Source organism: Salvelinus fontinalis, chromosome 21 (genome assembly GCF_029448725.1).
Source record: "Salvelinus fontinalis isolate EN_2023a chromosome 21, ASM2944872v1, whole genome shotgun sequence".
Lineage (NCBI taxonomy): Eukaryota > Metazoa > Chordata > Actinopteri > Salmoniformes > Salmonidae > Salvelinus > Salvelinus fontinalis.
In genome coordinates this window covers 7,172,096-7,316,274 of record NC_074685.1, presented here as the reverse complement: position 1 = coordinate 7,316,274, position 144,179 = coordinate 7,172,096, and the positions used below count along the sequence as shown (strand labels likewise).

The 144,179-nt window shown below is 44.1% G+C and overlaps 5 protein-coding genes across 6 annotated transcripts; 4 read left to right on the top strand and 1 right to left on the bottom strand.

Moving 5' to 3' along the window:
• Nucleotides 1-43,876: 43,876 nt before the first annotated feature.
• On the top strand, nucleotides 43,877-57,724 carry LOC129818115 (G protein-coupled receptor kinase 5-like). The gene is made up of 16 exons (XM_055873699.1): nucleotides 43,877-44,296; nucleotides 47,008-47,097; nucleotides 47,211-47,323; nucleotides 47,818-47,895; nucleotides 48,082-48,179; nucleotides 48,290-48,382; nucleotides 48,488-48,551; nucleotides 49,020-49,160; nucleotides 50,506-50,696; nucleotides 50,931-50,968; nucleotides 55,339-55,428; nucleotides 55,709-55,917; nucleotides 56,082-56,219; nucleotides 56,794-56,931; nucleotides 57,112-57,243; nucleotides 57,400-57,724. The coding sequence occupies exons 1-16, from the start codon at nucleotides 44,245-44,247 to the stop codon at nucleotides 57,478-57,480; spliced, it is 1,746 nt and encodes a 581-aa protein (XP_055729674.1). The 5' UTR covers nucleotides 43,877-44,244; the 3' UTR covers nucleotides 57,481-57,724.
• A 2-nt stretch (nucleotides 57,725-57,726) lies between these two features.
• LOC129818114 (set1/Ash2 histone methyltransferase complex subunit ASH2-like) lies at nucleotides 57,727-66,855 on the bottom strand. Of its 2 annotated transcripts, XM_055873697.1 has the most exons (17): nucleotides 66,766-66,855; nucleotides 65,773-65,839; nucleotides 65,539-65,684; nucleotides 65,268-65,356; nucleotides 65,065-65,159; nucleotides 64,775-64,870; nucleotides 64,543-64,638; nucleotides 64,389-64,464; nucleotides 64,158-64,175; nucleotides 63,461-63,563; nucleotides 62,044-62,261; nucleotides 61,739-61,906; nucleotides 61,456-61,649; nucleotides 61,260-61,352; nucleotides 60,978-61,076; nucleotides 60,740-60,799; nucleotides 57,727-59,106 (listed from the first exon to the last, which is right to left on the bottom strand). In XM_055873697.1, exons 1-17 carry the CDS (start codon nucleotides 66,822-66,824, stop codon nucleotides 58,999-59,001), a joined length of 1,785 nt encoding a protein of 594 aa, XP_055729672.1. In that variant the 5' UTR covers nucleotides 66,825-66,855; the 3' UTR covers nucleotides 57,727-58,998. The 2 variants fall into 2 exon arrangements, with proteins under 2 accessions (XP_055729672.1, XP_055729673.1); XM_055873698.1 differs by lacking the exon at nucleotides 64,158-64,175.
• A 6,833-nt stretch (nucleotides 66,856-73,688) lies between these two features.
• Nucleotides 73,689-74,690, top strand: pnx (posterior neuron-specific homeobox). The gene is given in 2 exon segments (XM_055875670.1): nucleotides 73,689-73,836; nucleotides 74,173-74,690. Coding segments are annotated over 2 exon segments (666 nt in total).
• Nucleotides 74,691-77,781: 3,091 nt separating this feature from the next.
• Nucleotides 77,782-115,079, top strand: LOC129818113 (inactive carboxypeptidase-like protein X2). The gene is made up of 20 exons (XM_055873696.1): nucleotides 77,782-78,538; nucleotides 95,551-95,823; nucleotides 97,819-97,908; nucleotides 98,165-98,209; nucleotides 98,306-98,350; nucleotides 98,552-98,611; nucleotides 99,257-99,334; nucleotides 104,750-104,859; nucleotides 105,485-105,624; nucleotides 105,976-106,060; nucleotides 106,264-106,408; nucleotides 110,166-110,245; nucleotides 110,487-110,610; nucleotides 110,725-110,921; nucleotides 111,129-111,302; nucleotides 111,423-111,554; nucleotides 112,036-112,291; nucleotides 112,518-112,657; nucleotides 112,852-112,951; nucleotides 113,867-115,079. Exons 1-20 carry the CDS (start codon nucleotides 78,295-78,297, stop codon nucleotides 114,472-114,474), a joined length of 3,126 nt encoding a protein of 1,041 aa, XP_055729671.1. The 5' UTR covers nucleotides 77,782-78,294; the 3' UTR covers nucleotides 114,475-115,079.
• A 281-nt stretch (nucleotides 115,080-115,360) lies between these two features.
• ykt6 (YKT6 v-SNARE homolog (S. cerevisiae)) lies at nucleotides 115,361-130,459 on the top strand. The gene is made up of 8 exons (XM_055873695.1): nucleotides 115,361-115,624; nucleotides 116,106-116,250; nucleotides 116,789-116,871; nucleotides 117,014-117,114; nucleotides 118,067-118,171; nucleotides 118,372-118,437; nucleotides 125,726-125,827; nucleotides 125,966-130,459. The coding sequence occupies exons 2-8, from the start codon at nucleotides 116,147-116,149 to the stop codon at nucleotides 125,999-126,001; spliced, it is 597 nt and encodes a 198-aa protein (XP_055729670.1). The 5' UTR covers nucleotides 115,361-115,624; nucleotides 116,106-116,146; the 3' UTR covers nucleotides 126,002-130,459.
• Nucleotides 130,460-144,179: the final 13,720 nt, after the last annotated feature.

Genomic DNA, 144,179 nt, shown 5'->3' with positions numbered 1-144,179 from the left:
AAGTTGAATCGGAGTAATGAGGATAGGAGTGTTGGGGATAGGAGTGTTGGGGATAGGAATGTTGAGAATAGGAGTGTTGAGGATAGGAATGATGAGGATAGGAGTGTTGGGGATAGGGAGTGTTGGGGATAGGAGTTTTGAGGATAGGAGTGTTGAGAATAGGAATGATGAGGATAGCAGAAATGAGGATAGGAGTGATGAGGATAGGAATGATGAGGATAGCAGAAATGAGGATAGGAGTGTTGGGGATAGGAGTGTTGAGGATAGGAATGATGAGGATAGCAGAAATGAGGATAGGAGTGATGAGGATAGGAGTGTTGAGGATAGGAACGATGAGGATAGCAGTGATGAGGATAGGAGTGATGAGGATAGGAGTGATGAGGATAGCAGTGATGAGGATAGCAGTGTTGAGGATATGAGCAATGAGGATAGGAGTGATGAGGATAGGCGTGTTGAGGATAGGACTGATGAGGATAGGACTGATGAGGATAGGACTGATGAGGATAGGACTGATGAGGATAGCAGTGATGAGGATAGGAGTGATGAGGATAGGAATGATGAGGATAGGAGTGTTGAGGACAGTAGTGATGAGGACAGGAGTGTTGAGGATAGGAGTGATGAGGATAGGAGTGTGGAGGATAGCAGTGAAGAGGATAGCAGTGATGAGGATAGGAGTGATGAGGATAGCAGTGATGAGGATAGCAGTGATGAGGATAGGAGTGTTGAGGACAGGAGTGTTGAGGATAGGAGTGTTGAGGATAGGAGTGTGGAGGATAGCAGTGATGAGGATAGCAGTGATGAGATAGCAGTGATGAGGATAGCAGTGATGAGGATAGCAGTGATGAGGATAGGAGTGATGAGGATAGGAGTTTTGAGGATTGGAGTGATGAGGATAGCAGTGTTGAGGACAGTAGTGATGAGGACAGGAGTGATGAGGATAGGAGTGTTGTGGATAGGAGTGTTGAGGATAGGAGTGATGATGCAGGATAGTGTGAATGAGTCACTCTAGGCATCTAGGTTTGGCTTGATGAAAGATAGCCTTCCTGTCACGCCCTGACCTTAGAGATCCTTATTATTCTCTATGTTTGGTTAGGTCAGGGTGTGACTCGGGTGTGGTTCCCAATCAGAGGCAGCTGTCTATCGTTGTCTCTGATTGGGGATCATATACAAGTTGTCATTTTCCTTTTGGGTTTGGTGGGATCTTGTTTTCTGTTTAGTGTCTGTGCCTGACAGAACTGTTCGCTTTCGTTTTTTGTCGTTGTTATTTTGTTTTGGTGTCATCAATAAAAAGACGATGTACGCCTACCACGCTGCGTCTTGGTCCACTCTTCATTCTACAAACGAGAGTCGTTACACTTCCTTACTATGCGTCTTCTGCCAGTTGGCTCAACCTCACCTTTTCCAGGCGCTTTACTTAAAGATACAAGGCTCCTGTCTCCCAGCTCCACAAAGATGGTACTTCTGACCATCAGCGTGCAGTTAGTTTCCCTTTCTCCATAAATATGGAAGCAGAGTGAATGACATCTGAATCTTTAATAGGATCAATCAGCCCCATAATGTCACAACAAGAACACTATAGAAGATCCAATCAGAACCACCAGAGCAAAGACACAGGAAATGCTACAAATGCTCCTCGAAATTAGGGGAATGACCAGAACATTTTTTTCACGTTCAGTTTGTGAAGGGGGCATTAGACTCAGATAAATCTTCCTGTAGGTTGAGATGAGAGGAGGAATGTGTGTGTGAGGTAATGTCCATGTTCCATTCTCCACCCCCCCCCCCCCACACACACACACACACACAGATAAATCACCCCCGCCGACGGCACAGGACACACGACACACACCGTAGCTTCCCGCGACATACACCTCAGCTCAGCGTAGCTCAGTAGAACACTTTAGCTCAGCGTAACAGTCTGTGCTGAAGGATTAATGGTGTAGGTGAGAGTACTGCATGTCTGAGTGTGTCAGTGATACCATCAAACCTATCTATTCTACCTCTCTGTGTCTGTGGGTCGTGCAGTCATTATTCCTCCTAGCTGTCTCTCTCACTCCCTTCTGTCAAACCTCACCACCGTCTTTCCTTCTCTCTCTTTCCATTTTCTATATTGCCTCTATATTTTGTTTGCACCTGTCCCTTTATTCCGCTCTCCTTCCATCTCGGACACAGACGTCACGTTCCTGACCTGTTTTTCCTTTTTCTTGTATTTTTTTAGTTGGTCAGGGCGCCCAACATATCTGGCCTCCAGTACGTCTCCTCGGGCCGGCGTACATGGCACCAGCCTTACAGATGGTGTCCCCAGTTCGCCAGCATAGCCCAGTGCGGGCTATTCCACCTCGCCGCACTGGCAGGGCTACGGGGACCATTCAACCTGGTAGGGTTGGGGAGGCTCGGTGCTCAAGAGCGCGTGTCCTCCTTCACGGTCCGGTTTTTCCGGTGCCACCTCCACGTACCAGCCCTCCGGTGGCAGCTCCCCGCACCAGGCTGTCTCTCCGTCTTCTCTCTCCAGTTGCTCCCACCTGTCCAGCGCTGTCAGAGCCTTCCTCCTCTCCAGCGCAGCCAGTGTCTGAACTGCTTGCCTGCCCAGCGCTGTCTGAACTGCCTGCCTGCCCAGCGCTGTCTGAACTGCCTGCCTGCCCAGCGCTGTCTGAACTGTCTGCCTGCCCAGCGCTGTCTGAACTGTCTGCCTGCCCAGCGCTGTCTGTCTGTCCCGAGGCTTCAAAGCCGCCCGTCTGTACTGAGGCTTCAAAGCCGCCCGTCTGTCCTGAGCCTTCAGAGCCGTCTGCCAGACAGGAGCCACTAGAGCCGTCCGCCAGACAGGAGCCGCTAGAGCCTTCCGCCAGACAGGATCAGCCAGAGCCTTCCGCCAGACAGGATCAGCCAGAGCCTTCCGCCAGACAGGACCAGCCAGAGCCGTCCAGCCAGGACCAGCCAGAGCCGTCCAGCCAGGACCAGCCAGAGCCGTCCAGCCAGGACCAGCCAGAGCCGTCCAGCCAGGACCAGCCAGAGCCGTCCAGCCAGGACCAGCCAGAGCCGTCCAGCCAGGACCAGCCAGAGCCGTCCAGCCAGGACCCGCCAGAGCCGTCCAGCCAGGACCCGCCAGAGCCGTCCAGCCAGGATCCGCCAGCCAGCCAGGATCCGCCAGCCAGCCAGGATCCGCCAGCCAGCCAGGATCCGCCAGAGCCAGCCAGCCAGGATCAGCCAGAGCCAGCCAGCCAGGATCCAGAATATTATTAATTAGTGCTGCTGATCCAGTTTCTGCTGTTCTGCCTGCAGCTATGGAACCCTGACCTGTTCACCGGACGTTCTATCTTGTTCTGGACACGCTGTTTCGACCCCCCCCATGTTCAGCTATGAAAAGCCAACTGACATTTACTCCTGAGGTGCTGACCTCTTGCACCCTCTACAGCCACTGTGATTATTATTTCGACCCTGCTGGTCATCTATGAAATTTGAACATTTTGAAGAACAATCGGGCCTTAATGGCCATGTACTTATATTCTCCACCCGGCACAGCCAGAAGAGGACTGGCCACCCCTCAGAGCCTAGTTCCTCTCTAGGTTTCTTCCTAGGTTCCTGCCTTTCTAGGGAGTTTTTCCTAGCCACCATGTTTCTACATCTGCATTGCTTGCTGTTTGGGGTTTTAGGCTGGGTTTCTGTACAGCACGTTGTGACATCTGCTGATGTACGAAGGGCTTTATGAATACATTTGACAGATATTATATGGACAGACCCTAGATCAGCACTCCTACTCTGAGACGCTTTGCGGATACAGGCCCTGGCCTCAGAACCACCTTCAGGGTGGGTTTGACACAGAGATGTGACCTCCCGTGTTGCATTAGTTTGCTTATTTGTTCCCTTGATGGTTCCAGAATCAAAACGTCTCGCGTCCATTTTTACGCTTCATTTATTTAAATGATGCAGATCATTACTGGAAATCAGACGTGTTTGGCTACTGTGGAGGATAGGGACAGGAAAGGAGGGGTGAGGAGGGGGAGGAAGGGGGGAGAGAGCTTGTCAGCGAGGCTAGTTTAGCGTTTATCAGATGAAGCCATTATCAGAGAGTTTTGGGCTGGCTGTTGCCGTAGCTGCCGGCTGTTGACATAACCATTGTTTCTTAATGATGGGTTTTTGTTCAATAGGCATAGAGTTGATCAACATACACACAGTAACTCATAAAGAAGAAGACATGATTAATGTCTTCTCATTTTGTCGCTGTATCACTTGGCACTGCACTGATTGTGTTTTTTAGCAAAATCTAATCTAATGGCTAAATGAATAAGCATTAGCGCTAGCTAGCTGAGGATAATTAGTTATAATTTCCCCCTACAGGCAATCATCAGACTAAGTCACACTGTGTCTGCACAGCTAACAAACATCTTCACGCAATTCTCTGCCTGGCCAGCTGACACAAAAAAACACAAAACTTTTAGCTCCTGAATGATGGTAAGCAGGGGGAGTGTGTGTTCAAACAATCAGTTGTTGTGTCACTTTCTACTACTGATACACTGCAGACTGATGCACTGCAGACTGATACACTGCAGACTGATGCACTGCAGACTGATGCACTGCAGACTGATGCACTGCAGACTGATGCACTGCAGACTGATGCACTGCAGACTGATGCACTGCAGACTGATACACTGCAGACTGATGCACTGCAGACTGATACACTGCAGACTGATACACTGCAATGCAGACTACTGATACTTTTTGGACTTTAAAAAAACTCAATACACATGTAATTTGATCTAGCCTAGCCATCAGTGAATCTGAAGAAAACAAACAGGTGGGCAAATAAAGGCAAACACGATGACAGTAGAATCCCAATGCCAACCGCTTGCCAACTAAATCAAGCCCCTAAAAGGCCACAAAACAGCTGAATCCACAGCTGTCCCTGTAGCAGTAACGCATGAGCACATGCGTATGAGCACATATAGCACATACACATATATGACATATATCCTATACAGATATAGGATCTTAATTTGAGGAAAATAAACCTGCAGCAACAGGAAATTATCATTATTATGTGGATTATAATGAATGGACATTTTTATAGGGGTTGATACATTTTTTGTTATGGCAAATCAAGTATGACATTTCATAATGACAAAAAGTTTTATAAAGTTTAAAACTGAAATACAATACAAGTTTGCATTTCCTGCTCTGCAGGAACATTCTCAGCAGAAAAAGAGAGATCAAATTAAGATCCTACATCTGTAGGCTACAATCTCTATGGCAGTAGCTATGACACTTAGTTCAGCCTTAACGGGGAACCAATGATACACAGTAGAGGAAAAGGCTCTGGAAATCCCTCAAACGGTTGAATGGCATAGACAGGAAAGTACAAAATAGTCCCATTATTCTGTCCATTTTCAGTTATGGTAACATAAGAGAGACCTAAAGAGCGAGAGAGAGAAGTTGATTTAAAAAAAGCCTTTGACTCAATTTGGCATGAGGGTCTGCTATACAAATTGATGGAAAGTGGTGTTGGGGGAAAAACATACAACATTATAAAATCCATGTACACAAACAACAAGTGTGCGGTTAAAATTGGCAAAAAACACGCACATTTCTTTCCACAGGGCCGAGGGGTGAGACTTTAACATATATATATGTTAAAGCTTACTTTAACATATACATATATATCAATGAATTGGCGAGGGCACTAGAACAGTCTGCAGCACCCGGCCTCAACCTACTAGAATCTGAAGTCAAATGTCTATTGTTTACTGATGATCTGGTGCTTCTGTCCCCAACCAAGAAGGGCTTACAGCAGCACCTAGATCTTCTGCACAGAACCTGTCAGACTGTCACGATCGTCTTAACGTGGAAGAGAGGAGGACCAAGGCGCAGCGTGATAGCAATACATCTTCTTTATTTGAAGAAGTTGTCTTTGCTGTCTTTGTATCTAAGATAATTGTGTAGTTTAGAGTAATTATCGAGGTTATCGAGGTTACCTAGCCAGTTATCGAGGTTACCTAGCCAGCTACACTTTCAAACAAAGTCAACAACGCAGCCACTGCTAGCTAGCCTACTTCACCAGCCAGCAGTACTGTATCATTTTAATCATTTTAGTCAATAAGATTCTTGCAACGTAAGCTTAACTTTCTGAACATTCGAGACGTGTAGTTCACTTGTCATTCCAATCTCCTTTGCATTAGCGTAGCCTCTTCTGTAACCTGTCAACTATGTGTCTGTCTATCCCTGTTCTCTCCTCTCTGCACAGACCATACAAACGCTTCACACCGCGTGGCCGCTGCCACTCTAACCTGGTGGTCCCAGCGTGCACGACCCACGTGGAGTTCCAGGTCTCCGGCAGCCTCTGGAACTGCCGATCTGCGGCCAACAAGGCAGAGTTCATCTCAGCCTATGCTTCTTTCCAGTCCCTTGACTTCTTGGCACTGACGGAAACATGGATTACCACAGATAACACTGCTACTCCTACTGCTCTCTCCTCGTCTGCCCACGTGTTCTCGCACACCCCGAGAGCTTCTGGTCAGCGGGGTGGTGGCACCGGGATCCTCATCTCTCCCAAGTGTTCATTCTCTCTTTCTCCCCTTACCCATCTGTCTATCGCCTCCTTTGAATTCCATGCTGTCACAGTTACCAGCCCTTTCAAGCTTAACATCCTTATCATTTATCGCCCTCCAGGTTCCCTTGGAGAGTTCATCAATGAGCTTGACGCCTTGATAAGTTCCTTTCCTGAGGATGGCTCACCTCTCACAGTTCTGGGTGACTTTAACCTCCCCACGTCTACCTTTGACTCATTCCTCTCTGCCTCCTTCTTTCCACTCCTCTCCTCTTTTGACCTCCCCCTCTCACCTTCCCCCCCTACTCGAAAGGCATGCAATACGCTTGACCTCATCTTTACTAGATGCTGTTCTTCCACTAATCTCATTGCAACTCCCCTCCAAGTCTCCGACCACTACCTTGTATCCTTTTCCCTCTCGCTCTCATCCAACACTTCCCACTCTGCCCCTACTCGGATGGTATCGCACCGTCCCAACCTTCACTCTCTCTACCCCGCTACTCTCTCCTCTTCCATCCTATCATCTCTTCCCTCTGCTCAAACCTTCTCCAACCTATCTCCTGATTCTGCGTCCTCAACCCTCCTCTCCTCCCTTTCTGCATCCTTTGACTCTCTATGTCCCCTATCCTCCAGGCCGGCTCGGTCCTCCCCTCCTGCTCCGTGGCTCGACGACTCATTGCGAGCTCACAGAACAGGACTCCGGGCAGCCGAGCGGAAATGGAGGAAAGCTCGCCTCCCTGCGGACCTGGCATCCTTTCACTCCCTCCTCTCTACATTTTCCTCTTCTGTCTCTGCTGCTAAAGCCACTTTCTACCACTCTAAATTCCAAGCATCTGCCTCTAACCCTAGGAAGCTCTTTGCCACCTTCTCCTCCCTCCTGAATCCTCCTCCCCCTCTCCCCCTCCTCCCTCTCTGCGGACGACTTCGTCAACCATTTTGAAAAGAAGGTCGACGACATCCGATCCTCGTTTGCTAAGTCAAACGACACCGCTGGTTCTGCTCACACTGCCCTACCCTGTGCTTTGACCTCTTTCTCCCCTCTCTCTCCAGATGAAATCTCGCGTCTTGTGACGGCCGGCCGCCCAACAACCTGCCCGCTTGACCCTATCCCCTCCTCTCTTCTCCAGACCATTTCCGGAGACCTTCTCCCTTACCTCACCTCGCTCATCAACTCATCCTTGACCGCTGGCTACGTCCCTTCCGTCTTCAAGAGAGCGAGAGTTGCACCCCTTTTGAAAAAACCTACACTCGATCCCTCCGATGTCAACAACTACAGACCAGTATCCCTTCTTTCTTTTCTCTCCAAAACTCTTGAACGTGCCGTCCTTGGCCAGCTCTCCTGCTATCTCACTCAGAATGGCCTTCTTGATCCAAATCAGTCAGGTTTCAAGACTAGTCATTCAACTGAGACTGCTCTTCTCTGTGTCACGGAGGCGCTCCGCACTGCTAAAGCTAACTCTCTCTCCTCTGCTCTCATCCTTCTAGACCTATCGGCTGCCTTTGATACTGTGAACCATCAGATCCTCCTCTCCACCCTCTCCGAGTTGGGCATCTCAGGCGCGGCCCACGCTTGGATTGCATCCTACCTGACAGGTCGCTCCTACCAGGTGGCGTGGCGAGAATCTGTCTCCGCACCACGGGCCCTCTCCTATTCTCGCTATACACCAAGTCACTTGGCTCTGTCATATCCTCACATGGTCTCTCTTATCATTGCTATGCAGACGACACACAATTAATCTTCTCCTTTCCCCCTTCTGATAACCAGGTGGACAATCGCATCTCTGCATGTCTGGCAGACATATCAGTGTGGATGACGGATCACCACCTCAAGCTGAACCTCGGCAAGACGGAGCTGCTCTTCCTCCCGGGGAAGGACTGCCCGTTCCATGATCTCGCCATCACGGTTGACAACTTCATTGTGTCCTCCTCCCAGAGTGCTAAGAACCTTGGCGTGATCCTGGACAACACCCTGTCGTTCTCAACTAACATCAAGGCGGTGACCCGTTCCTGTAGGTTCATGCTCTACAACATTCGCAGAGTACGACCCTGCTTCACACAGGAAGCGGCGCAGGTCCTAATCCAGGCACTTGCCATCTCCCGTCTGGATTACTGCAACTCGCTGTTGGCTGGGCTCCCTGCCTGTGCCATTAAACCCCTACAACTCATCCAGAACGCCGCAGCCCGTCTGGTGTTCAACCTTCCCAAGTTCTCTCACGTCACCCCGCTCCTCCGCTCTCTCCACTGGCTTCCAGTTGAAGCTGGCATCCGCTACAAGACCATGGTGCTTGCCTACGGAGCTGTGAGGGAATGGCACCTCCGTACCTTCAGGCTCTGATCAGGCCCTATGTGCACACTGCCCACAAAATGAGGTGTGAACTGAGCTGCACTTCCTAACCTCCTGCCAAATGTATGACCATATTAGAGACACATATTTCACTCAGATTACACAGATCCACAAAGAATTCGAAAACAAACCCAATTTTGATAAACTCCCAAATCTACATGGTGAAATACCACAGTGTGCCATCACAGCAGCAAGATGTGTGACCTGTTGCCACAAGAAAAGGGCAACCAGTGAAGAACAAATTCCATTGTAAATACAATCCATATTTATGTTTATTTATTTTCCCTTTTTTACTTTAACTATTTGCACATCATTACAACACTGTATATAGGCATAATATGACATTTGAAATGTTGTTTACTTCACATTTGTTAATGATCTACTTCACTTGCTTTGGCAATGTTAACATATGTTTCCCATGCCAATAATGCCCTTAAATGTAATTTAATTGAGAGAGAGAGAGAGAGAGAGATAGACCCAAACAAGGGTACTGCGTTCCTCCACCTCTGGCCTGCTCGCTTCCCTAAATCTGAGGAAGTACAGTTCCCGCTCAGCCCAGTCAAAACTGTTCGCTGCTCTGGCACCCCAATGGTGGAACAAACTCCCTCACGACGCCAGGTCAGCGTAGTCAATCACCACCTTCCGGAGACACCTGAAACCCCACCTCTTTAAGGAATACCTAGGATAGGATAAAGTAATCCTTCTACCCCCCCCCCCCTTAAAAGATTTAGATGCACTATTGTAAAGTGGTTGTTCCACTGGATATCATAAGGTGAATGCACCAATTTGTAAGTCGCTCTGGATAAGAGCGTCTGCTAAATGACTTAAAGGTAAATGTAAAGACGAAGACAAAACGAAACGAACACTTTACACACTAAACAAAACAACGACCGTGGAGCTATACAAACAATAAGTGCAGACACAAGCAATTTACACAGACATAGACAATCACCCACAAACTACCTAATGACTATGGCTGCCTAAATATGGCTCCCAATCAGAGACAACGATAGACAGCTGTCTCTAATTGAGAACCAATCTAGGCAACCATAGACATACATACACCTAGACTAAACAAAAAACTATACATACCTCGGCCTAAACATCAGCGCCACAGATAACTTCCACAAAGCTGTGAATGATCTGAGAAACAAGGCAAGAAGGGCCTTCTATGTCATCAAAAGGAACATAAAATTTGACATACCAATTAGGATCTGGCTTAAAATACTTGAATCATTTATAGAACCCATTGCCCTTTATGGTTGTGAAGTCTGGGGTCCGCTCACCATCCAAGAATTCACAAAATGGGACAAAACCCAGATTAAGAATCTGCATGCAGAATTTAACAAAAATATCCTCTGTGCACAACGTAAAACACTAAATAAATCATGCAGAGCAGATTTAGGCCGATATTCGCTAATTATCAAAATCCAGAAAAGAGCCATTAAATTCTACAACCACCTAAAAAGAAGCGATTACCAAACCTTCCATAACAAAGCCATCACCTATCACTCTGTACCTCCTGGACTCTGACCTGGTTTTGATATTTTGCCTGTCAACGACCATTCTCTTGCCTACCTTTTGGATTATTATAAATATCAGAGACTCAAAACATCTGCCTCCCGTGTCTGCATCTGGGTCTCGCCTTGTGCCCTCATAGCCGTAGGCAGACCTGGCTCTCAAGAGAAGACAGGCTATGTGCACACTGCCCATAAAATGAGGTGTGAACTGAGCTGCACTTCCTAACCTCCTGCCAAATGTATGACCATATTAGAGACACATATTTCCCTCAGATCACACAGATCCACAAAGAATTCGAAAACAAACCCAATTTTGATAAAATCCCAAATCTACTGGGTGAAATACCACAGTGTGCCATCACAGCAGCAAGATGTGTGACCTGTTGCCACAAGAAAAGGGCAACCAGTGAAGAACAAATTCCATTGTAAATACAATCCATATTTATGTTTATTTATTTTCCCTTTTTTACTTTAACTATTTGCACATCATTACAACACTGTATATAGACATAATATGACATTTGAAATGTTGTTTACTTCACATTTGTTAATGATCTACTTCACTTGCTTTGGCAATGTTAACATATGTTTCCCATGCCAATAATGCCCTTAAATGTAATTTAATTGAGAGAGAGAGAGAGAGAGAGAGAGATAGAGAGAGAGAGAGAGAGACTGTGAAAGCTGTTAATTCTGATAATCCAGGGAAAGAAAGAGAGAGCGAGCGAGCGAGCGAGCGAGCGAGAGAGAGAGAGAGAGAGAGAGAGAGAGAGAGAGAGAGAGAGAGAGAGAGAGAGAGAGAGAGAGAGAGAGAGAGAGACTCAATTTGTGTGTGTGTGGTCACCGCACAACAGGGGCGGTAGAAACAGAAATGCAGTTTCTCCTTTACTGTGATAAATATTCCTCACCAAGAGATTCATTATTCACAGAAATGACTACATTTATTCCACATTTTAACTTATTAAACCAAGTGGATACACAAAAAAATACTCACAGGTGAAGGAACAATGGCTCCTCTTGCAGCTAAATATGTATTTGCCTGCCATAGCCTGAGGGACATTGAATAATAACATCTGCATAGTAAACAGTAACTTAGTTATAATTAGAATAATTGTTAGTACTATTATTATTGTTGTGATTATCATTCCAAATAGCAGTGGTATGGGTAGTAGGGGTGATGGTAGTGATAGCAGTTTAGTGATGGTGGTGGTAGTAGTAGTAATGATGATGGTAGTGATAACAGTTTAGTGATGGTGATGGTAGTAGTAGTAATGATGATGGTAGTGATAACAGTTTAGTGATGGTGATGGTAGTAGTAGTAATGATGATGGTAGTGATAACAGTTTAGTGATGGTGGTGGTAGTAGTAGTAATGATGATGGTAGTGATAGCAGTTTAGTGATGGTGATGATAGTAGTAGTAATAATGATGATGGTAGTGATAGCAGTTTAGTGATGGTGGTGGAAGTAGTAGTAGTAATGATGATGGTAGTGATAGCAGTTTAGTGATGGTGGTGGAAGTAGTAGTAGTAATGATGATGATGGTAGTGATAGCAGTTTAGTGATGGTGGTAGTATTAGTAGTAATGATGATGGTAATGATAGCAGTTTAGTGATGGTGGTAGTAGTAATGATGATGGTAGTGATAGCAGTTTAGTGTTGGTGATGGTAGTAGTAGTAGTAATGATGATGGTAGTGATAGCTGTTTAGTGATGGTGGTGGTAGTAGTAGTAATGATGATGGTAGTCATAGCAGTTTAGTGATGGTGGTGGTAGTAATGATGATGGTAGTGATAGCAGTTTAGTGATGGTGATGGTGGTAGTAGTAATGATGATGGTAGTGATAGCAGTTTAGTGATGGTGGTGGTATTAGTAGTAGTAATGATGATGGTAGTGATAGCAGTTTAGTGATGGTGATGGTAGTAGTAGTAGTAATGATGATGGTAGTGATAGCAGTTTAGTGATGGCTGTGGTAGTAGTAGTAATGATGATGGTAGTGATAGCAGTTTAGTGATGGTGGTGGTATTAGTAGTAGTAATGATGATGGTAGTGATAGCAGTTTAGTGATGGTGATGGTAGTAGTAGTAGTAATGATGATGGTAGTGATAGCAGTTTAGTGATGGCTGTGGTAGTAGTAGTAATGATGATGGTAGTGATAGCAGCTTAGTGATGGTGATGGTAGTAGTAGTAGTAATGATGATGGTAGTGATAGCAGTTTAGTGATGGCTGTGGTAGTAGTAGTAATGATGATGGTAGTGATAGCAGTTTAGTGATGGTGATGGTAGTAGTAGTAGTAATGATGATGGTAGTGATAACAGTTTAGTGGTGGTGGTGGTAGTAGTAGTAGTAGTAATGATGATGGTAGTGATAGCAGTTTAGTGATGGTGGTGGTAGTAGTAGTAATGATGATGGTAGTAATAGCAGTTTAGTGATGGTGGTGGTAGTAGTAATGATGATGGTAGTGATAGCAGTTTAGTGATGGCAGTGGTAGTAGTAGTAATGATGATGGTAGTGATAGTAGTTTAGTGATGGTGATGGTAGTAGTAGTAGTAATGATGATGGTAGTGATAGCAGTTTAGTGATGGTGATGGTAGTAGTAGTAGTAATGATGGTAGTGATAGCAGTTTAGTGATAGTGATGGTAGTAGTAGTAATAATGATGATGGTAGTGATAGCAGTTTAGTGATGGTGGTGGTAGTAATGATGATGGTAGTGATAGCAGTTTAGTGATGGTGATGGTAGTAGTAGTAATGATGATGGTAGTGATAGTAGTTTAGTGATGGTGATGGTAGTAGTAGTAATGATGATGGTAGTGATAGTAGTTTAGTGATGGTGATGGTAGTAGTAGTAATGATGATGGTAGTGATAGTAGTTTTGTGATGGTGATGGTAGTAGTAATGATGATGGTAGTGATAGTAGTTTAGTGATGGTGATGGTAGTAGTAGTAATGATGATGGTAGTGATAGTAGTTTAGTGATGGTGATGGTAGTAGTAATGATGATGGTAGTGATAGCAGTTTAGTGATGGTGATGGTAGTAGTAGTAATGATGATGGTAGTGATAGTAGTTTATTGATGGTGATTGTAGTAGTAGTAATGATGATGGTAGTGATAGCGGTTTAGTGATGGTGCTGGTCTAAGTAATAATGATGATGGTAGTGATAGCAGTTTAGTGATGGTGGTGGTAGTAGTAGTAATAATGATGATGGTAGTGATAGTAGTTTAGTGATGGTGCTTGTAGTAGTAGTAGTAATGATGATGGTAGTGATAGCAGTTTAGTGATGGTGGTGGTAGTAGTAGTAATGATGATGGTAGTAATAGCAGTTTAGTGATGGTGGTGGTAGTAGTAATGATGATGGTAGTGATAGCAGTTTAGTGATGGCGGTGGTATTGGTAATAATGATGATGGTAGTGATAGCAGTTTAGTGATGGTGGTGGAAGTAGTAGTAGTAATGATGATGATGGTAGTGATAGCAGTTTAGTGTTGGTGATGGTAGTAGTAGTAGTAATGATGATGGTAGTGATAGCTGTTTAGTGATGGTGATGGTAGTAGTAGTAATGATGATGGTAGCGATAGCAGTTTAGTGTTGGTGATGGTAGTAGTAGTAGTAATGATGATGGTAGTGATAGCAGTTTAGTGATGGTGGTGGTAGTAGTAGTAGTAATGATGATGGTATTGATAGCAGTTTAGTGATGGTGGTGGTAGTAGTATTAACGATGATGGTAGTGATAGCAGTTTAGTGATGAAGGTGGTAGTAATGATGATGGTAGTGATAGCAGTTTAGTGATGGTAGTGGTAGTAGTAGTAATGATGATGGTAGTCATAGCAGTTTAGTGATGGTGGTGGTAGTAATGATGATGGTAGTGATAGCAGTTTAGTGATGGTGGTGGTAGTAGTAGTAGTAATGATGATGGTATTGATAGCAGTTTAGTATTGGTGATGGTAGTAGTAGTAGTAATGATGATGGTAGTGATAGCAGTTTAGTGATGGTGATAGTAGTAATGATGATGGTAGTGATAGCAGTTTAGTGATGGTGATGGTGGTAGTAGTAATGATGATGGTAGTGATAGCAGTTTAGTGATGGTGGTAGTATTAGTAGCAATAATGATGATGGTAGTGATAGCAGTTTAGTGATGGTGATGGTAGTAGTAGTAATAATGATGATGGTAGTGATAGCAGTTTAGTGTTGGTGGTGGTGGTAGTAGTAGTAGTAATGATGGTAGTGATAGCAGTTTAGTGATGGTGATGGTGGTAGTAGTAGTAGTAATGATGGTAGTGATAGCAGTTTAGTGATGGTGATGGTAGTAGTAATAATGATGATGGTAGTGATAGCAGTTTAGTGTTGGTGGTGGTAGTAGTGATGATGATGATGGTAGTGATAACAGTTTATTGATGGTGGTAGTAGTAGAGGTAATGATGATGGTAGTGATAGCAGTTTAGTGATGGTGGTGGTAGTAGTAGTAATGATGATGGTAGTGATAACAGTTTAGTGATGGTGGTGGTAGTAGTAATAATGATGATGGTAGTGATAGCAGTTTAGTGATGGTGATGTTAGTAGTAGTAGTAATGATGATGGTAGTGATAGCAGTTTAGTGATGGCTGTGGTAGTAGTAGTAATGATGATGGTAGTGATAGCAGTTTAGTGATGGTGGTGGTAGTAGTATTAACGATGATGGTAGTGATAGCAGTTTAGTGATGGTGGTGGTAGTAATGATGATGGTAGTGATAGCAGTTTAGTGATGGTGGTGGAAGTAGTAGTAGTAATGATGATGGTAGTGATAGCAGTTTAGTGATGGTGGTGGTAGTAATGATGATGGTAGTGATAGCAGTTTAGTGATGGTGGTGGTAGTAGTAGTAATGATGATGGTAGTGATAGCAGTTTAGTGATGGTGATGGTAGTAGTAGTAGTAATGATGATGGTAGTGATAGCACTTTAGTGATGGTGATGGTAGTAGTAATAATGATGATGGTAGTGATAGCAGTTTAGTGTTGGTGGTGGTAGTAGTGATGATGATGATGGTAGTGATAACAGTTTAGTGATGGTGGTAGTAGTAGAGGTAATGATGATGGTAGTAATAGCAGTTTAGTGATGGTGGTGGTAGTAGTAGTAATGATGATGGTAGTGATAACAGTTTAGTGATGGTGGTGGTAGTAGTAATAATGATGATGGTAGTGATAGCAGTTTAGTGATGGTGATGTTAGTAGTAGCAGTAATGATGATGGTAGTGATAGCAGTTTAGTGATGGTGATTAGTAGTAGTAATGATGATGGTAGTGATAACAGTTTAGTGATGGTAGTGATAGCAGTTTAGTGATGATAGTAGTAGTAGTAATGATGATGGTAGTGATAGCAGTTTAGTGATGGTAGTATTAGTAGTAATGATGATGGTAGTGATAGTAGTTTAGTGATGGTGATGGCAGTAATAATGATGATGGTAGTAATAGCAGTTTAGTGTTGGTGGTGGTAGTAGTGATGATGATGATGGTAGTGATAGCAGTTTAGTGATGGTGATGGTAGTAATGATGATGGTAGTGATAGCAGTTTAGTGATGGTGATGGTAGTAGTAGTAATAATGATGATGGTAGTGATAGCAGTTTAGTGTTGGTGGTGGTGGTAGTAGTAGTAATGATGATGGTAGTGATAGCAGTTTAGTGATGGTGGTGGTAGTGGTAATAATGATGATGGTAGTGATAGTAGTTTAGTGATGGTGATGTTAGTAGTAGCAGTAATGATGATGGTAGTGATAGCAGTTTAGTGATGGTGATTAGTAGTAGTAATGATGATGGTAGTGATAACAGTTTAGTGATGGTAGTGATAGCAGTTTAGTGATGATAGTAGTAGTAGTAATGATGATGGTAGTGATAGCAGTTTAGTGATGGTAGTATTAGTAGTAATGATGATGGTAGTGATAGTAGTTTAGTGATGGTGATGGCAGTAATAATGATGATGGTAGTAATAGCAGTTTAGTGTTGGTGGTGGTAGTAGTGATGATGATGATGGTAGTGATAGCAGTTTAGTGATGGTGATGGTAGTAATGATGATGGTAGTGATAGCAGTTTAGTGATGGTGATGGTAGTAGTAGTAATAATGATGATGGTAGTGATAGCAGTTTAGTGTTGGTGGTGGTGGTAGTAGTAGTAATGATGATGGTAGTGATAGCAGTTTAGTGATGGTGGTGGTAGTGGTAATAATGATGATGGTAGTGATAGTAGTTTAGTGATGGTGATGGTAGTAATAATAATGATGATGGTAGTGATAGTAGTTTAGTGATGGTGGTGGTAGTAGTAATAATGATGATGGTAGTGATAGTAGTTTAGTGATGGTGATGGTAGTAGTAATGATGATGGTAGTGATAACAGTTTAGTGATGGTATTGGTAGTAGTAATAATGATGATGGTAGTGATAGCAGTTTAGTGATGGTGATGGTAGTAGTAGTAGTAATGATGATGGTAGTGATAGCAGTTTAGTGATGGTGATGGTATTAGTAGTAATGATGATGGTAGTGATAGCAGTTTAGTGATGGTATTAGTAGTAATGATGATGGTAGTGATAGCAGTTTAGTGATGGTGGTGGTAGTAGTAGTAATGATGATGATAGTGATAGTAGTTTAGTAATGGTGATGGTAGTAGTAGTAATAATGATGATGGTAATGATAGCAGTTTAGTGATGGTTGTAGTATTAGTAGTAATGATGATGGTAGTGATAGTAGTTTAGTGATGGTGGTGGAAGTAGTAGTAGTAATGATGATGGTAGTGATAGCAGTTTAGTGATGGTTATGGTAGTAGTAGTAATAATGATGATGGTAGTGATAGCAGTTTAGTGATGGTGGTAGTATTAGTAGTAATGATGATGGTAGTTGTAATACTGATGTAATGGTGAAGATGACAGTTAGTTAGTTATATTTTCCATGTTTAGCTTTTTATATTTCTACTGTTGACTGTTACCATTTTATTGTTATAATTTATTTCATTTTTTTATTGAAATTCTTTACTACCATTTTATATTATTATTTGTTATTCTTTAATATTTGATTACAATGTATATTGTATACATTGTTGCTGTAACGGCAGTGTAGCAGGGATCGGACCAAGACGCAGCGTAGTTGGTGCTCAATATATTTAATAATACAAACTGTGAACACTACAACAATACAAAAATAACAAAATGTGGCAAACCGATACAGTCCTAGCTGGTGCAGAGAAAACACAGAGACAGGAAACAACCACCCACAAACCCCAACACAAAACAAGCCACCTATATATGATTCCCAATCAGAGACAACACAAAACACCTGCCTCTGATTGAGAACCATATTAGGCCAAACATAGAAACAGACAAACTAGACACACAACATAGAATACCCACCCAGCTCACGTCCTGACCAACACTAAAACAAGCAAAACACACAAGAACTATGGTCAGAACGTGACAGTTGCTTTGGCAATATTGACGCAATATTTTTCATGCCAATAAAGCAGCTTGAATTTGAATTTGAGAGAGAGAGAGCGAGAGAGAGAGAGAGAGAGAGAGAGAGAGAGAGAGAGGGAGAGAGAGAGAGACGGGAGCAATAGAAGAGAAAGCAGAGACAGAAAGAAAGCGAGAGACAGAGAGTTATTACTTCTGATAACCCAGGGAAAGAGAGGGAGAGAGAGAGAGTAAGAGACAGAGAGAGGGAGAGAGAGAGAGAGAGAGAGAGAGAGGGATAGATCAAAAGGGAAAACTAGGGATGAGAGTGATAGAAATGGCAGAAAAAGTCAGAGAGAGACTGACAGATACAGAGGGAGCAGAGAAAGGCAGAGAGACTGACAGATACAGACGGAACAGAGAAAGACAGAGAGAGAGACTGACAGATACAGAGGGCGCGGAGAAAAACAGAGAGAGAGACTGACAGATACAAAGGGAGCAGAGAAAGACAGAGAGACTGACAGATACAGACGGAACAGAGAAAGACAGAGAGAGACTGACAGATACAGAGGGAGCAGAGAAAGACAGAGAGACTGACAGATACAAAGGGAGCAGAGAAAGACAGAGAGACTGACAGATACAGACGGAACAGAGAAAGACAGAGAGAGACTGACAGATACAGAGGGAGCAGAGAAAGACAGAGAGAGAGACTGACAGATACAGAGGGAGCGGAGAAGGACAGAGAGACTGACAGATACAGACAGAACAGAGGAAGACAGAGAGAGAGACTGACAGATACAGAGGGAGCAGAGAAAGACAGAGAGAGAGACTGACAGATACAGAGGGAACAGAGAAAGACAGAGAGAGACTGACAGATACAGAGGGAGAATGAATATACTGTTGGGTTACAGTAAGTCTCTATGGTATAACGGTTAAGGGGAGGTTAGTGGTGGCCACCCCATGGGCCGTAGAGCGTAGAGCTGCCTGCCACACACACACACACACACATACACATACACACACGGCACAGTCTTGTGTGAAATTCCATCACTGCTGGGCTGGAATTAAATGTTTCCCTTTAATAGGCTTATGGTGAGCTGTTAACTGGGGTGTTTTCTAAAGATGGCTGGCCAGAGAGACCAGAGATCAGAGGGAGAGACGGACAGGCTTTCCATATCAGCAATCCCCAGGCCCAGTCCAGAGCCCAGACACACCGGCTGGCTAATACCACCATCACCACACACAAACACAGGATGAACCCTGCCAAGATGGAGAGAGGGAAGGAGAGAAAAAAGATAGACGGAAAGAAATGACTGTTCGCTGATTCCTTCTATGGTCCTGGGGGTAATGAAGCAGCTTCATGTCCACATCCTGGTTTAACTCTAACCCTAACCCTAGCTTCATGTCCACATCCTGGTTTAACACAAACCCTAACCCAAGCTTCACGTCCACATCCTGGTTTAACAATAACCCTAACCCTAGCTACATGTCCACATCCTGGTTTAACACTAACCCTAAACCTAGCTACATGTCCACATCCTGGTTTAACACTAACCCTAACCCTAGCTTCACGTCCACATCCTGGTTTAACACTAACATTAACCCTAGCTTCATGTCCACATCCTGGTTTAACACTAACCCTAAACCTAGGTATATGTCCACATCCTGGTTTAACACTAACCCTAAACCTAGCTTCATGTCCACATCCTGGTTTAACACAAACCCTAACCCAAGCTTCACGTCCACATCCTGGTTTAACAATAACCCTAACCCTAGCTACATGTCCACATCCTGGTTTAACACTAACCCTAAACCTAGCTACATGTCCACATCCTGGTTTAACACTAACCCTAACCCTAGCTTCATGTCCACATCCTGGTTTAACACTAACCTTAACCCTAGCTTCATGTCCACATCCTTGTTTAACACTAACCCTAAACCTAGGTATATGTCCACATCCTGGTTTAACACTAACCCTAAACCTAGCTTCATGTCCACATCCTTGTTTAACACTAACCCTAAACCTAGGTATATGTCCACATCCTGGTTTAACACTAACCCTAACCCTAGCTTCATGTCCACATCCTTGTTTAACACTAACCCTAAACCTAGGTATATGTCCACATCCTGGTTTAACACTAACCCTAAACCTAGGTATATGTCCACATCCTGGTTTAACACTAACCCTAACCCTAGCTTCATGTCCACATCCTTGTTTAACACTAACCCTAACCCTAGCTTCATTTCCACATCCTGGTTTAACTCTAACCCTAACCCTAGCTTCACGTCCACATCCTGGTTTAACAATAACCCTAACCCTAGCTACATGTCCACATCCTGGTTTAACACTAACCCTAAACCTAGCTACATGTCCACATCCTGGTTTAACACTAACCCTAACCCTAGCTTCATGTCCACATCCTGGTTTAACACTAACCTTAACCCTAGCTTCATGTCCACATCCTTGTTTAACACTAACCCTAAACCTAGGTATATGTCCACATCCTGGTTTAACACTAACCCTAAACCTAGCTTCATGTCCACATCCTTGTTTAACACTAACCCTAAACCTAGGTATATGTCCACATCCTGGTTTAACACTAACCCTAACCCTAGCTTCATGTCCACATCCTTGTTTAACACTAACCCTAAACCTAGGTATATGTCCACATCCTGGTTTAACACTAACCCTAAACCTAGGTATATGTCCACATCCTGGTTTAACACTAACCCTAACCCTAGCTTCATGTCCACATCCTTGTTTAACACTAACCCTAACCCTAGCTTCATTTCCACATCCTGGTTTAACTCTAACCCTAACCCTAGCTTCACGTCCACATCCTGGTTTAACACTAAACCTAAACCTAGCCACATGTCCACATCCTGGTTTAACACTAACCCTAACCCTAGCTTCATGTCCACATCCTGGTTTAACACTAAACCTAAACCTAGCCACATGTCCACATCCTGGTTTAACGCAAACCCTAACCCTAGCTTCATGTCCACATCCTGGTTTAACACTAACCCTAAACCTAGGTATATGTCCACATCCTGGTTTAACACTAACCCTAACCCTAGCTTCATGTCCACATCCTGGTTTAACACTAACCCTAACCCTAGCTTCACGTCCACATCCTGGTTTAACTCTAACCCTAAACCTAGCCACATGTCCACATCCTGGTTTAACACTAACCTTAACCCTAGCTTCATGTCCACATCCTGGTTTAACACTAAACCTAAACCTAGCTACATGTCCACATCCTGGTTTAACACTAACCCTAACCCTAGCTTCACGTCCACATCCTGGTTTAACACTAACCCTAACCCTAGCTTCATGTCCACATCCTGGTTTAACACTAACCCTAACCCTAGCTTCATGTCCACATCCTGGTTTAACACTAACCCTAAACCTAGCTACATGTCCACATCCTGGTTTAACACTAACCCTAAACCTAGCTTCATGTCCACATCCTGGTTTAACACTAACCCTAACCCTAGCTTCATGTCCACATCCTGGTTTAACACTAACCCTAACCCTAGCTTCACGTCCACATCCTGGTTTAACTCTAACCCTAAACCTAGCCACATGTCCACATCCTGGTTTAACACTAACCTTAACCCTAGCTTCATGTCCACATCCTGGTTTAACACTAACCCTAACCCTAGCTTCATGTCCACATCCTGGTTTAACACTAACCCTAAACCTAGCTTCACGTCCACATCCTGGTTTAACACTAACCCTAACCCTAGCTTCATGTCCACATCCTGGTTTAACACTAAACCTAAACCTAGCTACATGTCCACATCCTGGTTTAACGCAAACCCTAACCCTAGCTTCACGTCCACATCCTGGTTTAACACTAACCCTAACCCTAGCTTCATGTCCACATCCTGGTTTAACACTAACCCTAACCCTAGCTTCATGTCCACATCCTGGTTTAACTCTAACCCTAACCCTAGCTTCACGTCCACATCCTGGTTTAACACTAACCTTAACCCTAGCTTCATGTCCACATCCTGGTTTAACTCTAACCCTAACCCTAGCTTCATGTCCACATCCTGGTTTAACTCTAACCCTAACCCTAGCTTCATGTCCACATCCTGGTTTAACACTAACCCTAACCCTAGCTTCATGTCCACATCCTGGTTTAACCCTAACCCTAAACCTAGCTTCATGTCCACATCCTGGTTTAACACTAACCTTAACCCTAGCTTCATGTCCACATCCTGGTTTAACACTAAACCTAAACCTAGCTTCATGTCCACATCCTGGTTTTACACTAAACCTAAACCTAGCTACATGTCCACATCCTGGTTTAACCCTAACCCTAACCCTAGCTTCCTGTCCACATCCTGGTTTAACCCTAACCCTAGCTTCACGTCCGTCCATGTGTGTGTGTGTGTGTGTGTGTGTGTGTGTGTGTGTGTTAAGACTCGCGTTGGTGATGTAATGTGTCTCTAATGACCCCCACCTTCACCTCCTCATCTACTGGGCTGGGGACGTACTCACACACCCTGGGGGACACCTGTAACACACACACACACACACACACACACACACACACACACACACACACACACACACACACACACACACACACACACACACACACACACACATACACAGACAGACACACAGACAGACACGCACACACACACAGACAGACACACAGAGACAGACACACACACAGACACACACACACAGAGTCAGACAGACACACACACACACAGACAGATACACAGACACACACACACACAGCAGACAGACAGGCACACACACACACACACAGAGACACACACACACACAGAGACAGACAGACAGAAAGACAGACAGAAAGACACACACACACACACATAGACACACACACATATGGCATTAGCACTGAAGAGCTGATGATGAGCTGTTGATGATGATGATGGTGATGTTGATGATGATGATGGTGATGATAATGATGATGTTGACGATGTATGTCCTACTCACCTTTTGTTCATGCTCTATTCTCATACTTGGGTTGGCGTTGAGCTCCAGTAATACTGACTTCAGGTTCTTCATCAGCAGGATGTCAAGGCCCAAAATCTGACACACACAGTCAAGATGGTCATATCACCATTTCTATAATGTTAAGTCACACTCTTCATAAAATATAACTAGAATCGTAGTACACATGTAATAGTATCCATATTACTGTAATCTAGCTTAATCTGTGGGAGCCTAAAGCTATTGGCTCCATTAACTTTTACTGCCTCTGAAACCCGGATCCGGGATCCCCCCCCCCCCCCCCCCCCCCCCCCCCACACTGATTAGCATCGCTAGCATAGCGTCACATTTAAATAGTAGCATCTAAATATCATTAAATCACAAGTCCAAGACACCTAATGAAAGATACAGATCTTGTGAATAAAGTCACCATTTCAGATTTTTTAAATGTTTTACAGGGAAGACAAAATATGTAAATCTATTAGCTAACCATGTTAGCAAAAGACACCCTTTTTCTTTGTCCACCATTTTTTCTCAACACCAGTAGCTATCACCAATTCGGCTAAACTAAGATATTGATAGCCACTAACCAAGAAAAAAACTCATCAGATGACAGTCTGATAACATATTTATGGTATAGGATAGGTTTTGTTAGAAAAATGTGCATATTTCAGGTATAAATCATAGTTTGCCATTGCAGCCAGCATCACAAATCTCACCAAAGCTCCTAGAATTACTACACAGAGCAACGTGTATTATCTAATTACTAATCATCAAACATTTCGTAAAAATACACAGCATACACTAATCGAAAGACACAGATCCTGTGAATACAGACAATATTTCAGATTTTCTAAGTGTCTTACAGCGAAAACACAATAAATCGTTATATTAGCATACCACATATGCAAACGTTACCAGAGCATTGATTCTAGCCAAAGAGAGCGATAACGTAAACATCGCCAAAATATATTAATTTTTTCACTAACCTTCTCAGAATTCTTAAGATGACACTCCTGTAACATCACATTACAACATACATATACAGTTTGTTCGAAAATGTGCATATTTAGCCACCAAAATCATGGTTAGACAATGACAAAAGTTGCCCAGCTGGTCAGACAATGTCGTGCGCCATATTAGACAGTGATCTAGTCGTATACATAAATACTCATAAACGTGACTAAAAAATATAGGGTGGACAGCGATTGATAGACAATTTAATTCTTAATACAATCGCTGATTTACATTTTTTTAATTATCCTTACTTTTCAATACAGTTTGCGCCAAGCGAAGCTACGTCTAAAAAGATGGCGTCATAAGCGATTAACATTTCTCGACAGAAACACGATTTATCATAATAAATTGTTCCTACTTTGAGCTGTTCTTCCATCAGAATCTTGGGCAAAGAATCCTTTCTTGGGTCTAATCGTCTTTTGGTCGAAAGCTGTCCTCTTGCCATGTAGAAATGCCCATTGCGTTCGGCATGAACTGGAACCGTGCCCAGAGATTCACAGTGTCTCAGAAATAAATGTCCCAAAATCGCAATAAAAGGATATAAATTGCTATAAAACGGTTTAAATTAACTACCTTATGATGTTTTTAACTCCTATAACGAGTAGAAACATGACCGGAGAAATATAACTGGCTACACTAATGCTTGGAAAAAGAGCAGGGTCGGTGTCCACCGCGCCTGACGCAGCTGGAAAAGAGTTCCTACCTACACGTGTTTTTGTTTTATAGGGGCTGTGATTGCGCAATCGATACCATTCAAATCGTCATCACGTAAAGGCATCCAGGGGAAGACGTAAGCAGTGTCCGTATCCTGATAGCGTTCACAGTGGCCTTTAAACTGACTCCAGATCAGGGGCCAAAATGTGTGAAATCTGACTCCATGTCAGGGAAATTGCTGTAGAATGAGTTCTGTTCCACTCAGAGACAAAATTCCAACGCCTATAGAAACTAGAGACTGTTTTCTATCCAATAATAGTAATAATTTGCATATTGTACGATAAAGAATTTAGTAGGAAGCCGTTTAATCTGTAATGCAATTATGCTAATGAGAAAACACCACCCCCTGTAGTCGCAAGAAGTTAAATTAAATCACACACACACACACACACACACACACACACACACACACACACACACACACACACACACACACACACACACACACACACACACACACACACACACACACAGACACACACACACACAGACAAACACTCAGACACACACACACAGACACACACACACTCTCCTCATCTCTCTGTACCTGGAAGCAGGTGGGTCCTGGTTTGACAGGCCGTATGTTGGCCAGGTAGTAGAGCTTGAACTCATTGACCAGAGCGATGACCGTCTTGATGACCAGAGAGATGATGTCTGACCACACCTTCTTGATGTCCACTCCTTTAGAGGCCAGGCGGTAGAGCACGCTGGAGAAGGTACGCTTGTTTCCCGATGAAAGGCTGTCAGAGTGGACAAAATTCCCAGTCTGGACGCTGTGGGAGTAGTTGGTCAGGTGCATGAGGACATGGCTCAGGTTCTTCTGACTGGGTTCCTGTCGGGGTGCCAGTGACATGGGAGAACAGAGATGTTAGAATGCTATATTTAAACATAGAAACATGTTAAGAAAGTCAATGTTTAAATGCTAGTAGAATGCTTTATGCCAAAATGGAAGATAAAATATATTGTGTAGTGATTATGAGTGCTGTATGTATGTGTTATGAATGCGTTATGTCTTCAGATAAAGTGGTCCTACCATTCCTACCGTGGCGGAGATCTTTGTGGGCTATACTCGGCCTTGTTTCAGGATGGTAAATTGGTGGTTGAAGATATCCCTCTAGTGGTGTGGGGGCTGTGCTTTGGCAAAGTGGGTGGGGTTATATCCTTCCTGTTTGGCCCTGTCCGGGGGTATCATCGGATGGGGCCACAGTGTCTCCTGACCCCTCTTGTCTCAGCCTCCAGTATTAATGCTGCAGTAATTTATGTGTCGGGGGGCTAGGGTCAGTTTGTTATATCTGGAGTACTTCTCCTATCTTATCCGGTGTCCTGTGTGAATTTAAGTATGCTCTCTCTAATTCTCTCTTTCTCTCTTTCTTTCTCTCTCTCGGAGGACCTGAGCCCTAGGACCATGCCTCAGGACTACCTGGCATGATGACTCCTTGCTGTCCCCAGTCCACCTGGCCGTGCTGCTGCTCCAGTTTCCACTGTTCTGCCTGCGGCTATGGAACCCTGACCTGTTCACCGGACGTGCTACCTGTCCCAGACCTGCTGTTTTCAACTCTCTAGAGACTGCCGGAGCGGTAGAGATACTCTTAAGGATCGGCTATGAAAAGCCAACTGACATTTACTCCTGAGGTGCTGACTTGCTGCACCCTCGACAACTACTGGGATTATTATTATTTGACCACGCTGGTAATTTCTGAACATTTGAACATCTTGGCCATGTTCTGTTATAATCTCCACCCGACACAGCCAGAAGAGGACTGGCCACCCCTCATAGCCTGGTTCCTCTCTAGGTTTCTTCCTAGGTTTTGGCCTTTCTAGGGAGTTTTTACTAGCCACCGTGCTTCTACACCTGCATTGCTTGCTGTGCAGGTGTAAACTGCTCCAGCTCCTTCAAGTTGGATGGGTTCCGCTGGTATACAGCAATCTTTAAGTGATACAACAGATTCTCAATTGGATTCCCCTTAAACCACTTAAGTGTTGCTTTAGCAGTGTGCTGGGGGTCATTGTCCTGCTGGAAGGTGAACCTCCGTCCCAGTCTCAAATCTCTGGAAGTCTAAAACAGGTTTCCCTCAAGAAATAAGGGCTGGGCCTTATTTTTAACCAAATGTTGCAATTTGACTTGCGATTTAGAGCAAAACACTTGGGTTAACTGTTGGAATCATGGGAATATAATGTCTATTCTAATTCTATAGTTAGAATATAATAGCGGGCACTTTTAATACAGTGTTGTTTGACATAACAATGAATGAAAATTCCAGGGAGGAGTTATTGTGACAGGGTAGGAACTAATGTGTTGATAGGTGTTTCCTAGGGGACCCTATAATCTTTGGCTTCATGTAGCTAACATATTCTTGCTTTGCGTTTACCTCTTTAATTTAGAAGACACTGTTGCACAAACAACATGCTGATTTAGGTCTACACAATCACTTGCATTATCAGTATCAGCTGTATAGCTAATTACGCTTGCTCTTACTCAGTACATTTATTATCTAGCTAGCTAGCGATTAGCATTAGTGGCTAACGATATTTAGGAACAACTTGCTAAGAAAAGACAAACTAGCTATTTGCAGATGTAAGAAACACAAGCTAATAGTGTAATTATAGAATGCTGGTAGATTTATATTAAAAAGCAAAGTGAGAACTGCATCGTTGTCATCAACAGTGTTGCATATGCTGCATTGACCACGCAGACTGAACGCAAGTGTCTCGTACGTAAACTCGTACATCGCCTTGGTCCGTACAATTGCCCTTATTTTAGCCCCCCAAAAAACGTAATACTTCCAGATCAACTGTAATGTCAATACCATTGTAAAGCACAATTTCTCCCCTTTCCAACAAAATCGATTACATGACCTAAACACTGCCCGTTTCTGCATAATTCAAGCAGGCAATGAGCCATGTCGGGTCTTTTTAAAATGGCGGGTGGGGAAGCGAAACTAATGCGTGGTAGTGAGGAGGACAGATGTTGTGTGGGAAAATTGCTTTTTTCACTCGATCTGTCCAACTTACCACCTTATCGCCTCTAAAATGTAAATAAAACACTATAAAGAGTTTATATAATGTGTCATTACATACCTATTTGATGGTTTGTGTCGAATTTGAATCGTGTTTTTAGGGCGGTGCTAAAGTGATCTTAGAAGTAAACAGCGGCTTTGAGAATGATGATCGCATGCAATTATGACAAAAAAATGACTAGGTATCCCCCTTACCCCCGTCACTGTCCATTTCTTGTTTTTAAACGATGAGAGAAGTGCTACACCTGGTGGAGACAGAAATAGTTGCTTTATGCGTCCTGTACGTTACGACATGACACGTCAAGATGTAACGGAGGGTCAGTTTTTTCAACTTTTCTCCAATACTATAGAGCCATTACCATGTCGATCAACTCATGAATAGAAACCTAGTTTCCACCCCCGATTTTGAAGTCAACACAGTCGCTACAGTCCCAATAGTTTTTTCTGTAGCCTCGTTTGAATGTCGCGGTTACGCACATTTGTACGGAATGGGGTGAGTTTATGTTAGTTGAGGAACATCAAATGCGCTCCTTGAGTGACAGGGACATAGAGAGAGTGAAGAGAGATGACTTAAGTAGCGAAGTAAACTATAAAAATGGACGTTACACACTGCGTATCACATTTAACAAACCAAACATTCAAAAACGGTAAAGTAAAAACCCAAACCGGTCCGTGCATCAATACCGGTATATTGCAAAAAACGTAGCACTTCTCTCATCGTTTAAAAACAAGAAATGGACAGTGACGGGGGTAAGGGGGATACCTAGTCATTTTTGGTTCAATTACTGACTGACTGCGTGTATTGGTTCCTGACTTCCCTGAACAGTTGCATATCGCGGGGACTATTCGATCCTATTGCAGTCCGCCACAGGATGTTTTTGTGCTGGTCAATGGCAGTCAGGTCTGGTGTGAACCAAGGGCTTTATCTGTTCTTAGTTCTGCATTTTTTGAAAGGGGCATGCTTATTTACGGTGGTGAGGAAATTACTTTTAAAGAACGACCAGGCATCCTCGACTGACGGGATGAGGTCAATATCCTTCCAGGATACCCGGGCCAGGTCGTTTAGAAAGGCCTACTCGCAGAAGTGTTTTATGGAGCGTTTGACAGTGATGAGGGGTGGTCGTTTGACCGCGGACCCATAGCGGATACAGGCAATGAGGCAGTGATCGCTGAGATCCTGATTGAAATGCGATTTGCTCCATTAATTTTGTTGCTAGGCCACTCTAATATGCTCAAATAGCCACAATAGCCTATTGGCTACTGTCTAAAAGTGTAGCTTAAAGCGTACAGCCTCAGTTTTCACTGTAATTGCGCGTCGGAAGTTGTACAAAATTCTCACAATGTTCAAGTTTCTGCTCATAAGCCCAGAAATTTGCTCAGTGCCCAAAAACATTAGAGGGAACATTGCCTGTAGCCTGTCTGTGGTTAAGATGGAGAGCCTTTTAAAGGGGTCTCTAGTGCCCCCCTCTGTTTGACTAGCTGAGCTGTATCTCAGGCAATGACGTAAGTTAATTCCCCTACCCAGTTAAATCCCGGCTGTCTGAGGACACACCCTCTCAAAGTCACTGTGATCTCTGAACGTCAAACACCATTAACACTTATTAGCTTGACCTCTGACCTTTCCCTCTAGCCGTTCTGAATTAATCATGCGTGCCAATGCTGAGGGTTCACTAAGGGATGAGTAGAGGGAAGGGGGTGGACAGGGGTTTGAGGGGGATGTGTATGAGAGTGGTGTGTGTGTGTGTGTGTGTGTGTGTGTGTGTGTGTGTGTGTGTGTGTGTGTGTGTGTGTGTGTGTGTGTGTGTGTGTGTGTGTGTGTGTGTGTGTGTGTGTGTGTGTGTGTGTGTGTGTGTGTGTGTGTGTGTGTGTGTGTGTGTGTGTGGTGTGACACAGCTATTTGTGTGGTTTGTGTGTGGTTTCCTGTGGTATGGTAGTGACCAGGGTGTGTCACAGCCTATTAGAGAGCAAGTCATTCACTATTGCACAAAGGGCAGTGAACTACTAGTTTGTATGAAACAATTAAAGGAAAACTGTTCCTCGTGAGTCGTGCTCCTAAGGCGCTGCATCTCAGTGCTAGAGGCGTCACTACAGACTCTGGTTCGATCGTGGGCTGTATCACAACCGGCCGTGATTGGGAGTCCCATAGGGCGGTGCACAATTGGCCCAGCGTCATCCGGGTTAGGGGAGGGTTTGGCCGGGGTAGGCCATCATTGTAAAATAATAATTTGTTCTTAACTGACTTGCCTAGATAAATAAAGATTAAATTAATACATACTTTTTAGATTGCCTTTTACAACAGATGTACACTTGATGGGTTAGTGGTACATCTCCAAACCGTGCAAAGGAAAGTTAGTAATACCGCATCATTGACTCAGAGGAGTCAGAGAGGGCTTGCACTGTTTGACAACATCCAATTGAGGAGAAGCGTTTTGACTGGATGCCATTGGGGAGTGAATGGCCCTGTTCCACTATGGAGTACAGTTTTCTCTGTTGTTATGGGGAAATAGTCTTACAGCGCAGCTGAAAACCGTGGTGAGGAGAGTGACAGAAGCTGCGTTTAAACAGGCATCCCAATTATGATCTTTTGCCCAACTATCTGATCTGACTGGTCAAAAGACCAATAATTGGGCAAAATATCAAAATTGGGCTGCCTGTGTAAATGCAGATGGGGTGGTGAGAGAGTTCTGATAATGGCTGGTTCGAGGCTGAGTGATCCATGTGGCTGAGTGATTAATGTGTCCTGCACTACCTGGGAATAGAAGTAGTACTCCCCGGGTAGCATCCAGGAGCGGGGATAGAAGTAGTACTCCCCAGGTAGGATCCAGGAGCGGGGATAGAAGTAGTACTCCCCAGGTAGGATCCAGGAGCGGAGATAGAAGTAGTACTCCCCAGGTAGGATCCAGGAGCGGGGATAGAAGTAGTACTCCCCAGGTAGGATCCAGGAGCGGAGATAGAAGTTGTACTCCTCAGGCAGGATCGAGGAGCGGAGATAGAAGTTGTACTCCTCAGGCAGGATCGAGGAGCGGGGATTAGAAGTTGTACTCCTCAGGCAGGATCCAGGAGCGGGGATAGAAGTAGTACTCCCCAGGTAGGATCCAGGAGCGGGGATAGAAGTAGTACTCCCCAGGTAGGATCCAGGAGCGGGGATAGAAGTAGTACTCCCCAGGTAGGATCCAGGAGCGGAGATAGAAGTTGTACTCCTCAGGCAGGATCGAGGAGCGGAGATAGAAGTTGTACTCCTCAGGCAGGATCGAGGAGCGGGGATTAGAAGTTGTACTCCTCAGGCAGGATCCAGGAGCGGGGATAGAAGTAGTACTTCCCAGGTAGGATCCAGGAGCGGAGATAGAAGTTGTACTCCTCAGGCAGGATCCAGGAGCGGGGATAGAAGTTGTACTCCCCAGGTAGGATCCAGGAGCGGAGATAGAAGTTGTACTCCCCAGGTAGAATCCAGGAGCGGAGATAGAAGTTGTACTCCTCAGGCAGGATCCAGGAGCGGGGATAGAAGTTGTACTCCCCAGGTAGGATCCAGGAGCGGGGATAGAAGTTGTACTCCCCAGGTAGGATCCAGGAGCGGAGATAGAAGTAGTACTCCCCAGGTAGGATCCAGGAGCGGGGATAGAAGTAGTACTCCCCAGGTAGGATCCAGGAGCGGAGATAGAAGTTGTACTCCTCAGGCAGGATCGAGGAGCGGAGATAGAAGTTGTACTCCTCAGGCAGGATCGAGGAGCGGGGATAGAAGTTGTACTCCTCAGGCAGGATCCAGGAGCGGGGATAGAAGTTGTACTCCCCAGGTAGGATCCAGGAGCGGAGATAGAAGTTGTACTCCCCAGGTAGAATCCAGGAGCGGAGATAGAAGTTGTACTCCTCAGGCAGGATCCAGGAGCGGGGATAGAAGTTGTACTCCCCAGGTAGGATCCAGGAGCGGGGATAGAAGTTGTACTCCCCAGGTAGGATCCAGGAGCGGAGATAGAAGTAGTACTCCCCAGGTAGTATCCAGGAGCGGAGATAGAAGTTGTACTCCCCAGGTAGGATCCAGGAGCGGGGATAGAAGTTGTACTCCCCAGGTAGGATCCAGGAGCGGGGATAGAAGTTGTACTCCCCAGGTAGGATCCAGGAGCGGAGATAGAAGTTGTACTCCTCAGATAGGATCCAGGAGCGGGGATAGAAGTTGTACTCCTCAGGTAGAATCCAGGAGCGGTGGTAGAAGTGGTACTCCCCAGGTAGGATCCAGGAGCGGTGGTAGAAGTTGTACTCCTCAGGTAGGATCCAGGAGCGGGGATAGAAGTTGTACTCCTCAGGTAGGATCCAGGAGCGGTGGTAGAAGTTGTACTCCTCAGGTAGGATCCAGGAGCGGGGATAGAAGTTGTACTCCTCAGGCAGGATCCAGGAGCGGTGGTAGAAGTTGTACTCCTCAGGTAGGATCCAGGAGCGGGGATAGAAGTTGTACTCCTCAGGTAGGACCTAGGAGCGGTGGTAGAAGTTGTACTCCTCAGGTAGGATCCAGGAGCGGTGTTGGGGCGGTGGTAGAAGTAGTACTCCTCAGGCAGGATCCAGGAGCGGTGGTAGAAGTAGTACTCCCCAGGTAGCATCCAGGAGCGGTGGTAGAAGTTGTACTCCTCAGGCAGGATCCAGGAGCGGTGGTAGAAGTGGTACTCCCCAGGTAGGATCCAGGAGCGGGGATAGAAGTTGTACTCCTCAGGCAGGACCCAGGAGCGGTGGTAGAAGTAGTACTCCTCAGACAGGATCCAGGAGCGGTGGTAGAAGTTGTACTCCTCAGGCAGGATCCAGGAGCGGTGGTAGAAGTGGTACTCCCCAGGTAGGATCCAGGAGCGGGGATAGAAGTTGTACTCCTCAGGCAGGACCCAGGAGCGGTGGTAGAAGTAGTACTCCTCAGGCAGAATCCAGGAGCGGTGGTAGAAGTGGTACTTCCCAGGTAGGATCCAGGAGCGGGGATAGAAGTTGTACTCCTCAGGCAGGACCCAGGAGCGGTGGTAGAAGTTTTACTCCTCAGGTAGGATCCAGGAGCGGTGATAGAAGTAGTGCTCCTCAGGGAACAGCTCCTGCATGGTCCTCACCGCTCGGCTCAGGTTGATCTTTCTCAGCATCTCTATCATACCTACAGACCACACCACAGACGGACAGACAGACAGACATATTAGAGACAGGTAAGGGATATGTGAGAGACAGACAGGTGTAACGCTGGTGGTTTGGTAACCCACCCTGGTGTGGTTGTGCGTGTTATGGGGTGAGTGATGAGTGGTATATCAAATCAAATTTTATTAGTCACATGCGCCGAATTCAACAGGTGTAAACCTTACAGTGAAATGCTTACTTACGAGCCCCTAACCAACAGTGCAGTTTCAAAAAAATACGTATAAGAATAAGAGATAAAAGTAACAAGTAATTAAAGAGCAGCAGTAAAAAATAACGATATATACAGGGGGGTGCCAGTACTGAGTCAATGTGCAGGGGCACCGGTTAGTTGAGGTAGAAAGTACATGTAGGTAGAGTAATTAAAGTGACTGTGCATAGATGACAGCAGAGAGTGGCAGTGGTGTGGAGAGGGGGTTGGCAATGCAAATAGTCTGGGTAGCCATTTGACTAGATGTCCAGGAGTCTTATGGCTTGGGGGTAGAAGCTGTTTAGAAGCCTCTTGGACCTAGACTTGTCGCTCCAGTACCGCTTGCCGTGCGGTAGCAGACAGAAAAGTCTATGACTAGGGTGGCTGGAGTCTTTGACAATTTTTAGGGCCTTCCTCTGACACTGCCTGGTATAGAGGTCCTGGATGGCAGGAAGCTTGGCCCCAGTAATGTACTGGGCAGTTCGCACTACGGTCGAAGGCCGAGCAGTTGCCATACCAGGCAATGATGCAACCAGTCAGGATGCTCTCGGTGGTCCAGCTGTAGAACCTTTTGAGGATCTGAGGACCCATGCCAAATCTTTTCAGTCACCTGAGGGGGAAAAGGTTTTGTCGTGCCTGCTTCACGACTGTCTTAGTGTGCTTGGACCATGTTAGTTTGTTGGTGATGTGGACAGCAAGGAACTTGAAGCTCTCAACCTGCTCCATTGTAGCCCAGTCGATGAGAATGGGGGCGTGCTCTGTCCTCTTTTTCCTGTAGTCCACAATCATCTCCTTTGTCTTGATCATGTTGAGGGAGAGGTTGTTGTCCTGGCACCACACGGCCAGGTCTCTGACCTCTGACCTTTGACCTCCATCTTGTTGTTGCTTGTGATCAGGCCAACCACTGTTGTGTCATCGGCAAATTTAATGATGGTGTTGGAGTCGTGCCTAGCCGTGCAGTCATGAGTGAACAGGGAGTACAGGAGGGGGCTGAGCATGCACCCCTGAGGGGCCCCTGTGTTGAGGATCAGCGTGGCGGATGTGTTGTTACCTACCCTTACCACCTGGGGGCGGCCCGTCAGGAAGTCCACTACCCAGTTGCACAGGGAGGTGTTTAGTCCCAGGGTCCTTAGTTTATTGATGAGCTTTGAGGGCACTATGGTGTTGAACGCTGAGCTGTAGTCAATGAATAGCATTTTCACAATGGTATTTCTTTTGTCCAGGTGGGAAAGGGCAGTGTGGAGTGCAATAGGGATTGCATCATCTGTGGATCTGTTGGGGCGGTATGCAAATTGGAGTGGGTCTAGGTTTTCTGGGATGATAGTGTTGATGTGTCATGACCAGCCTTTCAAAGCACTTCGTGGCTACAGACGTGAGTGCTGCGGGTCGGTAGTCATTTAGGGAGGTTACCTTAGTGTCCCTGGGCACAGGCACTATGGTGGTCTGCTTAAAATGCATGCTGTATTACAGACTCGGACAGGAAGAGATTAAAAATGTCAGTGAAGACATTTGCTATTTGCTCAACGCATGCTCGCAGTACACGTTCTGGTAATCCGTCTGGCCCTGTGGCCTTGTGAATGTTGACCTGTCTAAAGGTCTTACTCACATCGGCTGCGGAGAGCGTGATCACACAGTCTTCCGGGTACAGCTGGTGCTCTCATGCATGTTTCAGTGTTATTTACCTCCAAGCGAGCATAGAAGTAGTTTGGCTCGTGTCACTGGTTAGCTCTCGGCAGTGCTTCCCTTTGTAGTCTGTAATGGTTTGCAAGCCTTGCCACATATATGGGGTGATGGCCAGGTGTAGCATGCTCCAGCTTCCTCACACAATATAATAATCCTCCTCACTCCTAATGCTGGGTTTATTACCGTGGCATGACAAGGCATTAACCTTTCTGGCCCAGGGGTTCCGCTAGCGGAACACCCGCAACATTCCGCTGAAAAGGCAGCGTGCGAAATTCAAAAATATATTTTTTTAAATATTTAACTTTCACACATTAACAAGTCCAATACAGCAAATGAAAGATAAACATCTTGTGAATCCAGCCAACGTGTCCGATTTTTAAAATGTTTTACAGCGAAAACACAACATATATTTATGTTAGCTCACCACCAAATCCAAAAAAGCACAGACATTTTTTCACAGCAAAGATAGCTTTCATAAAACCCACAAATAGAGATAAAATTAATCACTAACCTTTGAACATCTTCATCAGATGAGTCATATGACATCATGTTACACAATACATTTATGTTTTGTTCGATAATGTGCATATAAAAAAAATCTCAGTTTACATTGGCGCGTTACGTGCAGTAATGTTTTGATTCCAAAACATCCGGTGATTTTGCAGAAATACTCATAATAAACATTGATAAAAGATGCAAGTGTTATTCACAAAATTAAAGATAAACTTATTCTCTATGCAACCGCTGTGTCAGATTTCAAAATAAACTTTACGGAAAAAGAATAATCTGAGAACGGCGCTCAGAGCACAATCCAGCCAAAGAAATAGTCGCCATTTTGGCGTCAACAGAAGCTACAAAAACACTATAAATATGCACTTACCTTCGAATAACTTCATCAGAAGGCACTCCCAGGATTCCCAGTTCCACAATAAATGATTGAAAAGTTCCATAAAGCCCATCATTTAGCCACTTGTTGTTAGCATGTTCAGCCCACGAATCCATTTTCATGACGCACGAGCAATCCCTCCAGACAAAAACTCAAAAGGTTCCGTTACAGGTCGTAGAAACAAGTCAAATGATGTATGTAATTCATATTTAGGATGTGTTTAACATTAATTATCAATAAGGATCCAACCGGAGAATTTCATTGTCTGAAGAAAGAGCATTGGAACGAGAGCACTCTCTCTCGCTCGCGCGCAAAATGAGACTGAGAATTTCTGAAAACCACTCAGTAAAATAGCTCCTATGAGCCCCTCCTTTATAGTAGAATCATATAACCAAAATCTAAAGACGGTGACATCTAGTGGAAGCCCTAGGAAGTGTTTGCTTATCCATAACTATATGGGGAATCATTTGGCACTGTTTTGAAAATCGAGTTCTTACTTCCTGTTTGGAAGTCTTCTCAGGTTTTTGTCTGCCAAATGAGTTCTGTTCTACTTACAGACATGTTCTGTTCTACTTCAAACAGTTTTAGAAACTTCAGAGTGTTTTCTATACAATAGTAATAATAATATGCATGTATTACCTTCTGGGGCAGAGTAGGAGGTAATTCTGTTTGGGTACGCAATTCGTTCAAAGTGGAAATGCTGCCCCCAATCCATAACTTAACACAGCTGTGCTTAGGGCTCACACAATAGCATAACAGGATCCATAAACCCTACATACACGAAACCTGACTGACAACAGTGTTTCCCTCTGTACCATTGTAAAGACTTAATTTACTGGCTAATCAATTGATATTTTTGGTTAAGGATGTTGATTTGGGGACCTGGAAAACAATCTATGGGAAACACTGTGACAACATACAGTGTAGCTTTTTTCAGTCGGATCAGCATACCTGGGAACTTGTTGACATGTCCAGAGAGGATGTTATCGTTGTTATGGAAGAACACTCCATGCCAGTAGATGTCACAGGCTGACCGTCTACCCACAGGGAACTGCAAAAAAAGGGAGAGAGATGTTTGAGGGAGGGGTTCTGATTGAGATCTACATGGTTAGGGTTGAGGTAGTCTCACAATGTCACTTTTTTCAAAGTCTTGTCTCATCTAGTTCTGACTGAGGAGAGGAAGACTGGATATCAAGTCTCGGGTTGAGGCGTTGTTGAGAGAAACACTGTTACACAAACTAAATGCATGCGGAAAACCAGATTTGTTCAGGTGGAATTTTGCATGTTGCACCATCTTTTACTCAGTATTGTGGTTCCATTATATCAATATAAATGATTTTTCCATACACTAACAAGGTCATTTGTTGCTACAGGCAGTTAGGTCATTTCAGACCAGGCGTGCAGGTTGCCCTTTCAATGACAATAGGTTCTTCGGCTGTCCCCATAGGATAACTCTTTGAAGAACCCTTTTTGGTTCCAGATAGAACCTTTCGGTTCCAGGTAGAACCCTTTTGGGTTCCATTAAATTTCAAAAGGCACTCGCCCATCTGAGCAATCTTATTTGCAGGTGCATGGCAACAATTGAACAAATTGAAGGAAAAAGGAAACCGCACACTGCTCTTGATAGTATCACCGATATATAATAAGCTTACGTATCGGCCACACGGCCTTCGTCAGAGCTTTTGTGATTTTTTAAAATTTGCACCCTTATGTAGACCTGGCCCCACCCACATTTGTTCTACACATCGAAGGGTGTTGGAGGCAAAGGAAAAACAAATAAGTGCTACCAAATATAACAATATGCATTTCATAAATATTACAAAAGTGTATAAATAAGGCGTATTGAACACGTCTGTAAAATCTCAATGAGGACATAGCAAGTTTTCATTCGTCATTGGGTACATCGTACGAAAAACGTCAGAATAATCTACAATAGACACATTTTTTTTTTTTAGGTCATTCTCTTCTATGTGGATCTAGATTTCTAAGGCACTTGCTTGCAGTTCCTATCGCTTCCACTGGATGTCAACAGTCTTTAGAACTGACTAAAACAACACACATCATTAATAATAATTTTATGATTCTACTCAATTTCATACAATTATACGGTTTCAAGGTGGAATATTCTAATCATTAATTTGACCATAAACATTTGTCCTCGGGGTTTCGCCTACCAAATAAGTTATGTTATAATCACAGACATTAATAAAACAGTTTTAGAAACTTCAGAGTGTTTTCTATTCAAATCTACTAATAATATGCATTTCCTAGCTTCTGGTCCTGAGTAGCAGGCCGTTTACTTTGGGCACGCTTTTCATCCGGACGTGAAAATACCGCCCCCTAGTCTAGAGAGGTTATTAATTAATGATGAGTAAAATAGCGAATCTCACAACTCTACAGATTGTATTTTTATCTCCATTCTAAATGTTCATCAGTGAACAGGCCCAAGGTGAGCTACGCAACAGTCAGCATCCCAAAGAAACAGAGGGGTAAATAATTGGGGCGGCAGGTAGCCTAGTGGTTAGAGCGTTGGACTAGTAACCGAGAGGTTGCAAGATCAAATCCCCGAGCTGGCAAGGTGAAAATCTGTTGTTCTGCCCCTGAACAAGGCAGTTAACCTACTGTTCCTAGGCTGTCATTGAAAATCAGAATTTGTTCATGCCCAGTTAAATAAAGGTTAAAAAAAAAATGTTTAACCACCCCTTAATCTCGTCAGCCAATTGGGTCACATTCATTTGGGCAGTGTCTAGGGGAGGAACGGGGAAGAGAGATGGCAATAGCTCCATCTGTGAGTACATTCCAGAACTTCATCTAAAACGCACACAAACACAAAGGGTCACTTGTGGATGTGAATAATGAACCATTCTAGTTTTTCTGGCTCCATCGCACAGGATATGAACTCATCTCCCTAACATCCAATCAAAATTGTCAGAGAGACTTGTCTTGGCAGGTCTGGTCATTCCTTCTGATCCTGCCAGAGGAGGTTGCCTGGCAGCGGGCATGTAACAGTTTATAACAAGATCTGTACTGCCTGTCAACCCACTGAACCCACTGCCTGGCCTGCATTATTCTTTCACATCATACTAATGTCCCACCATGATCTGTTTCACCTGTCTTTGTGATTGTTTCCACCCTCCTCCAGGTGTCGCCCATCTTCCACTTCCCTGTGTATTTATACCTGTGTTCTGTTTGTCTGTTGCCAGTTTGTTTTGTTCATAGAACCTACCAGCGGTTTCCCCCTTCCCTCTTGTCTACAGTTCCTGTTTTCACGGTTTTTACCATTCTGCCTGCCCTGAGCCTGCCTGCAGTCCTGTACCTTTGCCCCGCTACTCTGGATTACCGACTTCTGCCTGACCTGACCCTGAGCCTGCCTGCCCTCCTATACCTTTGTCCCACTACTCTGTAATATTGACCCCTGCCTGCCTTGACCTGTCGTTTGCCTGCCCCTGTTGTTGTAATAAATGTTGTTACTTCGACACAGTCTGCAATTGGGTCTTTCCTGAAACCTGATACTAAAGTTGGAGTTGTTGGATAAACTATCCATGTTAGTAGCAATATGCATGGCTGGATAAACCTTTGCCAACTGCTGTTTTTGATACAGAAAGACAGGTTAGATTAAATGTTGTGTTTTCTCTTCCTCATCCATAAAGGTAAATGATGACAGATAGGACTACAGTACAAATGATTTTTAAACTCACATGGAAATGAGTGGAAAACTGAAAGGTAATCTGTCAGATCCAAATTAGATCCAACACTATCCTCCCTCTTTTTACATATGACAGTGTGACTCTCTCTCCCTCTCAATCTGCCCTTACCTGCGCCGCTTCCCGAGAGTAATACGACTTTATTGGATTATCAGAGATTAGGTCTAATCATTTCCCACCATTAAGACAAGGTCATATGCTGAAAGTCAGCTGGCAGATGCCTTGCAGGCTTCAAAACTGCCTGGTTACACACAGGTGAAGGAGTTAGACCTAGTTTGCTGACACATTACGGCCATGCCTTATAGGCTACACTAACTCACCGAGTAAACCATTATTAGTACCCTGCCTAGTACCTATTATAGTACTATAGCCTAATTAACAAATACGCTTAAGTGACTGTTAATGATACAGAGGGCTCACTCTCCCACAGCGTTGTGGGACTTCAGACAGTTTCTCTCACGCAGGCTGAGGAGGCTACTTCAATCCCCATCAGGCTACATGTGGGAATACCCTAACACAAAATAGTGAGGATTTGGCGTCAGACCTCCTTAATAAAAAGTCTTAGATTAAATAGATTCCAGAGTAATGAGTGTAGTGAGTGAGCGACTGAGGGGAATGTCTAATGGCAGATACTGTAGGCTGGGTCCTCTGCAGTGAAGCATGGATCAATAATAACCATAGAGTGCAGAGTAGTGTAGGAAATGAGAGGAGAGATGGGTCACTTTCCCTCAGCCATCGATCAAAACATTTAGGCTTAGCAGCGATCATTCCTTTTTGAGGTACAGTGCCTTCAGAAAGTTTTCACATCCCTTGACTTAATCCACATGTTGTTGTGTTACAGCCTGATTTCAAAATGGATTCAATTGAAAACAATACATTTTTTCAAATGTATTGAAAACGAAATACAGAAATATCTCATTTACATAAGTATTTACACCTCTGAATCATTACTTTGTAGAAGCAACTTTGGCAGCGATTACAGATGTGAGTCTCTCTGGGTAAGTCTCTAAGAGCTTCCCACACCTGGATTGTGCAACATTTGACCATTATTCTTTTCAAAATCCTTCAAGCTCAGTCAAATTGGTTGTTGATCATCGCTAGACAAACATTTTCATTGCTAGACAACCAATAGATGAAGTTAAAACTGTAACTCAGCAACTCAGGTACATTCACTTTCTTGGTAAGCAACTCCAGTGTAGATTTGGCCTTGTGTTTTAAGTTATTGTTCTGCTAAAAGGTAAATTAATAAGTAAATTAGTGTCTGGTGGAAAGCAGACTGAGCCAGGTTTTCCTTTAGGATTTTGCCTGTGCTTAGTTCTATTCGGTTTCTTTTTATCCTGTAAAACTCCCCAGTCCTTAACGATTACAAGCATACCAATAACATGATGCAGCCACCACTATGAGTAAAAATATGCAAAGTGGTACTCAGTAATGTTTTGTATTGGATTTGCCCCAAACATAACACTTTGTATTGAGGACAAAAAGTGAATTGCTTTGCCACATTTTTAGCAGTACTACTTTAGTGCCTTGTTGCAAACAGGGTGCATGTTTTAGAATATTTGTATTCTGTACAGGCTTCCTTCTTTTCACTCTGTCATTTAGGTTAGTATTGTGGAGTAACTGCAATGTTGTTGATCCATCCTCAGTTATCTCCTATCACAGCCATTAAACTCTGTAAATGTTTTACAGTCACCATTGACCTCATGGTGTAATCCTTGAGTGGTTTCCTTCCTCTCCAGCAACTGAGTCAGGAAGGATGCCTGTATCTTTGTAGTGACTGGGTGTATTGATACACCATCCAAAGTGTAATTTATAACTCCAGCATCCTCAAAGGGATATTCAGTGTCTGCTTTTTATTTTACCACTCTACCAATAGGTGCCCTTCTTTAGAGGCATTGGAACACCTCCCTGGTCTTTGTGGTTGAATCTGTGTTTGAATTCACTGCTCGACTGAGGGTTCTTACAGATAATTGTATGTGTGCGGTACAGAGATGAGGTAGTCATTTATAAATACTATTAAACACTATTATTGCACACAGAGTGAGTTCATGCAACTTATGTGACTTGTTAAGCACATTTTTACTCCTGAATTTATTTAGGCTTGCCATAACAAAGGGGTTGAATACTTACTGACTCAAGACACTCCGGTACCGCTTGCCATGCGATAGTAGAGAGAACAGTCTATGACTGGGGTGGCTGGGGTCTTTGACAATTTCTAGGGCCTTCCTCTGACACCGCCTGGTGTAGAGGTCCTGGATGGCAGGCAGCTTAGCCCCCAGTGATGTACTGGGCCGTACGCACTAGCCTCTGTAGTGCCTTGCGGTCGGAGGCCGAGCAATTGCCGTACCAGGCAGTGATGCAACCAGTCAGGATGCTCTCGATGTTGCAGCTGTAGAACCTTTTGAGGATCTCAGGACCCGTGCCAAATCTTTTTAGTTTCCTGAGGGGGAATAGGCTTTGTCGTGCCCGCTTCACGACCGTCTTGGTGTGTTTGTACCATTCTAGTTTGTTGGTGATGTTGACACCAAGGAACTTGAAGCTCTCAACCTGCTCCACTACAGCCCCGTCGATGAGAATGGGGGCGTGCTAGGTTCTCCGTTTCCAGGAGTTCACAATCATCTACCTAATTTCTTGGTTACGTTGAGGGATAGGTTGTTATTCTGGCACCACCCGGCCAGGTCTCTGACCTCCTCCCTATAGGCTGTCTCGTTGTTGTCGGTGATCAGGCCTACCACTGGTGTGTTGTCTGCAAACTTAATGATGGTGTTGGAGTCATGCCTGGCCATGCAGTAGTGGATGAACCGTAAGTACAGGAGGGGACTGAGCACGCACCCCTGGGGGGCCACAGTGTTGAGGATCAGCGTGGCAGATGTGTTGCTACCTACCCTCCCCACCTGGGGCCGGCCCGTCAGGAAGTCTAGGATCCAGTTGCCGAGGGAGGTGTTTAGTCCCAGGATCCTTAGCTTAGTGATGAGCTTTGAGGGTACTATGGTGTTGAACACTGAGCTGTAGTCAAGTAATAGCATTCTCACATAAGTGTTCCTTTTGTCCAGGTGGAAACGGGCAGTGTGGAATGCAATAGAGATTGCATCATCTGTGGATCTGTTTGGGCGGTATGCAAATTGGAGTGGGTCTAGGGTTTCTGGGATAATGGTGTTGATGTGAGCCATTACCAGCCTTTCAAAGCACTTCATGGCTACGGACGTGAGCGCTACGGGTCTGTAGTCATTTAGGCAGGTTGCCTTTGTGTTCTTGGGCACAGGGACGATCTGGTGATCTGCTTGAAACATGTTGGTATTACAGACTCAATCCGGGACATGTTGAAAATGTCAGTGAAGACACCAGTCAGTTGGTCAGCACATGCCCGGAGCACACGTCCTGGTAATCTGTCTGGCCCTGCAGCCTTGTGTATGTTGACCTGTTTAAAGGTCTTACTCACGTCGGCTACGGAGAGCGTGATCACACAGTTGCCCGGAACAGCTGATGCTCTCATGCATGCCTCAGTGTTGCTTGCCTCGAAGCGAGCATAGAAGTGATTTATCTCATCTGGTAGGCTCGTGTCACTGGGCAGCTCGTGGCTGTGCTTCCCTTTGTAGTCTGTAATAGTTTGCAAGCCCTGCCACATAAGACGAGCGTCGGAGCCGGTTTAGTATGATTCAATCTTAGCCCTGTATTGACGCTTGCCTGTTTGATGTTTCGTCGCAGGGCATAGCAGGATTTCTTGTAAGCTTCCAGGTTAGAATCCCGCACCTTGAAAGCGGCAGCTCTACCCTTTAGCTCAGTGTGAATGTTGCCTGTAATCCATGGCTTCTGGTTGGGATATGTACGTACAGTCACTGTGGGGACGACGTGCACTTATTGATAAAGCCAGTGACTGATGTGGTGTACTCCTCAATGCCACCGGAAGAATCCCGGAACATGTTCCAGTCTGTGATAACAAAACAGTCCTGTAGTTTAGCATCTGCTTCATCTGACCACTTTTTTATAGACCGAGTCACTGGTGCTTTCTGCTTTAATTGTTGCTTGTAAGCAGGAATCAGGAGGATAGAGTTGTGGTTGAATTTACCAAATGGAGGGCGAGGGAGAGCTTGTGGGGTATGCATGGGTTTCTGAGCTGTGTGCCAGTAGTTCAAACAGACAGCTCCGTGCATTCAACATGTCAATGCCTTTCACACATTTTCCTAAGTCCCTCTTTGTGGCACGTGACCACACGACTGAACAGTAGTTAGGTCCTGTAGGACCTGCCTTGTGTGTTGTTAATCAAATAAATAACAATAAATAAATAAAAACCTGCCTTGTTGATAGTACTGTTAAGAAGGCAGAGCAGAGCTTTATTATGGAAAAACTTCTCCCCATTTTAACCACTGTATCAATATGTTTTGACCATGACCGGTTACTCAAGCAGTTTAGTCACCTCAACTTGTTACATTTTCACATTATTCATTACAATATTTATTTGAGGTTTAGGGTTTAGTGAATGATTTGTCCCAAATACAATGCTTTTAGTTTAGAAATATTTAGGTCTAACTTGCCACCCACTCTGAAACTTAACTCTTAAGTGTTGCAGTCATTTCAGTCGCTGTAGTAGCTGGCGTGTATAGTGTTGAGTCATCCGTTGACAACGAAACTGACGGAAAACTTCAAGGGACAAAACAGTGGGCACGCTGACAGTGCTGTAGTTTTATATATCACCAGCAGAGGACGTGCTTGTTCTATTTTACACAATGACTATATGTGAAGATTTTAGATAAGCATATCTACGCCTACTCAGTTTTTCAGTTTAGTGTAGTCAAATATGTTGCCAATAACATTCCGTTTCTAACACTCCCTCTCCGCGGATTAGTGACGCAAACTTTATCGCACTTTTTAAACAACCTTATATTTAGAGTAGGTTACTTCGTTTTTACATGTTCAGTATTTTGTTAACTAACACTTTCATTTTTTTATGGAATCTTGGCTTGAGAAAGAGAACCAGACTGTACATCTTCTGGGGGATGGTTAAACCTGTATTTGTAGACGGATTGTTTGAATAAGGAAAAGGAGAGAAAAACGAAAGTTGTTCCAGTTGTGATTTTTGTTGTTGTTGTATGGTCCACATCCCTCTGCAGCAATGGAGATAGATAGTATGGTGGCGAACAGCGCACTCATCAGAGCCAGGGGAGGTAAGAAATACACCTATATAGGTGCAGTAAAAATGAACGCTGCAGTAAATACTAGCCTATTACCTCATATTTCACCATACAATACTTTTTTTTTGCAAGCACACACATTTCCTTCAGGAAATGTACATTTTCTGTTTGCCACTTGTCATCATGTCTGTCTTTATTTATTAGTTGTATCTTTAACCAGCGAAATCAGTAATGATTGATGTGTCGTATAGTTAGTTGAAGAAGTTTAGAAAAACATAAAAAGACAAATTAGAGGTAGCCTGTTTGCACCTTGATCGAGTAGTGGTGTGTTCAGAGCTCAATATTATTCCAGTTTGTGTTGCCCTCTGTTACAGTGCTGTGGTGTCACAGACGAGTAGGGTAGGTTGCAGTAGGCTACATTTTAACATGACAGGTGATGCCCTGCTATGGGTGAGATTGCAGTGCACCCTTGTAATTCTTAACCTTATTGCCAGTCTTATGAATATGTCACAAAGGTTCATTTCAAAATGTCCCATAGTATGTCAAATGTAATTGCAACTATTGCAGAAAGACATGTACCACAAAGGACTTACATAACCCGACTGTTGTACATAACCTACAGGGATGTGAGAGTCAGTGAGTGAGTGAGTGAGTGAGTGAGTGAGTGAGTGAGTGAGTGAGTGAGTGAGTGAGTGAGTAGGATTATGGGTCCCAGAGAAAATTGCTTCCTTCTGAGGAACAATGTATGTGGTGAAGGAATGAGGAAAGGATGTATGATAAAAGAGGACTGGTTGATTGGGGAGTTGGGGATGGAGGCTCCCTTCTTTTTTTGGTTCATTTTTCTTTATATACTGAATGTATTGATACTTTTTGGCTCTGTGATGCAAACAAACTATTAAATTATATGAATGTGTGTGTTGTGCATGTGCCCCCCAACAATATATTTTTTTATAAAGATTTGATCACAAACAAAAGTGGACTGATTGACACTTAGAATTAACTAGCAGGGATTTTATACAGTACTACTTCCTCAAGTTTATTTTTCTCACACACACACACACACACACACACACACACACACACACACACACACACACACACACACACACACACAGACACACGCACACACACACACACACACACACACACACACACACACACACACACACACTTCATTCCTTGAAATTTAATGACGTGGTAGGGGATTCGTCACATCACATTCTTTAGAAGCAGGATGTAATAAATTAGCTTTCTGTCATTGTTAAACAACCCCAATCTCTCTCGAAAGCAGGTAGAAAGACAGATGTCTCTACTAATAGATGTCCTGTCTGTATTTTATGGGTCATGGGTGAAACCTTGCTAAATAACAAAGTAGTAGCCACACACACTGTATATTAAGATGCAACACATTTTGTTACAGGCTACAGGAGAAATCAATCCTTTGGGTGGTTGCTGTGGAGCAGGTGCCCAAGTACACTCATATTGTATGTGCCACAGGAAAACACACACACAATATGTGTTTTGGTGAGCTGAACAAATATCTGGTGGCAGGCTCAATACACCTGTATGAAAGGTAGCAAGGTGACAGGCTCAATACACCTGTATGAAAGGTAGCAAGGTGACAGGCTCAATACACCTGTATGAAAGGTAGCAGGGTGACAGGCTCAATACACCTGTATGACAGGTAGCAGGGTGACAGGCTCGATACACCTGTATGAAAGGTAGCAATATGACAGGCTCAATACACCTGTATGACAGGTAGCAGGGTGACAGGCTCAATACACCTGTATGAAAGGTAGCAAGGTGACAGGCTCAGGGTTGTATGTGTGTGGGAAGAGTGAGGTCACAAACCATAACCAACAGGTTGGACTCCTTCCCAGGTTCTGTGAATATCATCATCAGTAGGTGACACCTGTAGGCAGGATCAGCTGCACTGTGTGTGTGTGTGTGTGTGTGTGTGTGTGTGTGTGTGTGTGTGTGTGTGTGTGTGTGTGTGTGTGTGTGTGTGTGTGTGTGTGTGTGTGTGTGTGTGTGAGTGTGAGTGTGTGTGTGTGTGTGTGTGTGTGTGAGTGTGAGTGTTTGTGTGTGTGTGGATCGCAGTGCTATGTGGTCCCACAGGTTTGTTCCTGCTCCATACCTATTTATAGATTTCTCTTTGGAGTGGATGGATGCCAGGGCTGGAACCTGACTGACGAGGAACGACTACACACACACACACACACACACAGGAACAAAGGCTGTTGTTGACAGACTGATTGTAGTCTTTTTTCGGTATGTTGAGGTGAACAGGTAAACAGAGGAAAGACCTTTAGGTTATAAGGTTGTAACTACAAGGATGAATGGGTCCAGTTGGATATGTTTGTTCTTACTGCTGATAGTTTTTACTTCTTTGTTTTCTTTCTGAGGCCCCATTTTAACATATTACATACAACACATAACCAAAGAGTTGAATGAGCTCACATGCTTTTGGGTATGAAAAACAGTAAATGAATGACAGTTCAGCTGTAATATCAAATTTATCATACTATTTTTCCTTCCCCATTTTAGCAGATGCTCTTAACGGAAGAATTGGGGTTAAGTGCGTTGCACAAGTGTACGTCAACAGACTCTTCACCTTGTTGGCTTGGGAATTCGAACCAGCGTCTTTTCAGTTACTGGCCTAATGCTCTTCACCGCTGTGCTACCTGCCGCCATTTCTTACCTCCTTCTTTCACCCTTCTCTCCCCTGTTCCATCTCTCTCTAGGTGGAGGGAAAAAAGGCAAGAGTTGGAAATGGAAAGACATGCTGCGCTTCCCTCACATCAGCCAGTGTATGGAGCTGGCAAACACCCTCGGTCAGTGTGTGCGTGTGTGTGTATGTATGTGTGTGTGTGCTTTAGTGTGTGTGAGAGTTTGTGTTTGTATGTCTGTGCATGCATGTTTTATATGTGCAATGTGTGTGTTTCAGAGCGAGACTACTACAGTCTGTGTGTGAAGCAGCCTATCGGCAGACAACTATTCCGTCTCTTCTGTCAGAGCAAACCTGAGCTGCGGCACTGCAACTCCCTATTGGACGAAATGGTATGATCCACTATAGGCCTTATTCACTATGGAGGAGGTGGTATGGTCCATATTGTGGGAAATGATCAGATATAATTCTGCAAGCAGATTTTACAGTACGCTCTGCTGACAGACCGGTGTCACAGCAAAGTGATGTCATATTTCTGAAGGGTGTGTGTGTGTTTTGGGCACACAGCCAGGAAAGAATTCTAGTATGATAACATTCTTAGAAATGGTATGTTACTGTAATAAAAAAAATAAGTTATGTCTGCTGGGTTAAAAATAACTCTGTTATTCATAACTCTCTGTATTTCCTCATTGGCCTGGGCCGATGCCTTGCTGAAGGTTAGTGACCTGGGTCATTCATTCATGAAGAATGATCCAGAAATCCTAATAAAATACAAAAAAATACCAATCAGTGGCAGATAATAGACAAGGACAGGGACCATCAAAATGTCATCATTCATGTTGAGAAAACAATAATTATAAGTCCATAAATGTTTGAATTTCTACAGGGGGAGTATGAGGTGAAGTCAGATGAGGAGAAGAGGAGTTTTGGCATGCAAATCATTAACAGGTTCCTCAGTAGACAGGTACCGTCTTTAAACACTCTCTCTCTCTCTCACGCACACACACACACACACACACACACACACACACACACACACACACACACACACACACACACACACACACACACACACACACACACAATAAAAGTTGATTTCTCACTTGAGATTTTTGCAAGTTAATTGTAAATGTGTATGTTGTCTTGCCAGTCATCTGAGTGTGTACAGGTAGTAGAGTGCTATGGTGAGAGGTGTAGGGAGAGTCTGGAGGAGCAGCACAGTAGAGACATCTTCATTGACTGCACAGTGTGAGTCTCTCTGACCTTTACCCCAATTTCCTCCACCCTTCCCTTCCCTCCCATATCTGTGAGGGGCTGTGTGTGCTGGGAATTCACCTCCTCTTACTGTGTTTTTACAGTGACCTCCATGAGTACCTGAGCGGTGACCCCTTCCTTCAGTACCAGCAGAGCATGTACTTTGACCGTTTCCTGCAGTGGAAGATGGTAGAGAGGTCAGTGCATATGGACATGTGTGCGTTTGACTGAATAATCAAACTAAGTGAGACATGACCACAAATGCTTGACACCAGTCACTCTGTGTATTTCTCTCCCCCCAGACAGCCTGTTACCAAACACATCTTCAGACAGTACAGGATGCTTGGCAAGGGAGGCTTCGGGGAGGTAAGGCTGCTTTCCCTGCACTCTTAGAAAAAAGGGTTCCAAAAGGGTTCTTCGGCTATCCCCATATTCGGCTGTCCTTATAGGTGGACCCTTTTTGGTTCGAGGTAGAAACCTTTTTGGTTTCATGTAGAACCCTTTGGGGTTCCATGTAGAACCCTCTGTGATAACGGTTCCTCATTTAACCAAAAAAGGTTTTACCTGGAACCAAAAAATGTTTCTTTGAAGGGTTATCCTATAGAGACAGCCGATGAGACAATTTAGGTTCTAGATAGCACCTTTTTCCTCAAGAGTGAACAGACAAACATGTTTTCACAATTTTTCTTAGAAAAATCTCAAATCAGAAAACATTGACCCAACTCTAACTTCAGATACACATGTGTAACAACAAATGTGATAGTGAGGATTTGTCTCATACATTCTCCCCCTCTCTCTATCCTTTTCTCCCTTCCTCCCTCCCCTCTCCCCCAGGTGTGGGCATTCCAGGCACGTGCCTCTGGGAAGATGTATGCGTGTAAGAAGCTGGAGAAGACTCACGTGAAGAAGGGGAGAGGAGAGGCCATGGCCCTCAATGAGAAACAGATACTAGAGACACTTAACAGCAGATTTGTGGTAGGACTCTCTCTCTACATCCTCTTCTCTCTCTCCATCCTCTTCTCTCTCTCTCCATCCTCTTCTCTCTCTCTCTCTATCCTCTTCTCTCTCTCTCTCTCCCTCCTCCTCTCTCTTCTTCCTCTTCTCTCTCTCTCCCTCCTCTTCACTCTCTCTCCATCCTCTTCTCTCTCTCTCCCTCCTCTTCACTCTCTCTCCATCCTCTTCTCTCTCTCTCCATCATCTTCTCTCTCTCCATCCTCTTCTCTCTCTCATCCTCTTCTCTCTCTCCCTCCTCCTCACACGTCTTACATTTCTCTCTCCCTCCTCTTCTCTCTCTCTCCATCCTCTTCTCTTCTCTCTCCCTCCTCCTTTCTCTCCATCCTCTTCTCTCTCTCTCCCTCCTCCTCTCTCTCATCCTCTTCTCTCTCTCCTCTTCTCTCTCTCCATCCTCTTCTCTCTCTCCATCCTCTTCTCTCTCTCTCTCCCTCCTCCTTTCTCTTCTTCCTCTTCTCTTTCTCTCCCCCCTTCACTCTCTCTCCATCCTCTTCTCTCTCTCTCCATCATCTTCTCTCTCTCCATCCTCTTCTCTCTCTCTCCATCCTCTTCTCTCTCTCATCCTCTTCTCTCTCTCCCTCCTCCTCTCACGTCTTCCATTTCTCTCTCTCCCTCCTCTTCTCTCTCTCTCCATCCTCTTCTCTCTCTCCATCCTCTTCTCTTCTCTCTCCCTCCTCCTTTCTCTCCATCCTCTTCTCTCTCTCTCCATCCTCTTCTCCTCTCTCTCCCTCCTCTCTCTCATCCTCTTCTCTCTCTCCTCTTCTCTCTCTCCATCCTCTTCTCTCTCTCCATCCTCTTCTCTCTCTCTCTCCCTCCTCCTTTCTCTTCTTCCTCTTCTCTTTCTCTCCCCCCTTCACTCTCTCTCCATCTGCTTCTCTTTCTCTCCTTCCTCTTCTCTCTCTCTCTCCATCCTCTTCTCTCTCTCTCCGTCCTCTTCTCCCTCTCTCCTTCCTCTTCTCTCTCTATCCATCCCCTTCTCCCTCTCTCCATCCTCTTCTCTCTCTCTCCATCCTATTCTCTCTCTCCCTCCATCCTCTTCTCTTTCTCTCCTTCCTCTTCTCTCTCTCTTCACCCTCTTCTCTCTCTCTCTCTCCATCCTCGTCTCCCTCTCTCCATCCTCTTCTCTCTCTCGCTCTCCATCCTCTTCTCCCTCTCCATCCTCTTCTCTTTCTCTCCTTCATCTTCTCTCTCTCTTCATCCTCTTCTCACTCTCCATTCTCTTCTCTCTCTCCCTCCTTTTCTTTCATTCTATCTCTGTCTCTCTGTGTCCTCTCTTCCTCTAACGCTCTGTCTTTATTTCTCTCTCTAGGTCAGTCTGGCGTATGCATATGAAACCAAACAGTCTCTCTGTCTGGTGCTGACCATAATGAACGGAGGAGACTTGCGTTTCCACATCTATAACATGGGTACTTTAGGCCTGGAGCAGGACAGGGTTCAGTTCTATGCTGCTGAGGTCTGCTGTGGTCTCCACCACCTCCACCAGATGAACATTGTCTACAGGTCAGTAGACACTGACTCCATCCTGATTCTACATCCTTTTTAAAAGCGTAGGATCGGTGTAAGCATTGGCTGGAGGGAGTTTCCTCCATTGTTAAATCCATGCGAGAAAGTGTTTGCACACTTTTTGCACACTTCTGGAAAAGGGTGGAGAAGTCTCATGGAGTATGCTAAAATGGATTAATGTGACATTGAAAAGGCATTGTACTGATTTCTGTTCTTTGTTTTTTGTTTCAGGGATCTAAAACCAGAGAACATCCTTCTGGATGACAACGGTAGGCACACTTTAATGATATCGCAATCAATACATGTGCTTCAGACCCATATCATTCTTCCTAACTCTTCACATTCTAGCCATGTAGAATCTATAGTACCTTTAGAAAGTATTCACACCCCTGGATGTTTTCCACATTTTGTTGCGTTACAAAGTGGGATTAAAATGGATTTAATTGTCAACCGTCCACACAGAATACAATGTCAAAGTGAAAGAAAATGTAGATTTCTGATATTTTTATTCATGGTATTTTGTTATTATTTAACATTTATTTAGCTAGGCAAGTCAGTTAAGAACAAATCCTTATTTTCAATGACAGCCTAGGAACAGTGGGGCCTTGTTCAGGGGTAGAACGACAGTTTTTTACTTTGTTAGCTCAGGGATTTGATCTAGCAACCTTTTGGTTACTGGCCCAACACTCGGCTAGGCTACCTAGGCTACCTGCCATCCCCGTTTATTCATGGTAAATAAAACACTTGATTATATAAGTATTCAACCCCCTGAGTCAATACATGCTACAATCACCTTTGGGAGCAATTATGGCTGTGTGTCTTTCTGGGTAAGTCTCTAAGGGCTTTGCACACCTGGATTGTGCAATATTTGCCAATTATTCTTTTAAAAATTATTCAAGCTTTGTCAAGTTGATCATTGCTAGACAGCCATTTTCAAATCTTGCCATAGATTTTCAAGACGATTTATGTCAAAACTGTAACTAAGCCACTCAGGAACATTCAATGCCGTCTTGGTAAGCAACTCCAATGTATATGTCTCCCATCAGACTGAACTATTCCTTTCTTTTTATAAAAAGAAAACCAAAAACTCCCAAGTCCTTTCCGATGACAAGCATACCCATAAAATGATGCAGCCACCACCATGCTTGAAAATATGAAGAGTGGTACTCAGTGATGTGTTGTGTTGGATTTGCCCAAAACATAACGCTTTGTATTCAGGACAATAAGTTAATTTCTTTGCCACATTTTTTGCAGCATTACTTTAGTGTCTTATTGCAAACAGGATGCATGTTTTGGAATATTTTGTATATTCTGTACAGGCTTACTTCTTTTCACTCTGTCATTTATGTTAGCTCCCGAGTGGCGCAGTGGTCTAAGGCACTGCATCTCAATGCAAGAGGTGTCCCTGGTTTGAATCCAGGCTGCATCACATCTGGCTGTGATTGGGAGTCCCATAGGGTGGTGCACAATTGGCCCAGCGTTGTCTGGATTTGGCCGGGGTAGGCCATCATTGTAAATAAGAATTTGTTCTTAACTGACTTGCCTAGTTAAATAAAGGTTAAAAATGTATTGTGGAGTAACTACAATGTTGTTGATCCATCCTCAGTTTTCTCTTATCATAGCCATTAAACTCTGTAAATGTTTTACAGTCACAATGGTGAAATCCCTGAGCGGTTTCCTTGCTCTCTGGCAACAAGACCTGGTTGCAACTAGACCAAAAGGTTTGATTACTTATCGACTGAAGAGATGTCAGCTTTTCTATTTGACAGTATGGGGTACTCTGTGTACAGTAGATCAGTCACACAAAATCTAAATGTAATCTATTTTAAATTCAGGCAAAATGTGGAAAATGTCAATGGGTGTGAATACTTTCTGAAGGCACTGTAGTTTCCCTAAGCAGGATATCCTGGTGATGAAATTTAAGATGAGATTTTCTCCCAATCACAAACATGGGCGGTTGGTCTATCTGGAAGTGAATATACACTGTGTGACAACCAGGTCTAGTCTATTTTTAGATAATCTTATTGTTACCTGTTCCAAGCTTGGCAGCGTGTTTGGAAACTTGGAACCACATGTAGACAATACCAAGCATACAACTGTAACTAGTAACGATCTCACATGATACACACATACACACCAGTGGCGGTCGGTGCCATTTAAGATGAGAAAGATTTTTTTCCCTATACACATCATGAGTTTGCTATGACCTAGCCTATGAATGAAAGTTTACAACGTAGGTGTGGTCAGATCGAGAGAAAAATTTGAGGTGACAGATTCAATACCGCCTTGCACACTCTTGCACTCTAGTTGCAGGCAAGAGTGTAATCATTAGTATAGAGTGTAATCATTAGTCCAACAGTTGCAAACGAGAGTTTTTATTGGACAGATTTAGTTATGTTTATCCCTGTTTCGTTCCATTTGCTTCTGTTTAAGAATTGAATACACACAATGAATACATCCCTGATCACATGTAAAAACAGTTCACTTTCATAGCAGCCACGTTGTATTCCTTCTCGCATCTATGCACTCTCCTCCTCTCACCTTTTCCCTTCGCTTGTGGAATTCAATGCACAACACATCAGCTGTATGTTACCAGGCGAAAAAACTTTTCCAAGCCAAACCATATCATAATCGCTACACACAGCCTGCATTGTTGTCACCATATTAGCTAAACTAATGTCATAGTCAACATAGCTAATAGAACGAAGGTGTTAGTAAACCCGCTACAATCATGTAGTAACGTTACAGTGTACAGTCAGTAAGCAGTTCAATAAGCACTTTATCAGTTACACTGGCGAGGCCTGGTGGCAATAAATTAGTAAAACCAAAAGCTTACCTTGAATTGGAAGAGTTCCAGTGTTGTGTTGGATATTCATAGCCAGCTAGCTAACATAGCATCCCTCTGTTTGAGCCGGGTGTTTGAGTAGGCTTAACTAGCTAGCTAGCTGCATTTGTTAGCTAAATAGCTATGTGAAAGTGAAAAATTACGAAATATAGCTCTCTCTCGATTTCTCTCTTGCTTCTCCTTCATTTTTGAAGAAATTAATTATCTTTCTCTTTGAGTCAACTACTCACCACATTTTATGCACTGCAGTGCTAGCTAGCTGTAGCTTATGCTTTCACTACTAGATTCATTCTCTGATCCTTTAATTGGGTAGACATGTCAGTTGTGGTGGCTAATTTCTGTATTACCAAATGAGGAGAAACAAACTTCACACACCAGTCAGAGTTATACTTAAACTACATTTTTAATAATAATAAGAGCTTTGCATTAGCAATGACTTTCAATTATGCGCCATTTCTAATGAACCATTGAAAGTGACAACACAAAGTACAATGATCTTTTATAGCCAAGATACACCCCTCTCAACCTACATGACGAACCACAGATCTTAGGAACAGTTCACAAAGAAAGACTTTTACTTGAGTGAGGAGTATCCCATAGCCAGATAGCATTCGCTATAAATTATCGTTCAGTTTGGTCCCTAAGACATGGTTCTAATCCCGTTCCTGCTACTTCATAGCACAAAAACACCCTCTCATCCAATGGCATAAATCAATTGTCAACTCTAGATACCCCCATCTCAAGTAAACCCCCTCTTGACCCCACTCCTGGACAAGCTCACTGAGGGGAGTGAGCCTCTATATCATACACTATCCCAGGATAAGTGCATCAGAGAGGACATACAATGGTTCCAGACACTGCCATACACCTCCCCCAATGCCAAAGGAGGGAGTGACTTGCGCACAGACAAGTAATTGGTTCCCCCTTAATCACACCATCCCTTCACATGGTTTAACAGATACATTCACATATGAAGGCAATGTTCCATCCTGTCCTCTTCCCTTTCTGATATTCTGCATAGCACCAGGGATATGTAAAAGACAAGCCTGACCTCTCCCCTCTCTGGGCCGCAAGAGACTGAGCCCCAGCTGAGGGAAAAGTGCAACTGCCAACACTAGAGTCCAAAGAAATACATTATAATAGACACGTATATCACATAAACATATTATGCATTACAAGCATTATAACATAATCTTGCAATTTTCCACGACACAATTCATGCTGCAAGAGCTCCGATAGGCTGGAGAATGTCTTCCAGAAGATGTCATAATTACTGTGTAAGTCTATAGAAGGGGGTGAGACCCATGAGCCTCCTAAGTTTTGTATTGAAGTCAATGTACCCAGAAGAGGACGGAAGCTAGCTGTCCTCCAGCTACACTGCAGAGTGCTGTTGAGGCTACTGTAGACCTTCATTGCAAAACAGTGTGTTTTAATTATTTGGTGACATGAATATATTTAGTATAGTTTTATCTAAAAAGGATAACTTTTTTAATGTTTTACTATTTTTATGAAATTCACTGAGGAGGATGCTCCTCCCCTTCATCCTCTGAGGAGCCTCCACTGACACACACAAACACATCAGTACACACTGCCACTGTCACGTCATGTGCCAGAACCCTCCTTCTCCTCATGTACTTTATTTGTGTTCCGTGAGAGATTTACCATGACAGGGATTTTCATCAATCTATTACGTGACATTTTCCACGAGTGAAAATCTCTTGAAAATTTGTTGCTACCCTTTGCTGTATGAACTAATGGTTCCACTGATCCCCCACCCCTCTCAACCCGTCCCAGGGCACATCCGTATCTCAGACCTGGGCCTGGCGGTGACGCTATCTGAGGGGAATCTGGTACGAGGCAGGGTGGGCACCCTGGGCTACATGGGTACGTGGCTCTAACCTACTGTACACTTTCAGGTGGTCTACTCATATCTAGCAGAATACACAGATGCAGGGTGTATGAAAGATCATGAGAATACTTGCACACTTTTTAGATGCCAAATATCCACGGTGGTCAAAATGTTGCAACGTGTTTGCTATCATGATTTTAAAAAATTACATCACAGTTTACCTCCAGATGTTGTAGTATCACCGAGCCTCATTGGATATATAATTTGGGAGCAACAACAGTGAACCAACATTTCCAAACCCCTCCTTCCCCTCAGCTCCAGAGGTGATTGGCCACGACTACTACGGGATGAGCCCTGATTGGTGGGGCCTGGGCTGCCTTGTGTACGAAATGACGGCAGGACGATCCCCATTCAAGAGAAAAGGGGAGCGATTGATGGGAAAGGAGATGGAGAGAAGGATACAGGAGGAGGAGGAGGAGTACGGAAAGATATTTAGCAACGAGACGAAAGACTTCTGTCGCTTGGTAAGATTACAGTTTTACTCTGATTTGACATGAAACCAGTCAACGAGCAAATTCTGTTCTACATTGTAACTGCATGGATGTTCTCTCGTCTCCCCCTCTTTCTCTCTTCTCTCTTTCCTTCACTCTCTCTCTTATCCTTCTTTTTCCATCTCTCGCGCTCTCAGCTGTTGAATAAAGACCCGAGACATAGGCTGGGGTGTCAGGGGAGTGGGGTGTATGGGGTTAAGTCCCATCCCTTTTTCAGAACCATCAACTTCAGGAGGCTGGAGGCCGGAGTCATTGAGCCACCCTTCAAACCCGATGTAAATACCCTAACTCAAATCAAATGTTATTTTTCACATACTTTGTAAACAGGTGTAGAATAACAGTGAAATGCTGACTTACGGGCCCTTCCCAACAATGCAGAGAAAAATATATAAAATAATAACAAGGAATAAATACACAATAAGTAACGATAACTTGGCTATATACACAGGGTACCAGTACCGAGTCGATGTGGAGGGGTACGAGGTAGAAATGTACATATAGGTAGGGGTAAAGTGACTATGCAGCAGGATAGATAATAAGCAGTAGCCACAGTGTATGTGATGAGTCAAAATAGTTAGTGCAACTATGGATAGTCCAGTTAGCTATTTGGTTAACTATTTAACAGTCTTATGTCTTGGTGGTAGAAGATGTTCAGGGTCCTGTTTGTTCCAGATTTGGTGCATCGGCACCGCTTGCTAATTTTAACCGCTATAGTATGTGGTAGACAGACTAAATAATCTGTAAAACTACAATTAAAATGATATAATATGCGATACTAGATGTTGTAGTAAGAATACGTCTCCCTCCCTCTGTGCTCTCCATCTTTCCACCCCACTTCACTCTCTCCAGCCCAGAGCAGTGTACTGCCAGGATGTTCAGGACATTGATGAGTTCTCCACAGTAAAAGGAGTCATTTTGGAGAGGGCAGACAACGACTTCTACATCAAGTTTAACACAGGCTCTGTGGCCATACCCTGGCAGACAGAGGTCAACACAACATGCAGATTATTACATTTGATTTACTTCTGTTAAATTCAAATACATTGCACATATTTCAATTAAATGTAATCATATTGGTAGCAATTTGAGGTTAGGTATGGTCATAGGCTAATTGAGATGACTAACTCCTTACCCTCGTTCTCCTCCTCCCTCGCTCCTCTCTCATAGATGATAGAGATGGGTTGTTTCAAGGAACTGAATGTGTTCGGGCCTCAGGGTTCCAGACCCCCTGACCTGGACTGGACCCAGACCGCTGCGAGCCTCAAACGCAGCCTGATGGACCGCATCTTCCGCAGACATGTAGGACACACACTTGTTGGTTGGGCTTCCTAATGGCTCACTCAACCCCTCTCTCCACTGAAACTGTCGTTGTAAATGAGAACATTCTCTCACTCAGTTTACCTGGTGTAGAGTACAATTAATAGATAATGATTGTCTGTTTTGTTGTGCTTGCAGCATTCAGAGTCAGGCAGCAGGAAACACAAGTCAGACAGCAGCACCATGGAATCAGCTAGCCTGCTCAGCACTACAATCTAGTGGTGGGTGCACAGCACTACAGCCAATGGAATAAAGCCAAACCTGAAACAGACGTTAGAGTGACTGGGCCATTCCATCTATCATTCACCAGCTCAGGCCAAAGAGACCACCCCGTACTATCATCCAGAGGTGGTCATCTTATTTCTGCATGAGTCAGATCAGAGGGAACCTCAGCTAAGACACATTGTTCTGATTTTGTACCCGTGTGTTTATGTAACCTTAGTATAAAAACCTTGAAAACAAATCTTTACAAATCTTTACTTTATTAAAACCAGCATGAATGTAAAACAAAAGTAAATTGTTAAAACAAGACCAAACGTTAATATTTCACACCTGTAACCAGGTTTCTATCCAACCTTTTTATGCTCGTAAAGTATGTTGGGTAAAAAATGTCACATCAAGCCTGATGGAAACAGCAAATGTGTTGGTAAACTTGACAAATATCAACAAAACAAAATACATTAGACAAGGTTGGATATTTTTTGTGTCTGAACTATGCGAGTAATGGCGGTGGAAATGCTTTTATGGGCAAATATTGATATAATAACCATCATATCGAAGTAAATTTGGGAGTCACGTGATGACGTGTGTGGTCCTCACACTACGACCCGGGAAAGAATGAAGTTTATTAGGCTACAAATGAAATTAATTATGGTGAACTTCACAGGGTGGTGAAAGTGGAAGGTGATAAGATTGATGCTCCTTTCCAATACATATCGAGGGTCTTATTCTAGTGACATGATAATTGAGGCATGCCATTTGACAAATTAAAAATAATCTCACATGTAGACTATACCCACACTGTATGTGCGAGCTGCTGACTAGAGCGCACATGCCAATACTTGAAATGGGCACATTCACTACATAACACAATTTGTTCTGTGACAAAACCATCAGTAGAGTTGAAAATGCAATGAAAACCCATTTAACTTGTTTTTTTATTCGGTACATAGGAATTTAACCGCAGAAGTTATTTTCATGTGCACTACGTCGTCACGCAGGCTAATTCGCAACCAGTCAATTTGTTGCAGATTTTATCATATTTGCATGAAGATCTGTGGCCAATAGTATGGAAACCTAGCTTGAGACCAGCTGGCAGGTAACGGACAAAAACAGAATATGTTCATATGCTTGAAGAAATAATATCTGTAACTAAGAATATCTGAGGTGTTCGACAAAACTAGATAATGAATTTGAAACTTGTCCATACATGATTTTATAGTGCTGGAACACCTAAAGTGCTTCATACACCAAAATGAGTTGTTCAGACAAACAAGTTCACTGTCAACACAAGTCTCATTTTAGATCACACACATCTTGTTCAATAGAAGGGTACAGTTTATTTAAGTTACCAATGACAATGATGTTTAAGGGACTCCACAGAGAGAGTGCAAAGTGTTCATATTCAGGTTGACATCAACCCACCTATAAATGATGGAATGGACTCCATGCCTGTCCAAACACCCAGGTGGCCGTCTGTTTGTGTGTGTGTGTGTGTTGATCTCTGGAGGTGTGTGTTTATCCTTCCCAGGGAGGGCTACGTCGTCCGTCCACGTCCGTCTCTACGTGATACAACATGTCAGCCAGTGTATGTTCGATCACCGCTCCCCAGCCCATATCACTCATCTGGGGACACAAACACACCAATCAATAAAACCTACAACCTCAGTGACATCAAAACTACAGTATTTCGATTGCTTGTCTAATCAAATACAAATAAAGTATATGTACAGTGCTTTCAGGAAATATTCATAGACCTTGACTTATTACAGCCTGAATTCAAAATGGATTTGATTTGTTTTTCTCTAATCTACACACAATACCCCAAAATGACAAAGTGAAAACATGTTTTTAGAAATGTTTACAACTGTATTTTAAATTAAATACAGAAACCATTTACATAAGTATTCACACCCCCCACTCAATACTTTGTAGAAGCACCTTTGGCAGCGATTCCAGCTGTGAGTCTTTCTGGGTAAGTCTCTTAATAAGAGTTTTCCACACCTGGATTGTGCAACATTTGTCCATTATTATTTCTAAAATTCTTCAAGCTCTGTCAAATTGGTTGTTACCATAGATTTAAGTCAAAACTAACTTGTCCACTCAGGAGCATTCTTCTTGTCTTCTTGGTAAGCAACTCCAGTGTAGATTTGGCCTTGTGTTTTAGCTTATTGTCCTGCTGAAAGGTGAATTATTTTCCCAGTGTCTGATGGAAAGCAGACTGAACCAGGTTTTCCTCTAGGATTTTGCCTGTGCTTAGCTCTATTCCATGTATTTTTTTTATTCAGAAAAACTCCCCAGTCCTTAACGATTACAAGCATACCCATAGCATGATGCAGCACTATGCTTGAAAATATGGAGAATGGTACTCAGTAATGTGCTGTATTGGATTTCCACAAAGCATAACACTTTGTATTCAGGACAAAAGGTTCATTGCTTTGCCACATGTTTTTGCAGTACATTATTACTTTAGTGCCTTGTTGCAAACAGGGTGCATGTTTTAGAATATTTGTATTCTGTACAGACTTCCTTCTTTTCACTCTGTCAATTAGGTTAGTATTGTGAAGTAACTACAATGTTGTTGATCCATCCTCAGTTATCTCATATCACAGCCATTAAACTCTGTAAATGTTTTACAGTCACCATTGACCTTATGGTGTAATCCTTGAGTGGTTTCCTTCCTCTCCAGCAACTAAGTCAGGAAGGATGCCTGTATCTTTGTAGTGACTGGGTGTATTGATACACCATCTAAAGTGTAATTAATAACTTCAGCATGCTCAAAGGGATATTCAGTGTCTGCTTTTTGTTTTACCACTCTACCAATAGGTACCCTTCTTTAGAGGCATTGGAACACCTCCCTGGTCTTTGTGGTTGAATCTGTGTTTGAAATTCACTGCTCGACTGAGGGTCCTTACAGATAATTGTATGTGAGGTGCAGAGATGAGGTTAAACACCATTAAAAACAGAATTTAACATTATCATGTTAAACACCATTATAAGTCCATGCAATTTATTATGCAAATTGTTAAGCACATTTTTACTCCTGAACTTATTTACGCTTGCCATAACAAAGGGGTTGAATACTTATTGACTCAAGACATTTCAGCTTTTCATTTTTAATTCATTTGCAAAAAAAAAATTAAAAATGAAAAACTATTTCACTTTAACACTATGGGGTATTGTGTGTAGGCAAGTGACAAAAAAATATGGAAAAAGTCAAGGACTTCTGAATGCACTGTATATGTGTTTGTGTACTCACTGGCTGGTACTTGATGTCTTTTGGAGGGTGTTTGAAAAGTGGTCCAAAGTTAACTGAAACCTGGGAGAAAAGAGGGATAATCATCACAACGTGATTAAAAAGGAAGTGGGCATCCTTGGAGTAGATACTGCTATATATCACAACACCATAAACCTCTGGGACATTGTATTACTTACAGTGCTGTGGAGGGAGATGGAAGGAAAATATAACCCTTCTAATAGTCACACACAATACTAACCGTACAGCCCCGGTAGAGAGATATGGCAGGGAAGTAGAGCCCCTCAAACAGGTTTTCATAGGCCAAACCCAGGTTAACCCCATTCTTATAGAACAGCATCTGGAGAAGAGAACAGTAGTATCAGCAAATGGAAATGCCAATCCTATACATATTATGTTAATGTATTTGATAAGGACAACCAATGGGAATCATAAGAAATTGGCAGTGCATTCTGAGATAATCGCCATTGCTTTGAATGTGAATTTCTGATCTATTGGTTGTAGTTCTATGCTGGAGCCTCACCCTGCTGGGGGTAACAGTCTTCAGGCTCTTCTCTGCCTTGTCCACATAGTCCTTCTCCTCAAAGTACAGGTAGCTCTTAAACTTAATCAGCGCCTGAAAAAGCACACACAGGGATGAGATGTCAAGTCTCATAACTACAACAGAGAGTGGATGTCTGCTATTCTCAGTTAATCATTAATAAAAATAGAAAACCTACCTTGTCCTTGTAAGTGTCCGGCAGTGCCTTGGCTGTCTCAGTGCCGTCTGGTAGTTCTATGAAGAAGCCCAGAGTGTCTCCCTGTCCGTAGCCTGAGGAGTAGTGTTTCCCTACAGACTGGTGGAACCGTGTCCCCTTCTTACTACGCCATGAGTAGCTGAACTTATCATAGCCCAGAGGGGCCTGCAGGTTACCTACAACACACACAGGTTATTACATATCCTGTCTCCATGTGTGTATGCTCGTTTGCGTATTCGTGTGTGTGTGTCTGCGCTGTACTAACCCAGAGGCTGAGACCAGCCCAGTCTGGCTGCGGTGTCCGGGGGCATCTCATCGATGGAGACCTCAAAGTACCAAGATCCTTTCCTGACACCGTGGGAGGCTCTGACCATGGAGTAACCCTTCTCCCCTGTCACTGTCAGACGGTCATCTGAGATCTTCAGCTGTGGGGCTGCAGACATATATACACACACACGCACAAAGACGCCCCGCAAACAAACAGAATTCTCAGAGAATGTGACAATAGACATTACTGGGTAAGGCTAATCACGAGAAGCTCATATCCACTACAGGATTTCCTGTGTGTACCTCTGTCGTGCAGGGCTAGCAATACTCTCTCGTAGAGACAGGCTCTGTAGAGGTCTCCAGGGATGGGTTTGCCAGCCCAGCAGTCCAGCTCTAGTTTCTCTGGGTCGGGGGCGTGAGGGTCTGGCTCTGCTAGGATGTAGCGGTAGCCATCTTTGTTGAAGGGGTGCTCCAGAGGGTAGCCATGGGGAGGAAGACGCTGGGCCGAGAACAGAGGGTCACTACAGAGGGAGAGAAAGGAAAATTGGAGTGAGTTAGTGCACATTATGGACAGAAAGTGTGAGGGAAGGAGAAGTAGAGGACAGAGAGAGTCACATTGATGGCATATTATCATACATCCGATAACTCTTGTAAGAATGTTTCAGATTAACTACATGTTCACTCATTAGATCAGGGGTGTCAAACTCATTCCACGGAGGGCATAGTGTCTGCAGGTTTTTGGTTTTTCCTTTCAATAAAGCCCTAGACAACCAGGTGTGGGGAGTTCCTAACTAATTAGTGATGTTAATTCATCAATCAAGTACAAGGGAGGAGCGAAAACCCGCAGACACTCGGCCCTGCGTGGAATGAGTTTGACACCTGTGCATTAGATGATTCTCCAATATAACGTGTTCCTGCATATAAATACTTAGGCGTTTGGATTGATGTGGATTTGACGTTTAGAAGACATATAGATGAGCTGGTTAAAAAGCTAAGATTTAAAGTTGGCTTTTTCTACAGAAACAGATTGTGACTTTCTCTAAGCAGTAGGAAGCAGATTATTAAATGAACCTTTTTATCTGTTCTTGATTCCGGTGACATTATTTATCAAAGTGCAGCTGCAACTACTCTTTGGATGCCATCTACCATAGTGCCCTTCGTTTTGTTACATGTGACAGTTCTGATACTCATCACTGCATCCTGTATCAAAAGGTTGGCTGGACTTCGCTAAAGACCCGTAGATCTCTACATCACTCCCTTTTTGTTTACAAGGCCCCAGATACTCAACTAGTCTAAAAAAAAGGCTAGTTTTATTGCTTCTTTAAATCAGAACAACAGTTTTCAGCTGTGCTAACATAATTGCAAAAGTTTTTTTAATGATCAATTAGCCTTTTAAAATGATCAACTTGATAAACTAACTGATAAAAAAAAAAAATGATAAACTAACACAACGTGCCATTGGAACACAGGAGTGATGGTTGCTGATAAATGTAGATATTCCATAAAATCTGCTGTTTTTTTGAACGGTAGTGTGTGTGTGTGTGTAATATATATATATATATATATATATATTAGTTTGGGTATGATGTGTATATTTACATTGTATATAAAGGGCGCATTTGTAAAAGAGACCTAGGTCTCAATATGTCTTCACTGTTAAAATAAAGGTTACAAAAACAAGTTCAGATCTATGAGAACACTAAGGACATCTGTGTTGTACCTGCGTGTTCTCTTAGCTGCTCCAGCTGTGGCTCCCTCCTGTTGCTGCTGCTGCTGCTTACGCTTGGCTCCTCTACCTTTACCTGGGCCAGGGGCCAGACCACCTTCACACAACACACACAGGTTACACTATAGAACACACACACTTTCAGCACTATCAAAAAGTCACCCAGGAGGTACAAGCGTGGATTGAGCAGGGAGGGACACCACATATTAAAAGGAGAAATGCAGACACACAGAGGAAGCAAAGGGATTAATTCACACCGTGGCTGTGTCCCAACAATAACAGCCTCCTTCTGTCTTTCCTTTACCACTCACCACTGGGCAAGAAAAGGAAGGAGGAGGCTGTTCCAGAGTATTGGAATGAAGCCCGGGAACTCAGGAACAGAAAGCCAGAGGAAATGATATCATTCAATCAGTCCACCAATCAAAAGCCAGATCAAAAGGGTAAACGCTTCAGGGCACCAACATAAGCGGTGAGCAGGTGAGGGATGAGGTTACGATTGGAGCAGGATGAGGTTGCCTGAATATGCTGATCAAAAGGTCAGACTGCATTTTGCCCCTAAATTGTTTGGGTAAGGAATGGGGAGGCTAAGCTGATCCTAGATCTGTGCCTATGGGCAAATTCTACCTGGAGAGTTACGATTGCACGAAACACAGGGCTCAGAGCAGATACCAAAACACCACATCATATTCACCTGAGAAAGAAGGTCCACCTGGAACGCAACACAGCATGTATATAGCATTTATAACATGAGAACTTCTTAGGGCTTCTTCAGTGTGGTATTATGCTCTGTGACACATTGATAACTAATTCCATGAAAAACAGTATGTGTGTGTGTGTGTGACATGTGTTGCGTGTTTAGTGAGAATGTGTTGAGCAAGTGTGTTGGTGTGTGACAGTGTGTGTTGATGTGTTTAGAGTTTACCGTTGAGCCCTCCAGGAGTGGGAGCAGCGGTGGTCTGTTTCTGGTTGTCGTAAGACGGTCCAATGTTGCCCAGGTCCTGAGATTAAAAATCAACCAACTGTCAGCATCACTGTTGTGTGTGTGTGTGTGTGTTATGTGTGATGTGTTTTCCTACCTGGTCCAGCAGGCCAAACTTGGGGTAGTCCTCTTCTGGGTCCTTACTGCCTGGGTCTGGGTGCTCCTTCACCAGGAACACATCCCGCTCTTTACTCTGAAACACAGAAAAGTCAGGATCTGTTTCTAAATGAAAGTCCAGCTACTTTTTCCAATGGTGTAATAGTGAAGGTTTAGTGTGATGTGTGTAGTTTGGTGCATCTGTGTAAGTCAATGGTTGCTCTCATACTCACCATGGTCTTGACTAGGTTGTTGGGCCATGTAAGTTTTCCAGGTCTCTGTCGGGTGGTCATACACTCCCAGTACTTATCAATGAATGGGATGATGTCCTGCAAGGAAAAAGAGAGTGTACAGGAGAATATTACATTCACATATCCAGTGTTTTAAGCATATGAAAAACATATGCAAACTGTGTGTAATATCTTGACATGACATGTAAAATCAAGCATTTCCAAAGATCACAAATTCGCTTCTCAAAGTGTATCGCTGTGGGTTCTATGTTGGGACTATTGAAAGGACTGACCTTGTCTTTGGAGAACATAGTCTTGGGGTGTTCCTCCTGAGTCCTGGAGCTCCATGTGAGGTTAGCCAGAGCAGTCAGACACATCTCCTTCAGGTCTGAAACACACAGCGACACTCAATCAGTACATCAATCAATAACAGACCATCAATAATCACCAAACTCTCACACACACAGACGTGTATCAGCTGAATGAGAACACCTACTGGCTTGTTTCCGGAGGAAGTAGGTGTTGCCGCTGTGATGACACACGTTACAATGGAAAACATAGTTGGTCATGAAAGGCAGACACGTCCTGGAGAGAGGGAGAAAGAGAGAGAGAAAGAGAGAGAGAGAGAGAGAGAGAGAGAGAGAGAGAGAGAGAGAGAGAGAGAGAGAGACTAATCAAAAACCTTGATCCTGAAATGTTTTATGTCAACCAGTAGCTACCTAGTTATTCAAGCTCAAGGTGGATAATTCAAGGTCTAACAAGCTTACGCAGTGTCGATGCTGAAGGTGTCGGCGGTGAACCACTTCATACAGAGAGCACACTGCAGCTCCACCTCTCCCTGGTGCCTGCCGCTCTCCTCGTCACCAGAACCTGTCTGGGTGTCAGCTGCCTCCAAACCCTCACTACCCGGATCCTGAGGGGAACACAGGAAAAAGGGTTCATTATTGCTACTGTCGGTGAAAAGAGATGCCCAGAGAACTGCTGTATTAGAGGTGTAGTACCATGGCCTCTTTGCCATTCGATGACTCAGTCTCCAGGTTGCCTGTCAAGTCCCCAAATCCAGCATCACTGAAAGTAAACAAAGATATGACATGAACATTAACTGGTTAGCTACACGCTATGGTGACAGCTGGGATAACTGATCTGCCATTAACCTTCATATTCTTATATTTAAGACTAGCTGTGGACCATCAGCATGCGTCGGGACTGCGCTTATATAGACCAGAGCTAGTCTGGCGGTAAACAAAGTGCTCAAAGGTCATTTATTTCATATTTTGGATACATGACCGTTTATGTACACAGAGAAAAGTTTGTCAGCACTCAAGGGAGATGTTTCCTTTTGTAAGTAACAATAGTGATGGAGAAAGATGCCTCATGAGCTTAGCTCAATTGTTGTAACCCTTCAGAATCAAAAACACAAGCTTTTTTACCCAAATGTTCGGTTAAAATTGGTTAAAATGGTTAAAATTATAATCTTGATACCATGGAGTGTCAGTGCTTGCATCCATAGTTCGGTCTATGAATTTCGGTGGTTACATTTCTCAGCTTTTTACCTAACAGGTGCGGCGAAGTCGCTTTGTTATTGTTTCTACTGCTTAACTAAGCATCCATCTGCACGCCGCACGTAACATCTCGGACCAGAGCTAACTAGGTAGCTATTTTCCCTTGGTTTGCTAGCTAGGTTCTGCAGGATTCATGCTAGAAATGTATTTAGAAGCAGATATTGAACAAGGAAATCAACCTGTACCTTGATACTTTAACTAGTTGATTACAAGTTAGCTTACAAGTTGGGAAGGCATTTGAATGAGACATCTAAGTTAGCTTGCTAACCAGCTAACGTTAGCTTCAGTTGGCTAACGTAAGCGGGCTAGTTTGTTGAGGGTAAGCTAGCTAGCTGTAATTGCAATATTTATGAATATTGATCTGGTTGTCTACCAACAAACATATATTATGAAGCAAAACCCTGGTCTTTCACCGTTTTAACGGAGACTTACCCGTCCCCGGTCTCTGGTTCAACAACAGAAGCACTGCCCGCTTCTCCTTCCGACGCCATGTTTCAAATCAATAAAATATGACATCTCGCGAGACGTTTTGGTGTTACGTGACGTTCGACGCACAGCGCTGATCTAGGGTCGGTTTATTTTCGGATGTAAGCATTGTACATGTATTGAGGTAGGTGAAATATGAGCCTAGATCAGTCACAATTACTTGTTAACTTCTATGAAGTTGTGTCACGCTTCTGGGCTATCATTGGGACGTCCCTACAACTACTAGGATGGTCCTCATAAATAAATAATCAACACTATTGCATTATTGTAGTACATATATTTTGAGTCAAAATCTGCATCTATAAATGAAATAGCTATTTTTTGTTTGAACACAAATAGGCTTACATTTATGACCACAGACAACCCGCCTCCTAATGTGTGGTTAAACATGTCTATAACACCTCTATTACCACCATCACTGGAGCCCCTCAGGGGTGCGTGCTCAGTCCCCTCCTGTACTCCCTGTTCACCCACGACTGCATGGCCAGGCATGACTCCAACACCGTCATTAAGTTTGCAGACGACACAACAGTGGTAGGCCTGATCACCAACAACAATGAGACAGCCTATGGGGAGGAGGTCAGAGACCTGGCCGGGTGGTGCCAGAATAACAACCTATCCCTCAACGTAACCAAGACTAAGGAGATGATTGTGGACTACAGGAAAAGGAGGAACTAGCACGCCCCCATTCTCACCGATGGGGCTGTAGTGGAGCAGGTTGAGAGCTTCAAGTTCCTTGGTATCCACATCACCAACAAACTAGAATGGTCCAAACACACCAAGACAGTCGTGAAGAGGGCCCGACAAAGCCTATTCCCCTCAGGAAACTAAAAAGATTTGGCATGGGTCCTCAAATCCTCAAAAGGTTCTACAGCTGCAACATCGAGAGCATCCTGACTGGTTGCATCACTGCCTGGTACGGCAACTGCTCGGCCTCCGACCGCAAGGCACTACAGAGGGTAGTGCGTACGGCCCATTACATCACTTGGGCTAAGCTGCCTGCCATCCAGGACCTCTACACCAGGCGGTGTCAGAGGAAGGCCCTAAAAATTGTCAAAGACCCCAGCCACCCAGGTCATAGACTGTTCTCTCTCTACCGCATGGCAAGCGGTACCGGAATACCAAGTCTAGGACAAAAAGGCTTCTCAAAAGTTTTTACCCCCAAGCCATAAGACTCCTGAACAGGTAATCAAATGGCTACCTGGACTATTTAAAAAATATATATATATATTTCACCTTTATTTAACGAGGTAGACTAGTTGAGAACAAGATTTCATTTACAACTGCGACCTGCCCAAGAATGAAGCAAAGCGGTTTGACACATACAACACAGAATTACACATGGATTAAACAAACATACAGTCAATAATACAGTAGAAGAAAATCTAGATACAGTGTGGGCAAATTAGGTAAGATAAGGGAGGTAAGGCAATAAATAGGCCATGGTGGCGAAGTAATTACAATTTACCAATTAAACACTGGTGTGATTGATGTGCAGAAGATATATGCGCAAGTAGAGATACTGGGGTGCAAAGGAGCAAGATAAATAAAAATATATAGTATGGGAATGAGGTAGTTGGATGGGCTATATTATTTGCATTGTGTGCCCCCCCCCCCCCCCAACCCATCTTTTACGCTGCTGCTACTCTCTGTTTATCATATATGCATAGTCACTTTCCCTATACATTCATGTACATACTACCTCAATTAGCCTGACCAACCAGTGCCCCCGCACGTTGGCTAACCGGGCTATCTGCATTGTGTCCCACCACCCACCACCCACCAACCCCTCTTTTACGCTACTGCTACTGTCTGTTTATCATATATGCACAGTCACTTTAACCATATCTACATGTACATACTACCTCAATCAGCCCGACTAACCAGTGCCTGTATATAGCCTCGCTACTGTCATAGCCTCGCTACTGTTATTTTTCAATGTCTTTTTACTGTTGTTTTTATTTCTGTACGTACCAATTGTTTACCTAATACCTTCTTTTTTTAAATTGCATTGTTGGTTAGAGCCTGTAAGTAAGAATTGCACTGTAAGGTCTACACTTGTATTTCGCGCACGTGACTAATATACTTTGATTTGATTGATCAACAATGTAACGCCATTCAGATATTCATGGTCAGTTTCCTCCATTCTAACCCTGAGGACAGCAGAGGTACACAGGGCACCATTATACCACATAGGCGTGTGGCTAAAAGTGTGGTAGACAGATAGACCATAAAGGAATCCTATTGCTGTGGAATGCTAAGAGCACCCCTGAGTATGGTTAGAAGTGCTTTTAACTGTTGTTAAGTAAATTATATAGTTATAGATTCTCCTCCTTCTCTATCTCTTGTAGTGGAGCCCATCTGTGAGGTGGAGTGGTAAGAGGCGGGGTCGTGGGGGCTAAGGAGGAGAGGGGTGAGGGGTAGCGAGGGGGTAATTGAGAATTGAACGGGCTACCCCCTGTATGCACATTCAATTCTCAATTACACCATGACCGTCAGGACACATACATTTCCCTAAAGAAGAGGGATACGGGTGGATACTAGTTGATTATTTCAGCATAGCCCCCTAGACCCTTCTTCCGGTATAGTTAATATTATCTAACCACAATGCATGATGGCTATTCTGACACAATGTTGATGGATGAATGAAACCTTTAATTAAGCTTATGGAGACAAAGGATAGACCTGGGCCTGGCTAAAGTAAAAAAAAATACACTGTTTAATCTAGAGAACCGCTCCCTCTTCTATTGTCTTCTTCCTGCCCTCCCCCCCCCCCCCCCCCCCCCCCTCCTCTTCCTCAGCTCCTCTCAACGCTCAGTCAGATTCTGATACAAGTTTTATTTAATTTTTATCAACATGGAAGGTCAATAAAACATGCATGAATATAGAATAAAGTTCAGAACAATTTGATGCACTAGTCCTTAATGCTCTTTCTTCGACCCTGGACAAGCTTGGTGTGGGATGAGTGCTTGGTGTGGGATGAGTGCTTGGTGTGGGTTGAGTGCTTGGTGTGGGTTGAGTGCTTGGTGTGGGTTGAGTGCTTGGTGTGGGATGAGTGCTTGGTGTGGATTGAGTGCTTGGTGTGGGTTGAGTGCTTGGTGTGGGTTGAGTGCTTGGTGTGGGTTGAGTGCTTGGTGTGGGATGAGTGCTTGGTGTGGGTTGAGTGCTTGGTGTGGGTTGAGTGCTTGGTGTGGGTTGAGTGCTTGGTGTGGGTTGAGTGCTTGGTGTGGGTTGAGTGCTTGGTGTGGGATGAGAAGTGTGAAGCTCTTCACCACACAAATTATATACGGTCCCCCTGGTCTTCTCTGGTCCTGCTGGACAAAGGCCTGGGTCAGGGAGGGTCAGGCCTACTGGTGACATCTGCTAATTGTCCCAGTGGGCCGGCCACTCTTCTCCCCTCAATACCAACCGCTCTGCAGGGGGTCACTGCTTGGATGACGCTGGGAGATGCCATCCTGCTATCCCACCTTTACAACCTGGCCTGCTCCACGAGGGCATGTATTCCCCTCATGTACCCCCCCCCCCCCCCCCCCAGAACGACTCTTCGGGTTGGACCTTCTCATCCCCCAGTACTCACTCGCTGGAGACTACAGATTAGTAGAAGTCAAATTACTAATAAATGGCTAAGGACAGGACTATTAATAAGACTTTAAAGTGCTTTTGTAGAGCATTCCTGATAGAGGATTCAGATATCTGGCATGTAGGCTGCAAAGAATGTACAGTACATTTATTTGGATGAGGACTGATAGATTGTACTGCGCTGCACCGCCTAAACAGCACTTGGGTCATTCCACCAATTCTGTGCCTTTTGGAAACAACATTTGATTTCACCTAACTTTAGCATTCTGTCATAAAGAGCACATGTTAATCTTCATTAAAAAAAAAAATTAAACAAGTTTTCCCCATCTTAAGAGGTTAAATTAAAAAAATATATATACTATAGTAGGTGCCTATTAAATGCCAGATAAAGTAAAAAGGTTGACCATAACAGGGTTTACGATTTAATCTTAAATCACCCATGAATCCCCTCGGGAACATGAGAATAGAAGCTTGTTGTGTGAAACAGGGTGTGGCAATTGAATGCAAGCTTCATAATTGTTACATTTCTAGCCTGTCTATATATATGGGTAGCACAGGGTTGACGTGTTAGGCTCAATGCACTCAGTTTTCCACCACAGCTCACCTGCTTTACACTGGGATTTTACTATTAGATGTTCAATGTTTATTTGAAAAAAAATATTTAAAAGGAATACTTTCGCCATATTAAAATGAGGGACAGACTTGACAGACTTGTGATCAATATTAATTCTTTAGAGTCTATGTAACGGCCGTCCCTCGGTGAGTGAGTAGACCAAGGCGCAGCGGGTGATGAATACATAATGTTTATTTGACAAGACGGAAAAACACGAAACGAAATACACTTGAATGATAAACAAAATAACAAAACGAACTAGACAGACCTAAACTATGAACTTACATGAAACGAGGAACACATAAACAGGAACGACCGAGACGAGACAGTACCGTGTGGTGCAAAATACACAGACACAGCGACAATCACCCACAAACAAACAGTGAGAACAACCTACCTTAATATGACTCTCAATTAGAGGAAAACGCAAAACACCTGCCTCTAATTAAGAGCCATACCAGGCAACCCAAAACCAACATAGAAACAGAAAACATAGACTGCCCACCCAAAACTCACGCCCTGACCATCACACACATACAAAAACAACAGAAAACAGGTCAGGAACGTGACAGTCTAAGACATTGGGTGAGAAGGGGGTGCTAAACTAACATAATGGAATTGTTTTAAGATGGTCAAACTATGGATTATTTAGGTATCTGATTTAGAATTTCAGGACCCTTTAGGTATCACAAAAACATAGATATATTTTCTTTGGTAAAATATAGATTTTGGCCTTTACTACTGAAGCCCATAGAAACGCATTGAATAACACATTCAGAAATGGCAAAAAGGACAGTCCAAAAATAAATCATAAAAAACAAGGTTTTGAAGTGTCTGTCCTAAATCTAGGAGATATTTTTTTTTAACTCTGGAAATATGTATAATTTTTTTTACCACATATTTAACCCATTTTTTTGGTAGGAACAAAACTACCTTCATACTTACATTTCCCCCCCCCCCCAAAAAAAAATCTGACCAGTCCCGTAACTCTTGTGGAGGTCATAGAGCAAAACAGAGAACACCACCATGTTGGTGAAAATCTCCCCTTTCCATAGTGGGGTCCCATTAGTTTGTGGCCAAAACGGTTCGGACGCTACCAAACAGAAGTTGGCATATCAACTGTACCGAGTTCAGACTAGTTTCCTGACACTTGTGGGGTTCAGCAAAACGGAACATCATCATATGTTCGTGAGAATCTCCCCTTTCCATAGAGTGGTCAAAACTGTTTGGACGCTACAGATGTTTTCGTGAGAAGATCAATTTTTGGATGTCTCATGCGCTGTCAAACACCTCTCTAGCTCTACCACCTTTCACTGCAAATGTAGAAGTGAGACACTGGCAGAGGCTATCGATTGAGATGCATCCAATGCAAAAAACAGATATCTATAGCTTAAATTTATGGATTTTGATGGCAATTATTTTGTTATGTAACTAGATTACCGACTAGGGGGTATATTAGAGGACACTTAATTTAACAGGCTTTTAAAAATTTATTGGTGCACAATTTCTACTTGAAATATCAAGTAGAAAAGGCACTAATTTCGGGGAACAACCCACTTATCCAATGTGCACATATCAGTGGGCTTTATTATTATACAAACTTCCCTGTGGATCTCTCTGTGGTCATATTATGCTATGTGGTTGATGTTGCTTCTATCCTGGTTTGTTTGAGAGATGAAAGATACTAAGAGATTTTACATAAAAGTGTGTGGATTGGTTTGAAATCTAGCCTACAGTACACAATAGGATAGTAATAGGTTCCCACTTCGAGCCTACCAGGTATACTTGGAAACAGTGGAGAGAAACTGATACACCAATGAAGAACACATTTGGAGAACCGTTATCAAGGGATTCTGAAACTAGGCATTCTAACAGTAGGCTACAACAGCACAAATTACTACAGGAAAATAAGCTCCAAGTTATCTAACAGGCACAAAATGCTTTAGTTAGGTCTTTATTTTCATACTGTTGAGCAGACAGAAGGGCTATTGCACTCATAATCGTGTTAGCTATGATTAGAGGTCCACACATTTACAACTAAGTGTTTGTGTGATTAGATTCACTACAAAGCTATACACTTTAACCACATCCAATAAAAAACACAAATGCTTCTATTGATAATCATGCACAAGTGAAGCAGCATCACTTTCACTCTGAGAGGAGTCGATTACTTAGAATGACAACCGGAGCTCACGTGTCCTACCAGCGTAAAATCACACAATTGCAAATAATGACAAGCCAAACGACAAAAAAGGAACACGGTTGTAAAGAAAACGGCACATTTTAACCAGATGCTCTGCAATAAATAACCGATCCAGCTGAGAGCGCTCATTAGCATTTTAAAGTGCCCGCGCAGGGGTTCCTTCTTCCACGCACTCGGCCAGTGTTGTATGTTCCTGTGTATGTCCATGCGTGTTGCGCGCGCCAAATTACGCACGCAGGAAGGAGCACGTGTTTTTTCTTGCAGAGCGCAGCGGTGCACTTGTAATTGTGGAAATGTTAATTTTATGTGGGGGAGCGGCGTGTGCTTGACCTGTATAAATTTAGGGGCGCCAGGGCAACAAGAATCAGACACGGGGATGTAAGGTGGCCGCGCAGTGGTACTCGAGTTCTCTGCCACCTCCTTCACTGAACAACGTGCGCATTTACGTCCAAATTTACACAACAGAAAATTAAAATGCAGCCAGAAAAGTTGTCACAGGTTAGCAGAACCTCTTTCTCTGTAGCAGACATCATGGATCCGTCTAAATTCACTGGGTGTCCAAGCAGTACCCATCCGAGCCATGGTTCAGCTGCTGAGAGTGATGCTGCAAGACAGACCACAGGTAGGAGCGTTCAGTTATTCTAACTATTTATTTTGAAACTTAAAGGGGTTAAAAGCCATTTACTTACTAGTTATATTTTGTAAATAAAAATTATTCATAGATTGAGATATAGTGTTGATGCAGAAGTTTAGTTTATAGGCGTAGCCTAGTACTACTACAGTTGATACAGTAGTATTAGTTATTTCCCAGAAGGCAGTGATGAGTTGTTTATTTTTGGCCCAGCCCTCAACAATTAACTTTTAACATTATTCTTTATCAGCATTCAACCCATATCATCATAACTGCAGATAAGAATGGTTGAGGTCCCTCTCTAAACTCACTATTTTCAATATTCAGGTGGGGCAGCCATTCCAGAAGGCCATTCCAAGAGAGTAGAATTCCCAAGTGGTCCAGCAGCCAGTAAATGCTCCATCACAGTGGACTCAGCGGAAAGGGAGACTAGCGAGTCTCACCCTGCATCTATGTGCCGTAGCCTGGAGAGGTCAAAGGGCAAGTCACGGCGGGTTCGGACAGCGTTCACCTTGGATCAACTACACATTCTAGAACATAGTTTCCACAGCAGCCACTACCTATCTGTGTTCGAGCGCTACGCCATCGCCTTGATGCTCTGTCTCACAGAGACTCAGGTTAAGATCTGGTTCCAAAACCGACGCACCAAGTGGAAGAAAGAGTGTGAGGGGAAAGGGCTGCATGAGCAGCAGCTCCAGTGTGGGGTCAGATACCCCTAACCTCCTCCTGTCTATCCTACAACCCTTCCACTGTACAACAAAATGCATTTTCACCAGGGACCACAGATTCAAATGTTCACGCCACCAACCTTCCTCACTCCACAATACAACCATCATCAATTTTAGATGAGAACATTTTTAGCTTACCATTTGCACAAATTCTGGTTGCGGTTTCAATCAGATTGAGCTCACAGTTTAGACACTATAACCTGCTATGTCATAAAGGTATTTGTGCAATGTAATAGGCCACTGTAAATTAATATCAGTATTTATGAGTTACTATTTATGTGTTGTTTAAAAGCCAGTGGAAAACTATGTCAATCTATCCCATATGCCGAAGGATTATTGCTGTAAAATGTTAAATGATAGGGTTATTTTCTTATTGTTAAAAGCTGTTAACTTATTTGGATATAATGTCCATACACAAAGATTAAATATTTTTGTACTGTACCAGTAGTGTTCTTCTTCCCAATTTAAAGAAGTAAAATGAAAATCAATCTTGAATGATTTATTATGCAAAAAAGACACAAACCCAAGTAAACACACACACAGAGGAGACAAAGGCAGACAGATGTGGAGTGGATATGATAGTAATAGCCACCAATCCTAGCAGTTTCCTGGTCTCTGAGATGAGAAACAGCAGCACTCATAGAGGATGATGAGAAAGCATACAATCGGGCCAGCAGGAGCACACACACACACACACACACACACACACACACACACACACACACACACACACACACACACACACACACACACACACACACACACACACACACACACACACACACACACACACACACACACACACACTGGATTCGTCCAGCCGGGGCACATCTGTTTGCAATCCATTATATGCTCTGTGTTAGCCACAGATGTCAGAGAGCCATCAGTTATCTTTAGATTAAACAATGTCTTTTTTTACTTAAAAAAGAATATACAGCTATATAAAAATAATTATTATACTGTATATATTTTGTCTGTAATACTACTAGCCACCTAGCAATTTTATGAAGTTGGCTTTAACAAGCCCAGATAGGTTCCCAAGCTCCCAACCTCATAACTAGTTACCAAGAAGCCATTTCAGGCTATCAATCAAGTTAGAGTAGCAAGCTTGTCTAACAATCTTAGCTGGCATGCTTGCTGGAAAGGTTTGTAGACTTTAGAAAAGCAAGCAATAACTAAACATGCTGAATAAGACTCACATTCCTTCCAATCTGTTACCCAGATTTTAGCAGCCATGCAGAGAAGCATATTTTGTTTCTTTAAAAAAAAGAACCACAAGTCAGGAGGATACAGACAGCTCAAGATATGCCTAGATATGCAGAAAAATATATAGATATTTTTTAAACAGAGAATTAGACATAATGATTATGGCACAAGATTGCAGGAAAAAGCACAGTACTTTGTGCCCTCTTAGATTTTTGGGGAGCATGACACCCCTGGACTCTTATCACCCTCATTCTCTGTATCGCATTCACTGACAGCAATTTTTAAAACAAAATATATATATATAGATCTTTTTCAGATTTTTCAGGCGGTGCTGCAGCACCCTCAGCAGTCCTACCTCCCGCGGTTATGGACGAGACACAGATACAGATGATACAGTACAGAAAACAGTATGGCTGATCGGCCCGGGTGACTGGTCACATGCTACAGTTATTATGGAGTCTTTTCCATCCTTGAGGCTTCGACATTAACATACCTTCCAAATCATAAACTATACAGGAATGAACATGTGTAACTTTCACACATGATCATATTTACAACAATTGAGAATAAGGTACGTAGAGCTCAGAACATAGACTGCTGGATTGCCTTCCAGAGCTCATGGCATTAATGTTCACTGACTTTTGATGATCTATGAATAGCAGCTTTCTATCTTCTGTTTGTACATCCGATCAGATGTGTGTTCATTGATGCATGGCCTTGATGAAGTCAAGATGACCCTCCTGCTAACACTGCAGGCTGACTCACTGCTCCAGACTAGAAATAAAGAAAGTAGATATCCCAGCACATCTGGTAGAGTGCTTAGATATCACAGCACATCTGACTGTCATAACTACAGTATCATAGGAGAAATAACTCTGGAACTTAGTGGCCACCAGACTCAGTAGTCTCCAGCATGAGTTGTAGGTGTGATTACTGTAGGGGCATACTTAATCTGTTAACTAGAAGATAAAGTCTCTGGGGAATGAATAGCAATCAACACATTACTATGTTATTACTGTTTATTGTCATATTTTATCACAGAAATCAACTTAAACCTCTGGGTCCATTCTCATTCAATGTTTCTAGCCTGAACACAGTCTTAAGCAAAGACCTCACAAGGAATCAGATGCAACCCACCACTAGGTCCCGACCCACCATTGGTAACCAGTGTAAAGTCGTATTTTTTAGCAAATTCACTTCCAGCTCACACCCTTCCTCTCTTTTTCTTCTGTTTTCCACTTGAGAGCAGAGTAGGAGACAGGGACAGGTCCTGACATCTCTGTATGACCTGGAGGCATGTGGAGCTGAGCTGGGTTGTTTGGGTCAGTGTGTGTGTGTGTGTGTGTGTGTGTGTGTGTGTGTGTGTGTGTGTGTGTGTGTGTGTGTGTGTGTGTGTGTGTGTGTGTGTGTGTGTGTGTGTGTGTGTGTGTGTGTGTGTGTGTGTGTGTGTGTGCGTGCGTGTGTGTTTGTTTGTGTGTGTGTTTTACCAGGTCTGCTAAAACACTTATTCCCAACCACACGATTTGGGCGCATTCTTAAATATGGAATGAGTTTTCCTCTCCAAAAAAATGTTTTCCTTTTTTCTGAACTCATTGAAAAATGGGTCCTGGGTGGATTCAGTAGACTGACTCACATTTGTCTTTTTGTTGCAAGAGTATAGCACTTACTCTGGAAATTAATTACTGTCAACTTCTGCATTTAAATGTTTTCTAAATGTTTTTCTAAATTATTCTCTCTCTCTCTCTCTCTCCCCTCTCCCCTGCAATGTGACATGTGGAAGACCCCCTCCCTTATGTTGAATGGAGAGAGGGAGAGGGGGTGCCTGCGGAGGAGTGAGAGGGCGAGGAAAGACGGGAGCCATGAGGTGTGTGTGTTACTGCTGCTGAGACTCCAGACTCCTGCATGCATCTGTGTTTCCTTTCTTCGTTCTCTGCCAGGAGGCTGCTTTAAAACCCTGAGCCCACAGCTCTTTCCTGCTCCACCACCAAACAGGCCTACGCTCTGTACACATCTGCACACCAAACCTTTCACCGCAGCTTTCTACAAACCAAAGCATTCTACACACCAAAGTTTTATACAAACATTTTTTCAGACTCCACGGCTACTGGAAGGAACCAACCAGAACTCATCTCTTCAAGCTCTCAGAGACTCTTCAAGACAGACTGACTCCAATTGAGACTTCTTCTACACCTGAGGACTGTTGTTGGATGTTCTGTGTTGTTGCTCGTCTAGCAAATGCAAGTCATCTGTTAGCTGACTGTTCTGACTGGTCTGTGTGAGAGACTGTGGGTGGCCTGGGGTTTTTGTGCTTCACTGAAACAGGAGTTGGGCCATTTGGCCTGCAAACTTTTATTTGTTTTGTTGGTGCAAGCAGAGTAACTGAGGAAGCTTCTCTTTCCTTTCTAGAGCTGGGGTCAGGTTCCACTGCCAGTGCTGGTCTTGGTAAATCTGGTTCAAGTCTGGTTTAAGCTGTAGGCTGATTTAGTCTGGTCCTGCTTCTGAGTGTAGTAAGACGATGAGGGGGGCATTGTTGGGTTTGTCTGTGTCTCTGGCCCTCTGTTGCTGTGTTCTAGGCTGGGATGGAGGTGTAGAGGGACAGGGCACCACAGGTGTCCAGACACAGGTGAGACAGGCTGGACCTATGGAACATGGGAGAGAGTGGGAGGAAGAGAGAAAGGACGTTATGATGGACGACGCTGGTACGGAGGTGAAGGAGATCAAACCAAAGAAGAAGAAATCCATAGAGGAGGTGGAGGCAGGTAAGAGGTGACTCCTTTAGTTCTTGTTCTCTTCTTCTTCTTCTTTGTCCTTTCTCCTTTTATTGTCCTCATTCTCTCCTTGACTGTATATTCATGGCGGTCCATCAACTAGCCATCCCTGTTACAACCTCTCGGGGACAAACTTACCAAACACTTGGCCCAGTTTTCCCTTGTTAGAGCATGTTCACTAACATGCGTGGAGACCTTGACCTTGAGGTATTGACAGAGACGAACATGGTCTAGTAGAGCTCACAGCTGCATGTGTCACACACTGATGAGCTACAGACGGATCTTATTTTGATCACTCTTTTGTTGCTGAGAAATGTTCTGCACAGCAGAAAATGCAAACTTGCAGTGTACTTGAGTTTTTAAAAGTTTTCTAAATTTTGTTGTTTCCACATTTACATTTCAGGCAATATTTGCCCTAACAAAAACTGTATCAACCCCTACAAAGATGTCACGCCCTGACCTTAGGGATCCTTTAAATTCTCTATTGGGTAGGTCAGGGTGTGACTAGGGTGGGAAATCTATGTTTATATTTCTTTGTTGGCCGAGTATGGTTCCCAATCAGAGACAACGATAGACAGCTGCCTCTGATCCTTTAAATTCTCTATTGGGTAGGTCAGGGTGTGACTAGGGTGGGAAATCTATGTTTATATTTCTTTGTTGGCCGAGTATGGTTCCCAATCAGAGGCAGCTGTCTATCGTTGTCTCTGATTGGGGATCATACTTAGGCAGCCCTTTCTCCCACCTTCAGTTGTGGGATCTTGCCTTTGTGTGTTGCAGGTGTTGCACTCCTAGCTTTACGTTCGTTGAGTTGTTTATTGTTTTTGGTGGAAGATTTAAAATGAAAGAAAATGTATGCCTACGACGCTGCACCCTGGTCTCCTTCCATCAACGGTCGTAACAAAAGATGTCCATTAATTGTAATCCACATAATAATTCACATTTCCTGTTGCTGCAGGATTATTTCCTTCTGTAGCAAACTGGCTCAAATTAAGATCCTCCGTCAGTACAGACACACGGCTGTGTTCAAGTTGCAAGTTTTAATGTCACGTGCACATGTACAGTGAAATGCCTTTCTTGCAAACTCTAAACCCAACAATGCAGTAATCAATATCAATGAAGTACTAAAAATCACATAAATTAGAAAAACACACAATAAATAAAAATAAGAAATAAGAAGAACACAAGAAAGTAAGAAGCTATATACAGGGTCTACTCCAGTACCATATTTACAATGTGCAGGGTATACTGGAGGAATAGAGGTAGATATGAATAGGGGTAAGGTGACTAGGCATCAAGATATATGATGGACAGAGTAGCAGAAGTTTATATGATGCTTGTACATGAGTGTGTGTGTAGATTCAATATAAATATGTCTGCATGTTATGTTTGTTGTAGTGTCAGTATGCGTGAGTGTGTAGAGTCCTGTGAGTGTGCATAGAGACAGCGCCAAATATAAAATACAAGGGTCAATTCAGATAGTTTGATTAGCCATTTTGTTAGCTGTTATGACTTAGGGATAGAAGCTGATCAGGGACCTGTTGGTGTGGCTGGAGCATTTAACGCATACCAAGCATGCAGCCAGTCAAGATGCTCACAATAGTGAATGCAGCTGTATAACTTTTTGAGGATTTGAGGGCCCATGCCAAACCTTTATAACCTCCTGAGGGTGAAGAAACCATTTTAAGTCCTTAGTGATGCGGACACTGAGCAACTTGACACTCTCAACCCCCTCAATTGCAACCCCGTCATTTTGTTTCCTGCATTTCACGATCAGCTCCTTGGTCTTACTGACGTTGAGGGAAAAGTTGTTGACCCGGCACCACACTGCCAGGTCACTGACCTCCTCCCTGTAGTAATGACACCGGAGGGGATGGCTGGCGCTTTACGGGCTCCTAACCAACTGTGCAATTATTGTTATTTTTTTTGCATTGTTTATAACTTATGTTGTACATAATGTTGCTGCTACATAATGTTGTTGCTACTGATTACCAACAATGACGAGACAGCCTACAGGGAGGAGGTGAGGGCCCTGGGAGTGTGGTGCCATGAAAATAACCTCTCAAACAATGTCAACAAAACAAAGGAGCTGATTGTGGACTTCAGGAAACAGCAGAGGGAGCAACCCCCTATCCACATCGACGGGACCGCAGTGGAGAAGGTGGAAAGCTTAAAGTTCCTCGGCGTACACATCACTGACAAACTGAAATTATTCACCCATACAGACAGTGTGTGGTGAAGAAGGCGCAACCTCAGGACCCTGAAGAAATTCGGTTTGGCTCCTAAAACCCTCACAAAGTTTTACAGATGCACAATTGAGAGCATCCGGTCGGGCTATATCACCACCTGGTACCACAACTGCACTGCCTGCAACCGCAGGGCTTTCCAGAGGGTGGTGCAGTCTGCCTTAAGCATCACTGGGGGCAAACTACCTGCCCTCCAGGACACCTACAGCACCCAATGTCACAGGGCGGCCAAAAAGATCATCAAGGACAACAACCATCCAAGCCAGTACCTGTTCACTGCTATCATCCAGAAGGCGAGGTCTGTACAGGTGCATCAAAAATGGGACCGAGAAACTGAAAAACAGCTTCTATCTCAAGGCCATCTGACTGTTAAATAGCCATCACTAGAACCTTAGAGGCTGCTGTCCTAGATAGACTTGAAATGACTGGCCACTTTATTAATGGAACACTAGTCACTTTAATAATGTTTACATATTTTGCATTATTCATCTCATATTTACAGTTGAAGTCGGAAGTTTACATACACTTAGGTTGGAGGCATTAAAACTCGTTTTCAACCACTCCACACATTTCTTGTTAACAAACTATTGTTTTGGCAAGTCAGTTAGGGCATCTACTTTGTGCATGGCACAAGTAATTTTTCCAACAATTGTTTACAGACAGATTATTTCACTTATAATTTACTGTATCACAATTTCAGTGGGTCAGAAGTGTACATACACTAAGTTGACTGTGCCTTTAAACAACTTTAGAAGCTTCTGATAGGCTAATTGACATCATTTGAGTCAATTGGAGGTATACCTGTGGATGTATTTCAATGCCTACCTTTAAACTCAGTGCCTCTTTGCTGGACATCAAGGAAAAATCAGAAGAAATCAGCCCAAACAATTATAGGCCTCCAAGAGTCTGGTTTATCCTTGGGAGTAATTTCCAAATGCCTGAAGGTACCACGTTCATCTGTAGAAACAATAGTACGCAAGTATAAACACCATGGGACCACGCAGCCGTCATACCGCTCAGGAAGGAGACGTGTTCTGTTTCCTAGAGATGAACGTACTTTGGTGCAAAAAGTGCAAATCAATCCCAGAACAACAGCAAAGGACCTTGTGAAGATGCTGGAGGAAACGGGTACAAAAGTATCTATATCCACAGTAAAATTAGTCCTATATCGACATAACCTGAAAGGCCGCTCAGCAAGGAAGAAGCCACTGCTCCAGAACCGCCATAAAAAAGCCAGACTAAGGTTTGCAACTGCACATGGGGACAAAGATCGTACTTTTTGGAGAAATGTCCTCTGGTCTGATGAAACGAAAATAGAACTGTTTGGCCATAATGACCATCGTTATGTTTGGAGGAAAAAGGGGGAGGCTTGCAAGCCAAAGAAGACCATCCCAACCGTGAAGCACGGGGGTGGCAGCATCATGTTGTGGGGGTGCTTTGTTGCAGGAGGGACTGGTGCACTTCACAAAATAGATGGCATCATGAGGAATGAAAATTATGTGGATATATTGAAGCAGCATCTCAAGACATCAGTCAGGATGTTAAAAGCTTGGTTGCAAATGGGTCTTCCAAATGGACAATGACCTCAAGCATACTTCCAAAGTTGTGGCAAAATGGCTTAAGTACAACAAAGTCAAGGTATTAGAGTGGCCATCACAAAGCCCTGACCTCAGTCCTATAGAAAATTTGTGGGCAGAACTGAAAAAGCGTTTGCGAGCAAGGAGGCCTACAAACCTGACTGTTACACCAGCTCTGTCAGGAGGAATGGGCCAAATTTCACCCAACTTATTGTGGGAAGCTTGTGGAAGGCTACCTGAAACGTTTGACCAAAGTTAAACAATTTAAAGGCAATGCTACCAAATACTAATTGAGTGTATGTAAACTTTTGACCCACTGGGAATGTGATGAAAGAAATATAAGCTGAAATAAATCATTCTCTCTACTATTATTCTGACATTTCACATTCTTTAAATAAAGTGGTGATCCTTACTGACCTAAGACAGGGAATTTTTACTAGGATTCAATGTCAGGAGTTTAAATGTGTTTGGCTAAGGTGTATGTAAACTTCCGACTTCAACAGTATATACCATATTCTATTCTACTGTATTTTAGTCTATGCCGCTCCGACATCGCTCGTACAAATATTTATATATTCTTAATTCCATTCCTTTACTTTAGATTTGTGTGCATTGTGTGTATTGTTATGAAATTGATAGATTTTACTTGTTAGATATTACTGCACTGATGGAGCTAGAAACTCAAGCATTTCGCTACACCCGCAATAACATTTGATAAACATGTGTATGTTACTAATTACATTTGATTTCATTTGCTACCGTCTCGTATGACCGAAAATACCTTCTGGACATCAGAACAGAGATTACACACCTCGAACTGCACAAAGATGTTTTCTTTAACAAGTCTGACGCAAAGAACATACTGCTTTCTTGAGACCAGGCCCAAATGCCCATCATTTGGACGGAGAAAAAGGGGGCGGAGGTTGGGGTGCCTTGTGAGAATTTGTAGGCGAGTGAGTAAACCTCCACCTGTCTCACCCTGATCTGTTTCACCTGTCCATGTGCTTGTCTCTACCCCCTCCAGGTGTCGCTTATTATCCCTGGTGTATTTATCCTTGTGTTTACTTTCTCTCTGTGCCAGTTCGTCTTGTTTGTCAAGTCAACCAGCGTTTTTGTGTCTCAGCTCCTGCTTTTTTTCTCTCTCTTTTCTCGCCCTCCTGGTTTTGACCCTTGCCTGTCCTGACTCTGAGCCCGCCTACCTGACCACTCTGCCTGCCCCTGACCTCGAGTCTGCCTATTGTCTTGTACCATTTGGACGCTGACCTGGTTACTGAACCCCTGCCTGCCCTGACCTCGAGCCTGCCTATCATCTTGTACCGTTTGGACTCTGACCTGGTTTATGAACTCTCGCCTGTACCCAACCTGCCTTTTGCCTACCCGTTTTGCTATAATAAATATCGGAGCTCAACCAGCTGCCTCCTGTGTTTGCGTTTGGGTCTCGCCTTGTGCCCTTATACCACTACCATCCTTACTATTGGCCAATGTGCAATCATTAGAAAATATACTGGATGATCTACAATTAAGACATAAAAAACTGTAATATCTTATGTTTCACAGAGTCGTGGCTGAATGACGACATGTATAAATAGAGCTGGTTGGGTTTTCCATGCATTGGCAGAACAGAGCACCTATGTCTGGTAAGATAAGGTGCGGGGGAATGTGTCTATTTGTCAATAACAGCTGGTCCACGATGTCTAATATTAAAAAAGTCTTGAAGTATTGCTCGCCTGAGGTAGATTACCTCATGATAAGCTGTAGACCACACTATCTACCAAGAGAGTTCTCATCTATATTATTCTTAGCCATCTATTTACCATCACAAACCGATGCTGGCACTAAGACTGCACTCAACGAGCTGTATAAGGCCATAAGCAAACAAGAAAATGCTCATCCAGAAGCGGCGCTCCTAGGGGCCGGGGACTTTAATGCAGGCAAACTTAAATCCGTTTTACCTCATTTCTACCAGCATGTCACATCTGCAACCAGAGGAAAAAAACTCTAGACCCCCTTTACTCCACACACAGAGATGCATATAATGTTCTCCCAGCCGCGAGATGCCCAGTGACGTGAGCCGCGAGCTGCCCAGTGACGAGAGCCTACCAGAAGCTAAATGCCTTTTATGCTCTCTTCGAGCAAGCAACACTGAAGCATGCATGAGAGCACCAGCTGTTCTGGATGACTGTGTGATCACGCTCTCTGTAGTGATGTGGGCAAGACCTTTAAACAGGTAAACATTCACAAAGCCGCGGGCCAGACGGATTACCAGGACGTGTGCTCAAAGCATGCACAGACCAACTGGCAAGTGTCTTCACTGACATTTTCAACTTATCCCTGACTGAGTCTGTAATACCTACATGTTTCAAGCAGACCACCATTGTCCCTGTGCCCAAGGTAACCTGCCTAAATTATTACCTCCCCGTAGCACTCACATCGGTAGCCATGAAGTGCTTTGAAAGGCTGGTCATGGCTCAGATGAACACCATCATCCCGGAAATCTTAGACCCACTCCAATTCACATACCGCGCCAACGAAATCCACAGATGACACAATCTCAATCGCACTCCACACTTCCCTTTCCCACCTGCACAAAAGGAACACATATGTGAGAATGCTATTCATTGACTACAGCTCAGCGTTTAACACCATAGTGCCCACAAAGCTCATCACTAAGCTAAGGACCCTGGGACTAAACACCTCCCTCTGCAACTGGATCCTAGAACTTTATGATGGTGTCGTGTGTGGCCACACAGTCGTGGATTAACAGGGAGAACAGGGTGGGACTAAGCACAGACCCCTGTGGGCCCCCCGTGTTGAGGGTCAGCGTGGCAGATGTGTTGCTGCCTACCCTTACCACCTGGGGGCAGCCTGTCAGGAAGTCCAGGATCCAGTTTGCAGAGGGAGGTGTTCAGTCCCAGGGTCCTAGGTTTGGTGACAAGTTTAGAGGGGACAATGGTGAGCTGTAGTCAATGAACAGCGTTCTCACATAGGTATTCCTCTTATCTAGGTGGATGAGGGCAGTGTGGAGTGCAATTGAGATTGCGTCATCTATAGATTTGTTTGTGCGGTATGCAAATTTGAGTGGATCTAGGGTGTCTGGGATGATGGAGTTGATATGTCATAACCAGCCTTGCAAAGCACTTCATGATTACAGATGTGAGTACTACAAGGCGGTAGTCATTGTGGCATGAAGCCTTAGAGTTCTTGGGAACAGAATTGATGATGATCAGTTTAAGACGTGTGGGGATTACAGACTACAGAATATGCCTGCCAGCTGTTCTGCGCATACTCTTAATTAAGAACTGCCCTCGAATACCATCCGGCCCCAAGGCCTTGCGAGTGTTGACCTGATTAAAAACCTTACTCACGTCGGCCTCGGAGAGCGAGATCACCCAGTCCTCTGGGTCGGTGGCGGCCCTCAAGCACAGTATGGTGTTGTTATTGTCGAAGTGTGCATAAAATGCATTGAGTTTGCCTGGTAGAAAAGCATTGTTGGGCAGATCACGTCTGGGTCTTCCTTTGTAATTTGTAATGGACTGCTGCCCTTGCCACATGCGGCGGGAGTCGCAGCCTTTGTAATATGATTCCACCTTATTCCAATATTGTCCTTTTGCTCATTTGATTACTCTGCGGAGGTCATACCAGGACTTCTTGTACTTATTCCTGTCCTCAGCCGTAGCCTCAGGGTTGTCCGCGATAGCCCTGTGTGTGGTAGCGCTGTCTTTTAGCTTAGCGCCAACTTCAGTGTTAATCCAAGGCTTTTGATTGGGGAAGCAGTGACCCTTCACCGTGACAATGAAGCCAGTGACGAAGGTGGTGAGCTCGTCGATGTCATTGCCGGAGTCTTGGAACATATTCTAATCAGCGCCAGCAAAGCTGTCCTGTAGTATAATCTCTGATTCTGATGATCATTTCTCAACAAGTCAAGGGTACTTCCTGTTTGAGCTTCTGCCTGTAAACAGGAACCAGGAGTACGGAGTCATGATCTGATTTGTCGAATAGGGGACGAGGGAGGGCCTTGTATGCTTGCTTGTGGGTAGAGTAACAGTGGTCTAGGACTTTATCGACGCTAGTAGCGAAAGAGATTTGTTGATGGAAGTTTGGCATCATGTGTCAATGACGCGGAATTAAAATCACTGGCAACAAAAAAAGCAGCCTTCGGGTGCAAGTTTTCCTGCTTTTTAATAGCCTCGTACAGTTCGTTAAGGTTCAGCTTTTTATATTTCTTGGCCTGTCGTGTAATGTACACAACAGTCACGATAACAAATGAAAACTCCCACAGGAAGTAGAGGGGTCGGCATTTGACCATCAGGTATTCCAAGACGGAGAACAATGGGTCGAGACTTCCACTGCGCTCGAGTCAGTCACCATTTTGTTGTTGATGAAAAGGCAAACCCCTCCCCCTTTCTAACTCCACTGTCCAGTCCGCTCAGTGAATGGAGAATCCATTGAGTTGGATAGCCATGTTGTACGAAAGCCATGTTTCAGAAAAGCAGAGAATATTGCAGTTACAAGAGTGCCGTCGGTAGCAAAAAAAAATTTTTATTTTTATTTCACCTTTATTTAACCAGGTAGGCTAGTTGAGAACAAGTTCTCATTTGCAACTGCGACCTGGCCAAGATAAAGCATAGCAGTGTGAACAGACAACAACACAGAGTTACACATGGAGTAAACAATAAACAAGTCAATAACATGGTAGAAAAAAGGGAATCTATATACAATGTGTGCAAAAGGCATGAGGTAGGCAATAAATCGAGTAATTACAATTTAGCAGATTAACACTGGAGTGATAAATCATCAGATGATCATGTGCAAGAAGAGATACTGGTGTGCAAAAGAGCAGAAAAGTAAATAAATAAAAGCAGTATGGGGGGTGAGGTAGGTAAATTGGGTGGGTAGTTTACAGATGGACTATGTACAGCTGCAGCGATCGGTTAGCTGCTCGGATAGCAGATTTTTAAAGTTGTTGAGGGAGATAAAAGTCTCCAACTTCAGAGATTTTTGCAATTCGTTCCAGTCGCAGGCAGCAGAGAACTGGAAGGAAAGGCGTCCAAATGAGGTTTTGGCTTTAGGGATGATCAGTGAGATACACCTGCTGGAGCGCGTGCTACGGGTGGGTGTAGCCATCGTGACCAGTGAACTGAGATAAGGCGGCACTTTACCTAGCATAGCCTTGTAGATGACCTGGAGCCAGTGGGTCTGACGACGAACATGTAGCGAGGGCCAGCCGACTAGGGCATACAGGTCGCAGTGGTGGGTCGTATAAGGTGCTTTAGTAACAAAACGGATGGCACTGTGATAGACTGCATCCAGTTTGCTGAGTAGAGTATTGGAAGCTATTTTGTAGATGACATCGCCGAAGTCGAGGATCGGTAGGATAGTCAGTTTTACTAGGGTAAGTTTGGCGGCGTGAGTGAAGGAGGCTTTGTTGCGGAATAGAAAGCCGACTCTAGATTTGATTTTGGATTGGAGATGTTTGATATGAGTCTGGAAGGAGAGTTTGCAGTCTAGCAAGACACCTAGGTACTTATAGATGTCCACATATTCTAGGTCGGAACCGTCCAGGGTGGTGATGCTAGTCGGGCGTGCGGGTGCAGGCAGCGAACGGTTGAAAAGCATGCATTTGGTTTTACTAGCGTTTAAGAGCAGTTGGAGGCCACGGAAGGAGTGTTGTATGGCATTGAAGCTCGTTTGGAGGTTAGATAGCACAGTGTCCAAGGAAGGGCCGGAAGTGTACAGAATGGTGTCGTCTGCATAGAGGTGGATCAGGGAATCGCCCGCAGCAAGAGCAACATCATTGATGTATACAGAGAAAAGAGTCGGCCCGAGAATTGAACCCTGTGGTACCCCCATAGAGACTGCCAGAGGACCGGACAACATGCCCTCCGATTTGACACACTGAACTCTGTCTGCAAAGTAGTTGGTGAACCAGGCGAGGCAGTCATTAGAAAAACCGAGGCTACTGAGTCTGCCGATAAGAATATGGTGATTGACAGAGTCGCTTTCGGCCAGGTCGATGAAGACGGCTGCACAGTAATGTCTTTTATCGATGGCGGTTATGACATCGTTTAGTACCTTGAGCGTGGCTGAGGTGCACCCGTGACCGTGTCGGAAACCGGATTGCACAGCGGAGAAGGTACGGTGGGATTCGAGATGGTCAGTGATCTGTTTGTTGACTTGGCTTTCGAAGACCTTAGATAGGCAGGGCAGGATGGATATAGGTCTGTAACAGTTTGGGTCCAGGGTGTCTCCCCCTTTGAAGAGGGGGATGACCGCGGCAGCTTTCCAATCCTTGGGGATCTCAGATGATACGAAGGAGAGGTTGAACAGGCTGGTAATAGGGGGTGCGACAATGGCGGCGGACAGTTTCAGAAATAGGGGGTCCAGATTGGAGCCAACCTTGGGCCAAGGTTGGAGTCGCCAGGAGGAAGGCATGGCCAGCCATTGAGAAATGTTTGTTGAAGTTTTCGATTATCATGGACTTATCAGTGGTGACCGTGTTACCTAGCCTCAGTGAAGTGGGCAGCTGGGAGGAGGTGCTCTTGTTTTCCATGGACTTTACAGTATCCCAGAACTTTTTGGAGTTAGAGCTACAGGATGCAAATTTCTGCTTGAAAAAGCTGGCCTTTGCTTTCCTGACTGACTGCGTGTATTGGTTCCTGACTTCCCTGAACAGTTGCATATCGCGGGGGCTCTTCGATGCTTTTGCAGTTCGCCACAGGATGTTTTTGTGCTGGTCGAGGGCAGTCAGGTCTGGAGTGAACCAAGGGCTATATCTGTTCTTGGTTCTGCATTTTTTGAACGGAGCATGCTTGTCTAATATGGTGAGGAAGTAACTTTTAAAGAATGACCAGGCATCCTCAACTGACGGGATGAGGTCAATATCCTTCCAGGGTACCCGGGCCAGGTCGATTAGAAAGGCCTGCTCGCAGAAGTGTTTTAGGGAGCGTTTGACAGTGATGAGGGGTGGTTGTTTGGCCGCGGACCCGTGGCGGATACAGGCAATGAGGCAGTGATCGCTGAGATCTTGATTGAAGACAGCAGAGGTGTATTTGGAGGGCAAGTTGGTCAGGATAATGTCTATTAGGGTGCCCATGTTTACGGATTTAGGGTTGTACCTGGTGGGTTCCTTGATGATTTGTGTGAGATTGGGGCATCAAGCTTAGATTGTAGGACTGCCGGGGTGTTAAGCATATCCCAGTTTAGGTCACCTAACAGAACAAACTCTGAAGCTAGATGGGGAGCGATCAATTCACAGATGGTGTCCAGGGCACAGCTGGGAGCTGAGGGGGGTCGGTAGCAGGCGGCAACAGTGAGAGACTTATTTCTGGAGAGATTAATTTTTAAAATTAGAAGTTCGAACTGTTTGGGCATAGACCTGGAAAGTATGACAGAACTTTGCAGGCTATCTCTGCAGTAGATTGCAACTCCTCCCCCTTTGGCAGTTCTATCTTGACGGAAAGTGTTATAGTTGGGTATGGAAATCTCAGAATTTTTGGTGGCCTTCCTAAGCCAGGATTCGGACACGGCGAGGACATCAGGGTTGGCAGAGTGTGCTAAAGCGGTGAGTAAGGCAAACTTAGGGAGGAGGCTTCTGATGTTGACATGCATGAGGCCAAGGCTTTTTCGATCACAGAAGTCAACAAATGAGGGTGACTGGGGACATGCAGGGCCTGGGTTTACCTCCACATCACCCGAGGAACAGAGGAGTAGCAGGATGAGGGTGCGGCTAAAGGCTATCAAAACTGGTCGCCTAGAGCGTTGGGGACAAGGAATAAAAGGAGCAGATTTATGGGCGTGGTAGAATAGATTCTGGGCATAATGTGCAGACCAGGGTATGGTCGGGCACGGGTACAGCGGAGGCAAGCCCAGGCACTGGGTGATGATAAGAGAGGTTGTATCTCTGGACATGCTGGTCTCAATGGGTGAGGTCACCGCATGTGTGGGGGGTGGGGCAAAGGAGGTATCAGAGGTACGGAGAGTGGAACTACGGGGTCCATTGCAAACCAAAACAATGATAACTAGCCTGAACAACAGTATGCAAGGCATATTGATATTTGAGGGAGACATGCAGTAAGGCGTAAAGTGATTGCAGGTCTTGATTGGGAGAGCTAGCTAAAACAACAGGTGATATAACAGCAGCTAGTCAGCTAACACAGCAACAGTAGGTAAAAATGGCGACGGCTAGGCAGAGAGGGTCGGATTAACTACACACAGATCCTGAGTTAAAGCACAGAGCCGACAGATAAAACACAAATAAACGGAATGGAGTACCGTGAATTAATGGACAGTCAAGCAGGCATCAGCTATGTAGCCAAGTGATCATAGTGTCCAGGGGGCAGCCGTAGATGGGGCAGTGAGGCCTCCACTAAACTAGCCCGCGGCGTTTAAAGTTAGTAGCCCGGGGGGAGGTCTGTTCAGACGGAGGGGGTCTGCTCAGACGGAGGCCGGTTGAGGGCACAGCGGATGGGCTATTCGTCTGCAGACCAGACGTGGTCGTGTCGACAGAGAATCCAAGCCGGATGGCGATGGCGAAAGAGAGGTTGTCTGTTCAGATAGCAGCCGATATGCTCAAGACAGCTAACGATTAGCGTGCCGCAGTTAGCATATGGGCGTTCAGGTTACGTCGCGATGGAGGGGCCAGTTGAATAACTCCCTCGGGCGGATAACGTTGGTATCCCAGTCGTGAAGGCCCGGTGGGGCTCCGCATCGGCAGTAAACGGGTCCGGATAGGTGATTGTAGCCCAGGAGTGGCTGATGGAACTCTTCAGCTGGCTAGCTCCGGGATAATTGGTGTTTGCTCCGGAATTGATGTTAGCCAATAGTCACTCGGATAGCAGCTGGTTAGCTGCAAGATCCAGGTGTAAATGTCCAGAGCTTGCGGTAAAAATCCGGGGATATGGAGAGAAAAAAGGTCTGGTATGCTCTGGTCTGAGTCGCGTTGTACAAAACTGGCAATAGTTTTCCGAGCTAAAGGATAGCTGATGAGCGCTAGCTGTGGTTAGCTGAACTACTAACGTTAGCTTGTGAGCTGGCTAACTTCTGGCTAGCTTCTGTTGTTGATTTCGGATACGAGGTGAATAATACCTTTGAGGAAAAAAAAACAGATCCGCACCACATTTGGTGAGGTGGGTTGCAGGAGAGTGTTTTGAAGTTGAGTTTTTAAGAAGAAAAAAATATATATAAAAAGAAATGCGAAGAAAAATATATAAAATATATATACACGGGACAGGACGAGGACAAAGGACATCTGACTGCTACGCCATCTTGGATTTGAGTCCGCGATCAAAGGTCATCCAACTGTGACTGTACATTGGCCAATAGAATGGAGTGAATAGGTGGCCGGTTTTCCCTTCGCCTTAATCTTGCCAGGACTCTCCCTCTCTTACCTCTGTAATGCCAGTGTTTAATTTTGGATACCTCCGAAAATTGGGTCAGAATTACAGAAAGAGCCCAGAGCATATGAGTTGAAGTTGAAGCTGGAATTAAGGCAAGTAAATATGCCGATCTGATGTTCAGAAGTTCTTGACGGTTATAAGAAATGATAGTGGATACATTTTGTGAAAATAATATTATAAAAAAATTATTAAAAAATCGCAACTTTTCTTTTTTTAAATAACAAAGTTGGGTTGGAGCTCACAAAACGGCAGCCATACAGTACAGCGCCATATTTTGTGTGTTCCTCTCTGAAACCTCTCTGCCTGATGCTATCTGGCCTGAGAGGGAGAGTAACTGAGCAGCAGAACTTTCTGAAATATTTTTCAGAAAACTTTTCTCTACAGTTCCGACATGTAGAATTGTGTTGTAAAACACGTCTGAGTCAGTTACGCCTTAAGCACTGTAAAATTGCTCACAATTACTCACAGGAAACAGGAAACATTCCAGTTCAGGAGTGTGTGTGTGTGTATGTGAACTTCATCAGGATCGGTGTACCTTCCACGAGAATGTTGAGCTAACGTAGGCTAATGCGATTAGCTTGAGGTTATAAGAAACAAGAAAACAAGAAAATTTCCCAGGACATAGACATATCTGATATTGGCAGAAAGCTTAAATTCTTGTTAATCTAACTGCACTGTCCAATTTACAGTAGCTATTACAGTGAAATAATACCATGCTATTGTTTGAGGAGAGTGCACAATTTTGAACATAAAAAGTTATTAATAAACAAATTAGGCACATTTGGGCAGTCTTGATACAACATTTTGATCAGACATGCAATGGTTCATTTTGATCAATCTAAAACTTTGCACATATACTGCTGCCATCTAGTGGCCAAAATGTATATTGCACCTGGGCTGGAATAATACATTATGGCCTTTCTCTTGCATTTCAAAGATGATCTGTTCCCGCTCAGCCCAGTCAAAACTGTTCGCTGCTCTGGCACCCCAATGGTGGAACAAACTCCCTCACGACGCCAGGTCAGCGGAGTCAATCACCACCTTCCGGAGACACCTGAAACCCCACCTCTTTAAGGAATACCTAGGATAGGATAAAGTAATCCTTCTAACCCCCCCCCCCCCCCCCCCCCTTAAAAGAGTTAGATGCACTATTGTAAAGTGGTTGTTCCACTGGATATCATAAGGTGAATGCACCAATTTGTAAGTCGCTCTGGATAAGAGCGTCTGCTAAATGACTTAAATGTAATGTAAATGTAATGATGATACAAAAAGAATACAAAAGAACGGTTGGTTTTTTCTTTGTATTATCTTTTACCAGATCTAATGTGTTATATTCTCCTACATTCCTTTCACATTTCCACAAACTTCAAAGTGTTTCCTTTCAAATAGTACCAATAATATGCATATCCTTGCTTCAGGGCCTGAGCTACAGGAAGTTAGATTTGAGTATGTCATTTCAGGCGAAAATTTTAAAAAGGGGCAGATCCTTAATTAAGTTTGGTGCTTGTAGAGATGGCAAACACATCTTGTCTGACTCATGACAGAAACAGGGTGATAAGCGATGGTTCACTGTGTTCTCTTTCCATCCCTTCCCCTTTTCATGTATCTTTTTACAGCCCTTCTCTCCTTACCGTACTCTCTACCTCCCTCTTCCCCATCCCCCTCTCTCTCGCCATCCTCTTGTCATTTCCCTCTGTTGCAGTGAGGCCAAAGCCGCACATACAGATAGGAAAACTAACATTTTCTTTGCATTTAGAAACCACACAGCTAGCAATCTGTCAACAACATGTTCTCGGTTAAGACTGTTGACATCTAGACCCTTTGTTTTCTCCCTAAAGTTTATTATCAACCAATCATCATGAAGACCAATTTGTTAAAAAGCATGTTGACATATACAATTGTCTTGTGACTGAGAGTATTTACTTTAATTGTGCTGATAAAAAGTTTTAACGTTTTACGTGTTCGTTTCATAGTGGAAAAGTGGAAAGGCTCCCTGCTCTATGGAGTTGTGAGTAACGGTGTGGTGTGTGGCTGATGATGGGTTTTCAGTAACTACGTGGTGTATGTGCGTGTTTGCGTGCATCTGCATGTGTGTATGTGTGGCTAACACTACAGTAATTCAGTGATGAGGGAGAGCTTTATTGTGATATGCACTTAGAGGTCTAAAAGTGTTTTCTTGGCAGAACCAACTTCAGTCTGTAATGACATGCACTGAGAGTCAGGAAGTAAGTTCAGGGGGTGAGTGTTTTAATAAATAAACACAACATAATACAAAACAAGAAGCATTAACAGCACACAGACATGAAACAGAAACAATGACACCTGGGGAAGGAACCAAAGGGAGTGACATATATAGGGAAGGTAATCAGGGAAGGGATGGAGTCCAGGTGAGTCTGACGACACGCAGGTGCGCGTAACGATGGTGACAGGTGTGCGCCATAATGAGCAGCCTGGTGACCTCGAGGCCGGAGAGGGAGCATATGTGACAGAGGTCTCATGACCTGGACGAAGTCCACCCGTGATATAATATGCTGTTTAGATAAAATATTGCATTATTTGGCAATCTGATTAAATATTATTTAAAAATTTAAGATTTTTGTTGATTTCCTGCATACCCAGGCCCTTGAATATAAGAAGATTAAAATATACATTTGTTCAAAATACAGAAAATGTGAAAGACAATTTATGACTGTGCCCAGTTGTAACAATGAAACTTACGTTTCATATGCACAGTATTGCATTCTCCACTGCATGGAGCAAAGCCATAAGCCTACTAGTTCTTTCCAAAGCCATTCAGGACTGTTAGAATTAGGTATCATAAAAAAGACTGAATTGGCAGAATCTGGAACCACTGAGAGATATTTTATTTGGTTGTGCTGCATGGAGATCAAATTATGAATAAAAATTACAAGATGTATTAGTTTTGTGATAAAATGGCGTGATTCATGGTGCCACAGTGATCGTTGGTAGCTTCCTTGTTTTTACCTTCAGACATCCATGTATCTTCATGGAAGATCGTTCCCCTTCTTTAAGCTTGAGTTTTCACTGACTTTGTAGTTTAATAACCCCCTTGGTTGACAGCACTTGAGGAGCATCAGGTGAGTAGACCAAGAGAGAACAGACATTTTACTGGGTGGTGTGTTTAGCTGGCCTGGCTGTGTGTGTGAGGATGTTGACATTTACATTTTAGACAGCTAGGTCATCATGGAACCATAACATAGCTGCAGGAGCTGGTCTACTGGGAGAAAACAAGATCTTCGCTGTTCATACAGTCCTGTGGCTGTCTGCTAGTCTGAGGGTAATTACATATAGGATCGCAATCACTAATACTTTTCATTACAAACGAAACCTTTTCTACAAACACATATCAAATGAAGCATTATCCACAGCTAATCAACCAGGAATAGTTAGACAGATGTCGACACCAGGGACGTCAACATAGCAGGTTTGGGTTTGGCCGGCTGGCTGCTTGGTCTGAAACCAAAACAAAGCAGCGACCATGTGTCATTACTGAACCACTGAACACTGTGGGAGAGGAGGAATGTGATCAGGCCTGCCCTTCAGGAAATAGGGGAGAGAAGAGAGGAAGAAAGAGAGGGCAAATGCATACCTGTGGAGAGATTTCTGCTGTCTGCTTCTCTCTCTTTCATGCTGTATTTAGTGGTCCCATAATCTGTTTCAACCTTGTGTTCTCTTTCTCAATTTTTCTGGATGAGGCTGGGGTGTAGTAATTGTGGTCACTTTCTCACTTACACTCATTCTCTCTCTCTCTCCATTTCTCTTTTCAGCAAGGGCAAAGAAAGCCGCAGAGAAGGAGGCCAAAGCCAAGAAGCAGAAAGCCAACAAGGCGCCCAAAGCCCCGAAACCCACTAAAAAACCCAAAGCCACCAAGGCACCCAAGAAGCCCAAGGCCACCAAGGCACCTAATTTCACAAAGCCCAAAGCTACCAAGGCCTCCAAGATAACAGCACGGAAGGAGGAGGGGGTGAAGCCGGTGACCAGAAGACCCAGTCTGGAAGAGGAGGAGGAGAAACTCCTGATTGAGCTGGGCTGGGACAGACGTACGTATATATACACTGTTCAAAAAAATAAAGGGAACACTAAAATAACACATCCTAGATCTGAATGAATTAAATATTCTTATTAAATACTTTTTTCTTTACATAGTTGAATGTGCTGACAACAAAATCACACAAAAATTATCAATGGAAATCAAATTTGTCAACCCATGGAGGTCTGGATTTGGAGTCACACTCAAAATGAAAGTGGAAAACCACACTACAGGCTGATCCAAATTTGATGTAATGTCCTTAAAACAAGTCAAAATGAGGCTCAGTAGTGTGTGGCCTCCACGTGCCTGTATGACCTCCCTACAACGCCTGGGCATGCTCCTGATGAGGTGGCGGATGGTCTCCTGAGGGATCTCCTCCCAGACCTGACTAAAGCATCCGCCAACTCCTGGACAGTCTGTGGTGCAACGTGGCGTTGGTGGATGGAGCGAGACATGATGTCCCAGATGTGCTCAATTGGATTCAGGTCTGGGGAACGGGCGGGCCAGTCCATAGCATCAATGCCTTCCTCTTGCAGGAACTGCTGACACACTCCAGCCACATGAGGTCTAGCATTGTCTTGCATTAGGAGGTACCCAGGGCCAACCGCACCAGCATATGGTCTCACAAGGGGTCTGAGGATCTCATCTCGGTACCTAATGGCAGTCAGGCTACCTCTCGCGAGCACATGGAGGGCTGTGCGGCCCCCCAAAGAAATGCCACCCCACACCATGACTGACCCACCGCCAAACTGGTCATGCTGGAGGATGTTGCAGGCAGCAGAATGTTCTCCACGGCGTCTCCAGACTCTGTCACGTCTGTCACATGTGCTCAGTGTGAACCTGCTTTCATCTGTGAAGAGCATAGGGCGCCAGTGGCGAATTTGCCAATCTTGGTGTTCTCTGGCAAATGCCAAATGTCCTGCACGGTGTTGGGCTGTAAGCACAAACCCCACCTGTGGACGTTGGGCCCTCATACCACCCTCATGGAGTCTGTTTCTGACCGTTTGAGCAGACACATGCACATTTGTGGCCTGCTGGAGGTCATTTTGCAGGGCTCTGGCAGTGCTCCACCTGCTTCTCCTTGCACAAAGGCGGAGGTAGCGATCCTGCTGCTGGGTTGTTGCCCTCCTACGGCCTCCTCCACGTCTCCTGATGTACTGGCCTGTCTCCTGGTAGCGCCTCCATGCTCTGGACACTACGCTGACAGACACAGCAAACCTTCTTGCCACAGCTCGCATTGATGTGCCGTCCTGGATGAGCTGCACTACCTGAGCCACTTGTGTGGGTTGTAGACTCCGTCTCATGCTACCACTAGAGTGAAAGCACCGCCAGCATTCAAAAGTGACCAAAACATCAGCCAGGAAGCATAGGAACTGAGAAGTGGTCTGTGGTCACCACCTGCAGAACCACTCCTTTATTGGGGGTGTCTTGCCAATTGCCTATAATTTCCACCTGTTGTCTATTCCATTTGCACAACAGCATGTGAAATTTATTGTCAATCAGTGTTGCTTCCTAAGTGGACAGTTTGATTTCACAGAAGTGTGATTGACTTGGAGTTACATTGTGTTGTTTAAGTGTTCCCTTTATTTTTTTGAGCAGTGTATATTAGGACATCTCTGTTCTAATCTGTTCCCTATGAGTTGCTTTTTTTCATGTCATACCTTTAAATACAAGCAGGCCACGTTCATTTAAGGGCGGCAGGTAGCCTAGTGGTTAGAGCATTGGACTAGTAACCGAAAGGTTGCTTGATCGAATCCCCAAACGACAGTAAAAATCTGTTGTTCTGCCCCTGAACAAGGCACTTAACCCACTGTTCCCTAGCCTTCATTGTAAATAAGAATTTCAGCAGGAAACCCTGCTGAAACCCTTATCTGACTTGCCTAGTTAAATAAATAAAAATTAATGGTACAGTATAATCTCATTAATTTGCAATGCGAGGCGACTGAGACAATATTTCGCTGTTGACTATGTGTTGTGGTTTGTATGTGTTGTTTCTGCCCAGTAGACAGCAGACCCTCGGGACCCACACCTCCCTCTGCTGGCTCCAAGACCCTGACAGAGCATGGTCAAGATTACTGGGACACCAAACGTACATGTATGTATGTCTGACATGACTCAACGATCTATCACTTTCAATCCAATCTTCTCTGATTTGAAGCATGAATTTAGCTTGGCAAAGATTATGATCATATGTCACCGATAAGCTATTACAACAAAAGCAAAACACTCATGTTGTCAAAGGCATTTCTAATGTTTGAGAAAGTTGAGAGGAAACACATTGATTTTCATGTACAGTACTGTAGTTGTTCAGCCCTCTAAGACATCTACATTTCTGTTACCATCTCTAACAGTGGACAGAGAGAGGACCACCACTGAGGTCATCATGTATGTACCAGGTAAATAGCCCATCACATAACAAATGAATTGGGCGGTACTCGAAACGACATTTTAATAATTCAACGTATTTACCATGCATTCAAATTTTCTTTCAGAGGAAACCACAGTGCCCTGGTACGAAGAGTATGATTATGCAGACTGTACGTACATTACACGTTATGTCTGTCTGTCTCGCTTTCCTGCAATTGTTTGGTCATGTATGATCACCTGTACAAGCAGCTTGTACTGTCTGCATTCGTTGTGTGATGGTGTTGGTAAGAGCACCCCTCTCTAACCCCCGTCTAACCTCTCTTAAACTCTCTTTCATCTCTCTCTAACCTCTGCTCTCTCTCTCTCCACAGTGGCAGCTAAAAAACTCGAGGAGGAGGCAGAGAAAGCTCACAAGGAGAAGGAGGAAAAAGGTCTGAATCACTTTTATCTATCTGACAGAGAGAAACCTGTAGCCCTGTCCCTTTAGGGCCCCTTATGTGTTAATTCATCACTTGCAGAGATGACTGGATTGTTTATGCAACAAGGACCATTATAGCCTGTAGATTGCAACATTGTCAGTGTTGGGGAGTGGAGGGAGAAAAGGACTGTGGCTGTGTGTGAGAGAGGGGGATGGATTGAGGAAGAGAGAGAGGGAACGGGGCGGGAGAAGGATAGGAAGAGAGTTTATCAAAACAGCTACCTCCATGTGTTGGGGCCCTGGGCATCAGTAAGATAGACGGGGGAGAAGGGGAATGGAGAAAGAGAGGGAAGAAGGGAGAAAGGGTAGGAGGGTGTTGGGGTTTATTTAGAGTGCGTGCAGGACTGCAGGCTGTCTGCTTGAGAAGAGGTTTCAATTGTATACCTAAAAATCAGTATAGTTTTATTGGATAAAGTGAAACATATCTTTACAAGAATATACAGACTTATTGGAGGGAAATGGAATGGCAGTGACTATAATATTCAGTGCTCTACTAGCAGCAGCACATATGGAAGTATTTGATGCTTGGTGAGCTGGAGAGCCATGACCGTGTGTAAACATGCCTAGTCACATCTTGGTTTCCCATCATGCATCACAGTGAAGCGGCTGAGGAAGAAGTGGGAGGAGGAAGAGGAGGAGAGGCTGAGGAAGATCCTGGTACACGCCGAACCCAAGAGTAAGGAAATCCCCTCAACACTGGTTTTCATATTCATTCATAAGCAGCTTCAACTTCATTTGAGGGGCGGCAGGTAGCCTAGCGATTAAGAGCATTGGACCAGTAACCAAAAGGGTGTTGGTTCGTATCCCAGAGCTGACTAGGTGAAACATCTGTCAATGTGCCATTGAGCAAGTCACTTTACCCTAAAGTTTTGGTGTTTTGGTTTTGGTATCAGCTGGTATCAAAATGTGCAGCCAGGGGTGGGCCCCAGGACAGACTTTGGGAAACCCTGCTGTCGTGTCTTTGGCTATGCCAGATTAAGTGATATGACATGCTATTCTATAAAATCCTTTCTCCGTAATAACTACTACCTGATTGAGCTAATCATGTAAATATAATTAACTAGAAAGTCGGGGCACCACGAAATAATATTTATAGAGCTGTTATCTTCCCGAATAAACTCTTAAAGACCTAGTAATATTTTACATCAATAGCAGTCAATATTAATCGTCACCTTATTTCAGTCTCTTCTGAAAGTTGTAAATTCTTGGAACCCTGGCTAACACGTTGAATCAGCAATACAAAATTGAAGTTTAATTATTTATTTAGTAAATACCTAACTAATCACACAGAATTACATATACACAGAATGAATAATACCTTGATTACAAATTATGTCATAAAGGAAAATGTCCCTAGTGGGCGGAACAGATATGACAGCTGGTTACGCAAAAGAAAAGGGGGCTGGGTTTGAGTGAAAGAGCGGGAAGACTTGAGGAACCAAGGGGAGAAGCCATGCTATCGTAAATACATTATCTTATGCATTCTAAATGACCGCCCATTTGGAAAAGGAAAATGCAATAAATATTTACTCTGAGCTAGGCTTCGGTAGGTTGGTGGTAGATGGAAAGCCGTGTTTGTCCTTTGAAGAATGTCTCTGCTGGTAAATTGGATACGTTGTAGTAACGTCGTTGTGTAGTAGACGGAATACTCAGTCTGTTCTTTCCTAATTTATGTTTGCAGCTGCTGTTGCTAACTCAACGTCTAGGAGGCATCACTTCTGTAGTGAATAAGAGTTCAAAGTTCATACCATTCGCAACCAAAGCTCACGCTGATGTTGGCTTAGTTCTGTAGTTGACATGTTAGTCCTTTTTAACGTAGGGACCGTCGTACTCACATCCTTGGAACAGGAGGTTAAATATTCGTCAAGGGCTTCTATAGTGGACAGAGAAAAGGGATGTGTTTCATAATTTACAACCTATGTCTCTTCACGTGGGCCTGCCACTGAGTCGGGCCTAATTCACTCATGAAAACCCAATTCTCACATTTTAGAAGCTAAAATCACATTTCATCCCATCACGAATAATTTCATATTCAAACATTTAACAACAATTCCATGTGAATCCGATAACTCTGATGTGTAGACTTTCCACTGTAGAGTTTATGTCATTCTATCATTGATGAGAATGTGCCAGATGACAACCGAACTGTCATAATATACATTAAGTACCACCGCATATGTTCAATTGGTCGGATTACCAGAATATAGTTAATTTCCCCCCACCTTTCTGATGTTCCCAGAATCTCTATGTTAACCAAGGGGTTTTCAAATTTCACATCAGTAGAGTAGAGAGAGAGGTAAAAAGGGGGGAAGAGGTATTTATGACTGTCATAAACCTACCCCCAGGCCAACGTCATGACACTGCCTTTAGTGACTGTCTATCTCCTGCAGCTGGACTGTTGGCCTGTTTTCTCCTGTCTACTGTAACAACCTGGCTTTCTCCCCAATCAGACTTCTGGTCCTGCCAGAAAGACATGTTTTACTGTACAGTCAGACTAGGAGACGACAAGCATTCTCTCTCTCTTTCTCTTCCTCTTACAAGCACCAGATTTTAGACTTGTTTTATGGCCTTTCGAGACCTCATGAAAAGGGAAATGGTCGCTGCGAGAATTTATATTTTTTAATGCCCTTGAAAACAAACCATTCTCTTTTCACCCTTTGTCACGCCCTGACCATAGTAAGCTGTTATTTCTCTGTGTTGGTTGGGGCGTGATAGTGACTTGGGTGGGTCATCTAGGTGAATTTGTATGTCTATGGTGGCCTGATATGGTTCCCAATCAGAGGCAGCTGTTTATCGTTGTCTCTGATTGTGGATCATATTTAGGTAGCCATTTCCCCGTGGTTATTCGTGGGATCTTGTCTACATTTAGTTGCCTGAGTGCACAACAGTAGCTTCACGGTTCGTTCGTTCGGTTGGTTGTTTGTTTGTTTGTTGTTTTGTTCAGTGAGTTTCGGTTTATTAAAATTATGTGGAACTCTACTCACGCTGCGCCTTGGTCAAATCAAATCAAAATCAAATCACATTTTTATTTGTCACATACACATGGTTAGCAGATGTTAATGCGAATGTGGAGAAATGCTTGTGCTTCTAGTTCCGACAATGCAGTAATAACCAACGAGTAATCTAACCTAACAATTTCACAACAGCTACCTTATACACACAAGTGTAAAGAAGATGCAGTAGATGGTATAGAGTACAGTATATACATATGAGATGCGTAATATACGGTATGTAAACATTATGTTAAGTAGCGTTGTTTCAAGTGGCTAGTGATACATTTTTTACATGTATGGCAGCAGCCACTCAATGTGCGTGGTGGCTGTTTAACAGTCTGATGGCCTTGAGATAGAAGCTGTTTTTCAGTCTCTCGGTTCCTGCTTTGATGCACCTGTACTGACCTTGTCTTCTGGATGATAGCGGGGTGAACAGGCAGTGGCTCGGGTGGTTGTTGTCCTTGATGATTTTTATGGCCTTCCTGTGACATCGGGTGGTGTAGGTGTCCTGGAGGGCAGGTAGTTTGCCCCCGGTGATGCGTTGTGCAGACCTCACTACCCTCTGGAGAGCCTTACGGTTGTGGGCGGAGCAGTTGCCGTACCAGGCGGTGATACAGCCCGACAGGATGCTCTCGATTGTGCATCTGTAAAAGTTTGTGAGTGCTTTTGGTGACAAGCCAAATTTCTTCAGCCTCCTGAGGTTGAAGAGGTGCTGCTGCGCCTTCTTCACCACGCTGTCTGTGTGGGTGGACCAATTCAGTTTGTCAGTGATGTGTACGCCGAGGAACTTAATACTTTCTACCCTCGATGTGGATAGGGGGGTGCTCCCTCTGCTGTTCCTGAAGTCCACGATCATCTCCTTTGTTTTGTTGACGTTGAGTGTGAGGTTATTTTCCTGACACCACACTCTGAGGGCCCTCACCTCCTCCCTGTAAGCTGTCTCGTCGTTGTTGGTAATCAAGCCTACCACTGTAGTGTCGTCTGCAAACTTGATGATTGAGTTGGAGGCGTGCATGGCCACGCAGTCGTGGGTGAACAGGGAGTACAGGAGAACAGGGAGTACAGGGCGGGGTCGAGACCCAGCTTGATGACGAGTTTGGAGGGTACTATGGTGTTAAATGCTGAGCTGTAGTTGTTGAACAGCATTCTCACATAGGTATTCCTCTTGTCCAGATGGGTTAGGGCAGTGTGCAGTGTGGTTGCGATTGCATCGTCTGTGGACCTATTTTGGCGGTAAGCAAATTGGAGTGGGTCTAGGGTGTCAGGTAGGGTGGAGGTGATATGGTCCTTGACTAGTCTCTCAAAGCACTTCATGATGACGGAAGTGAGTGATACGGGGCGGTAGTCGTTTAGCTCAGTTACCTTAGCTTTCTTGGGAACAGGAACAATGGTGGCCCTCCTGGTCCGTGACAGGGCTGGTTTTCTTTTTGTAATCCGTGGTTGACTGTAGACCCTGCCACATACCTCTTGTGTCTGAGCTGTTGAATTGCGACTCTACTTTGTCTCTATACTGACGCTTAGCTTGTTTGATTGCCTTGCGGAGGGAATAGCTACACTGTTTGTATTTGGTCATGTTTCCAGTCACCTTGCCCTGGTTAAAAGCAGTGGTTTGTGCTAATGCTGCCATCAATCCCCGGTTTCTGGTTGGGGAATGTTTTAATAGTTGCTGTGGGTACGACATCGCCAACGCACTTGCTAATGAACTCGCTCACCGAATCAGCGTATTCGTCAATGTTGTTGTTTGACGCAATGCGGAACATATCCCAATCCACGTGATCGAAGCAATCTTGAAGCGTGGAATCAGATTGGTCGGACCAGCGTTGAACAGACCTGAGAGCGGGAACTTCCTGTTTTAGTTTCTGTCTATAGGCTGGAAGCAACAAAATGCAGTCGTGGTCAGCTTTTCCGAAAGGAAGGCGGGGGAGGGCCTTATATGCGTCGCGGAAGTTAGAATAACAATGATCCAGGGTTTTTCCAGCCCTGGTAGCACAATCAATATGCTGATAGAATTTAGGTAGTCTTGTTTTCAGATTAGCCTTGTTAAAATCCCCAGCTACAATGAATGCCGCCTCAGGATATGTGGTTTCCAGTTTACATAGAGTCAAAAAAAGTTCATTCAGGGCCATCGATGTGTCTGCTTGGGGGGGAATATATGCGGCTGTGATTATAATCGAAGAGAATTCTCTTGGTAGATAATGCGGTCGACATTTGATTGTGAGGAATTCTAATTCAGGTGAACAGAAGGACTTGAGTTCCTGTATGTTTTATGATCACACCACGTCTCGTTAATCATAAGGCATACCCCCCCGTCCCTCTTCTTACCAGAAAGATGTTTGTTTCTGTCGGCACGATGCGTGAAGAAACCAGCTGGCTGTACCGACTCTGATAGTGTGTCTCGAGTGAGCAATGTTTCCGTGAAGCAAAGAACGTTACAGTCTCTGATATCTCTCTGGAATACTACCCTTGCTCGGATTTCATCAACCTTGTTGTCAAGAGACTGGACATTGGCGAGTAGTATGCTCGGGTCTACTCATTTCAACGATCGTGACAGAAGATTCCACTAAAAACGGACCAAGCAGCGTGGCCAGGAGGAATGGACCTGGGAGGAAATCCTGGAGGGAGCAGGACCCTGGACAAGGTCCGGCGAGTATCGCCGTCCGAAGGAGGAGATAGAGGCAGCGAAAGCGGAAAGGCGACGATACGAGGAGATAGCTCAACGAAGCAAGCACGAGAGGCAGCCCCGAAATCAAGTCAGGCACCGTGTTATGCGGTGATGCGCACGGTGTCTCCAGTGCGCATTCACAGCCCGGTGCGCTCTGTTTCAGATTCCCGCAGTTGCCGTGCTAGAGTGGGCATTCAGCCAGGACGGATTGTGCCGGCTCAGCGCTCCTGGTCTCCAGTAGTCTCCTCGGTCCAGGATATCCTGCGGCGGTTCTACGCACTGTGTCGCCAGTGCGCCTTCACAGCCCAGACCAAAACATTTAGCCGACAAACTTTTTTGTAATCTTTATTTGACAATAAAGCAGATAAAACTAAAATGATTTTAAAAAATTAAAACAATTGTGTGTCACATGATTTATGAGTTGTTTTGTTCCTAGAATGCCCTCCTCTAGGTCTGGAGTCCCATCGTGTTGACGATGACCAGCTGCTGGCCTCTTCTCAGTCTCACCACGGCTTCTCTGCTCAGCGGGGCAGGCTCAACATGCAGGTAAACACGGTACTACATTACACTGTAGTGTAGATATACAGAGTACTACACCATAGTACTGCCTCATTTAAGTCTCACCACGGCTTCTTTGCTCAGAGGCATGCTCAACGTGCAGGTACACACAGTATGATACACTATCACTGGCGTACCAGACGCCCTCGCAGCCCACTGACTGGGGGCCCACTGGCTCTGGGGGCACCACACCCAATAACAAAACAACAACAACAAAATAATAGGATATGAACATCTCATATGCCATGGCAAATATGTTTAGAATAACAGGAAATTAGCTTTAAAATAGCAACATTTTCTCTCAGACTCATGGCAAAATGTGTAGAATAGCATGAGATTAGCTATAAAACTGCACATTTTTCTATTTCCCCCGTAGTTAAATGTGTAGAATTGTAGGAAGCTAGCTGTTTCCTCCTCCCCCTTGCGGACCTTGTGTACCATAGTACGTCAGTTTTATAAATACAGAATGTTGTAATACCCATTATACTTGTTGTATTCTAATGTTCCTGTATACAAACGCACAAACCAAATCTTCACATAAAATCATGAGAGAAGTCAGAACACACACAGCCCCGACACATCTGACAAGAGGGGGGCTATGTTGTCTTCCCAGAGCTCCGGTAATGAGGAGGGTGTGTACGGGGGTGCGTGGTGTGCTGAGCCAGAGGAAAAGAACCACTGGTTTGAGGTGGACGCTCGCAGAGAGGTGGAGTTCACTGGAGTCATCGTACAGGGCAGAAACTCAGACACAGCGTAAGTCCTGCTGCCTGGTGTCACTGCACTGGGGTCACTGCACTGGGGTCACTGCACTGTTCACACAGCCAGGGCCAGGTGGAATCCCCATTAACCTGCACAATTGATTTGAAATGAACAACACGTGAAATTAATCCAAACCAAACAGCATATATCAATAGGTTGAGTTGTATCCATTAGATAAGCAGAATGCTGTACAAGGGATTATAGAGAAAAAGTCAAAGGAAATGGAATCTTACCTGTGGAATCATCTGGCATTTTGAATGTTAGAGATATATGTTGGATATTCGTATGACTTGTAAAGTCGCTCTCTCTCTCTTGCTCTCTTTTTCTTCTCTATCTGTATTTCAGTGAAGATTTTGTGTCCACGTTCTACGTGTCCTTCAGTAATGACAGTCGTGATTGGACGGTGCTCCATGATGGCTATGCTGAGTGGGTCAGTAACCTCTCTTACGATTGATCAGTACAGCCGGCAATTTAATATCCAAATAATCTCTTAACTTTCCTCCTCTCTAACCTCTCCCCTCCCCATACCCTCTCCTCTCCTTTCCATACCCTCTCCTCTCCTTTCCATACCCTCTCCTCTCCTCCCCTCTCTGTCCTTCTTTCCCTCCTCCCTCCTTCCCTCCCTCCCTCCAGTTGTTCTATGGGAATGTGGATCGGGACTCTCCAGTGATGGTAGAGTTTGATTGGCCAACCGTGGCACGTTACATCCGTATCCTTCCCCAGAGCTGGAACGACAGCCTGTGTCTCAGACTTGAGGTCATGGCCTGCCAACTGACCAGTGAGTACAGTACAATGCATAACCCCATCAACCCTCCATAAACTCCAGAATGTCATCACATCCATAACTCCAACACCTTCATAACCCCTAAAATGACAATAATCACCTCCTCAACCATCCCCCTCCTCAACATCCCCGTTACCATCCCCATTACCATCCCCCTCCTCAACATCCCCGTTACCATCCCCCTCCTCAACATCCCCGTTACCATCCCCCTCCTCAACATCACCGTTACCATCCCCCTCCTCAACATCCCCGTTACCATCCCCCTCCTCAACATCCCCGTTACCATCCCCCTCCTCAACATCACCGTTACCATCCCCCTCCTCAACATCCCCGTTACCATCCCCCTCCTCAACATCCCCGTTACCATCCCCCTCCTCAACATCACCGTTACCATCCCCCTCCTCAACCATCCCCGTTACCATCCCCCTCCTCAACATCCCGTTACCATCCCCCTCCTCAACATCCCCGTTACCATCCCCCTCCTCAACATCCCCGTTACCATCCCCCTCCTCAACATCCCCGTTACCATCCCCCTCCTCAACATCCCCGTTACCATCCCCCTCCTCAACATCCCCGTTACCATCCCCCTCCTCAACCATCCCCGTTACCATCCCCCTCCTCAACCATCCCCGTTACCATCCCCCTCCTCAACATCCCCATTACCATCCCCCTCCTCAACCATCCCCGTTACCGTCCCCCTCCTCAACATCCCCGTTTCCATCCCCCTCCTCAACCATCCCCGTTACCATCCCCCTCCTCAACCATCCCCGTTACCATCCCCCTCCTCAACGATCCCCGTTACCATCCCCCTCCTCAACATCCCCGTTACCATCCCCCTCCTCAACCATCCCCGTTACCATCCCCCTCCTCAACCATCCCCGTTACCGTCCCCCTCCTCAACATCCCCGTTACCATCCCCCTCCTCAACCATCCCCGTTACCATCCCCCTCCTCAACATCCCCGTTACCATCCCCCTCCTCAACCATCCCCGTTACCATCCCCCTCCTCAACATCCCCGTTACCATCCCCCTCCTCAACATCCCCGTTACCATCCCCCTCCTCAACCATCCCCGTTACCATCCCCCTCCTCAACCATCCCCGTTACCATCCCCCTCCTCAACCATCCCCGTTACCGTCCCCCTCCTCAACATCCCCGTTACCATCCCCCTCCTCAACCATCCCCGTTACCATCCCCCTCCTCAACCATCCCCGTTACCATCCCCCTCCTCAACGATCCCCGTTACCATCCCCCTCCTCAACATCCCCGTTACCATCCCCCTCCTCAACCATCCCCGTTACCATCCCCCTCCTCAACCATCCCCGTTACCATCCCCCTCCTCAACCATCCCCGTTACCATCCCCCTCCTCAACATCCCCGTTACCATCCCCCTCCTCAACCATCCCCGTTACCATCCCCCTCCTCAACATCCCCGTTACCATCCCCCTCCTCAACATCCCCGTTACCATCCCCCTCCTCAACCATCCCCGTTACCATCCCCCTCCTCAACCATCCCCGTTACCATCCCCCTCCTCAACATCCCCGTTACCATCCCCCTCCTCAACCATCCCCGTTACCATCCCCCTCCTCAACCATCCCCGTTACCATCCCCCTCCTCAACGTTACCATCCCCCTCCTCAACCATCCCCGTTACCATCCCCCTCCTCAACATCCCCGTTACCATCCCCCTCCTCAACCATCCCCGTTACCATCCCCCTCCTCAACCATCCCCGTTACCATCCCCCTCCTCAACATCCCCGTCACCATCACCCTCCTCAACATCCCCGTTACCATCACCCTCCTCAACATCCCCGTTACCATCCCCGTCCTCAACCATCCCCGTTACCATCCCCGTCCTCAACCATCCCCGTTACCATCCCCCTCCTCAACCATCCCCGTTACCATCCCCCTCCTCAACATCCCCGTTACCATCCCCCTCCTCAACATCCCCGTTACCATCCCCCTCCTCAACATCCCCGTTACCATCCCCCTCCTCAACATCCCCGTTACCATCCCCCTCCTCAACCATCCCCGTTACCATCCCCCTCCTCAACATCCCCATTACCATCCCCCTCCTCAACCATCCCCGTTACCGTCCCCCTCCTCAACATCCCCGTTACCATCCCCCTCCTCAACCATCCCCGTTACCATCCCCCTCCTCAACCATCCCCGTTACCATCCCCCTCCTCAACGATCCCCGTTACCATCCCCCTCCTCAACATCCCCGTTACCATCCCCCTCCTCAACCATCCCCGTTACCATCCCCCTCCTCAACCATCCCCGTTACCATCCCCCTCCTCAACCATCCCCGTTACCGTCCCCCTCCTCAACATCCCCGTTACCATCCCCCTCCTCAACCATCCCCGTTACCATCCCCCTCCTCAACATCCCCGTTACCATCCCCCTCCTCAACCATCCCCGTTACCATCCCCCTCCTCAACATCCCCGTTACCATCCCCCTCCTCAACATCCCCGTTACCATCCCCCTCCTCAACCATCCCCGTTACCATCCCCCTCCTCAACCATCCCCGTTACCATCCCCCTCCTCAACCATCCCCGTTACCGTCCCCCTCCTCAACATCCCCGTTACCATCCCCCTCCTCAACATCCCCGTTACCATCCCCCTCCTCAACATCCCCGTTACCATCCCCCTCCTCAACCATCCCCGTTACCATCCCCCTCCTCAACATCCCCGTTACCATCCCCCTCCTCAACATCCCCGTTACCATCCCCCTCCTCAACCATCCCCGTTACCATCCCCCTCCTCAACCATCCCCGTTACCATCCCCCTCCTCAACCATCCCCGTTACCATCCCCGTCCTCAACCATCCCCGTTACCATCCCCCTCCTCAACCATCCCCGTTACCATCCCCCTCCTCAACGTTACCATCCCCCTCCTCAACCATCCCCGTTACCATCCCCCTCCTCAACCATCCCCGTTACCATCCCCATCCTCAACCATCCCCGTTACCATCGCCCTCCTCAACCATCCCCGTTACCATCCCCCTCCTCAACATCCCATTACCATCCCCCTCCTCAACATCACGTTACCATCCCCCTCCTCAACATCCCGTTACCATCCCCCTCCTCAACATCCCCGTTACCATCACCCTCCTCAACCATCCCCGTTACCATCCCCTTCCTCAACCATCCCCGTTACCATCCCCCTCCTCAACCATCCCCGTTACCGTCCCCCTCCTCAACATCCCCGTTACCATCCCCCTCCTCAACATCCCCGTTACCATCCCCCTCCTCCACCATCCCCGTCACCATCCCCCTCCTCAACATCCCCGTTACCATCCCCCTCCTCAACATCCCCGTCACCATCCCACTCCTCAACCATCCCCGTTACCATCCCCCTCCTCAACATCCCCGTTACCATCCCCCTCCTCAACCATCCCCGTCACCATCCCCCTCCTCAACATCCCCGTTACCATCCCCGTCCTCAACCATCCCCGTTACCATCCCCCTCCTCAACCATCCCCGTCACCATCACCCTCCTCAACATCCCCTTTACCATCCCCGTCCTCAACCATCCCCGTTACCATCCCCCTCCTCAACATCCCCATTACCATCCCCCTCCTCAACCATCCCCGTTACCATCCCCCTCCTCAACATCCCCGTTACCATCCCCCTCCTCAACATCCCCGTTACCATCCCCGTCCTCAACCATCCCCGCTACTCCCCAATGAATGATCGCTCCCATGCGTTTTCAGCCACATGCTTCCAATGTCTGCCCACCCCTTCCCACAGGCAGCTTCCGTAGTGAGAATGAGGTCAACCCCACAGACAACCTGGACTTCAGACACCACAACTATAAGGACATGAGACAGGTGAGTGTTTAATGAGTGTGACGGGTGAGATTGACACTGTCCTTCATCTCTTCCTCATCCCTCTCTCCTCTCCTCCCTTACTCCTCTCTCACTATCTCCCTCCTCTCCCGCTCCCATTCTCCCTCCATCACGCCCACTTCCCACCTCCCTCTCTCCCTCCATTTTTCCATCACTCCCTCATCTCTGCCACTCTCCGTTCTCCCTCATCCACTTCCTCCCTCCCTCCCTCTCTCCATGTCAGATGATGAAGGTGATAAATGAGGAGTGTCCGAACATCACTAGGATCTATAACATTGGGAAGAGCTCTGCAGGCCTGAAGATGTATGCCATGGAGATCTCTGACAACCCCGGGGAACACCAGACAGGTGTGTGTTTGGTTGTGTGTGTGTGTGATAGTTGAGCCATACAGCAAAGGAACACACATACAAACTAAGTGATCACAAAACACCATCACATGATGACGTCATCTTCCTCACCAGGTGAGCCGGAGTTCCGCTACACGGCGGGTCTCCATGGTAACGAGGCACTGGGGCGGGAGCTGCTCCTCCTGCTGATGCAGTTCATGTGTAAGGAGTATAATGACAACAACCCCAGAGTGCGCCGCCTGGTGGAGGGAGTAAGAATACACCTGGTTCCCTCACTCAACCCAGACGCCTACGAACTGGCCTACGAGATGGTGAGGGACCTGGGCTCATTCCAGAAGGATGCTCCAACAAGGAATATACAGTATATGTTTAAACTGATAGAACTGGAACCAATGTTACATTACATACTGTCCTTCCGAATCCGGTTTCTCACACCCCTGGCTCCAAACTCCCTGCTTTTAATCTCTCCAATAGAGATCCTTTCTTTATTATTTTCTAGCCTCCTCTTTCATCTCCAGGGCTCTGAGATGGGGAACTGGGGTCTGGGCCACTGGACTGAGGAGGGATACGATATCTTCCAGAACTTCCCGGACCTCAACAGTGTTCTATGGGGGGCAGAGGACAGAGGCTGGGTCCCACGCATTGTACCTAATCACCACATCCCACTCCCAGAGAACTTCCTCAATGGCTCGGTGGGTGTTAGGGCTACAGATGTTGTTTTTATTTTATTTTATATTGTTAATTTTCCAATTATACTACAGTTTGTATTTCTGGTGTTAGATCTACATTTCTCTCCCACTCTCTCTCTGTAGGTTGCCCTGGAAACCAAAGCCATTATTAACTGGATGGAGCGGACCCCATTTGTGTTGGGAGCCAATTTGCAGGGTGGAGAGAAAGTGGTGGCGTACCCGTTTGACATGCAGCGACCTCCAAAGGCTACAGGAGTGGGTTCTGTTCTGACTGGAATAAGATTAATCAGCACTGGCAGGGCCGGATTACCGAACAAGCACTCAGAGCACATGCCCCGGGGCCCTGACTTCCAGGGTGCCCCAAACCCCCAAAATCATGGGGTTGGGGTAGCAAAATGTTAGCAAAATGTTCTCTCAGCATCATGGCAAAATGTGAAGACAAGCATAAGATGAGCTATGAAACATTAAAAACAATTCCCTGCACCATTGCAAAAAGTGTACAATTACAGGAAATGTTCTTACAACTGCCCTGGGGCCCTAAATGATGTAGTCCGGCCCTGAACACTGGTGTCCAAAAGTAGTCCACTATTTAGTGAATTTCGAAATAGGGAATTTCAGACATACACAAGGAATTATATTTGCACTGGGAGCCAAGAGAATAGTGTTCCATTTCAGGCCCAGCCCTGGTCTCTTCTATAACATGAACCTTATGTCTAATTCCTCTGTCTTCCAAAAGACTTTGGGGTCTTGGCGTGAGTTGAGACCCGGTGTGAACCATGAGATGAATGAGGAAACGTGGGCCCGGATGCAGCGTCAGAACGGGGACGCGCTACGAGAGACGTCTGACGACACCATGTTCCGCTGGCTGGCCATGACGTACGCCCACAGCCACCTGACCATGACGGAGACCCAGCGGGGCTCCTGCCACACCGACGACATCTCTGGGGGACAGGGCATCATCAACAGGGCCAGCTGGAAACCTGTGGTGGGAAGTGAGTGCCTATGGGGAGGGGGAGAGATGTGAATAGTGGTAAAGGGGGAAAGGGAAGAGGGAGAGTCAGGGGAAGAGGGGGAGAGAGATGGGGAGGAAAAATGAAAGGAGAGAGTATGACAAAGAGTGAGGGAGGAAGAGATAAGTACGGAAAAATCTGGTGAGAGAGCTCCTAATTAACCCAATATCATGTATTCTTCCCTCCCCGCCACGCTGTAAATTCCCAGGTATGAATGACTTCAGCTACCTGCACACTAACTGCTTTGAGCTGTCTGTCTTCCTGGGTTGTGACAAGTTTCCTCATGAGAGTGAGCTGCCTCTGGAGTGGGAGAACAACCGGGAGGCACTACTGTCCTTTATAGAACAGGTGAGAATACACAGATAATATAATACTTATTATTGAATTTTTAAACCATTCTCATACTTGTTTTTTAATGTATTTAATGTGTCTTTACTGGAAACTGTACTGTATGTTGCTGATGAGTAAATACTTGATTGCATTGCATCCAGTGATGTCATCTGAGCATTGAGCCCTTACATATGTGCTGTTTCCTGTGGTAGGTGCATCGTGGGATAAAGGGCATAGTGAGGGACATGGAGGGTAAACCCCTGGCCAACGCCACCATTTCTGTGGACGGCGTCAAGCACGATGTCAAGACTGGTAAATCTGCATTCACACGCCCCCCATCAGCAAACCACAGAGAACGGATATTACCAGGTCTTACTTTTCATGTATTTTTTATTTAACCTTTATTTAACTAGGCAAGTCAGTTAAGAACAAATTCTTATTTACAATGACGGCCTACCCCGGCCAAACCCTGACCCGGAAGACGCTGGGCCAATTGTGCACCGCCCTATGGGACTTCCAATCGCGGCGGGTTGTGATATAGCCTGGAATCGAACCAAGGTCTGTAGTGACACCTCTAGCACTGAGTTGCAGTGCCTTAGACCGCTGCGCCACTCGGGAGCCCACATGTACATGGTAGTTAATTGATAAAAAATAGCAATTAACAAAATGATTATACAGTGCATTCGGAAAGTATTCAGACCCCTTCCCATTTTTTCCACATTTCGTTATGTTAGAGCCTTATTCTAAAACTGATAAAATTAAATGACGCTCCCCATCCAACCTGACAAAGCTTGAGAAGATGGGAGAATCTCCCCAAATACAGGTGTGCCAAACTTGTAGCATCATACCCAAGAAGACTCAAGGCTTTAATCCCTGCCAAAGGTGCTTCAACAAAGTACTGAGTAAAAGATCTGAATACTTATGTAATTTTTAATTGTAAAAAAATGTGCAAAACTTTCAAAATACCTGTTTTTGCTTGTCATTATGGGGTATTGTGTGTAGATTGATGAGGGGGGAAAACAATTTAATCCATTTTAGAACAAGGCTGTAACATAACAAAATGGGGAAAAAGTCAAGAGGTCTGAATACTTTCCGATTGCACTGTATAACATCAAATGACATCTCTGATCCACTTTCTCTCTCTTTCTGCTCCCTCCCTTTCTCACACCCTCTTCCTCCCTCCCCCTCTCTCTCTCCCTCTTCTTCTCTCCCACCCCCAACCTATAGCTGCGGCCGGTGACTACTGGCGGTTGTTGAACCCCGGGGAGTACCGTGTGACGGCACGCGTCGACGGCCACACGCTCCAGACCCGGCTGTGCATTGTGGGCTACGACTCCGGGGCCACCCCCTGTAGCTTCACCCTGGCCAAGTCCAACTGGGACCGAATTAAGCAGATTATGGTCCTCCACGGCAAGAGACCCATACGGCTTGTTACCAAAGCACCCCTCCGGGCAGGAAGTGACATCAGCGGTGGGTCAGTTGGCAGAGTAGACGCAACAAAGACGGGTGCCAGTGGCGGGATGGGCGGTACTTTGGCCAACTCCCAGAATACAGAGCGTCTCCGGCGGTTACGGCTGATGCGCCTGCGCAAGATGCACCAGCAGAGACTCAGGGATAACCTCTCCACCACCACGACCGTTGCCACCACGACCACCACGGCGGCCCCCACAACGGCGGCGGAGCTGGAGACAGAGAGCACTACTTCCTGGTATGACTCGTGGTTCCCTGTGGAGAGTTCGTACACAGAGCCCACACCTGCCGAGGTCCTCACAGAGATCCAGGAGTCAGAGCCTACACAGGACTACACCTTTGAGTACAAGTTCGATGATTACTAAAGTGAATTTAATTGAATTGCTAAAGTAACAAATTACAGTTTTTAAATACACAATCATAAAGGCATTATTCAAATTGTGTGAAATTAAAAAGATATTTCATTCCTTGCAGAGCTGAAAGAAAATATGGCATTTTTTAAAAACACTTTCTTAAAATAATACTTTCTCTGTGCTCTTCCAGTAATGTCTCATGATGGTCTTAAAGTATTTTGATATATTTTTTAATGCTCACACATTGATCAGAGAATAGTCTACATTCTCTCTCTGCAGAGCAGGGAGTTAACAGCATGTTTTTCATATTATTTACTTAAGCAAGCCTATTCTGAGACTTAGCTATAGGGTGCTTCAAATGTTTCAGAATAAAAGAGTGAGTATAAATTTATCTTGGCCAGGTCGCAATTGTAAATGAGAACTTGTTCTCAACTTGCCTACCTGGTTAAATAAAGGTTAAATAATAAATAAATAAATAAAAAGGTTATTTGACACTCACGGTGAAGTCATGCTTTGCCTCAAAACGTGGATTCTTATGTTTGGTTAGATATGATTACTAATATCAGTGGAAACTGCGGTGTGTTTGTATTGTTACATTAAAAGTGTTCAAAAAAGTATATCTTTGTTTATATGATGTTGCAAGGCCTTCACCAACAGGGAAACAGGACCACAACCACAACCGCAACTAAATATTAATTTTGATTACATATTACCCTAAATATTGCGGTACAAATAATAGTGTTCATAACGAAGTCAATAATAACAGTATATTTCTTTAAGTTATTGAAAGGAGGATTTTTAACAGCTGCTAGTGAGAGATGGTGGAAGGGGTAGGTACCTTTCTCCCGATCAACTTTTGGAATTCTGTAAACCGGGATATCTCTGAGGATGGACGTATTTCCGCTAATGACGTAGTCAACATCCTGTGTAGTTTGGAAAAGAGGTGGAGTTGTTTTGCTAGGAGTATCTCTGGTTATAGTTAATACCACCATCGCTTAAATAGACAAGATAGTGAAACTATATTCAAAATAAATGTGTATTTATTTTAAACTTGTTAAAGTTGTACTGAAAGATAACGTTAATTAGTTAACGTTAAGCTAGCCTACTCATACTGTAGCCGGTCATTTGTGGTGGATCAAGTTTGTGTCGAGGAGAGAACAAGGTAACACGACTTTATCTTACTAGCTAGCTATGTTTCAACTCTGTCAGTCTTTCATCGGTTATACTGTCATTAGCAGCAACCTGTTGATTTGCTGAAATATTGGAAGTTGATTTGATAGTGACAGTTGTGCCCTGTAGCTTTCAGACGCTAGTTAGTTCGCTAACGTTATCTAGTTGCTAATGTTAACTACTAGTTACAGATAACGTTGTTTGGTTATTGTACTACAGCAAAAACAGTGCCTAATACTGCTACCAGTATGTCCAATAACTTAATTCAGATAATGTTGTATAGTTAATCACCCAGTTTGAGTAACTAACAAGCTACACACTGTGTGTGTGTGTGTGTGTGTGTGTGTGTGTGTGTGTGTGTGTGTGTGTGTGTGTGTGAGAGAGAGATAATGTCACACATCAGTGTGGATAATTAGCATGACAGCAGCGGCGTGTAGCTGAAAGTGACACAGAAATTGATCTCATCGTTGCAGGCTGCCTGCGTTAAAAGACAGAGGTTATTCACACCACCACCATGAAGCTTTTCAGTCTGAGTGTGCTGTATAAAGGGACCACCAAGTCTAACCTACTGAAAGCTGCCTACGACCTGTCATCCTTCAGCTTCTTCCAGAAGTCCAGGTGGGATTGGCTCTTTGTCTATCTATCTATGGGCCAGTTTCCCTGGACACAGATTAAGCCTAGTCCTGGACTAAAAAATACTTTAAATTAAGAATTTCCATTAAACCTCTAGGAATGTGATTAGTTGGTGTTTGGGAAACCAGCCCTATGGTTTATGACAGGGAGGGCAGGCTTACCCTCCTTTTGTGGAGTAGAGCTATCCTAACCTCCCGCAGGACTTTGTTCCATCCCTAGTAATATAAATACACACGTTCTAATAATCAGCTGCTCCTTGATTAGCTGAATCAGGAAGTGTGTTTGTGTAGGGCTGGCGCTATTAGTAATGCACACCCACTAGCTCTCTTGGAGAAGGGTTGACCACACCTTGTTTCAATTATGACATGTCACCTGTTTCTTTTAAAAATGAGTGGTGTCAGGTACCTACTTATCTCTGTCTGATCTGCAGTGTTGCCCAGGTTTTCCGATTGCTACATGTGTATTAAGTATAGATAGTATCTTTTGAGACTTGCTTCATTATTTGTGTGTGGTTGTGTCTCAGTGTTCAGGAGTTCATGACATTCACCAGTGACCTCATAGTTCAACGCTCGTCTATAGGGAGCCGAGCCTCTGTCAAAGAACAAGGTTAGTCTGAGGACGACATACACACCTAGGCAGCTCTCTCTCTTACACATACACACCACACACAATACCACCCACATTCACTAACTCCACGTTAGCCCCCATAGGTGTCTCAGAGACTGAATGTGTGTGTGTTCCCTCTCAGAGTACCTGTGTCACGTGTATGTGAGGAACGACTCCCTGGGTGCGGTGGTGATTGCTGACGGAGAGTATCCCTCTAGAGTGTGCTTCACCCTACTGGATAAGGTAGGAGAGTATCCCTCTAGAGCAGGGGTCTCCAGCTTTTTCTATGGGTCCTTAGTGTACAAGAGATGTTTTATATCAATATACCTTGTAAAACAATAGGACTAAGGGGTCCCATAAAATGATATGATGTATTTTCAAGAATTCAGTTTTCCTCTGGGGGGGTTTTCTCCATTTTTTTTACTCTTAATATTACAATTATTCATACAGAAACAATGTAAATGGATGTTCTGAGTCCTTGTCAATGCTCAAATTACATTAGAAGACCAATTTTGAGTCAGAAAAACAAGAGTGTAATTCCCCTTTAATTGCGCATTTAGAAAGAGGGGAATGTGTCGTCTGGTGATGTTTCTGATTGAATTACTGCTGCAGCTTGTCATGGCAGAAAATGCAAAACAAAGGCCACCAAATTGATACAAATAATCTTGTCAGCTAAGCCTACTTTATAGTTAACATTTAATTCAAGAAGGTTTTTGTGGAAAGTCTTTCTGTCAACCCACAAGACTGTTATCATTACTAGCATCGCTAACTGGATACATAAGGAGTGATAGACAAACGCACGCACCAGACAGACAGACCGGGGAAATACTGCTGAAAATTAATTGGCAGATATTGTGTTACGTTTGACCATATTGACCTATTCATTTGATCTGCCTTACATTCAGACCCTCTTACTGAGTGGTGTAGGAGAACTAGATGAGTGTCTGCATTTCCTATGTTAGGGCCATTAGTCATGGATTGTTAGTCGTAAAATATTACTGCCTCTGAGAATTTACCAACTGTCTTTTTGAAATTCTATTTAGAAACTCAGAGGTTTGATTGATGCATGTATCCTGCTTTGGATGAGTACTCAGTCCTGACTACTCTTTCCTTCTCTCTCCTCCCCTCCTTCTCTCTACACCTCCTTACCCCCCCTTCTCTCCCCTCCCTCCTTCTCTCCTCCCCTGTCTTTCAGGTGCTGGAGGAATTTTCCAGACAGGTGAGCAGTATAGACTGGCCCTCTGGTTCTCCTGACACTGTCCACTATACTGCCCTGGACAGCTACCTCGCCAAGTACCAGGTAACACACACACACTCCCTCTCACAGGTTAATCACAATTGATTTATTTACATTTTGATTTGCATTAGAATTCATCAATATGTTGCACACGATTGAACTGATCAGGAAGTGAGTTCCATAGATGGACTTCTTATAACAACAAGTGTTGCAATGTGGGGTTTTGTTTATGCGTTAACTTAACCCTGTTTATTTGCCTGTAGAATCCTCGGGAGGCGGACGCAATGAGTAAAGTACAAGCTGAGCTGGACGAAACCAAAATAATTCTGGTGAGTTGAGTTCTCGTGTGTGTGTGTATGTAATAACAAAACGTAACATTAATTTTAATTAAAGTGTAAGAACATTTTCTGAAATTAACATGAAGTGTTCTGGAATAAGGAGCCTTTCTACAGACAGAACAGCTGTGGTGACAGAGTTGAGTGACTGAAATGTGTCATGGTTCTACAATAAATGTCCATGGAGTCTTTTTGAAATGTGCTCGCATATCTACATCCATAGGTAGTATCCAAAGTGATATCCAAAAGTACTTTGATGTAAGAGAACTTCACACACAGCACTTGCAAATAAATATCTGATTTATTCTGCCAATGTTTCAGTCGTCGTCAAAGCAACTCTTTGCCAACAGCAATACTCTTCAATGTTTAACAAATGCATTGATTCATTCATTATATCTTATTTCAACAAGATCAGTCACATGAGGGCTATGTCCTCCTACCTGACCCAGTAACTGGGATAGAAACATATTGAATAGAACAGACATGCTAATCTATTATCTAGAGTAAGAAATCCTGTCAGCTCTAAATATGACATTTCTATTTGCACTGTTGTTGGTGCCCATAGAATTGTGTTGCACCCTTCTAAATGTGACTCAGATGTCAGTTGGAACATATTTTACTCCCAAGGGAACTGTCTTGAGTTCTTTTCTCTTATGAAGAGTACTTTTGTGATTTTTTAGTAAATCATACTCGAGCATCTGCTACAGGTGTTGCACCCTTAAGGTTTCTCTGCTGGTGCTGTTTTAAGTTTGCTGCGGTGCTACTACATTTTCCAGACGTTTCTCCCCTGTGTGAGAAATATGCCTTCTCAGTTGCCTTTTCAGATTTGACTCCTGGTTGAAACATTTCCCAGAATCGTTGCATGTTTGTTGTTTCTCTCATGTGTGAATCCTCATGTCTGTTCAGCTGTGTCTTAGAGATGAAACATATTTTTACGTTGATATGATTTCTTCCGAGTGTGAGTAATCATATGAGCATTCAGGTGTTCCTCACGGTAGAAGCATTTCCCACATTCTTGACATTTATATGAATCAAATGAAATGTTATTTGTCACGTGCGCCGAATACAACAGGTGCAGGCCTTACAGTGAAATGCTTACTTAAGACCTTAACCAACAATGCAGTTTTAAGAAACACCTAAAAAAAAAGTTACAGATAAGAATAACAAATAATTAAAGAGCAGCAGTAAATAACAGTAGCGAGGCTATATACAGGGGGTACCGGTACAGAGTCAATGTGCAGGGGCACCAGTATTGAGGTAATATGTACATGTAGGTAGAGTTATTAAAGTGACTATGCCTGGATAATAACAGAGTAGCAGCAGCGTAGGGGGGGGGGGGGGGCAATGCAAATAGTCTGGGTAGCCATTTGATTAGCTGTTCAGGGGTCTTATGGCTTGGGGGTAGAAGCTGTTTAGAAGCCTCTTGGACCTAGACTTGGCATTCTGGTACTGCTTGCTGTGTGGTAGCAGAGAGAACAGTCTATGACTAGGGTGGCTGGAGTCTTCGACAATTTTTAGGGCCTTCCTCTGATTCTCTCTGCTGCTCCTGCTGTCTCAAACTCTGAAAGCCAACTGACATTTACTCCTGAGGTGCTGACCTGTTGCATCCTCTATACCCACTGTGATTATTATTATTTGACCCCGCCGGTCATCTATGAAAGTTTGAACAATGATCTGGCTTTAATGGCCATGTACTCTTATATTCTCCACCGGGCAAAGCCAGAAAACTGGCCACCCCTCAGATCTTCCTCTCTAGGTTTCTTCCTAGTTTCCTGCCTTTCTAGGGAGTTTTTCCTAGCCACTGTGCTTCTTTGTCTGAATTGCTTGCTCTTTTGGGTTTTATGCTGCGTTTCTGTATCAGCACTTTGTGACATCTGCTGATGTAAAAAGGGCTTTCTAAATAAATGTGATTTGATTGATATGCTTGATCAGAGCAGAATTACTTTTGATGCATGGATTGTGTATGTGTGCCATTCAGAGGGTGAATGGCACTTACCCTGTTCAAAGGCACTTACATCTTTTGTGTATGGTAGCTGGTGACAGGCGCACTAGTTTGTCAAGAGCTGCACTCATATGGTTTCTCTCCTGTGTGAATCATCATATGCTAAAGCTTACCATATGCTTCCCAGTCCAAATAGTTTGCACCTAATATTATGACGTTTTTTTCTTCTTCTTGAGGCTAGTCGAAGTCTACACCCCTTTTGTGATTGGTCAACAGTAAGGATTCTTCAATTACGTGTTTTTTGTCATTTAACGGAGATGACTATTTCTTTTTTAATTTTTTTTTTTTTTAAGAAATGCTGCATCAAACATCTTAGTAAATTGTCAAATCGCGCAGTTATGACCTTTGCAGAAAGGTCAAAATATATTACAGATTTCTTGATTGATCTTAGATTAATTCAGACTATTTTGAGGAAGTGAATATTGGCTATTTGTTGCAACGATGTCTCAAACTAATATTGTCGCAAATTTTTCAACAAAGGTCTTTAAAGGGAGTATGCGAGGTACAGATGTTCGCTTTGCCTAGCCGAGTTGTGCTAGGAGCAAACCAAACCTAATGCCTTTAGTCAGTATGTCCTTACGGTATAAATATTTGTCACATTCTTGGCACCTACACCGAGTATACCAAACATTAGGAGCAACTTCCTAATATTTAGTTGCCACCCCCCTTTTGACCTCAGAACAGCTTCAATTCATCAGGGAATGGACTCTACAAGGTGTCGAAAGCGTTCCACAAAGATGCTGGCCCATGTTGACTCCAATGCTTCCCACAGTTGTGTCGAGTTGGCTGGATGTCGTTTAGTTGGTGGACCATTCTTGATACACACATGTAACTGTTGAGTGTGTTAAACCCAGCAGCATTGCAGTTCTTGACACAAACTAGTGCGCCTGGCACCAGCTACCATACCCTGTTCAAAGGCACTTACATCTTTTGTGTTACCCATTCACCCTCTGAATGGCACACATACACAATCCATGTTTCAGTTGTTGCAAGGGTTAAAACTCCTTTAGCCGGTTTCCTCCCCTTCATCTACACTGATTGAAGTGGATTTAACAGGTTACCTCAATAAGGGATCATAGCTTTCACCTGGAATCACCTGGTCAGTATATGTCATGGAAAGAGCAGGTATCCTTAATATTTTGTATACTCTGTGTATATGGTTTCAACCCTTAGTGAATCATCACATGCCTGGTCAAATCTGACTTGGATGAAACAATTCCCACAATCTTTGCAATTATATGGCTTCTCCTTTGTGTGAATCATCATATGTCTGGCCAGATGTGTCTTAAAGATGAAGCACTTTACACATTATTTGCATTGACATGATTTCTTCACCATGTCTTTTCAGTTTACAATCAGGAGAGAAACATTTGCCATTAACATGACAGAAATGTTTAGTTTCAGCTTTAGTGTGAGTTTCCAGGTGATCTATAACTCGCTGTGGACTCGGTCTTTCCCGCGCACACCACAGAGATGTTCATTATGCTTTATGTGTTTGATTCGCACATGAAAAGTTAAATGAAGCAGTAAAGTAAAATTATTTTTAGACTCCTTGCAACAATGAGAAGCAGCATGTTCTTAACTAGGAGATTTCAAACAGGACAACTTTGGGTTTATCCTGCCTGGCTGAAGTCCTCCACCCGATCCCATTAACACTTTCAGTGTCTTTGTTCTGCAGTTCGGAGTAGTCTGTATTTACTGCAGAGAGGGGCTGAGGGTCACTGCTTGGTTATCTTAAAAAATATAAAACAATTCTTCTACTTTGACATTTAGAGTATTTTGTGTAGATTGTTGACGAAATATTATGACAATGAAATCTAGTTCAACCCCACTGTAACACAATAAAATGTGAAGAAATCCAAGCGGTCTGAATAATTTTGCAAAGCACTGTAAATATAAGGTGGGTAAAAGAGTATGTTAACATTGTTAAAGTGACCAGTGTTCCATGTCTCTATTTACACTACTGGTCAAAAGTTTTAGAACAGCTAGTCTTTCAAGGGTTTTTCTTTATTTGTACTATTTTCTACATTGTAAAATAATAGTGAAGACATCAACTATGAAATAACACATGTAATAACCAAAAAAGTGTTTAACAAATCAAAATATATTTGAGTTTCTTAAAATAGCCACCCTTTGCTTTGATGACAGCCTTGCACACTCTTGGCATTTTCTCAACCAGATTCATGAGGTAGTCACCTGGAATTCATTTCAATTACCATGTGTGCCTTGTTAAAAGTTAATTTGTGGAATTTCTTTCCTTCATGCATTTGAACCAATCAGTTGTGTTGTAACAAGGTAGGGGAGGTATACAGAAGATAGTTCATATTATGGTAAGAACAGCTCAAATAAGCAAAGAGAAATGACATTCCATCATTACTTTAAGACATGAAGGTCAGTCAATACAGAAAATGTCAAGAACTTTGAAAGTTTCTTCAAGTGTAGTCGCAAAAACCATCAAGCGCTATGAGGAAACTGGCTCTCACTAGGATCACCACAGGAATGGAAGACCCGGAGTTACCTCTGCTGCAGAGGATAAGTTCATTAGAGTTACCCGCCTCAGAATTTGCAGCCCAAATAAATGCTTCACAGCGTTCAAGTAACAGACACATCTCAACATCAACTGTTCAGAGGAGACTGTGTGAGTCAGGCCTTCATGGTCGAATTGCTTTAAAGAAACCACTACTAAAGGACACCAATAATAATAAGAAGAAGACTTGCTTGGGCCAAGGAACATAAGCAGTGGACAATAGACCAGTGGAAATTTGTCCTTTGATCTGGAGTCCAAATTGGAGATTTTTCGTTCCAACTGCGGTGTTGGTGAAAGGATGATCTCCGCATGTGTATTTCCCACCGTAAAGCATGGAGGAGGAGGTGTTATGGTGCGGGGGTGCTTTGCTGGGGACACTGATTTATTTAGAATTCAAGCCACACTTAACCAGCATGGCTACCACAGCATTCTACAGTGATACGCTATCACATCTGGTTTTGGGCTTAGTGGGACTATCATTTGTTTTTCAACAGGACAATTACCCACCACACCTCCAGGCTGTGTAAGGGCTATTTTACCAAGAAGTAGAGTGATGGAGTGCTGCATCAGATGACCTGGCCTCCACAATCCCACAACCTCAACCAAATTGAGATGGTTTGGGATGAGTCGGACCGCAGAGGGAAGGAAAAGCAGCGAGCAAGTGCTCAGCACATGTGGGAACTCCAAGACTGTTGGGAAAGCAGTCCAGGTGAAGCTGGTTGAGAGAATGCCAAGAGTGTGCAAAGCTGTCAAGGCGAAGGGTGGATATTTGAAGAATCTAAAAATAATAAAATATTTAACACTTTTTTGGGTTACTAAATGATTCCATATGAGTTATTTAATAATTTTGACATATTCACTATTATTCTACAATGTAGAAAATAGTAACAATAAAGAAAAACCCTTGAATGAGTAGGTGTTCTAAAACGTTTGATCAGTAGTGTACATATAGAGAGGCAGCAGTGTCTAAGGTGCAGGGCAGAGTACCGTGCGGTGGCCGGCTAGTGATGGCTGTTCAACAGTCTGATGGCCTGGAGATAAAAGCTGTTTTTCAGTTTCTCAGTCCCGGCTTTGATGCAACTGTAGATGGTAGCAGAGTGAACAGGCTGTGGCTCGGCTGGCTGAAGTCCTTGATGATTTTCTTGGCCTTCCTGTGACACCAGGTGCTGTAGATGTCCTGGAAGGCAGGCAGTGTGCCTCCGGTGATGCATTGGGATGACCGCACCACCCCTGGAGAGCCATGCGGTTGTGGGCTGTGCAGTTGCTGTACCAGGCGGTGATGCAGCCAAACAGAATGCTCTCGACGGTGCATCTGGAGAAGTTCATGAGGGTCTTTGCTGAATTTCTTCAGCCTCTCAAGGTTGAAGAGGCGCTGTTGCGACTTCTTCACCACAGGTTCCATTTCAGGTCCTTGGTGATGTGCACACCAAGGAGTTTGCCGCTTTTGACCCTCTACTGCGGCCCCATCAATGTGGAAGGAGGGGTGCTCTCTCTGATAGTCCACAATCAGATCGTTAGTTTTGTTGACGTTGAAGGAGAGGTTATTTCCCCGGAACCATTCCGCCAGGTCCTGTAGGTTGTCTCATCGTTGTTGTTGGTTATTAGGCCTACCACTGTTGTGTCATCAGTAAACTTGATGATTGAGTTGGAGTCGTGCATATCCGGCAATAGATGTCAGTCAATTGGTAATATTCATTTTTGTCTTCTTCTAATGTATCTTTAGGGGAAAGTGATCTAAAAGTAACCAGATTACGTTACTGAGTTTGGATTACCCAGTTTTGGAATTGTAATTTAACTTCAACGGATTACATTTAGAAAGTAATCTACCAAACCCTGTAAATTTATCATCTGATTTATGTGATATCTAGCTAGTTGATACAAACCTGCTCTGTGACTTTCTCTGGTTTGAAAACCAAATCCAGTAGCCTCTGTAGACGTCCGTTCTCCTCTTTGGAATGGGACATTTCTCTGCTAACGTTTTTTCAACGGCCTGGGATATCTCAGAAGCAGCCACTGTTAGTCGTTCAGTAAGATACACATTCAACAGCTGTAGTTTGGCCATTTTGAGTTCAAAGTTGAGCAGTTCGTATTACCACACAATCCTGCGTGCCTTATCTACCCCGTTCCTGTTTCCGATTGTGGCACACTGCTTTTTTCTCTTCAACTTAGGCGGAGGTTTCAACCTAAAACCATCATGTCAACCAAAACTACGGTTATTTGGCAAAAAAACAATTTTTTTACACCTTTATTTAACTAGGCAAGTCAGTTAAGAACAAATTATTATTTATAATGATGGCCTAGGAACAGTGGGTTCAGCAGCAGAACAACAGATTTTTACCTTGTCAGCTCGGGGATTCGATCTAGCAACCTTTCGGTTACTGGTCCAACGCTCTAACCACTAGGCTACCTGCCACCCCACAAGCTAATAAGCTACGATGCAGTCTTGCAGTCTTGCTACGAAACGACTGTTAACACTGTACTTGCTAAGTCTAGGGGTCCTAGGCTTGCCTAATGGTTCTGTAACCTGAATGATTGTGTGCATAAATGTGAGAGAAAAAAAACATGCCCAAACAAAAGATTCATGTCATCGAGGAAAAACCAGCAGCCTCACAGCTCTGCAGGCTAAGATTTCCACTTCTACACACCATTTTTATGTCAATAACAAGAAGTTGTTTACCCGTGGTGTAGTGAACATGTTAAATTTGTCAATCTATCCCTTTTTCATGAGTCTTCCACCTCATCTCCTCTCTCAGCACAACACTATGGAAAGTCTGTTGGAGAGAGGAGAGAAGCTGGATGATCTAGTCCAGAAGTCAGAACACCTGGGGAACCAGTCTAAAGCCTTCTACAAGACGGTGAGAAACGTATTGGAACACACACACACACACACACACACACACACACACACACACACACACACAATAATTCATGAGAGGACATACAGTATGATTACACTAGCAATCTAATACTGTACGTGTGTGTGTTCTCCCCAGGCGCGGAAGCAGAACTCTTGCTGTGAGGTCATGTGATGTTGCTGGACCCCTCTTGATCTCCTCACCCCCCGGATGTGCCATGACTATCAGCCTTCATATTATACTTCTTACTCTGCGTGTGTGTACTGGCGAAATGGTTGTGTAGTGAAGTGTATCAGGTGATAGTTGTTGGAGCCTTTTTGCAGTTGATTAGGCCTAAGTGCTGTTTTCTGAATATGGTGAGTCAATTCTATACATTCCTAGTTGTGAAAAAGTACATGAATTGTTTGTGTGTGTGAGAAGTGAACATTGTGTATCAAAGGTGTGTGATTGTGTGTTCTCTGTATTGTGTGTGTACAGTAAGGCAGGGGTTATTAAACCTTTTCAGCCTGTGAACCAAATGAGAAAGTCAATGTTTTCTTGGGACCCAAGCTCATGAAAACATGCCCCTTTTGGCGGTCCTAAGAAAACATTTTAGTGGCCCCCCTGTTGATGGCGGAGAACAAAATTGACGTTTTAAAGCAAGTTTTCTGCAAGTCTACCCATTTTGACATGGCTTACATCATGTTAATATGGTATCTGAGTGAGAGTAATTACCAAAATCAATGCGTTCCTGTGCAGTGTTGGAAAAAGTTCCCAATTGTCATAATTGATCAAATCAAGTTTATTTTATATAGCCCTTCGTACATCAGCTAATATCTCGAAGTGCTGTACAGAAACCCAGCCTGAAACCCCAAACAGCAAGCAATGCAGGTGTAGAAGCACGGTGGCTAGGAAAAACTCCCTAGAAAGGCCAAAACCTAGGAAGAAACCTAGAGAGGAACCAGGCTATGAGGGGTGGCCAGTCCTCTTCTGGCTGTGCCGGGTGGAGATTATAACAGAACATGGCCAAGATGTTCAAAATGTTCATAAGTGACAAGCGTGGTCAAATAATAATCAGGAATAAATGTCAGTTGGCTTATCATAGCCGATCTGGGACAGGTAGGGGTTCCATAACCGCAGGCAGAACAGTTACTTTAAAAATGATTTAAAGTAAAGATACGTTAATAGAAAAGTGAAAGTCACCCAGTAAAATAGAGTAAAAGTATTTGGTTTTAAATATACTTAAGTATCAAACGTGATTGTAATTGATAAAATATACTTAAGTATCAAAAGTTAAATTATAAATCATTTCAAATTCCTTATATTAAGCAAACCAGATTGCACGATTTTGTTTTTTAATTTATGGATTGCCAGGGGCACACTCCAACACTCAGACATAATTTACAAACAAAGCATTTGTGTTTAGTGAGTCATACCAGATCAGGGGCAGTAGAGATGACCAGGGATGTTCTCTTGATAAGTGTGTGAATTGCACCATTTTCCTGTCCTGCTAAGCATTTGAAATGTAAGTACTTTTGGGTGTCAGGGAAAATCTATGGAATCAAGAATCTATTCTTGTATATAGGAATGTAGTGAAGTAAAAGTCTTAATTTTTTTCCCATTATTATTATATTTTTTTCAAAGTACAGATACAAAAAAAAAATACTTAAGTAAAAATACTTTAAAGCACTATTTAAGTACTTCACACCACTGCCATTGGGCACGTGGCCAGCCTGTTGGTATTTTGCCATGATTACTACAAGTTTAGATAGCTGGCTAGACTGAATTGCCAATCTAAAAACTGTTAGCTGACATGGCTAATTGAGTGACTGACATAACGAGAAAACTGGTGATGCACAACCACATTTCTAAATAGCACCTTGTGTATTCTACTATTCTAAGTTTCAACAGTAAGTTGAGACCCCGCCTGAGTTCCTAAAAAAAAAAAAGTGAAATGCATTTATTAATATCTACATTTGCCACATTTATTCTATTACAGACACCTTAATGCAAACTTTTAAATTGTATTATGTGAGCTAAACCTACAAACAAAATATATAAAATGTTTACATTTGATATTACTAATGTTACTGTCCCCACTACAAAATGTTGTTACGTTACAGCCTTATTCTAAAATTGATTAAATTCATTTTTTCCCTCATCTACACACAATACCCCATAATGACGAAGCAAAAAGAGGTTTTTATAAATGTTTGCACATTTATTTAAAAATTACTTTAAATGTGACATTTACATAAGTATTCAGACCCTTTTTAGTACTTTGTTGAAGCACCTTTGGCAGCAATTTACAGCCTCAAGTCTTCTTGGGTATGACTCTAAAAGGTTGGCACACCTGTATTTGGGGAGTTTCTCTGCAGATCCTCTCAAGCTCTGTCAGGTTGGATGGAAAGTGTTGCTCTACAGCTATTTTTAGGTCTCCAGAGATGCTAAATTGTGTTCAAGTCCGGGCTCTGGCTGGGCCACACAAGGACATTCAGAGACTTCACCAAGGATCTCTCTGTACTTTGCTACGTTCATCTTTCCCTCGATCCTGACTAGTCTCCCAGTCTCTGCCTCTGAAAAACGTGATGCTTGACATTCTGGCCAAAGAGTTCAATCTTGTTTCTCATGGTCTGAGAGTCCTTTAGGTGCCCTTTGGCAAACTCCAAGCGGGCTGTCTTGTACATTTTACTGAGTGGCTTCCGTCTGGACACTCTACCATAAAGCCCTGATTGGTGGAGTGCTGCAGAGATGGTTGTCCTTCTGGAAGGTTCTCCCATCTCCATAGAGGAATTCTGGAGCTCTGTCAGAGTGACCATCGGGTTCTTGGTCACCTCCCTGACCAAGGCCCTTCTTCCCCGATTGTTCAGTTTGGCCGGCGGCCAGCTCTAGGAAGAGTCTGGGTTGTTCCAAACTTCTTCCATGTAAGAATGATGGAGGCCACTGTGTTCTTGGGGACCTTTAATGCTGCAGAAATGTTTTGGTACCCTTCCCCAGACAATTCCTTCAACCTCATGTCTTGGTTTTTGCTCTGACATGCACTGTCAACTGTTGGACCTTTATATAGTGTGGTGGAATTATTGAAATCAAAAGGAGACTTTTAGATTTCCTCAAAATAATCCAACTTTATTCTTTAATACTGCAGTAATGGAGCTGGTCGGAAATCATCCCTGGAGGTGATCACTGAGAACTCAACGAGATGGTTTGAGCCACAGCATTTTATAGCAAAGTCCATCCTCCTTCAGTCTATATGACAAACAGATGTATGGAATGGGTCAGAAGGTTAAGATTTACATGAAAGATACTTATAATATACAGCAGACAGTATCTGCTGTAAAAACAGTTCTCATTGTGTAGAGACCAGGGTCTGGCCGCCAACTCCATACTGGAGCCATCTCCCCCTGGTACCCCAGTACAGAAACATTAACTCATGCTCTGGAATGCAGTATCACCCATACATCTCCTGTCAGTGTTATCTCCCAGAGGCCCACTTTCAGTTCACACAGACACATTCGAGTTATAAGAACCCTCTATTCTGTTGCATAAAACAACCATTTGATGCAATAAAAGTATTATAACGTAATCTTGTAATTTCCATCATAATAGCCAGGTGTGTGCCTTTCCAAATCATGTCCAATCGATTTAATTTACCACAGAATGACTCCAATCAAGTTGTAGAAACATCTCAAGGGTGATCAATGGAAACAGGATGCACCTGAGCTGAATTTAGTCTCAAAGGAAAGGGTCGGAAAACTTATGTAAATCATGTATTACTGTTTTGTATTTTTAATACATTTAGAAATATTTCTGAAACTGTTTTCGCTTTGTCATTATGGGGTGTTGTGTGTAGATTGACGAACATTTTCTATTTAATCCATTTTAGAATAAGGCTGTAATGTAACAAAATGTTGAAAAAGTCAAGGGGTCTGAATACTTTCCTAATGCACCCGTAGCATCAGCAATCCAAAGTGGGTCTCAAACCATACTTTAAGAAAGGCTGCAGTAAAGCATTGGGTAACATGGTGCCAGATATGAGTCTTTCATTCTCTGCCGAGAGATTCCAAAATCCGGCAGACCTTGCAACGTGCCTTCTCTCTCCAGCCTGGCCTGGGAACCGACTCTCTACCCTTCTCCTTGTTCACTCCACATCTGAAATGAGTCCAAGCCACCAGACAAATTCTGGTAAATGGTCTGAGATGCTGCTGACATTTTTCATCCAACAGCGATAATGGATGATGGACATACGGTTATTTTCAGGCCCTTGGACTATAAGAAACTCCCTCTAGCCCAAAGTATACCAATGCATCAGTGTGTACACTCCAGGAACCACAGCCTCACTGTATGTGCCAAATATTCTAAACTAAACCTTCATGCCGGTTCATCTTATATTATTGTTATTATATATTATTGTTATTTGACAATTGTTTATTTACTTGAGTAAAAACCCTCACACCTGCATCCATTCTGTTTATTTAGTTTAAGCTGCCTACCTACCATAGGTGTGTAGCATGCCTGTTTTGACTAAAATATCCTCTTCTGTTTTATCATTCAAACTTCTCTTACCGCTCTTAAATGTAACCATGTGTACATTGTATTAAATGTGAAACAAGATATGGGCTTGCAATCATAATCAATAAAATTATTTGAACCATATCAAGATTTGTGGTGGTTATACGAATCTGAATTCCACTTGCTTTCTACGTTGTGTCCATAATTTATTCTAACACCAGTTCATAATTACATCCAAAGCATGTCCCCAAAGAACCTTTATCTTTTTGTACATTTACCCCTTTTCCTCCCCAATTTTTGTGAAATCCGATTGGTAGTTACGGTCTTGTCCCATTGCTGCAACTCCCCTACAGACTCGAGAGCCATTATGCGTCCTCCACACTGTTTCTTGACACACTGCTCGCTTAACCCGGAAGCCAACCGCACCAATGTGTCGGAGGAAACACTGTCCAGCTGGCGACCGAAGTCAACTTGCAGGCGCTCGGCCCGCCACAGGGAGACATAGAGCACGATGGGACAAGGAAATCCCGGCCAGCCAAACCCTCTAACTTGGATGACGCTGGGCCAATTGTGTGCTGCCTCATGGGTCACGGCCGGTTGTAACACAGCCTGGGATCGAAACCTGGGTCTGTAGTGACGCCTTAAGCACTGCGATGCAGTGCCTTACTGCTGTGCCACTCGGGAGGCCCCCCAAAGAACCTTTGGTTATAGGGAGAGACCTCTGGGACTGACATGACATGATTTATGGTAAACAGAGACCTCTGGGACTGACATGATTTATGGTAAACGGAGACCTCTGGGACTGACATGATTTATGGTAAACGGAGACCTCTGGGACTGACATGATTTATGGTAAACGGAGACCTGGGACTGACATGATTTATGGTAAACGGAGACCTCTGGGACTGACAAGATTTATGGTAAACAGAGACCTCTGGGACTGACATGATTTATGGTAAACAGAGACCTCTGGGACTGACATGATTTATGGTAAACAGAGACCTCTGGGACTGACATGATTTATGGTAAACAGAGACTTCTGGGACTTACATGATTTATGGTAAACAGAGACCTCTGGGACTGACATGATTTATGGTAAACAGAGACCTCTGGGACTGACATGATTTATGGTAAACAGAGACCTCTGGGACTGACATGATTTATGGTAAACAGAGACCTCTGGGACTGACATGATTTATGGTAAACAGAGACCTCTGGGACTGACATGATTTATGGTAAACAGAGACCTCTGGGACTGACATGATTTATGGTAAACGGAGACCTCTGGGACTGACATGATTTATGGTAAACGGAGACCTCTGGGACTGACATGATTTATGGTAAACGGAGACCTCTGGGACTGACATGATTTATGGTAAACGGAGACCTCTGGGACTGACATGATTTATGGTAAACAGAGACCTCTGGGACTGACATGATTTATGGTAAACAGAGACCTCTGGGACTGACATGATTTATGGTAAACAGAGACCTCTGGGACTGACATGATTTATGGTAAACAGAGACCTCTGGGACTGACATGATTTATGGTAAACAGAGACCTCTGGGACTGACATGATTTATGGTAAACAGAGACCTCTGGGACTGACATGATTTATGGTAAACAGAGACCTCTGGGACTGACATGATTTATGGTAAACAGAGACCTCTGGGACTGACGACATGATTTATGGTAAACAGAGACCTCTGGGACTGACGACATGATTTATGGTAAACAGAGACCTCTGGGACTGACATGACATGATTTATGGTAAACAGAGACCTCTGGGACTGACATGACATGATTTATGGTAAACAGAGACCTCTGGGACTGACATGATTTATGGTAAACAGAGACCTCTGGGACTGACATGATTTATGGTAAACAGAGACCTCTGGGACTGACATGATTTATGGTAAACAGAGACCTCTGGGACTGACATGATTTATGGTAAACAGAGACTTCTGGGACTTACATGATTTATGGTAAACGGAGACCTCTGGGACTGACATGATTTATGGTAAACAGAGACCTCTGGGACTGACGACATGATTTATGGTAAACAGAGACCTCTGGGACTGACATGATTTATGGTAAACAGAGACCTCTGGGACTGACATGATTTATGGTAAACAGAGACCTCTGGGACTGACATGATTTATGGTAAACAGAGACCTCTGGGACTGACATGATTTATGGTAAACGGAGACCTCTGGGACTGACATGATTTATGGTAAACGGAGACCTCTGGGACTGACATGATTTATGGTAAACGGAGACCTCTGGGACTGACATGATTTATGGTAAACGGAGACCTCTGGGACTGACATGATTTATGGTAAACGGAGACCTCTGGGACTGACATGATTTATGGTAAACGGAGACCTCTGGGACTGACATGATTTATGGTAAACGGAGACCTCTGGGACTGACATGATTTATGGTAAACGGAGACCTCTGGGACTGACATGATTTATGGTAAACGGAGACCTCTGGGACTGACATGATTTATGGTAAACAGAGACCTCTGGGACTGACGACATGATTTATGGTAAACAGAGACCTCTGGGACTGACATGATTTATGGTAAACAGAGACCTCTGGGACTGACATGACATGATTTATGGTAAACAGAGACCTCTGGGACTGACATGATTTATGGTAAACAGAGACCTCTGGGACTGACATGATTTATGGTAAACGGAGACCTCTGGGACTGACATGATTTATGGTAAACGGAGACCTCTGGGACTGACATGATTTATGGTAAACGGAGACCTCTGGGACTGACATGATTTATGGTAAACGGAGACCTCTGGGACTGACATGATTTATGGTAAACGGAGACCTCTGGGACTGACATGATTTATGGTAAACGGAGACCTCTGGGACTGACATGATTTATGGTAAACAGAGACCTCTGGGACTGACATGATTTATGGTAAACAGAGACCTCTGGGACTGACATGATTTATAGTAAACAGAGACCTCTGGGACTGACATGATTTATGGTAAACAGAGACCTCTGGGACTGACATGACATGATTTATGGTAAACAGAGACCTCTGGGACTGACATGATTTATGGTAAACAGAGACCTCTGGGACTGACATGATTTATGGTAAACAGAGACCTCTGGGACTGACATGATTTATGGTAAACAGAGACCTCTGGGACTGACATGATTTATGGTAAACAGAGACCTCTGGGACTGACATGATTTATGGTAAACAGAGACCTCTGGGACTGACATGATTTATGGTAAACAGAGACCTCTGGGACTGACATGATTTATGGTAAACAGAGACCTCTGGGACTGACATGATTTATGGTAAACAGAGACCTCTGGGACTGACATGATTTATGGTAAACAGAGGCCTCTGGGACTGACATGACATGATTTATGGTAAACAGAGACCTCTGGGACTGACATGATTTATGGTAAACAGAGACCTCTGGGACTGACATGATTTATGGTAAACAGAGACCTCTGGGACTGACATGATTTATGGTAAACGGAGACCTCTGGGACTGACATGACATGATTTATGGTAAACGGAGACCTCTGGGACTGACATGATTTATGGTAAACAGAGACCTCTGGGACTGACATGATTTATGGTAAACAGAGACCTCTGGGACTGACATGATTTATGGTAAACAGAGACCTCTGGGACTGACATGATTTATGGTAAACAGAGACCTCTGGGACTGACATGATTTATGGTAAACAGAGACCTCTGGGACTGACATGATTTATGGTAAACAGAGACCTCTGGGACTGACATGATTTATGGTAAACAGAGACCTCTGGGACTGACATGATTTATGGTAAACAGAGACCTCTGGGACTGACATGATTTATGGTAAACAGAGACCTCTGGGACTGACATGATTTATGGTAAACAGAGACCTCTGGGACTGACATGACATGATTTATGGTAAACAGAGACCTCTGGGACTGACATGACATGATTTATGGTAAACAGAGACCTCTGGGACTGACATGATTTATGGTAAACAGAGACCTCTGGGACTGACATGATTTATGGTAAACAGAGACCTCTGGGACTGACATGATTTATGGTAAACAGAGACCTCTGGGACTGACATGATTTATGGTAAACAGAGACCTCTGGGACTGACATGATTTATGGTAAACAGAGACCTCTGGGACTGACATGACATGATTTATGGTAAACAGAGACCTCTGGGACTGACATGATTTATGGTAAACAGAGACCTCTGGGACTGACATGATTTATGGTAAACAGAGACCTCTGGGACTGACATGATTTATGGTAAACAGAGACCTCTGGGACTGACATGATTTATGGTAAACAGAGACCTCTGGGACTGACATGATTTATGGTAAACAGAGACCTCTGGGACTGACATGATTTATGGTAAACAGAGACCCCTGGGACTGACATGATTTATGGTAAACGGAGACCTCTGGGACTGACATGATTTATGGTAAACAGAGACCTCTGGGACTGACATGATTTATGGTAAACAGAGACCTCTGGGACTGACATGATTTATGGTAAACAGAGACCTCTGGGACTGACATGATTTATGGTAAACAGAGACCTCTGGGACTGACATGATTTATGGTAAACAGAGACCTCTGGGACTGACATGATTTATGGTAAACAGAGACCTCTGGGACTGACATGATTTATGGTAAACAGAGACCTCTGGGACTGACATGATTTATGGTAAACAGAGACCTCTGGGACTGACATGATTTATGGTAAACAGCTTAAAGCGCAAATAAAAAACATGTAATAAACGTTTTCAGAATTCTTATTATAAAGAAAGAATAAATGCAATACCCAACGTGTAGCCATCTGAAATTTACATTTACATTTACATTTAAGTCATTTAGCAGACGCTCTTATCCAGAGCGACTTACAAATTGGTGCATTCACCTTATGACATCCAGTGGAACAGCCACTTTACAATAGTGCATCTAGATCATTTTAAGGGGGGGGGGGGGGGGGGCAGAAGGATTGCTTTATCCTAGGTATTCCTTGAAGAGGTGGGGTTTCAGGTGTCTCCGGAAGGTGGTGATTGACTCCGCTGTCCTGGCGTCGTGAGGGAGTTTGTTCCACCATTGGGGTGCCAGAGCAGCGAACAGTTTTGACTGGGCTGAGCGGGAACTGTACTTCCTCAGTGGTAGGGAGGCGAGCAGGCCAGAGGTGGATGAACGCAGTGCCCTTGTTTGGGTGTAGGGCCTGATCAGAGCCTGAAGGTACTGAGGTGCCGTTCCCCTCACAGCTCCGTAGGCAAGCACCATGGTCTTGTAGCGGATGCGAGCTTCAACTGGAAGCCAGTGGAGAGAGCGGAGGAGCGGGGTGACGTGAGAGAACTTGGGAAGGTTGAACACCAGACGGGCTGCGGCGTTCTGGATGAATGACCACACATACACAAATGACCACACATACACAGCATGTGTATAGTAAATACCAGACCTGGGGTCAATTCCATTTCCATTATTGACAATTCAATAATAGAAAATTAAAAAACAATTTTAATTCTTCAATTCGGATTTCATTGAACACTAGTAAAGAGAAGGAAGTTCATTTGCATCAGTGGAGGTGCAGAGTAATGCAGTCATAACATTACTGTGATACCTGTCGTGTTTAGGAGGGAATGCACGTTATATTAATTTGACAGGTTTTCTAACCAGGCAAACTCCGATGTTGGCTCACTTTAAGAGTAATGGTGATGGTGGTAGGTTCCTCATCTGGGTTGTATTCATTAGTGTGCACTGTTTCAAAACGTAGCAAAATGTTTTCCAACAGAATACAAAAACAAGTGTTTCTTATTGGATAAGTTCAGATAGTCCCCTCCTGTTTCAGTCCGTCTTCTTTCGTTTGGGGCCTGATAGTGGACACTTCGGCTGCATCTGTCTACAGTGGCTTCCTCAGTTTGTTTCCCCTCCATCTGCACTGATCTGGAAACTGGTGATGTTATAGGTGAATTGTAATTGGTGGACGTTGACATGGAATCCTAGGATTTGCTAGCCTTGCCCCCTCGGCTCCTCACTCCGGTGTAGCAAAAACACTTCAAGTGGTTCTTGCCTCAGAAGTCCTTCTAGGAAGAGAAGGGAGGAATGGATGGAAGGAGGGATGAGACAAGGTTAGATAGATCAGTGTATTCATTACACTTTGAAATGTAAATGACTGCTTACCGTTTGCTGCTCCCAGTGTGAAAGAAATAACAAAGAAAAAAGTGAATGGAATGTCGGCAAAGACTTTCTACCCCCCAGTGTGGTCGTTGTTGAGCTAGGTTAGGGTTACGGTTAGGGTTAAAGGGTTATGTCTGGGTTAGAGTTAGTTAGGACGGAGCCTTACCTTGATGGTTGTCTTGACGACCCCTTCAGGTTTGGGCTTCTTTCTCCTCCCCCTGCCTGACATTTGGTTGGCCCTCCCCACAGCGTCGGAGGGACTGAAACGGACAATAAGAAATTGTTTACATTCACCATAATCTGAGTGTAAGGTTGAAATATTATAGAATAGGTCTCTAAGCAGTGTGTGTCTTACTGAGGTATTTCAGGACGTTTTTCAGGTGTGGTTGATGACGGCAGGGTGCAGGTCTTTAACGTTGTCCTCAAAGTATGTTTGAGTGACAGAACAACGGACCAATCAGTTAAGAGAGAAGAAAGAAACAGAAGGAAAAGAAACAGGAGGAGAGAGAAGCCCATTCACCTTGAGTGAATGGGCACACAATCCAAACTCATATACTACCAGGTGTGAGGTGATGTAAGGGCTGTCGTTCTCCTCTTCCTCAGATGAGGAGAGGAGAGAAGGATCAGTGGACCAATACGCAGCATTCGGGAAATAAGCCATCTTTTATTTGAACACGATGGCAACACGAAACAAAACACTTTCAAATTTACAAAACAAGAAAACGACGTAGACGAAAAAACCTGAACATGAACTTGCATAACTAACGTAAAACTCACGGACAGGAACAGACTACATCAAAACGAAACGAACAGCCAAACAGTCCCGTATGGTACATACATTCGACGACACAGGAGACAATCACCCACAAACAAACAGTGAGAACACCCTACCTAAATATGACTCTTAATTAGAGGAAAACGCAAAACACCTGCCTCTAATTAAGAGCCATACCAGGCAACCAAAACCAACATAGAAACAGATAACATAGACTGCCCACCCAAAACACACGCCCTGACCATAAACACATACAAAAACAACATAAAACAGGTCAGGAACGTTACAGGTGAACAGGTGTGCTATGATATCAGAGGTGTGTGTACGTACCCGATTAGCAGTATCTGAAGCCCTCGATCTCCATCTTAAACCCATACGGCTTCGAAACCCACTCAGCGTTATCTGAGAGACAGAGAGAGATGCTAGGTCAAACAGTCTACATCAATTAGATCCACACAGATGCTAGGTCAGTTAAATAGTCTACATCAGTCGTTCCCAAACTTTTAATAGTCTGTACCCCTTCAAACATTCAACCACCAGCTGCGTACCCCCTCTAGCACCAGGGTCAGCTGTGTACCCCCTCTAGCACCAAGGTCAGCGCACACTCAAATGTTTTTTATCATCATTGTAAGCCTGCCACACACACACTATATGATACATTTATTAAACATAAGCATGAGTGTGAGTTTTGTCACAACCTGGCTCGTGGGAAGTGACAAAGAACAGTTATAGGACCAGGGCACAAATAATAATATAATAATAATCAATAATTGTGCTCTTTATTTAACCGTCTTACATATAAAACCTTATTTGTTCATAGGAAATTGTGAATAACTCACCACAGTTTGAGAAGGATGTGCCTGAAAAGATGCACATATCTCTGCAATGTTGGGTTGTATTGGAGAGAGTCTCGGTCTTTAATAATTTTCCACACACTGTCTGTTCCTGTATTTAGTTTTCATGCTACTGAGGGCCGAGAATCCACTCTCACATAGGTACCTGGTTGCAAAAGTCATCAGTGTCTTAACAGCGCGATTTGCTAAGGCAGGATACTCTGAGCGCAGCCCAATCCAGAAATCTGGCAGTGGCTTCTGATTAAAAATTCAATTTTCACAGAACCGCTTGTTGCAATTTCGATGAGGCTCTCTTGTTCAGATATCGGTAAGTGGACTGGAGGCAGGGCATGAAAGGGATAACAAATCCAGTTGTTTGTGTCTTCCGATTCGGGAAGGTACCGGCGTAATTGCGGACCCAACTCACTCCGGTGCTTCATATCATTGCATAGTGCAGAAAATACAAGAGAGTTCAGGGGCCTTGCTTTAACAAAGTTAACCATTTTCACTGTAGTGTCCAAAACGTCTTTCAAGCTGTCAGGCAGCAAGAGCCTCTCGCTGGATGCTGCAGTGTACCCAAGTGGCGTTGGGAGCAACTGCTTGCACGCGTGTTACCACTCCACTATGTCTCCCTGTCATGGGTTTTGCGCCATCAGTACAGATACTAACATGAGCAGCAGCTACGTTTGACCGTTAATGGAATTTCCGCAAGAGAGTAAAGGTTAATGTGATTGGATGTTAATTATTTGACTAGACTACCTGTATTTGACATTGTGTTGTTAATTCGCTGAACACTAGATGGTTTAATTTTATTTTTGGCAGTGAAACGAAGCTACTCAGGGGAGAAAAAAACCTCGCACAAATGTATAGCCCCATTGGAAAATATAAATGGACTGTTTGAAAATGTGAAGAACAAAAAAATTTACAAAAATGTTTGTTTTTTAAATGTGAATCACATTTTTATTTGGCGTACCCCCGATGGTTTTGTGCGTACCCCAGTTTGGGAATACCTGGTCTACATCAATTAGATCCACACAGAGAGACGCTAGGTCAGTTAAACATAGTCTACATCAATTAGATTCACACAGAGAGATGGTAGGTCAGTTAAACACACATCGGATAGAAACGCCTGTGTCTGTGTGTACATCCTGTGAGTGTGTCCTCCACCTCGGCCAGCAGGGGGAGCTCTGTTTGTGAGATGAAGGTGAGAGCTGTGCCTGGGTCGTCTGCTTGCACCATTCTACAGGAGAGCGAGGCTGAATTTTTTAAAATATATTTATTTTTTAAGTTGTTGATTTTTTTTAATGTACCCTTTATTTAACCAGGCTAGTTGAGAACAAGTTCTCATTTGCAACTGCGACCTGGCCAAGATAAAGCATAGCAATTCGACACATACAACAACACAGAGTTACACATGGAATAAAGAAAACATACAGTCAATAATACAGTAGAAAAATAAGTCTATATACAATGTGAGCAAATGAGGTGAGATAAGGGAGGTAAAGGCAAAAAAAGGCCATGGTGGCGAGGTAAATACGATATATAGCAAGTACAACACTGGAATGGTAGATTTGCAGTGGAAGAATGTGCAAAGTAGAAATAGATTTAATGGGGTGCAAAGGAGCAAAATAAATAAATAAATACAGTAGGGGAAGAGGTAGTTGTTTGGGCTAAATTATAGATGGGCTATGTACAGGTGCAGTAATCTGTGAGCTGCTCTGACAGCTGGTGCTTAAAGCTAGTGAGGGAGATAAGTGTTTCCAGCTTCAGAGATTTTTTCAGTTTGTTCCAGTCATTAGCAGAAGAGAACTGGAAGGGAAAGACAACCAAAGGAGGAATTGGCTTTGGGGGTGACCAGTGAGATATACCTGCTGGAGCACGTGCTACGAGTGGGTGCTGCTATGGTGACCAGTGAGCTGAGATAAGGCGGGGCTGTACCTAGCAGAGACTTGTAGATAACCTGTAGCCAGTGGGTTTGGCGACGAGTATGAAGCGAGGGCCAACCAACGAGAGTGTACAGGTCGCAATGGTGGGTAGTGTATGGGGCTTTGGTGACAAAACGTATGGCACTGTGATAGACTGCATCCAGTTTGTTGAGTAGAGTGTTGGAGGCTATTTTATAGATGACATCACCAAAGTCCAGGATCGGTAGGATAGTCAGTTTTACGAGGGTATGTTTGGCAGCATGAGTGAAGGATGCTTTGTTGCGATATAGGAAGCCGATTCTAGAATTTTATTTTTGGATTGGAGATGCTTAATGTGAGTCTGGAAGTAGAGTTTACAGTCTAACCAGACACCTAGGTATTTGTAGTTGTCCACGTATTCTAAGTCAGAGCCGTCCAGAGTAGTGATGCTGGACGGGCGAGCAGGTGCGGGCAGTGATCGGTTGAATAGCATGCATTTAGTTTTACTTGCGTTTAAGAGCAGTTGGAGGCCACGGAAGGAGAGTTGTATGGCATTGAAGCTCGTCTGGAGGTTAGTTAACACAGTGTCCAAAGAGGGGCCAGAAGTATACAGAATGGTGTCGTCTAAGTAGAGGTGTATCAGAGAATCACCAGCAGCAAGAGCAACATCATTGATGTATACAGAGAAGAGAGTCGGCCCGAGGATTGAACCCTGTGGCACCCCCATAGAGACTGCCAGAGGTCCGGACAACAGGCCCTCCGATCTGACACACTGAACTCTATCAGAGAAGTAGTTGGTAACCAGGCGAGGCAATCCTTTGAGAAACCAAGGCTGTCGAGTCTGCCAATAAGAATGTGGTGATTGACAGGGTCGAAAGCCTTGGCCAGGTCGATAAATACGGCTGCGCAGTAATGTCTCTTATCGATGGCGGTTATGATGTCGTTTAGGACCTTGAGCGTGGCTGAGGTGCACCCATGACCAGCTCTGAAACCAGATTGCATTGCGGAGAAGGTACGGTGGGATTCGAAATGGTCGGTAATCGGTTTGTTAACTTGGCTTTCGAAGACCTTAGAAGGACAGGGTAGGATAGATATAGGTCTGTAGCAGTTTGGGTCTAGAGTGTCACCCCCTTTGAAGAGGGGGATGACCGTGGCAGCTTTCCAATCTTTGGGAATCTCAGACGATACGAAAGAGAGGTTGAACAGGCTAGTAATAGGGGTTGCAACAATTTCGGCAGAACATTTTAGAAAGAGAGGGTCCAGATTGTCTGGTCCAGATTGTCTGATTTGTTTGATTCAGATTGTCTGATTTGTAGTTGTCCAGATTTTGCAGCTCTTTCAGAACATCAGCTATCTGGATTTGGGTGAAGGACAAATGGTGGGGGCTTTGGCGGGTTGCTGTGGAGGGTGCCGGGCAGTTGACCGGGGTAGGGGTAGCCAGGTGGAAAGCATGGCCAGCCGTAGAGAAATGCTTATTGAAATTCTTAATTATAGTTGATTTATTGGTGGTGACAGTGTTTCCTAGCCTCAGAGCAGTGGGCAGCTGGGAGGAGGTGCTCTTATTCTCTATGGACTTTACAGTGTCCCAGCACTTTTTTGAGTTAGTACTACAGGATGCAAATTTCTGCTAGAAAAAGCTAGCCTTAGCTTTCCTAACTGCCTGTGTATATTTGTTCCCAACTTCCCAGAAAAGTTGCATATCACGGGGGCGACGCTAGCGTCCCACCTAACCAACAGCCAGTGAAATTGCAGGGCGCCAAATTCAAAACAACAGAAATCTCATAATTAAAATTCCTCAAACATACAAGTATAATAATATTATAATGCAGCGCGCCAAATTCAAATAGAATACTATAAAAATCAAACTTTCATTAAATCACACATGAAAGATACCAAATTAAAGCTACACATGTTGTGAATCCAGCCAACATGTCTGATTTCAAATAGGCTTTTCGTCGAAAGCACACCAAACGATTATGTTAGGTCAGTACATAGCCACAGAAAACACAGCCATTTTCCCAGCCAAAGATAGGAGTCACAAAAAGCAGAAATAGAGATAAAATGAATCACTAACCTTTGATGATCATCATCAAATGACACTCATAGGACATCATGTTACACAATACATGTATGTTTTGTTCGATAATGTGCATATTTTTATCCACAAATCTCGGTTTACATTGGCGCCATGTTCAGAAATGCCTCCAAAATATCCATAGAAATTGCAGAGAACCACGTCAAATAACAGAAATATCATCATAAACTTTGATGAAAGATACATGTTTTACATAGAATTAAAGATACACTTGTTCTTAATGCAACTGCTGTGTCAGATTTCAAAAAAACTTTACGGAAAAAGCACACCATGCAATAATCTGAGACAGCGCTCAGATATAACAACATTTCTCCGCCATGTTGGAGTCAACAGAAATACGAAATGACATCATAAATATTCCCTTACCTTTGATGATCTTCATCAGAATGCACTCCCAGAAATCCTAGTTCCACAATAAATCGTTGTTTTGTTCGATAATGTCCATTACTTATCTCCAAGTAGCTAGCACGTTTAGTACACATGTCCAAACACTCGCGCAGATGCAGGCGAACTCGGACGAAAACTTAAAAAAGTTATATTACAGGTCGAATAAACTGGTCAAACGAAGTAGAGAATCAATCTTTAGGATGTTGTTACCATATATATCCAATAACGTTCCAATCGGAGCATTCCTTTGTGTCTACAGAAATAATGGAACGCAAGGCGATATCATTTGGAATGCGCGTGACCAAGAACTGGAACTCTGCCAGACCACTGACTGAAATACCTCCCATCCGGTACCACATCACAGTAGAGGCTTCATTCAACGTTCTACAGACTGTTGACATCTAGTGGTGGAAGGCGTAGGAAGTGCAAACAGATCCATATCTTACAGGGATTTGAATAGGCGATGAGTTGAACATCGAACAGCCTCAGAATTCTCACTTCCTGTTTGGATTTCTTCTCAGGTTTTTGCCTGCCATATGAGTTCTGTTATACTCACAGACATCATTCAAACAGTTTTAGAAACTTCAGTGTTTTCTATCCAATAGTAATAATAATATGCATATATTATTATCTGGGACAGAGTAGGAGGCAGTTCACTCTGGGCACGCTATTCATCCAAAAGTGAAAATGCTGCCCCCTATCACAAAGAAGTTGTTTAAGTTCTTGTGAACATTACAAGTTTTGAACTTCTATTTGCTATTTATGGCCTGTAGGCCTCATTGACCTGAGCTCATACAACTCATTTTCGAGTAAAAAAAGCATAATGTATGGATTATTTTTACTATAACAAATATTCAGATGAAACATATTGTGCTATTTATCACAGACTACTTTGTGTCCAAGTTTAACAAGGACTCTCCTCTCCAGTGTCATGATCAAAGATATGATCAATAGCCTCACATACAGTATATCGTTTGGTAATTGTGCTGCCACAGAATTAATTGTGAGCAAGGCCTCAAAAAAGCTTTATATACCAGAGCTGTGAGAAAATGTCTATATATGATTGAAACAATGTTGCAATTGTTTGTGAAAACGCCAACAGGTGTGCGGTTCCTGTGGGGGAAAGATTCCCGTGGGGGTTGCCATGGAAGAAAAGAAGGGGGGTGAGGTGTGTGTGCGCAAACACACACGCATGTGGGGTCTGGGAGAGGAAGTGTGTCCATCTGATGAATGAATGGGCATGTGCCTGTGTAACGGATGTGAAATGGCTAGCTAGTTAGCGTGTACGCGCTAGTAGCATTTCAATCAGTTACGTCACTTGCTCTGAGACTTTAAGTAGGGTTGCCGCTTGCTCTGCAAGGGCCGCAGCTTTTGTGGAGCGATGGGTAACGACGCTTAGTGGGTGTCAGTTGTTGATGTGTGCAGAGGGTCCCTGGTTCGCGCCCGTGTCGGGGCGAGAGGACGACGTAAAGTTATACTGTTACATTGATGCTGTTGACCCGGATCACTGGTTCGCGCCCGTGTCGGGGCGAGGGGACGGTCTAAAAGTTATACTGTTACACCTGCACTCAATTTTATACACTAATTGTAGTCTCACCCATTCATTTCTAATGACCAGTCATTTTTGACCGGGAACACCACAGATGTACAAAAGTTAAATAAAACACCCCAAA

Coding starts and splice junctions, on each gene's coding strand:
- LOC129818113 (XM_055873696.1), top strand. CDS start 78,295: ATGAGGGGGGCATTGTTGGGTTTGTCTGTGTCTCTGGCCCTCTGTTGC. Junction 98,612..99,256: donor CAAGGAGAAGGAGGAAAAAG/GTCTGAATCACT, acceptor CATGCATCACAG/TGAAGCGGCTGAGGAAGAAG. Junction 112,658..112,851: donor TACTGTCCTTTATAGAACAG/GTGAGAATACAC, acceptor TTCCTGTGGTAG/GTGCATCGTGGGATAAAGGG.
- LOC129818114 (XM_055873697.1), bottom strand. CDS start 66,824: ATGGCGTCGGAAGGAGAAGCGGGCAGTGCTTCTGTTGTTGAACCAGAG. Junction 64,871..65,064: donor CTATGTTCTCCAAAGACAAG/GTCAGTCCTTTC, acceptor TTTTCCTTGCAG/GACATCATCCCATTCATTGA. Junction 64,639..64,774: donor ACAACCTAGTCAAGACCATG/GTGAGTATGAGA, acceptor TCTGTGTTTCAG/AGTAAAGAGCGGGATGTGTT.
- ykt6 (XM_055873695.1), top strand. CDS start 116,147: ATGAAGCTTTTCAGTCTGAGTGTGCTGTATAAAGGGACCACCAAGTCT. Junction 116,251..116,788: donor AGCTTCTTCCAGAAGTCCAG/GTGGGATTGGCT, acceptor GTTGTGTCTCAG/TGTTCAGGAGTTCATGACAT. Junction 116,872..117,013: donor AGCCTCTGTCAAAGAACAAG/GTTAGTCTGAGG, acceptor GTTCCCTCTCAG/AGTACCTGTGTCACGTGTAT.
- LOC129818115 (XM_055873699.1), top strand. CDS start 44,245: ATGGAGATAGATAGTATGGTGGCGAACAGCGCACTCATCAGAGCCAGG. Junction 55,429..55,708: donor GGGCACCCTGGGCTACATGG/GTACGTGGCTCT, acceptor CCTTCCCCTCAG/CTCCAGAGGTGATTGGCCAC. Junction 55,918..56,081: donor CGAAAGACTTCTGTCGCTTG/GTAAGATTACAG, acceptor TCGCGCTCTCAG/CTGTTGAATAAAGACCCGAG.